At 43.4% G+C, this 144,179-nt stretch overlaps 1 long non-coding RNA gene across 1 annotated transcript; it reads left to right on the plus strand.

Annotated features, from left to right (window-relative positions):
- The first annotated feature begins 8,404 nt into the window (after positions 1-8,404).
- Positions 8,405-54,996, plus strand: LOC141145840 (uncharacterized). The gene is made up of 3 exons (XR_012244671.1): positions 8,405-8,905; positions 53,216-53,301; positions 54,153-54,996. It is a non-coding gene; the product is annotated as an uncharacterized lncRNA (long non-coding RNA).
- The last annotated feature ends 89,183 nt before the right edge of the window (positions 54,997-144,179 follow it).

Below are 144,179 nucleotides of genomic sequence, written 5' to 3' on the forward strand. Positions count from 1 at the left end.
TTATTATATAGGATTTATATAGTGCCAACAGTTTGCGCAGCACTTTACAACATTGGGGAAGACAGTACAATTACAATACAATTCAATACAGGAGGGATCAGAGGGCCCTGCACATTAGAGCTTACGATCTAGAAGGGAGGGTTGAGTGGAACAAAGGGTAGCAGCTGTGGGGGATGATCAGATGGACAAAATTAAAATACAGTTGTTAGGTGTGGGTAGGATAGGCTTCTCTGAAGAGGAGGGTTTTTAGGGATTGTCTAAAAGCTAATAGAGTATGAGATAGACGGACAGATTGGGGTAAGGAGTTCCATAGGCTTGGAGAGGCTCTGGAAAAGTCCTGGAGAGGAGCATGGGAGGAGGTGATGAAAGAGTTAGAAAGTAGGAAGTCTTGCGAAGAATGAGGAGAACGAATAGGTTGGTATTTTGAGACTAGGTCAGTGATGTAGCTGAGGGCAGAGTTGTGGATGGCTTTGTAGGTAGTTGTTAGTATTTGTTGGGTGAGCGGAAGCCAGTGGAGGGATTGACAGAGAGGAGTAGCAGAGACAGCGGTTGGTAAGGTGGATGAGTCTGGCAGCAGTATTCATGATGGATTGAAGGGGGGGGATAAAGTATGTAGTATGTAGAGGTAAGCCAATAAGGAGGGAGTTGCAGTAATCGAGGCGAGAGATGACCAGGGAGTGAATTAAGAGCTTTGTTGTGTCATTGGTATCTCGTATTTTGGAGATGTTGCAGAGGTTGGGGGTGCAAGATTTGGACAGTGATTGGACGTGGGGCTTAAAGGAGAGTTCAGAGTCCAGGACTACTCCTAGGACCTTGGCATGTGGGGATGGGCTGATAGTTGTGCCATCAATTTTGACAGAGAGATAAGGGGAAGAGGCAAGTGGGGGAGGAATAATGATAAGTTTGAGGAAGTGGTGCGACATCCAGATTGATATATCTGATAGTAAATTAGTGATATGTGAGGAGACTGAAGGAGTGAGTTGAGGGGTAGAGAAATAGATTTGAGTGTCGTCAGCGTAGAGATGGTATTGGTATTGAAAAATAGGAGAGGTCCAAAAACAGCACCTTGGGGGACCCCAACAGAGAAAGGAAGAGGAGAGGAGGAAGTAGAATTGTAAGTAACGCTAAAGGTGCGGTTGAATAAGTAGGTAGAGAACCAGCGAATAGTACAGTCACGGAGACCAAAGGCGTGGAGTTTTTTAGGAGAAGGGGGTGGTTAATCGTATCAAAGGCAGCAGAGAGGTTCAGGAGTAGGAGTACAGAATAGTGTCCCTTACTTTTGGCCGTTAGTAGATTGTTTGTTAGATTTAGGAGAGCAGTTTGGAGTGGTGGACCACAGTGGAGTGTTGAGGACGAAATCCAGACTGAAGGGGATCAAAAAGGCTATTATCAGCATGGTGGACGCTCAGTCGGTTGTAGACTAGACATTCAAGGAGTTTGGATAAAAAGGGGAGCAAGGAGATGGGGTTTAGGTTGTTAAGATTGGATGGGTCCAGTGAGGGCTTTTTAGTATGGGGCTGACAAGTGCATGTTTTAAAGAGTTTGGGAAGATTCCAGAAGAGAGGAAGAGATTGAAGATGTGGGTTAGAGAGTGTAGAATTGAGCTAGAGGGTGAATGTAGCATTTGTGAGGGAACAGGATCCAGAGGGCAGGTGGTAAGATGAACGTTAGCAAGTAATTTAGCAACCTCGTCTGTAGTGGTGGGGTTGAAAGAGGGAAGTAATGATTGTGCCTGTGGGCATGAGGTGTAAAGCGTGGAGGGTATTTGAACAGTAGAGATCTCCTCACCTCCATAGACTCCGCACCCCTCTCCTGTACTTACTACCTACCGCTATACACTCCTCACCCCTCTCATGTACATACTACTCGCCTCTATAGACTCTACACCCCTCTCCTGTATATACTACCCACCATCATACCCTCCACTTTCCTTTCCTACTCAGGTTTACGGCCATTGTAGAATGCCATCATAATAGCATCATGGGCAAAGTAATGCATTGGGGCCCCTACTAGGAAGATGGTGACCTGTGGCATACACAGTGTACCACAGAAAATAGTGAGTGTGGCTAATGCTTCATATTGGGCATGGCTTTTTAGTTTGATTAGAAATGTTAGTTAAATGTATTTTTTACAGTTTTTTATTCTTTTTTTTACAATTTTTAAAATGTTTTATGTTTTTGGGTGAGTTTTTTGGTTTCTTTGGTGAGATATCAGGGGTCTAAACAGACCCCTGATATCTCACTTTTGAGACCGAGAAAAGGAATGAAGAAACGCATTACCCAGTCCTTCTCTGTAGCCTCAGCTGTACTTCAGTTGAATGAACAGGAGACAGAGGCTCCTGTTAATTCATAAACAAAAGCATAGTAAACACAGTTTACTACACTTCAGTTATGAATGAACACAGTGAGCGATCAGTACCGATCACTCACTGTGTTCATTTAGAAAAGGAAGGGATTTGTAAATGACATTTAGCAGCCTCTTTTCCCAGCCTCCATCCTAAAGATCCCCCATAGCAGTCAACGAGAGAGAAGAGGAGAGAAGCCAGCAGTGCGGTGGGGGAGGGGCACACAATTATATTTTATTGCTTTAATTATTTTTCCCATTATGGGCGTGAGTAGGGCCTCATGTCTAAATTTTGCCTAAGGCCTCACAAAGCCCAGAACCGCCTCTGCACACATTAGGCAAATTAGGCGGCTGCAAGGCCCCTGTGAGTGCGGGGCCTAAGGCGACTGCCTAATTTGCCTAATTAGAGAGCCACCTCTGTACAGACCCCTTCAGTGGCAGCAGGAAGTTCTCCCCTAGAATGTGCACTGACTTAAGCTTAGGAAGATCTTCTCTCGACTTCCCTTATGAATGAGCTGCAAGGGGATTTTCATAAGAATGAGCTGGTGAAGCTCATTTATATACAAATTATACACCAGTTCATTAGTATGCAAATTCCATGGCAATTTGCCCATAAATGAGCTGTGGGCACAGTGTACAGAGGCACAGCTATTACAGGCCACAGACTCTGTACACAGGACAGCAGGGATAGGGTGAAAATGTGGGACAGTACTGCACAATTCAGGACTGTTGGGAGGTGTGCATAAGGTTATACTGTAAGATGCTATTATTAATTATGATATTTATATGAATATTAAGCTGGTCAAATACATTAGGATTTGTTTTATGCAGCCCTTGGGGCTAAACAGCATAAGTTGACGAATCTTGCCTGTCGGCTATTGTATTCTTTCAGCAGGCACCAATGGCTATCAGAATACTCAAAAAGCCCCTGCATCTGATTGGATGCAGGTGTGGCCATCTGAGATTTTTCTATCTGGCTCCTTTGACAAAAGTTGATTAAAAAAAAAATTAATTTTTGTTGAGCCAGGTGTTGAGAGGGCCATCTACAGATTGAATTTCAGACAATTCAGCAAGAATTGGGTGAGGTTTTCTCAGTGCATGGCCAGCCTTATGTAAAATGTGTTCAATGAATACATAACTGGATCAAATGAGATGTTTTTTCCTAGTTTTTATCAATCTGTGTAGTGTGGTTTGGGGAAAATAAATGAAAAATGAATGAGACCAATTTACACTGTATCATAGATGATTAGATGCAGCTCATTTTAGAGCAACAGCATGATGGATGTGTTATGAGTGAGCTACATGGTGACTGACTACACTGTTATATAAGTGTTTGTGTGTGTATGTAAAGGAGGGGGATCATTTAGTATTGTATATTATTTTAAGATGTTTTTGTAAAGCATGCTGTGATTTAAATAGGAATACCTATTATTGACTGTTTTACTTTCATGTCTGAATTATCATTTAGCCAAGTGAATTGTATAGGGTCTAACGTATTGGCATAGGTCATGGGTTGTCTACACAATTACAAAGAGACCTCCAAGGACATTTAGCTTGTGCTGTTGCCCCAGCACAGCCAATCTGTTGTTACTGCCCCCAGCTGTTTTTAGACATCATGATGCCCTAGGCACACCTGAATAGTGATAATGCATGGTAAAAGCTCTTCCACTTATAAAACTGCTGATAGAATTTGCTGTAGGAGGTAGCAATGATGTCTGCTTTCTAAGAGACATGAGAGATAGTTGCCTGGTGCTGAATTATACAGAGCCTTCTCTCAGAAGAACATCTCTCAACATCCCCTTTACTGCCAAATTAAGTGTCTAGAATTGACCAGATAAGGAAAACAAAATATAGCAACTTGTGAATTTGAAGGATTGGTGCTGCTCTATCTTCCTGATGCCCTAGGCACTAGCCCACAAGTGCATTATGGCAAAATACACTATAGACTACTTCATCCGATTATTATATGTGCTTCTGTCCTAAAGCTGTTATTCTTCAACAACACTATCTCCAAGATTCCAGGTCTTATATCCAGCATATTATATATTATTATATATGATACTGGCCTTTAATTTATCAGTATTTTTAAACTGTTTAGTGAACACAAAGTACAAAAAAATGTTGAAAATGAACTAGTTTCTGTGAATTTGGAACCCTTGAGAGACATTTATTAATGGTGCTTTTTCTCTATGCCATCTCAACAGTGGGAATATCTTCCCATAAATGTTTCTTTCTAAACAATATGGCCATTATTTAACAAGCTGGAAACAAGGTCAGGATCACATATGCCAAAAAAACAGCATTGTTGATCAGTATGTTTTGTGTATCTCATATAGGTTATGTGTTTATCAGAATGACCATGAACTAAGCTCTATTTATACTCAAAACTAGAACTAAATGTAGCTTTATTGTTTATGATAGCATCATAGTGAACATGGATATGTGGTAGGCTTGGGTTGTGTAAATAAGTCTTAAGTCTAAAATGAACAATGTCTTAAGAAGAAAATGGAATGGTGATGTATTTTTAAAGCTTATCTGAAGTAATTACCTGAAAACCTAATTATGTGTCTTACTATTCGCTTTGATTACCAACATTAATGTGATGAGAGAAGGCAGGCCAGAGCTAGCAATCATTGAAGCTGGTCGGTATTTGAATTGTAGAGTTCCCCAGATTCTAAGGGTGTTGTGGTGTTCTATAATAAATCAGGTGATGGCTGCAATCCACAGTAAATACAGTTGTAGATTTTTTCACCACAGGTTTACTTTAATACCAGTTTGATGCTAAAAACAATCTAGGTAAAAAATTGCCATTGATGACTTCTTCTTGAATTTTCCATGGCCAGGGAGAGTTATGCCCCGTACACACGGTCGGATTTTCCGATGGAAAATGTCCGATCGGAGCGTGTTGTCGGAAATTCCGACCGCGTGGGCTCCATCGGACATTTTCCATCGGATTTTCCGACACACAAAGTTGGAGAGCAGGAGATAAAATTTTCCGACAACAAAATCCGTTGTCGGAAATTCCGATCGTGTGTACACAAATCCGACGGACAAAGTGCCACGCATGCTCAGAATAAATAAAGAGATGAACGCTATTGGCCACTGCCCCGTTTATAGTCCCGACGTACGTGTTTTACGTCACCGCGTTTAGAACGATCGGATTTTCCGACAACTTTGTGTGACCGTGTGTATGCAAGACAAGTTTGAGCCAACATCCGTCGGAAAAAATCCTAGGATTTTGTTGTCGGAATGTCCGAACAAAGTCCGACCGTGTGTACGGGGCATTAGAATGTACCTATCTAGTTTTTTAATACCATTCCAAAGCCCCCTTAGCACTGGGAAGTCCTTAAGAAATAACCCCAAAAGGAACCGGTTCTGAAAAAGCATCACTGCCCACTGCTGATGGGTTTTTGTCTTTTCAGCGCTTCCCGTGCCCAGCATAGGCGACAGCATAAGGAGCTTAAGAAACAACCACACGTATTCTTCATATAGACATTTATGGTTCCTCCAGATTTAAACAGTGTTGAAGCTTGATATGTTTATATATATATATATATATATATATATATATATATATATACACAGTGTCTTGCAAAAGTATTCACCCCCTTGGCATTTGTTTTGTTGCCTCACAACCTGGAATTAACATGGTATGTTTGAGGATTTAATTTACAGAACATGCCCACAACTTTGAAGATTTTTTTTTATTGTGAAGCAAACAACAAATAGGACAAAATAACAGGAAAAGTCAATGTGCATAACTATTCACCCCCCTAAAGTCAATACTTTGTAGAGCCACCTTTTGTGGCTATCTGTCAGGAAGAGCTAGCCAGTACCCAAGATGGCGGCTGAAGAAGACGACCTGTGACCTCAGCCACTGTCAGAACACCATTGGTGCATCCAGTACCCGGACTCAGTGCTATCTGCTCTACAGTGTTCCCGTGTGTTCCTGTTGCCTGTATCTGATACCTGTTCCTGTTAACTGACCCGGCTTGCCTCTGACGTTCCTGCTTTCCGCCTGCACCCGACCCGGCTTGTTTGACCACCGCATCTGCCTGCTCCTCCTGCTACCTCGCTGCCAGCCCATCACCGATCCGGCCTGTATCCCGACTACGCTTCTGCCTCCGCACCTGTTCCTGACATGCCCACCAGTTTATGACCCAGTCTGCCTGTACCTGCCTTCTCTACTGCCTGGAGAATCCTGCTGAACTGCCGTTCCACCTGCAGCTGCCTTACTTCGCTGTCTGCGACCCATCAGGCACTCATGCGACTCCTGTCTGCTCTACCAGGGGGTCTCGAGTCAGAGGTGTAAGAGAGGCCATCCTCTGCATATCAGGCTCTACCGTCAGGTACGTGACACTATCACAGCTCCAAGTCGTTTTGGATAAGTCTCTATGAGCTTGCCACATCTTACCACTAGGATTTTTGCCTATTCCTCCTTGCAAAACTGCTCCAGGCTCCTTCAAGTTGGATAGTTTGCGCTTGTGAACAGCAATCTTTAAGTCTGACCACAGATTTTCTATTGGATTGAGGACTAGGCCATTCCAACACATTTACATGTTTCCCCTTAAAGCACTCAAGTGTTGCTTTAGCAGTGTGTTTGGGGTCATTGTCCTGCTGGAAGGTGAACCTCCATCCTAGCCTCAAATCACGCACAGAGTGGTACAGGTTTTGCTCAAGAATATCCCTGTATTTAGCACCATCCATCTTTCTCCCAACTCTGACCAGTTTCCCAGTCATGACTGCTGAAAAACATCCCCACAGCATGATGCTGCGACCACTATATTTCACTGTGGGGATGGTGTTCTTTGGGTGATGTGATGTGTTGGGTTTGCCCCAGACATAGCGTTTTCTTTGATGGCCAGCCAAAAAGTTCAATTTTAATCTCATCATACCAGAGCACTTTCCTCCATACATTTTGGGAGTCTTACACATGCCTTTTTGCAAACTCAAAACGTGCCATTTTGTTTTTTGCTGAAAGTAATGGCTTTCTTCCGGCCACTCTGCCATAAAGCCCAACTCTATGGAGCGTACGACTTATTGTCGTTCTATGTACAGATACTCCAGTCTCTGCTGTGGAACTCTGCAGCTCCTCCAGGGTTACCTTTGGTCTCTGTGCTGCCTCTCTGATTAATGGCCTCTTTGCCCGGTCCATGAGTTTTGGTGTGCGGCCGTCTCTTGGCAGGTTTGCTGTTGTGCCATGTTCTTTCCATATGGTTATGATAGATTTGATGGTGCTCCTAGGGATCATCAAAGATTTGGATATTTTTTTATAACCTATTCCTGACTTGTACTTCTCAACAACATTGTCCCTTACTTGTTTGGAGTGTTCCTTGGTCTTCATGGCAGTGTTTGGTTAGTGGTGCCTCTTGCTTAGGTTTTGGAGCCTCTGGGGCCTTTCAAAAAGGTGTGTATATGTAACGACAGATCATGTGACAGATTGCACACAGGTGGACATCATTTCACAAATTATGTGACTTCTGAAGGTAATTGATTGCACCAGAGCTTTTTATGGGCTTCATAACAAAAGGGCTGAATACATACGCACATGGCAATTATCAGTTTTTTATTTCTGAAAAATAGTTTTATGTATATATTTTCCTAATTTTACTTCACCAACTTAGATTATTGTGTTCTGATCCATCACACATAATTCACATAAAGAAAACATTGAACCAAAGGCTGTAAGGTAGCAAAATAGGTAAAAAGCCAAGGGGGGTGAATACTTTTGCAAGGCACTGTGTGTGTGTATATATATATATATATATATATATATATATATATATATATTTATATATATTTAATGGGACATTGCAATATACTAAGTAATAATACAACAGTTAAATGGTTGATTAGCTTCATTGTTTTTTTAATCATATATATAGACAACTCTAGCTTGCTGTTTACTAAACTATTTTTCTAGTGCGGCTACTGATTACAGCATGTGTAGTTATATTTACCAGAGGTTTATAAATAATAGTAAGCATTAGTTAGTGATAAAACCATGCACACATTTTCCTGTATAATTTGTTCAGCAAATAATGGTTTTGGACAAGAAACCCAACAGTCATTATTTTAATTCCATTCCGTGCAGTGAAGACAGCCTTGTGTCAGATCTTTTGTTATATCCGTTGAAAGATCTGACAGTATATGGTGAGCCTAACAGAACTGAGTCCCAACTGACAAGTGCAGAGTATTCCCCCATTGTTGTATTTGTAAAGGTGTTCAGGGGATTTAATGGACTCATTGGAATAACATTATTGTGCCATTATGAAGTGTGGCAGCCAGAACAGAGCAGATGGAGAAGCACAACATGGGGGAAAGGAGTGGTTTACAACGAGATGCTGTGTGAGTGCATCCCAAGTTGCTGAGTTAGATAGTAGGGAATCTAGGAAAGAAAAAAATTAAAACACTAATCAGATCAGGGAAGAGAGTTGTAGAAGTTAAGAACTAAGCAGTTATCAGTGAAATGCTCCTTATATTGGTTGAGCACAATGTTTTCTACAAGCGAGACCCAATTTGAGCCAAGATTTAAGAAGGATGGAGAAGACCCAGAGCTTTTGTAAGTGCCTACACTGGACCTCTCTGCCCTGTCACTCCTTGTAACAATGTTATTCTAGCATTATATGATGAGTTTTGTCTGATGTTTAATGTTATATAGAAGTCACATTTGTGACTGTGACTGCTGCTATTACTGAGATACTGTTATTCTCTTGTCATATATTTGTTTTATAATTACAGAGAATATAGGTGGTCTGTGGTTTACCTAATTATCAACAAAAGACTTTTCCATTTCCAAATTTTACACCATGCAAATGTGTGCAACTCATTCACAGTTCCTAAAATACCTCCTGTGGCTGAATGTGAATGTTGTGCTTGTTCCTATTTTTCAAAAGTCTGTGCAATTATATGAAAATTACTTCTTACATGTTTTTTTTTTTAGGCTCTTAAAGAGCTTTTTTTGCAAATCTCGACAAGTTGGAAAAACTGTAAAACAGTAAAACTGACACACTTTTGCATAATTTGATAAAACAATGGGTACAAAGTGATACAACACATTTATCACATGAAATTCGACATTATGATAAATGTGCCCCGTTTTTACAACAGATTAGCAAACTCTGGCACATTAACAGATGCAACATGCTGCAATTTTATTGATAAATGTTCCCAACTGTATAGATCTTGAAGTAGAAATAATATAATTTACATGAATTGTGGTGCTGGTCTAAATAATATCATAAATAAACATAGTGCACTAAGCCTAAATCATTTTGATGGATGAGTCCCCCTCCCCATGTTTTCCAGAATGTTAACATAAAACATAAATGGATGTGGCAAATTTAAACCACTGTGACTAAAATATACAAAATGAATAAACAAACCCAAAAAGTTCCCTTTTGTCTTGGCCATCGGACTCATAGCTTGTGTACCCTGAGTAGATTGATATATAGTGCTCCATACAACCTTTGTAAGAAGAAATGCTAGATTACAATGCCTATGCACAAATTCTTTCATCTATTCTAAAGTGACTTTTATTTTTGGGTTTTTAGGGGTTTCTTCAGCAGGCGTTTCATACTTGTACATTAGTAAAAATATACCAAACCCCTAAATTCGGGGGGGGGGGGGGGTTCTTCTGGACCGAAGCACTCTTCTTTAAGCCAGATATATTGTTGTTGTCCTCTGCCTAGTCTTTCTTATATCTGGCATGCAAGAAACAAATAGAACACTTTTGGGTGGGATTCAGTTTGAAATGACAATTTACTGGAATTTTGTTTCCCTTGATAACTATTTAACGTTTTTATGCCTCAAATAGTTATCAGAAAGCAACATGGATAGTGGTTTTCTCATTGTCAAAAGAGTGTTTGGACATGCAGACTGATTAGCTAAAGTCAAATGTTTCTACCATGTTTGTGAGTGACCAGACTGTATTGCAAAATAAAAAACCCACAGTCACCTTGAATAATTATATGCAGTGTTGATAGCTCTGATTTAAAGGACATGTAAACCCTAACAATGAACTTCCTTTATTTGGTCAATTTTTGGGCTGCTGAACATATAAGTGAATGTATTTGCACAATTAAAGCATTTGTTACCCCATATTCCTGATATGTGCCTGCTGTACCATGTACTTGTACGAGAAAGTATCCTGTTCTCTTTGTATTGCTTCCTTTATATGAAATCCCTGGTGTTCTTGCCAGTCCCTGTGATTTTCTAATAAAAACTGACCACACTAAGCAGGAGAGCACATTGTGGTCAGTTCTCTAGCTATGCTGGGAAAACAGTGTACTCTCCTCCAATGATCTGACTTGTCCTGACATGCCCTAGCTGCACAGCCATTCACTGGGAAGCTCAGTGTGCTGCTGCTTTTCCTCCCCCAGCTCTTTTGCAGCTGAGAACAGATGGAAAGTGATCACTTATAAAAAAGGGAAAACAAGATATTTATAATTTTTTATATCTATACAAATATATTTTGCCTTTGACTTCTATGTTAAACTGAATGGGTCGTTTTACAAGGTTATTGTTTACAATCACTTTAAAAACAAAAAGTTGACCTTGCCAGAAATTTTGTAAGCTCACGACTTCCTGTGCTCTCTGCCTGTACTTCAGTCTTATCAGTTACAGTATTCCCTGTTATCTCTGAGGACTGCAAAACCACTCCCATCTATGTTATTGAAAAGAGGAGATGGGGAGGTGTTCTGTTGTCCTGTGTGAGGTGACCAGTGAGATAGTACAGTGAGTGACCATTGTCACCCTAGGACATAAATAGTTTTACTGCCAGAATCACCAGGTGAAATTAAAGGTAAAAAGCTTGAGAAAGGAAACTAATTCAGCCACCAAATCTAAGGAATGGTGTGTTGCAATATATAAAAATGTTGTTCCTGGGTAAGATATTCTTAATACGGTTTCTCTGCCACTTTTCAGTTGTTTTTGGAGGTTATATAAAGTGGTGTCTGCCCTGAAATTCTATGACATTGCCCCACTTTCACATTTCATTTCCTAGGACGTGGTAATATTTTTGAAAAAGACAGGCAATCATTGATATAATAGTCTGACCAGGTAGCTGCAGAAAAAAACAGCCTGAAATGATTTTTTTGAGCTAAGGAAGCCACACTAATACAATGTTTCATTGTTCTAAGAACAGATATTCCGCTATTCCAGGCCATTAAAGTTAATGGGTAAAAAACATTAAACAGTATGGGTAAAAATGAAAATGATATACCTTTTACGATATGAACTATAATTGCGAATAACTATCTGTATTTGGTCTTAATAGATGGCTTCCAATTCATTTTGTATGTTTATTTATTGATGCTTTTTAATTGCTTTTGCATATGTATTTGTTTGCTGCTGTGTGTTTGTAAATTAGCAGTTTTAGTGTTGATAATAGTTTCACTTTATTGGCCTAAGAGTTCCTGGTTATTTGCAAGCAGCCATTTTGAACATGTTAACTGTTCTGTTTTCTGGAGAACAACTAATCAGTTGGTATCTCTGAGCTGAATCAAATGTTTATTGGTTTGAATCAAATAATTTCCCATGTTACAGTATATCTGTGATAAACCTTGTTTATGTTGATGTATCATAATCAATAATACCTTATATTCTTTTGAGGCCTCGGAGAGCTCCATTCTGACACACGGTCACTGTGTTTGAGGTTCCAGGTATTCTACGTGCTTCCTATGCTGTCTGAAGCTTTTTTATGGAGTACATCACTCTTCTGCTACAGCCTAGTATGTATTTGCTGCAAGAGAGAAAATGGTTCACCTCAGTTTTTTACTGTGTCATGTGTATTTAGGACCCTTCTCATTAAATGTACACTAAAATAATTGGTAATCTATTACAAACTTTGCAATTTTATATTTTATCTTTCTGCCTCATTTGCATAGAAGGTAGTTAGACTTCTTAAAATAAAACATACTATTTTACATTAATTAAATTACCCATCTATAACGCTCTTTAATGTTGCCAATACTACACACCATATTTAAAGAGAATGTATAGTGTTGTTTTACATGATTTTTATGGTGTTAGAAAAAAAATGCTTTTTTTTTTTTCAATTTAAGTAAATATGAAATTTTGCTTAGTCATATTTAGTTATTTTGCCTTTGAGTCTTTAGGCATAGTTAAGTTTTGAAGACTTTGCAGTTTATTATTAGTTAGTGTTTGTTTAATGATTACCTAACAATATATATAATTTACCCCAATCTGAGGTAGTTTGCCTTTAGGCTTTCTTTTACAAACTGTGTTTTAAGTCTCAATAGCTGCTTTATCATATACCATAGACATAGTTCCCCTTTATATATTTATGAATTAAAAAAAATCCACCTAAGGTCTGTCTCCTGTGTAATTTAATATTATGTATATGTAGTGTAGTACAAGTACAGTGTCTACAAATTCTCTTGTCTCTTGTAGAACAGGATGAGTTGTGAATTTTAAGGGCAATTCCAGGTATCAATATAATAATGCAATTCAGGAGATTCTGTCAATGGGCTGAAATCATAAAGTCCACTCAATATACCAGAGTCTGGGTTTAATAAATTACACTGCAGATTTAGAGGGTTTTTCGCTGCTGAGTAGGGCTGCAGCATCATATCACATCATGCACTAATGTGTATGGGTGAGGCATCAGTAGACCCAGAGAAAAAAAGGTGTATTTTCAAATGCTAACATTTAGGGCTATTCAAAAGATGGGTTCACTAGCAACTATATGAATTTAGCTAGCCGGGCTTCCAGCTGCACAAGACAAATGCCAAAGTGAAAATTTTGAACAATTTGGCAGGTAGTCTGTGTCCTCTGAGTCAATTTAAAAGGAATCTGTCATGAAGAAAAGAGCTAGTGGACATACAGCATTTCACTAATTAGATAAAGGAACATGCTTCTGCTGATTCTGTCATTGTCTGGATTAACAACATAATACAAAATTCACACTGGACACATCTATGCCTGCAATGTCCAGAACTTCTGCATTGACACAGATTTCTATTAAACTTTTAAATTTAAAGAGAAGGCCAAACAGCTGATCTTCAGTTTTTGAATTTGCACTAATTTCTGATCAAGTTTAAAATGTAAAAGCAGGGCCCAGAAGACTTTTTTTTTTACTGCTACCATGTACAGTTTTCAATCTTGGGCCATGTAATACATGTAGTGAAGGTATTAAGACCAAGGTGCAGAAATCAAACAGAAGACATCACTATGAACATTCATAATTGAGAAACCTCATAGTTCTCATGGCAAAGGTTTTTAGAATCCTGGTATATAAAATCCTTCCATCCAATAAAGGATTACTATCACTATCCACTTGAATTGGTCAATCCCGTATTGTCTGCTCTGAAGGGTTCAGTTTACATTTATTATCTGTATCTTACCCTGATAATTAAACTATATACTCAAAATTCATTGACTAGTTAGTAGCCTAGTCAAGATTTTAATTTTGCATTTTGATTTTTGCTCCCTTTGTATCTTATTTCGTTGGCTTTCTCTTGACATTTTCAAATCGCTTGTGTCCTTCTTTTGCTTTCCAGGAAAGTGATAATGATATTATTTTTATCCATATGCTTTCAAAAGATTTTGCTCTGTGTTTTGTATTTTTATTGCCTGCAAGCGGAGTATAAGCTGGTAATTCACCCTGGTTCTTGTCTTTTCTCCATTTTGTTGTTAAGAACAACACCTTAGTTCTACTGAAGATAATTATAAAAAGGAGATTATATTTATTTCTACACTGTTGCATACTACACTATTGCATTGTGATGTGCACATGCACATTGATTGCAAAGGTATCATGTTTGACTGGGATGACGTAGGATGTGATGATGCAAATATTCTTTAGTTTTGACTTTAGAATGAAAGACTTCAAATGTTTATTGAGTTTGTTGGGTCCTTACATACTTAAGGCTCAAGCGCTTTTAACAACTTTTTTTGCATCAGTTCTCCCAGTGCAAGTCTGCTTTCTAGACTTTTAGATATATTTTATAGGCAATCACATCTTGTAGAACTACGAGCTGCATTATTTCTCTGTAGCATTATAATTGCCAAATCCAGTGTATAAAAGACACTGTAAAAATGTTTGCATACCTATGCCATTATGTTTAACAATATTTTATTTAATTTGCCTTAAATTGTTCTATGAAACATTAGACATTATCCAAATTTTTAAAATACCCCATTGCTCAAGGAACTCGATCTATGGTGAAAATGACAACAGTGTTGTGGCAAAGGCCCACTTTACTTTCCATTAATACTTTACGTTTTTGAAAGAGGACTTTTATGCAATGCAAAGGAAGCCTGTTTCCATTATTTTAATTTTTTGTTTGCACATTCTGAATATAGGGTATCAAGCACCAGCTAATTGATTGGTTATAAAAAAATTCACCTACATATGAAAATTATAGCCATTGTTGAGCTTTTTCTTAAGTACGGTTGTTTAGCTCAGGGGATGAAAAGACAACAGTGTTTTTAAAAGACAATGACAAAATATAGAACTAAGAACCTAGACAGCAGCCTGCAGTTGATACATCATTGACCTGGGTCTTAGATCTCAGGATATCTGTAAGCGTTTCCATGACTTGAGCGGTTAGCAATGATTACAGTTATGCTCATGTATGAATCAACACCTTTTTATTAAGCTATTAATTGTGTCATGGTTGCACATGGGTTTTCTAATTATTGAAGCTACAGTACATTGTGTTGGAACCTAAAGGAACTGAAGGATCTGCATTAATACAATTAAACGTACCATGAATTAATTATTTTTTTTATCATAAAGCATTTTTTGTAAAAAGAAATGATCATTTGAATGCATGAAATGCTATTATTTCCTCTCTCCCTTTTTTTTTAACATACATTGTGGCACAAACGTATACATATTTCAAAATGGCTCCTCATTTGCGATTCACGAGCAGGTTAGGGGCGTACTCCCTCACAGTATGTATTATTGTAGCTGAGGATTATGGGACTGCAGATGCACACTGCGGCAAAAATCTAAAATTCATCGGGAAAATTTGTTCTATTCTGCTATCACTAAGGGGAAGAAGCTTCAAAACAATGGAATCATTCTAAATGATTAGTGTTGTTAAAATATAAAGCAATAAAAAAGTTTTTTTTTTTTCCCTCCTCAAATTGCATTTCATTAATAAAAACTGTTAAAGGAGATTTCTCTTTAAAGGCTTCGATGCTCTGCGGTGCCATGAAATCGCTAATTTTTTATCTTGTTTGCTGGCAACATGGTGAGCTATTGCACTGACTGCAGGCAGCTTACATGGTTTTTCCCAGCTCAAAATGTTCATAATCAGTTCATCACATCTGCTTGCCAAAAGTATAAAGTGGTATTGGTTAGAATTCATTAATGCCCCATCCACGCCTTACACTCTATTGTTACAATAATGCTGTTGTTTTTTTTTACAATATGTATACACACCATTCCAGTATACACCTCAACTAATAATAAATATAGTATTACATCCATGGAAAATTTATAGTGGAAAAAAAGGGAGTTCGATGTGTGCTTATAATCACATCATGAGAGATCCACGGTTCCTATTTAGAAAAATTTCGCACAGAGAAACTTCTTAAGAGAGTCCCCGCTGTGCAGAGTGAAAGGCATGAACCAACCAAAGACAGAATTCATCTGTGTTTATATTTTACAGACAATGAGGAAATCTAGTCTTTGTATGCCCTTTTTCCCTCCACCTTATTATTTTGCAAAAAAAAAATCTGCAAGATGTTCCCCATCTCGCTCCCTTCCCCCCCCCGCCGCCATCACGAATGCTCACACCCCCACAAGACTGCGCTGTTCCATCATCTTTTTTTATACTTCACAATAATGCAAGCGCCATCTTTGCCTGATGTGTTACTTGGCGATATCAGTCAATTTATTTTTTCTGCTTGTTTAATTATTATTGTTATTATTAAGACGGCATCTTTTTTACTGGAAACACTGAGCCTTGCCAAAAGCTGATTAAGGGTTAAGAAAAGCAATGTATACATTTATAAAACAGAATTCATATATAAAATGGGGAAGAAATCACTAATTAGAAACACATAACTAATTACTTAAATTAGCTGTGCAAACGATCAATAATGAACAAGGCTTCCTGACAGAATTACCTTGATGATTGTTTTTCACATGCAGTCTTTCTGTATATTTCTGATACCTGGCACTTGCTAATCCACTGCACTGCAGTATTCCTGCTACCTGACAGGACTGCACTACACTGTGAATGGGTATCACAATCAGCCAGTGGATTACTAAAGCCATTAAATTATGATTATTTCATTTTTCTAAGCAGACAAACAAAACAAAAGGATATGAAAATTGCAGCCATAAGCAGCATCCAACCAAACCATGTAAGGCCCACTGAAAACTAACTGAAGCTGGTGTTATAAAATACATAATATGTGCATTTTGTATTCTAGAACTGACAATAATATTTTAAACAATATTAAATGCTTTTAGTGAGGGGAAATTACATTCTGTTTTTTTCCCTTATGTAAGTCATACAGGTCCTTACAGGTTTGGACCAAAAGGGGTTGATTTACGTAAAGAATATGTTACCCCAACATTTCATATTCCTGATATGTAACTATGGTACCATGTACTTGTGTTAAAAAGTCTGTCAGCCCCCCTGCTTTCCTATTTCAAACTGATCACGCTAGGCATGAGAACACATCTATCTCAGCGTGGTCAGTTGTCTTGCTGTGCTGGGGTGGGAGAACAGCCTGCCTGTCCTCCAGTGATCAGACTTGTGCTCCCCACACACACAACCATTCATTGGGAAGATCAGTGTACTACTGTTTCTTCGCCCCCAGCATCAACAAAAACATCAATTGCAGCCACTGTGCCCATCATATGCAGCCACTGTGCCCATCATATGCAGCCACTCTGCCCATCATATGCAGCCACTGTGCCCATAATATGCAGCCAACTGTGCCCATAATATGCAGCCAACTGTGCCCATCATATGCAGAAAACTGTGACCATAATATGCAGCCAACTGTGTCCATCATATGCAGCCACTGTGTCCATCATATGCAGCCAACTGTGCTCATCATATTCAGCCAACTGTGCCCATCATATACAGCCTCTGTGCCCATCATATGCAGCCTCTGTGCTCATCAAATGCAGCCAACTGTGCCCCATCAATTGCAGCCTCTGTTTCCATAATAAGAAGCCACTGTGCCCCCCCCCGCCTGCCTGCTTTCTGCCCGGCACTTACCCCATCGTGGTGGTGGGTCAGGCAGCAGGTTAGGCGGCGAGCTGTGGGATGTGTAACATGGCGATGGATGCAGGACTCCTCCATGCATGTCTTCTTCCTGTTCTGCACGGCGGCCAATGGGATCGCCTCTACCTTCAGCCAATCAGGTGCCTGGTATTACATCTGGGCCTTCTGATTGGCTGAGAGGTGGTTCTGTGTTAGCAAAGCAAATATTCATTTGCTTTGCTAACACACCTGGGTGCACTGCGAGCGCAATGGTGCAGTGCACCTTTTTTGAAGCCTATTAGAGCATATGGCTCTAATCAGGTGCTTCAAAAACACACCTTGCCACTGTAATTCAGGCGCCCGGCGCCCAAAAAGGGGTCGGACGCCTGAATGGGGATGGCTACAGCGGCCGTGGATAGATTCATGCAATGCATGAAATTTTCCATAGTACACAGAGGGGGTGGCTGGAGAAAGGGGGTGGCGCCCAAGCGCCCTTAATGGACACACTGCCACTGCTTCTAGGAAAGATTAGGTAAATAAGCTGGAGTGCAAACACTCAAAGAACGTTTAGACATGCAAATGTGGCCGTTGCCAAGGGCAAAGATGTACAAAGAAGGACAGCAAGGACTTAATTAAGATGGAAGTAAGCATTGAAGGTTATTGAAATCAATTGGGTTATCAGGGATCATAATGATTACTGGAAAAACTGGAGACAGGGATTATGGAGGGTTACTAAAAGAAACTAAGTAAGCAGGCTGATGTGCCAGGAAACATAGGTTATAAACACAGAATACACATTGCGAACAGATCAAGCACTACAGGAATGCAGCTGAATAGCAAAACAAAAAGAAAAGGTTACATATTGATATACTGTGTGTGTATACACACACACATACAGTATACTGTATATACAGCAAATATTATATAAAACCCAAGGTAACATGATAGAAAGTGCAAAAGGTAGTGAGATCCAAGATGACAAGGTAGCAAGACAGAGGCCAAAATAACACATTTAAGGAAGAGCACCTGATATGACAATGGTCCAGCACCAGACAAATGGGAATGCACTTGAATACCCACATGATTATTACTAATTATGAATGTGGGCTCAGTAGAAATGAGACAACGGTCACAGTAGGGCAAAGTAGTGTGGAGACAGTAGGTGGAACAAGGCAGATAAATAGGAGACATACACCTGGCAAAGAGAAACCAGCCATGTATGTAGAAAGCATAGTACAGCAAGTTGGAAAAATACATTGCAAGCCAGAAGATGTAGTCTGACCCTGACATGTGGTTTTTGCTGAATGAAAGGGTCAGTTCTCAGGCAGAGCAGTTGATTAACTATCTCTGACTCAGCATCAGTCCCCCAAGCACCAAGCCTCTTTAGAGGAGCCATATGCCTAATAAACTCTTGTCTGCGGGATAGGTGAATATTTCATAGCTTTTACCCAACGGCGGTGGAGGAGTCCGCTCCTCATGCTTCCTCCGCTGGGGTGCACTGGCTCAGGGAAAACTGGAAGTGACATCATAACTCGAATGTCAATCAAAGCACCCTGCCGTAGTAATACATACTATCGGCACCGGGCAGAAGTTGTTTGCGTCCGCCGCAAGGCGGGTTAAAAGCCCGCAAATGAAGCACCTTATCTGCAATCTTGTGATTGCATAGACGTGGTGCTTCCCATAGTGCACTGTGTCCAGAGCCCGAACATAGTGCACTTAGGGACCTTTTTTTCTATTTTGTTTTTTTTAAGGGCCATCTTTTTTTGTGACTGCCTGGAGGGGGGGGGGCGGCGCCCGTGCGCCCCCTATGGACGGGCTGCCACTGTACACAACCCCTCACTTCCTCAAATTGCACGGGGTACTTGTTAAAAGACTGCAAATACATATATAAGAAGAATTAGATCACCTTTCATTAAAGGAAAAGTATGGCCAAAGCTCTTTTTGGGCCAAAGCTCCTGTGACCCAGATTTAGCCAAATGCGGGGTAAACTCCACTGCTGGCTGATGTTACAGAGCCGGTCCAGACTCTGCAGGGACTTTGACAATAATGTCTGCCCAGATGCCTGTCTGGTGGCTGGCTCTGCCTCTCAGAACACCGCTGAGAGCCTGACCAGGTGCTCCGACCCTCTCCACGGCTCCGGCGCTGGAGGAGCAGAGCACAGAGCAATGACTGACAGCCACCACTCTGTCTTCAGAGCGGTCTCAAGAACTGAGCAATCAGTGGTATTTGATGCTGCATCCACCTAGGTGAGTATGAATGTTTACTGGCTATTCTTGGCAAAATGTAATTGGCCAAATATTAAACCTCAGTACACAGCGCTCAAATTGTCTTATCCTGGTACTAGTATCTACTATTAATCAACCATGTGAAACATATAAATTCATCATTCACATAAAGTGCTCCTGTGCATTAATAATTTCACACAAGATCCAAAAATCATCTTTTCTATCTCATTAGTAAACTCTAACATAATAGTCCATATACAAAGTGTCCAATTGCTTTCCAATTCTGTTCCTCTGTTTATCAATCAGTAATGTCTCTTTTCAAAGTGCTCTGTGCTCAAATTGCCAAAAGATTATATGCATATATTCTCTTCTGTGTTTCTTATCCACTACCGTGCATCACCACCGCATTTGTACACTCACCACATGACCATGACTTCTCTGTAAAGAGTATGGTCAAAATGTGCTTTTCCCCCAAGGAGTTAACCACTTCAGCCCCGGTAGATTGAGCGGGCCATTTTTTGCGATTCGGCATTGCGACGCTTTAACTGACAATTGCGCGGACGTGTGACGCTGCACCCAAACAAAATTGACGTCTTTTTTTTCCCACATATAGAGCTTTCTTTTGGTCATATTTGATCGCCTCTGCGGTTTTTATTTTTTGCGCTATAAACAAAAAAAAGAGCGACAATTTTGAAAAAAAAACACAATATTTTGTACTTTTTGCTATAATAAATATCCCCTTTTTTTTTAAAAAAAGCAAATTTTTTCTCAGTTTAGGCCGACATGTATTCTTCTACATATTTTTGGTAAAAAAAAATCACAATAAGCGTATATTGATTGGTTTGCGCAAAAGTTATAGCATCTACAAAATAGGGGATAGATTTATAGCATTTTTATTATTATTTTTTTTTTACTAGTAATGGCGGCGATCTGCGATTTTTATCATGACTGCGACATTATGGCAGACACATCGGACAATTTTGACACATTTTTGGGACCATTGGCACTTATACAGCGATCAGTGCTATAAAAATGCATTGATTACTGTATAAATGTCATTGGCAGTGAAGGGGTTAACACTAGGGGGCAATCAAGGGGTTAATATGTTCCCTGGAAGGTGATTCTAACTGAAGGGGGAGGGGACTGACTAGAGGAAGTGATGGATCGTGGTTCCTAGCTAATAGGAACACACGATCTGTCACTCCTGTTAGAACAGGGAAGTGTGTGTTTACACACACTCGTCCCTGTTCTGTGTCTCCTGCTCACGATCGCTTGTGGTCGGCGGTCATTGCGACCGTCGGCCACGAGCATTGGCACCCTGCTGTGCCTGCTATCCCGATCCTGCGAGCCGACGTATAGCTATGATGGTTCACAGGATCGTGCCAACCTGCCGCAGTATAATGACAGTGGCTGGTCGGCAAGCAGTTAATAACCTTAGGCAGCAGCTTTTCCACTCCAGGGTAATTATCGCAAGAAAACTGAAGAGAGAAAACTCTAATAGTGTAAAGCCTCTTTATTTAGATATAATCTGAAAAAAAAACATTAATATATGCACTTACATTATAAAGTGCATTCCCCTGAGTTGGATCACTTTTGTGTAACCAGCCGGCCCCACTACCGCTCAGTGCGAGCACAGACCACCCTCAATATTTCACCACTCCCAGGTGTCAGGCTCTCGTTCAGCACAGATAGCTTCCTGTATCCCTCCCCCTGGCCAGAATTTTGAATGCTCATAATCATGAATGACTGTGTGCTTTATTATTTGGCTGGATTGCTTTGGTAAGGCATGCAGCAGGAGTACTCCTTGTGTAAGATTATGCAGACTGCAGCAAAGGTACCACACCAGTGGTAAGAGAATCCAGTGTCCTGGATAAACCACCATACTCTTTTGCGCTAATAAGTGCCCTTCCAGCCTTACAGTATAATGCATCATTAAACAACCCGTGTCTCCCGCATTTCCCCAATAAACAGACATAGTCACCTTTCTGATGTTATTAGCTCCATCGCTCAAACCAACTGACTTGAACCTCTGAGCACAGTTTATTCATATAGCCTCATGGTTTCACAATCGACCAATCAAGCACAGGCATTCCCTCAAACAGGAGGGGTTATACAACAACCAATGAACAATGACTAGGGGAGTCTTATGGGCGTGTCTGCGTGGGGGCAGCGTGTACAATTTCCCACCCCCTGTCTCTGTAAGCTAAAATAGCTAGACAAAGGAAGCCACATGGCTTGAATTCATGAACGCTGTCCCCGACCATAATGCACCAAAAGACTCCCGTTTTTACCATTTGGCATGAATACTTATTCTGCGTTGTTCAGAGAACAAAGCATGCCCGGATTCTATTACTGTTCAGTGTGGATGGGAGATTATCTGCAGGTGCACGCCACGCCCCCCCAAATGTGTTGATCAGGCACACAGGGGTGACATAAGCGTACATCTGCTAAATCGATAATGTCTTTGCAGAGCGAACACATCCACCCCAGATGATCATTCTGTGCATTGCACAGGGACCCTTCGCTGGTGGACATATCCCCACTCTGTAAACACTTCTCTACATCTCCAAAGAGCTTTTCACTACCAAACGGATCTCAACCATTGTCAGTCTGCCCTAGTAAGCTCTTTAGAGTGGGTTACGGGAGAACTAACACTGGGAGACACTATGACAATACATATTAAATACATTGTCATAAAATTTCCACAACACCAGGAAGTTAGTTTTTAGGGTGATTAGCAATAAAAAAAAAAGCACAACACACTTTGGAGCTCTGATACTCCCTCTTTCTCAAGAGTGCCTGGACTCAAAGACAGCTCTAAAATAAATTTCGATCTCTTAAGAGTAAACAATGTCAACAGATTGTGTAGCTTAAAAAGTCAGTAACAGCGTATTGTGCCAGAACACGTAGTGGGGCCAGAACACTTATGCCAGCACTGGAATGGGAAGACATGAAGCACATGAGATACAATGATGTTTTAAGGTATTTGCAAGAAAAGCTCAATAAAAAAAATGCTGGAATACAGAACTATAATGGAAAAAAACATGTAAAACTTGAGTTAGGCTTTAGGTCTCCACATAAATGGGATTTTACACTGAAATTGCCAGTGCTATCCAAGTCAAACTCCTTTGTTAACCACTGATAAATACAGTATTTATACAGTACTAAATGGAATTAGTAATTCTGTTTAATGAAAACACAAAAGATGATGCACCAGCCTAGTGAATTATCCATAGCACCATTTATTAAAAGAAAAGAATACTTATGTAATTTATTTTCCAATGCCATTTGGTTGTAACCTCTCCTACTACATGTGAGGAGCTTTTAATGCTTCTTTGTTTGTGAGCATAATCCCTAATGCCGCGTACACACGGTTGGATTTTCGGTCTTGTAAAACTAGCGTTCATAATGGAGATAGCACATTCGTCATGCGGCAAATTTTGAAATTTCTCAATGCAGCGCATTCTCTTCTTCTTTATAATGCTATAATAATTTGCTTTGCTGCTGATATTCACAGAGTTCTGACAAACTGATTTTTTATTATTTCTCATGATCTCCTGAATAATCTTTGTTTTTGTTGTTTTTTTTTTCTCATGATCTCCAGAAAAATCTTATTTTTTTAATTTTTTCTAGTGATCTCCATATTTTTGTTTTGTTTTTTCTAGTGATCTCCATAATATTTTTTGTTGTTTTGTGTGTCAACACCAAGCACGAGGCTGAAAAGCGCAAATCGTCTTTCACCAAACTTCTACTAACTTGAGATAAACGCAAGATTAGCAGAAGGAGCCCAAAGGGTGGCGCACTGGCTATTGAACACGTACGTGTTGTACGTTCTCACGTTTGGAATCGTTGACCTATATTTGTGTGAACGTGTGTATGAAAATCCTCGGTTTTATTGGCGGAAAGTCCGATCCTGTGTACGGGGCATTATACTTTTCTTTAATAAATGGTGCTTTGGATAATGCACAAGGCTGCTGGGCCCTATTCTGTGTTTAATCATATAGTGTTTTTGGATCACCCCAATCTGAGAAGGGCTGCAAGACATAATGGTTACTGGAGGATTGGTGACATTTCCATGGATCAGAAATTCCAGAAGTAGAGCCTACCTACCTCCATTCTTTGTCTCACACTCGAGCACAGAAGAGAGATTTTATTCTTTTACATTAGTTCTGTTTACTACTCCACAGAGTGCAGATTATGAAACTATTGTAGTTGGTTTGACTTTTTCTTTCCTGCACCAAATATGAGTTATTATGCAAAATAAATGGCTTTCTATCTGCATCTTGGGACTGGGTAATACTCTTTGTAGTTGAGACTATGAATATCCAGGTATTACTATATACCTCACTGGCGTGCATCCAAAGTCCTTGAATTGTACTTTAGGCTGTTGCAAGACTAGGCATTATCACAGCAGGCTCCCCTAGACAGCACCAGATAGAAAAATGCAACCACCCAGGGTTCCAAGTTGTGCTTGGTGATTATTTTTTTTTTTTTTTGCACCAAGATGTCAGCATTTTAAGATCTCAGTGTAGGAGCTGTAAAGATTCAGCACAGGATACTTTTGGTAATAATTAATGTAAATACCCATTCACGTGTTAAAGCTGAACTCTAGGCAAACTAGTGCAGATCTGTAAACATCAATACATCATTAAGGGTATTCTTTAAATGCAAGCAGTGTAAGGTCAGCCATAGACGGTTCGAATCTTGGCTGGTTCAGCAGGAACCAGCCAAGATTTGAACTGTGTGTGGGCAGGCTGAATGTACCAAGTTGATGCTGAACCGGCCGAGATTCGAACCTTGTGTGGGCAGGCTGAATGTACCAAGTTGACTGATCGATCAACTTGAGTACAACCAGCCTGCTGGATTCACTTGAGATTATCACTAGCGGCTGCTATAGCTCCAGGGGGAGTAGAAAATGGCTCGGCAGGAGGGATTCTCCTGTCAGCACTGTGTTGATGGGGGAATCATGTGGTTGCAGGAAAGAAACTTGCTTTTCTATGGCCAGTCCAAGTACTTGAATTTGACCTGGTATCAGCCGATCAGTCTCTGTTTATCAAGACTTGAATGTGAAAAGAAGAAGCAGCAGAAGGAGCCATCAGTTCATATGCTGATAAGAAGTGTGCTAATAGGAAGATAGAGCAAAGTGACAGCCAGATGAGCTCAACTGAAAGTGAATATTGTAACAAAAATGATTACTTGTGTTATGCCTTTTAATGGACTATTAATTTTTATCTTGTTATTTTTGGTGTTCTACTTAAAGAGTTAAATAGTTGTAAACCTTAATGTAAAGTATAATTGAACCCTTGGTGCAAATACCTGTTTTACCTCTAGCTCCATGTAACTAGCTGCAAAACACATGTATTTTCCCTCATTTTCAACCAAAACAATTACCTTTTTCAATTGAACAGTCTCTATTCTTTGTTTGTGCTCACCTTAACTTCTGGTTAGGAAGTGTGTACTGTATAAATGGTATGATATGATTTATGATTAGGGATGAGCCGAACACCCCCCTGTTCGGTTCGCACCAGAACATGCGAACAGGAAAAAAATTCGTTCGAACACGCGAACACCGTTAAAGTCTATGGGACACGAACATGAATAATCAAAAGTGCTAATTTTAAAGGCTAATATGCAAGTTATTGTCAATAAAAGTGTTTGGGGACCCGGGTCCTGCCCCAGGGGACATGGATCAATGCAAAAAAAAGTTTTAAAAACGGCCGTTTTTTCAGGAGCAGTGATTTTAAAAATGCTTAAAGTCAAACAATAAAAGTGTAATATCCCTTTAAATTTCATACCTGGGGGGTGTCTATAGTATGCCTGTAAAGGGGCGCATGTTTCCCGTGTTTAGAACAGTCTGACAGCAAAATGACATTTTGAAGGAAAAAACTCATTTAAAACTACCGCGGCTATTGCATTGCCGACAATACACATAGAAGTTCATTGATAAAAACGGCATGGGAATTCCCCACAGGGCAACCCCGAACCAAAATTAAAAAAAAAAAATGATGTGGGGGTCCCCCTAAATTCCATACAAGGCCCTTCAGGTCTGGTATGGATATTAAGGGGAACCCCAGCCAAAATTTAAAAAAAAAATTGACGTGGGGTTCCCCCTAAATTCCATACCAGACCCTTCAGGTCTGGTATGGATTTTAAGGGGAACCCCGCGCCAAAAAAAAAAAAAAAAAACGGCGTGGGGTCCCCCTAAAAATCCATACCAGACCCTTATCCGAGCACGCAACCTGGCAGGCCGCAGGAAAAGAGGGGGGGACGAGAGTGCGGCCCCCCCCCCTCCTGAACCGTACCAGGCCACATGCCCTCAACATTGGGAGGGTGCTTTGGGGTAGCCCCCCAAAGCACCTTGTCCCCATGTTGATGAAGACAAGGGCCTCATCCTCACAACCGTGGCCGGTGGTTGTGGGGGTCTGCGGGCGGGGGGCTTATCGGAATCTGGAAGCCCCCTTTACCAAGGGGACCCCCAGATCCCGGCCCCCCCCCTGTGTGAAATGGTAAGGGGTTACTTACCCCTACCATTTCACTAAAAAACTGTCAAAAATGTTAAAAATGACAAGAGACAGTTTTTGACAATTCCTTTATTTAAATGCTTCTTCTTTCTTCCTTCATCTTCTTCTTCTTCTGGTTCTTCTGGCTCTTCTGGTTCTTCCTCCGGCGTTCTCGTCCAGCATCTCCTCCGCGGCGTCTTCTATCTTCTTCTCCTCGGGCCGCTCCGCACCCATGGCATGAGGGGGGAGGCTCCCGCTCTTCTCTTCATCTTCTTCTTCATCTTCATCTTCTTCTTCATCTTCTTCTTCTTCTTCTTCTTCTCTTCTTCATCTCTTCTTCCTTCTTCATTTCTTCTGCGGGCCGCTCCGCATCCATGCATGGAGGGAGGCTCCCGCTGTGTGACGGCGTCTCTTCGTCTGACGGTTCTTAAATAACGGGGGGCGGGGCCACCCGGTGACCCCGCCCCCCTCTGACGCACGGGACATGACGGGACTTCCCTGTGGCATTCCCCGTGACGTCACAGGGAAGTCCCGTCAATTCACCGTGCGTCAGAGGGGGGGCGGGGTCACCGGATGGCCCCGCCCCCCGTTATTTAAGAACCGTCAGACGAAGAGACGCCGTCACACAGCGGGAGCCTCCCTCCATGCATGGATGCGGAGCGGCCCGCAGAAGAAATGAAGAAGGAAGAAGAGATGAAGAAGAGAAGAAGAAGAAGAAGAAGAAGATGAAGAAGAAGATGAAGATGAAGAAGAAGATGAAGAGAAGAGCGGGAGCCTCCCCCCTCATGCCATGGGTGCGGAGCGGCCCGAGGAGAAGAAGATAGAAGACGCCGCGGAGGAGATGCTGGACGAGAACGCCGGAGGAAGAACCAGAAGAGCCAGAAGAACCAGAAGAAGAAGAAGATGAAGGAAGAAAGAAGAAGCATTTAAATAAAGGAATTGTCAAAAACTGTCTCTTGTCATTTTTAACATTTTTGACAGTTTTTTAGTGAAATGGTAGGGGTAAGTAACCCCTTACCATTTCACACAGGGGGGGGGCCGGGATCTGGGGGTCCCCTTGGTAAAGGGGGCTTCCAGATTCCGATAAGCCCCCCGCCCGCAGACCCCCACAACCACCGGCCACGGTTGTGGGGATGAGGCCCTTGTCTTCATCAACATGGGGACAAGGTGCTTTGGGGGGCTACCCCAAAGCACCCTCCCAATGTTGAGGGCATGTGGCCTGGTACGGTTCAGGAGGGGGGGGGGGCCGCACTCTCGGCCCCCCTCTTTTCCTGCGGCCTGCCAGGTTGCGTGCTCGGATAAGGGTCTGGTATGGATTTTTAGGGGGACCCCACGCCGTTTTTTTTTTTTTTTTTGGCGCGGGGTTCCCCTTAAAATCCATACCAGACCTGAAGGGTCTGGTATGGAATTTAGGGGGAACCCCACGTCAATTTTTTTTTTAAATTTTGGCTGGGGTTCCCCTTAATATCCATACCAGACCCGAAGGGCCTTGTATGGAATTTAGGGGGACCCCCACATCATTTTTTTTTTTTAATTTTGGTTCGGGGTTGCCCTGTGGGGAATTCCCATGCCGTTTTTATCAATGAACTTCTATGTGTATTGTCGGCAATGCAATAGCCGCGGTAGTTTTAAATGAGTTTTTTCCTTCAAAATGTCATTTTGCTGTCAGACTGTTCTAAACACGGGAAACATGCGCCCCTTTACAGGCATACTATAGACACCCCCCAGGTACGAAATTTAAAGGGATATTAAACTTTTATTGTTTGACTTTAAGCATTAATAAAATCACTGCTCCTGAAAAAACGTCCGTTTTTAAAACTTTTTTTTGCATTGATCCATGTCCCCTGGGGCAGGACCCAGGTCCCCAAACACTTTTTATGACAATAACTTGCATATAAGCCTTTAAAATTAGCACTTTTGATTTCTCCCATAGACTTTTAAAGGGTGTTCCGCGGCATTCGAATTTGCCGCGAACACCCCAAATTGTTCGCTGTTCGGCGAACTTGCGAACAGCCAATGTTCGAGTAGAACATGAGTTCGACTCGAACTCGAAGCTCATCCCTATTTATGATGTGTTGGGAAGCATGTGCACTATAACTATGATAAGAACTCTGGCCACACTTTGCATATGCATCCTAAACATGGCGCCTGAGTACAGTGCTAAGGACCCCAGGCACACTGTGCATGCTCCCCAAAGTATGACACCCAAGCGAGCACACAATGCTAAGGAACAGGGACACAATGTACATGCACCCCCTAAGCGTGGCACCTGAGTATGCACATAATGAAAAGACCCAGCAGGGCTGCTTCAGGGTGACCTGCAAGCCACCTTTATAGGGGGAAGTGAGTAACACTCAACTGCAAAAGCTAATTATGCTGCAAACATAATAAGACTGAACCCCAAAAGGGGACTGAAAACAAGCATCAACATAAGGTATGCTGTTACATTTTATTTTCTCCATGGAGGATTTAATAACACTTAGGGATGGAAAGTGGTTCGATTATTTTAAGTAATGTTCATTTAAATTTAAATACATGTATTGTAAATATTATAGAGCAGGGATATGCAATTAGCGGACCTCCAGCTGTTGCAAAACTACAAGTCCCATCATGCCTCTGCCTCTGGGTGTCATGCTTGTGGCTGTCAGAGTCTTGCTATGCCTCATGGGACTTGTAGTTCTGCAACAGCTGGAGGTCCGCTAATTGCATATCCCTGTTATAGAGTAAAAGGTGGAATATTGATCACCCTAAGAAATTAATACAAGCATTATATTATTCCTTTTTTTTTCACTACTTTATTTAAAGAGAGCACACAGTAAATACAGAAACCACACCCGTGGTATGTAAAACAAGGAACAGTTCTAACAATAATAAGTCTACAGCACTAAGAACCTCTATGTATAAAGATGAGAACACTAATGTCCCGTACACTCGGTCGGACATTGATCGGACATTCCGGCAACAAAATCCTAGGATTTTTTCCGACGGATGTTGGCTCAAACTTGTCTTGCATACACACGGTCACACAAAGTTGTCGGAAAATCCGATCATTCTGAACGCGGTGACGTAAAACACGTAGGTCGGGACTATAAACGGGAGAGTAGCCAGTAGCTTTCATCTCTTTATTTATTCTGAGCATGCGTGGCACTTTGTGCGTCGGATTTGTGTACACACGATCGGAAATTCCGACTACGGATTTTGTTGTCGGAAAATTTTATAGCAAGCTCTCAAACTTTGTGTTTCAGAAAATCCGATGGAAAATGTGTGATGGAGCCCACACATGGTCAGAATTTCCGACAACAAGGTCCTATCACACATTTTCCGTGTGTACGGGGCATTCAAATAAATGCAGACTTTGAGCGTCAGGATCTAGGAAGTCTCTGTATCCCACATGACATTTTTCATGGTAAAGCAACGAGAGACCAGAACTGACCCTCAGGGCCTCAAAAAGGAGGGGAAGATAAGACGATAATGAGAGAAAAAAGGGGAAGTAGGGGAGATAAAAAAAAAGGGAGAGAAAAAAAAGGGGGGGGGGGGGAGTGTGGACAAGGTACCACCAGCTAGACACTCCTTCCAAGCCTGGGGAGCCAACATTGTAGTCTCTTACCCTCGGGGACTTAAGTCACCAGTAGTAGACAAACTTGTGCCAATAAAACCATTTATAAAGAAATTTGTCACTAAAGTCCTTTTCTGATTATATTATATTTCATGTCTTTTTAAAATAGATAACACTTTCAATACAAGATGCTATCATGCTTTGGAAGAAATTAAATAGTACAGTTTAAAATCCAAGAGCCTTTTCATCAATCTGTCTGGTGACTAAGATTAATATACTTGCTTCTTGTACAGAAAATAAAATCCATCATATTAAAGAGAGGAATAGCTCTGGAAACATATTACTTAAACAATTTTCCTTCCTTTTTAAATGTATTTTTTGTGTTAGAGGTAGATAATGGTGTATGATTAAAAGCAACTTGTTTTCAGTGAGTTTGTATTTTGGGGTATGGATTCTTAACAGAGTTTGGATTTATACTTGCTTCTAGGGATGGGCAGAACACCCCCCGGTTCGGTGCGCACCAGAACATGTGTACAGGCAAAAAATTCGTTCGAACACGCGAACACCCTTAAAGTCTATGGGACACGAACAAGAAAAATCAAAAGTGCTAATTTTAAAGGCTTATATGCATGGTATTGTCTTAAAAAGTTTTTGGGGACCTGGGTCCTACCCCAGGGGACATGTGCAAAAAAAAGTTTTAAAAATGGCAGTTTTTTCGGGAGCAGTGATTTTAACCACTTGCCGACCGCCTAACGCAGATATACTGCGGCAGAATGACACGGGCAGGCAAAATCATGTACCTGGTACGTGACCTGCCTCCCGCGGGCGGGGGCACATCGCACCCCTCCCCGGTGCCCGAGGCGGTCGGCTTCGTTAGGGGAGTGATCCAGGCTGAGGGGGAGACCACTCATTCGTGGCCACCCCCTCGCTATCGCTCCCCACAAATGAGATTCTTCCTCTGCTGCTGTATAGTAAACAGCGGCAGAGGAAGTGATGTCATCTCTCCTCGGCTCGGTATTTTCCGTTCCGGCGCCGAGGAGAGAAGACATCGATGTGAGTGCACCAACACTACACACACAGTAGAACACACCAGGCACACTTTACACCCCCCATCACCCCCCGATCACCCCCTGATCACCCCCCAATCACCCCCCCCCGTCACAGTGACACCAAGCAGTTTTTTTTTTCTGATTACTGCATTGGTGTCAGTTTGTGACAGTTAGAAGTGGTAGGGCAGTTAGTGTTAGCCCCCTTTAGGTCTAGTCGCCAGTGTCACTCAGCGATCATTTTTCTGATCGCTGTATTAGTGTCACTGGTGACGCTAGTTAAGGAGCTAAATATATAGGTTCGCCGTCAGCTTTTTATGGCGCCAGGGACCCCCATATACTACCTAATAAAGGTTTTAACCCCTTGATTGCCCCCTAGTTAATCCTTTCACCAGTGGTCACTGTATAAGTGTTACGGGTGACGCTGGTTAGTTAGTTTATTTTTTATAGTGTCAGGGCACCCGCCGTTTATTACCTAATAAAGGTTTAGCCCCCTGATCGCCCAATGGTGATATAAGTTAGGTTTTAGGGTCAGATAAGGTCTGCGTCGCCCCAGGCAGCATCAGGTTAGCGCCAGTAACACCCACGCACGCACTATACACCTCCCTTAGTGGTATAGTATCTGAACGGATTAATATCTGATCCGATCAGATCTATACTAGCGTCCCCAGCAGTTTAGGGTTCCCAAAAATGCAGTGTTAGCGGGATCAGCCCAGATACCTGCTAGCACCTGCGTTTTGCCCCTCTGCCCAGCCCAGCCCACCCAAGTGCAGTATAGATCGATCACTGTCACTTACAAAACATTAATCGCATAACTGCAGCGTTCCCAGAGTCAGGCCTGATCCCTGCGATCGCTAACAGTTTTTTTGGGAGTGTTTTGGTGAACTGGCAAGCACCAGCGGCCTAGTACACCCCGGTCGTAGTCAAACCAGCACTGCAGTAACACTTGGTGATGTGGCGAGTCCCATAAGTGCAGTTCAAGCTGGTGAGGTGGCAAGCACAAGTAGTGTCCCGCTGCCACCAAGAAGACAAACACAGGCCCGTCGTGCCCATAGTGCCCTTCCTGCTGCATTCGCCAATCCTAATTGGGAACTCACCACTTCTGCAGCGCCCGTACTTCCCCCATTCACATCCCCAACCAAATGCATTCGGCTGCATGAGAGGCATTTTCTTTATGTCCTCCCGAGTACCCCTATCCAACGAACCCCCCTGAAAAAGATGTCCTGTCTGCAGCAAGCGTGGATATAGGCGTGACACCCGCTATTATTGTCCCTCCTGTCCTGACAATCCTGGTCTTTGCATTGGTGAATGTTTTGAATGCTACCATACATTAGTTGAGTATTAGCGTAGGGTACAGCAATGCACAGACTAGGCACACTTTCACAGGGTCTCCCAAGATGCCATCGCATTTTGAGAGACCCGAACCTGGAACCGGTTACAGTTATAAAAGTTACAGTTACAAAAAAAAGTGTAAAAAAAAAAAAACCCACAAAAAAATATATAAAATTATAAAAAAAAAAAAATAGTTGTCGTTTTATTGTTCTCTCTCTCTCTATTCTCTCTATTGTTCTGCTCTTTTTTATTGTATTCTATTCTGCAATGTTTTATTGTTATTATCTTTTATCATGTTTGCTTTTTATACTTTACTGTTTACTGTGTTTTACTGTTAACCATTTTTTTTGTTTTCAGGTACGCCATTCAGCTGCAGCGCGGATTTATTTATCTTGACAGCAACAGCGTTTCCTCCTACGATATATAAAGCCGTGACTCCGGCGGAGATGATATATGCCGAAGCATGGGGGCAGCAGGGGCGGAGGAGCGATTTGCTCCTAACTTTTGGGGCGGATGCCCCCATGCTTCGCCATATATAAATGGTGCATGTATGCCCATCATTAGAAGTGGGTGGATGAAGGAAGGTATTCTAATGGTGGGCATACCCACCAATCAATCTCTTTTTTTCGTTCAGCCCACAGGCTGCAGAAAAAAAAAAAATTATAAAATATGCCCAACAAGGACCAGCTACGTACTGGTATGTTGCTGGACTTTTAGTGGTTATACTAGAATCATGCCTGCAGGTTTAGGTATTATTTTTGGTATCATTCTTTTCAGCCAGCGGTCGGCTTTCATGTAAAAGCAATCCTAGCGGCTAATTAGCCTCTAGGCTGCTTTTACAAGCAGTGGGTGGGAATTCCCCCCCCCCACCGTCTTCCGTGTTTTTCTCTGGCTCTCGTGTCGCAACAGGGAACCTGAGAATGCAGCCGGTGATTCCGTCAGCTGACCATAGAGCTGATCAGAGACCAGAATGGATCCAATCTTCTCTATGGCCTAAGAAACCGGAAGCTATGAGCATTTCATGACTTTCGCCGGATGTAAACAGCGCCATTGGGAAATTGGGAAAACATTTTATCACACTGATCTTGGTGTGGTTAGATGCTTTGAGGGCAGAGGAGAGATTTAGGGTCTAATAGACCCCAAGAGTACCTGTCACTACCTATTGCTATCATAGGGGATATTTACATTCCCTGACATAACAATAAAAATGATTTAAAAAAAATGAAAGGAACAGTTTAAAAAAAAAAAAAAAGCACCCCTGTCCCCCCCTGCTCTCGTGCAAAGGCGAATGCAAGCGTTGGTCTGGCGTCAAATGTAAACAGCAATTGCACCATGCATGTGAGGTATCACCGTGAAGGTCAGATCAAGGGCAGTAATTTTAGCAGTAGACCTCCTCTGTAAATCTAAAGTGGTAACCTGTAAAGGCATTTAAAGGCTTTTAAAAATGTATGTAGTTTGTCGCAACTCTGCACGTTTGTGCGCAATTTTAAAGTATGTCATGTTTGGTATCCATGTACTCTGCCTAAGATCATCTTTTTTATTTCATCAAACATTTGGGCAATATAGTGTGTTTTAGTGCATTAAAATTAAAAAAAGTGTTTTTTCCCCAAAAAATGCGTTTGAAAAATCGCTGCGCAAATACTGTGTGAAAAAAAAATGAAACACCCACCATTTTAATCTGTAGGGCCTTTGCTTTAAAAAAAAAAATATCATTTTTGGGGGTTCAAAGTAATTTTCTTGCAAAAAAAAAATTTTTTTTTTTCATGTAAACAAATAGTGTCAGAAAGGGCTTTGTCTTCAAGTGGTTAGAAGAGTGGGTGATGTGTGACATAAGCTTCTAAATGTTGTGCATAAAATGCCAGGACAGTTCAAAACCCCCCCAAATGACCCCATTTTGGAAAGTACACACCCCAAGCTATTTGCCGAGAGGCATGTCGAGTCCATGGAATATTTTATATTGTGACACAATGCTCAGGAAAAAGACAAATTTTTTTTTTTTTTTTTTTGCACAAAGTTGTCACTAAATGATATATTGCTCAAACATGCCATGGGAATATGTGAAATTACACCCCAAAATACATTCTGTTGCTTTCTCCTGAGTACGGGAGTGAGGAGTGAAATAAAAAATTTACGCCCTTAGAAATCCTGAAGGCGGTGCTTGGTTTTCAGGGCCCCGTACGCAGCTAGGCTCCCAAAAAGTCCCACACATGTGGTATCCCCATACTCAGGAGAAGTAGCAGAATGTATTTTGGGGTGTAATTCCACATATGCCCATGGCATGTTTGAGCAATATATCATTTAGTGACAACTTTGTGCAAAAAAAAAAAAAGTTTGTCATTTTCCTGCAACTTGTGGCAAAATATAAAATATTCTATGGACTCGACATGATCTCAGCAAATAGCTTAGGCTGTCTATTTTCAAAAATGGGGTCATTTGGGGGGGGGGGAACTGTCCTGGCATTTTATGGCCTTCAAAACTGTGATAGGTAGTGAGGAGTGAAATAAAAAATTTACGCCCTTAGAAATCCTGAAGGCGGTGCTTGGTTTTCGGGACCCTGTACGCAGCTAGGCTCCCAAAAAGTCCCACACACGTGGTATCCCCATACTCATGAGAAGCAGCTAAATGTATTTTGGGGTGCAATTCCACATATGTCCATGGCCTGTGTGAGCAATATATCATTTAGTGACTTTTTGTAAATTTTTTTTTTTGTCATTATTCAATCACTTGGGACAAAAAAAATAATATTCAATGGGCTCAACATGCCTCTCAGCAATTTCCTTGGGGTGTCTACTTTCCAAAATGGGGTCATTTGGGGGGGTTTTGTACTGCCTTGCCATTTTAGCACCTCAAGAAATGAGATAGGCAGTCATAAACTAAAAGCTGTGTAAATTCCAGAAAATGTACCCTAGTTTGTAGACGCTATAACTTTTGCGCAAACCAATAAATATACACTTATTGACATTTTTTTTACCAAAGACATGTGGCTGAATACATTTTGGACTAAATATATGACTAAAATTGAGTTTATTGTATTTTTTTTTATAACAAAAATTAGAAAATATAGTTTTTTTTCAAAATTTTTGGTCTTTTTCTGTTTATAGCGCAAAAAATAAAAACCGCAGAGGTGATCAAATAGCTTTAAAAGAAAGCTCTATTTGTGGGAACAAAAGGACGCAAATTTTGTTTGGGTACAGCATTGCATGACCGCGCAAATATCAGTTAAAGCAACGCAGTGCCAAATTGTAAAAAGTTCTCTGGTCAGAAAGGGGGTAAATCCTTCCGGGGCTGAGGTGGTTAATAATGCTTAGAGTGAAACAATAAAAGTGTAATATTCCTTTAAATTTCGTATCTGGGGGATGTCTATAGTATGCCTGTAAAGTGGCGCATGTTTCCCGTGTTTACAACAGTCTGTGAGCAAAATGACATTTCTAAAGGAAAAAAAGTCATTCAAAAGTACTCGTGGCTATAATGCATTGTCAGTCCCAACTCCCGGCAATATACATAAAAGTTAATTGATAAAAATGCATGGGATTCCCTCACAGAGGAACCCCGAACCAAAATTAAAAAAAAAAAAAAGCGTGGGGGTCCCCCCAAATTCCATACCAGGCCCTTCAGGTCTGGTGTTGATATTAAGGGGAACCCCGTGCCAAAATAAAAAAATTGTGTGGGGGTCCCCCTCAAAATCCATACCAGACCTAAAGGGTCTGGTATGGATTTTGAGGGGGACCCCCCCGCCAAAACTAAAAAAAAATGGCGTGGCCCAAAAATACATACCAGACCCTTTCCGAGCATGCAACCTGGCAGGCCGCAGGAAAAGAGGGGGGGACGAGAGAGCGCCCCCCCTCCTGAACCGTACCAGGCCACATGCCCTCAACATTGGGAGGGTGCTTTGGTGTAGCCCCCCAAAGCACCTTGTCCCCATGTTGATGGGGAGAAGGGCCTCATCCCCACAACCCTTGCACGGTGTTTGTGGGGGTCTGTGGGCGGGGGGCTTATCGGAATCTGGAAGCCCCCTTTAACAAGGGACCCCCAGATCCTGGCCCCCCCGTGTGAAATGGTAACGGGGTACAAATGTACCCCTACCATTTCACAAAAAAGTGTGAAAATGGTAAAAAAAACACAATACACAATACACAATTGGGATAAGTCCTTTAATAAAAAAATTTAAAAATAAAACTGTCCCACGGAGTCTTCTTCTTCTCGCGCTCCGACGGACCGAAAAAGAAAAAAAAAGCCACACGTCGCCTACGATCTGCCTCCATGGGAGGCACCCGCCGTAATGACCGGCTGCTCTCAGGTGACAGCTCTTTTATGACTGAGGGCAGGCCCTGCCCCCTCTGATGCTACAGGAAAGCCATAGGGATGTCCCCGTGCGTTAGGAGGGGTGGGGTCACCCGGCAACATCATTGTGTGGCCCTGCCCTCAGTTATAAAAGAGCTGTTACCTGAGAGCGGCCAGTCATTACGGCGGGTGCCTCCCATGGAGGAAGATCGTAGGCGACGTGTAGCTTTTTTTTTTCTTTTTCGGTCCGTCAGAGCGCGAGAAGAAGAAGACTTTGTGGGACAGTTTTATTTTTTAATTTTTTAAATAAAGGGCTTGTCCCAAGGCGTGTATTGTGTTTTTTTACCATTTTCACACATTTTTTGTGAAATGGTAGGGGTACATTTGTACCCCGTTACCATTTCACACGGGGGGCCAGGATCTAGGGTCCCCTTGTTAAAGGGGGCTTCCAGATTCTGATAAGCCCCCTGCCCGCAGACTCCCACAACCACCAGGCAAGGGTTGTGGGGATGAGGCCCTTCTCCCCATCAACATGGGGACAAGGTGCTTTGGGGGGCTACCCCAAAGCACCCTCCCAATGTTAAGGGGGTGTGGCCTGGTATGGTTCAGGAGGGGGGGCACTCTCTCATCCCCCCTCTTTTCCTGCGGCCTGCCAGGTTGCGTGCTCGGATAAGGGTCTGGTATAGATTTTTGGGGGGACCCCACGCCATTTTAAAAAAAAAATTTTTTAGCGTGGGGTTCCCCTTAAAATCCATACCAGACCTGAAGGGCCTGGTTTGGATTTTGAGGGGGACCCCCACGCCATTTTTTTTAAAACTTTGGCGCGGGGTTCCCCTTAATATCCATACCAGACCTGAAGGGACCCCCACGCTTTTTTTTTTAAATTTTGGTTTGGGGTTCCCCTGTGGGGGAATCCCATGCCGTTTTTATCAATGAACTTTTATGTGTATTGCCGGGAGTCAGGACCGACAATTCATTATAGTGGCGAGTACTTTTAAATGACTTTTTTTCCTTTAGAAATGCCATTTTGCTCTTAGACTGTTGTAAACACGGGAAACATGCGCCACTTTACAGGCATACTATAGACGCCCCCCAGGTACGAAATTTAAAGGAATATTACACGTTTATTGTTTCACTTTAAGCATTATTAAAATCACTGCTCCCGAAAAAACGGCTGTTTTTAAAACTTTTTTTTGCATTGATACAACAGGAACCAGGTCCCCAAATACTTTTTATGACAATAATATGCATATAAGTCTTTAAAATTAGCACTTTTGATTTCTCCCATAGGCTTTTAAAGGGTGTTCCGCGGCTTTTGAATTGCAGCGAACACCCCAAATTGTTCGCTATTCGGCGAACAGGCGAACACCCTTACCTTCGACTCGAACATCGGGACCATCCCTACTTGCTTCTTTGTCATGACTTAATTTTGTGTACAGATATGTAGATATATGTATAGAAGGAGATGCTGTCAGCATCCCTGCTCACAATCACTAAGAAAAAAATGTATCCACAAAACAAATGGATTATTCTCATATTGTTCTCAATCAGTCTGAGCAGACTGCATTGGGGCAATCATATGCAATGCTAAAATATTTGTCAGTAAATATTGAATTTTTTTAATTTGCTGTCCTCCATGACTAAAGTACAGAAACTTTTAAAGTAGTGACCTGCCTTTGTGTGTCACCCTGTTACTCAGTGGTGTATTTAGGTTTTGTGCTGCCCTAGGCCTGACTTATCTCATGCACCCCCCTAATTTAAATACGACCCACCCCTTCCTGCTTGAGGCCACATCCCTTCCTGTTTAAGACCCACCCTATCATCTGTAAACCACACCCCTTCCTCTTTAGGCTCATTTGGCACCTTTCAGGAGGGAGGGGGAAACGGGTACCTGTTTTTGACAGGTACACTTCCCCACTTTGGGAGACTGCGCTGCCCCCTCTGAAGTTCAGCCTCCCTTCTCCTCCCTCCACTGGGCCATTCAAAACGTGCAATGTGCTTCGCACATGTACAGTAGGGAACTGGCTGGTTTCCCTTACCATGAATGATGGTGGCAAAACCCGAGAGCCAATCCAAAAATCGACTGAGATGTCGACATTGCGGGATCCCTGGACAGGTAAGTGTCCTAATATTAAAAGTCTGATGGCTGAGTTTGAATGTTTTTATGGGGGGGGGGGGGCAGAACTCCTCTTTAATGAGTTTGCATTGATTTCAGCATTGATGGAGCACTTTGTTGCAATATCATGATCTGCATATTAATGCACTTTCACTAAATGTGGACTGTTTAATGGGTTTGCATTGATTTTAGCATGCATGGAGCACTTTGCACATGCCAGTGGCGGCTGGTGCTCAACATTTTTTGATGGGCGCAAACAAACTAAAAAAATCAGAAAAAAGACAGCAATTGCAGCCTCACTGTGCCCCATCAAACACAGCCACTGTGCCATCAAATGCAACCACTGTGCCATCAAACGCAACCACTGTGCCCATCATTTGCAGCCACTGTGCCCATCAATTGTAGCCACCTTGCCCATCAATTGCAGCCACTGTGACCCATCAAATGCAGCCACTGTGCCCATCAATTTCAGCCACTGTTTACAAGTAAAACAGGCGCAGTGCAACAGTACCTCTATAGAGTATACCTTGATAGTCCAGGGGGGTTGCAAACTATATATGATGATTATATATATATATATATATATATATATATATATATATATATAGAGACTGGTCTGTCAGGGCTGCCACCGATGGGACCAGAAGCAAGGTCCAAACAGAAAAAACAAGGAAAATGGGGCGCCTCTGAGTATGTATCAATAAACATTTATTATAAAAGATAATATCCATTCACATGGAGGATAGCATATCTGCATTCAGGCATGTCTCTGGATGAGAGGAGAGGGACTGCAAGCTTCAGCATGTCCACAAACGGCTGGCGAATCCACATAGGATGATATGAGGTGGTGGGGCACAGCGGTTCTTCTCCTTGGCACACAGAACTGAGATGTGATGGTATGTAGAAGCATTCAGGCATGTGTGGGTTCCAGAGGCGCCCCATTTTCCTTAATTTCAGCCACTGTGCCCATCAATTGTAGCCACTGTGCCCCATCAAACGCAGCCACTGTGCCCCATCAAACGCAGCCACTGTGCCCATCAAACACAGCCACCGTACCATCAAACGCAACCACTGTGCCCATCAAATGCAGCCACTGTGCCCATCAAATGCTTCCACTGTGCCCATTAATGCAGCCACTGTGCCCATCAAACGCAGCCACTGTGCCCTTAAGCGCAGCCACTGTGCCCATCAAACGCAGCCACTGTGCCCAACAAATGCTGCCACTGTGCCCATCAAATGCTTCCACTGTGCCCATGAAATGCAGCCACTGTGCCATCAAATGCAGCCATTGTGCCATCAAATGCAGCCACTGTGCCATCAAATGCAGCCACTGTGCCCATCAAATATAGCCACTGTGCCATCAAATACCGCCACTGTGCCATCAAATGTTGCCACTGTGCCCATCAAATGCTGCCACTGTGCCCATTAAATACGACCACTGTGTCCCATCAAATGCTGCCACTGTGCCCATCAAATACCGCCACTGTGCCCTATCAAATGCTGCCACTGTGCCCAATTAAAGTTAACACTGTAACACTGATATAAGAGGGCTTAAAAGTGATGCCATACTAGAGGTGCTGTGCTATGCATTACTAGCCAGGAAATACTGTTTTGCAGTAATAAGTTAGAGAAAATATGGATGTCTCCATTTACCATGTATCCATTAAAGCTTAAAGTGGATGTAAACACACCACTCACCCAGTATAAACTAATGGCACAGTATTAATTTATATATACATGCAAGCCTCCTGCATGTATCCCTGCCTTGCAAATATCACCCCCTTCAGCAGTAGGAGCCCTGCAAAACTTTGGAATTGGTGGGTGGGTCTGTTTGCCAGAGCTCGGTGGGCGGAGTCATGATGTCACAAGACCCCCCACGCCCACCTCTACACTCTCCTACTGTCCTATTCCCGAGTTTTGACTAATATCCAGTCAAAACTCAGAAAAGGCACCACATGACTTCAGCATGCCCAATCATGCTGAGGTGTGGTGCAGCCAATCTTGTGAGAGCTGGAGAAGAAAGGAGGGGGATGTGAAGCTGGAATCGTAACACTTTCTCTATGCTCTCTGCTCATTCACGAGATAAAGAAATCAGATATCAGTCACAGCAATGGGGGATGTGATGACACAAACTTATCTCTGTGCTGTTTTTTTATCTTACTACAAAAAGACAAGAGGATTGCTCAGAGCTGGATTACCTCTTTGTGGCAAGACTGGGCACAAATGACTTGATATCCTCTACTGTACCAGGTAGAATTCTTCATTAAAAACTTTTTTTCAGGTTTACATCCACTTTAACTCTGTTAGGTTTTATTTCCACATGTGCCACTACTGGGAAGATTTTCATTCACTTCTTGTTAGGATGGGAAGTGATTTGAAATCTTGATATACAGACAAAAAGAAAAAGAAACACATTTTTAACATAGTGGGGAAGTATTAGAACTTTGGGCAACCAATTCATTGCTATCTGTACCCTCCTAGCCAGACTAATGTAGACCGATTTCTTGTATGGGAACCACAGGGACAGAAATTGAGAGACAATCGCCTAAATGGGGTCACAGACATAACTAGACACCTGTAAACCTCTAGTGTGAGTCATTGTATAGACACCTAAGCCCTTTAAATGAATTGCTCTAAGTGACACATGTGACTTAATTTACGAAAGTATCAAAAGTATTTATTTAGATTTTCCGATACACAATATTACCCAATTTAATGAAAAATAATACAGCAACACCCTGCACCTCACCCTTTAAAAATAAGACAACGTTGTCTTGTTCACATGGACAAATGTCCTGACGTCACAGTGACCCTACATATGGCCAGGCATAATAGTTTAAGTTACCATACTGTGGAAGCCAAAATGTGGCATATACACTCACCGGCCACTTTATTAGGTACACCTGTTCAATTATCAAAATTGCTTGGTAACACGAATTGCTAATCAGCCAATCACATGGCAGCAACTCAATGCAGTTAGGCATCTAGACGTAGTGAAGGCAATTTGCTGAATCTCAAACGGGCATCAGAATGGGGAAGGATGGGGATTTAAGTGATTTTGAACGTGGCATGGTTGTTGGTGCCAGACAGGCTAGAGGATGTCTTATACAGGTATAATCAGTTGCTATGTTACAATCACATTTTTCAACTTGATTAATGATTATGTGAACTTGCAGGATGTACAGATGGACAAATTGCATCAAAAGTCTCAATGCGTTTCTTGAACAGAATTCACTTCATCTAGAGTCAATGCTACTGACAGGGTGTCAATGAGGTAGAAAGAACAACATAACATTTACAGAGATGAAGAGATTACTTTTTTGAAAAAAAAATTTGGAATTTACAAGAATTAACTTTGTAGGCACATGGGTTTAGAATAAAAGTATGAAAATGTATTTAATAGGATAAAGTTAAAAAACTATTGTATAACACATAAAAAGAAAACATAACAAATGGCATAAAATTGCTTGACCCTGAGGACTCAAATAACACTTCAATCATAGTCAAAAAAGGAAACAATTGGTGATTCTAGTATATAACCAGTAGCACTAATCAAGATAAGTGAAGTGCGTAGAGTGATTGCGTCCGGACGGGGGTCATAAGAAAACTATTCGCTCGACATGTTGCGCGCCTAGCAGCGCTTCTTCAGTAGCTATAAATATGGTAAATACATAGAAAACATAAAATAAAAATAAAAATAGATATATAGAGCATGTATCAACCAACCTATAAATAACATGGTGCAAATAGAAGGGCACAATCATTTAAATGGTATCCATTAAAAGATTACTTTTTTATAATCTTATAGTGAGATATGGTATACACTTACAAATCAGCTTTGAAAAAACTTTGATAAAAAAAACAAACTTCTAGATGGTAAACATCATGGGATGTCTATCCTGGGGGCTGTAGAAATCAAGGACCCAAAGACACAGCAGGACATTGAGGGCACACATGCAGGTATGACACAGCTGCAGCTCAACAATGCCATCCAAAGCTGCAACAAATATATATAGTATTGTTCAAGGAACCCAAGGTGGGGGGCGTGGCCGGGATGTGAGCCGGGAAAGACGTGTGTCTCTGAAGCTCCGTGCACATCCGTTTTAAACATCCCTTTCTCCCACTATAACAGACCGGGACTGCAGCACACTACCTCCGGAGGGGCTCTGGACATTACCGGGAAGACAGACATGTCTTCAAAAGGTCAGGGTAAGTCCCTGAAAGACCCGAAACTACAGCGCTCGGGGAAGGGGCGGGCTGCTGATTCCCCAGGCGCCATCTTGCCCAATGTGTCCGGAGCTCAGCACGTACGGGAGCAGGGACAGAGCCCGCGCAAAGTGCCTGCAGTCATGCAATCTCCTGCTGGGGAACAAGATGTGTCCCTGCATGACAACCTGGTGGCCGCAGCGCCTAGCACAATAACAAAACCTATCCTGGAAGCCATAGAAGGCTTTAAAACCATGCTGATGGTGCGGGTGGAGCATATGGCATTAGAATGCACACTGATCCGCCATGATCTGGACAAAATTAGAGGGCGGCTAACGGAGGCAGAGGATAGGATTGGAGAGGTGGAAGACCAGCAAGGGTCGCAAGCTGCACAGATAGCGGACCTACATGCAGCAATGAGATCCCTGATTCATAAAGTGGACGACGCCGAAAATAGGCAAAGACGCAATAACATCCGGGTGGTAGGCCTGCCAGAGGGGGCTGAGGGCACGCGTCCTGCTGCATTCGCTGAATCACTGTTTAAAACCCTGCTGGGTCTGCCTGACATGCCCCCAACGTATGTTGTTGAAAGGGCTCACAGAGTCCCCACCGGCCACCGCCCTGAGGGTGCCCATCCTAGACCTTTTCTGGTGAGATTCTTAAATTTTCGAGACAGAGATATGATATTAGCAGAGGCCCGGAAACATCCAGAGCTGCCGTATGAAAATTCCAAAGTAATGCTTTTTCCAGACTTCTCGGCTGAGGTGCAGAAATGACGCCTGATCCTTTAACGAGGTGAGACGCAGGTTGAGAGAGAAGGATATTAAGTATAGCATGCTATACCCCAGCAAGTTGCGAGTACCGCACAAAGGCACGGTCCATTTCTTTGACACCCCAATGGAGGCCAACGACTGGATTGATGGACTGTGATTCGACGGGATTCCTTAACCCGCACCACCTGATGTCCATCTTTTATAAATACAAGTAGGGGGGGTTTAGGTGCCTTTTTCTTTTCATCCCTCCGTACTCCGTTTACTCCCTTTTTTTTCTTTCTCATTTTTCAATTTTTTTGAGAGGAGGGGTGAGAAGGAGGGGGGAAAAATTCAAACCATAATCTGGTATAACTGTCGCACAACCTGCTCCACATACTTTGTCTTCTTTGACTAATTTCGGGTGTTTGGAGCTGCATTGATAGTCGTAAGGACCTTCTACTTGCAAATGAGGGGGAAATATACAGCTTCCGGTATGAAGGCACGGAGTACAAGAGACATGAACATGGAAGTTTTTCTAGACTGACTCAGGTTTTTTTCTAATTTTGTTTTTCTGTTTGTTTTTGACCTTTTTTTTACGGTCACGCTTTCTAAAAGATCAGAAGCAAGTTACGGGTATAAGCTTGGTGTATGGTTCTTATTGTTTTTTGTTTTTCACCGCAGCAGGGGGTTATGAAGGTTATGGGTTGATTTTTCAAGAAATGTGCAGTGATCCAAGTGGGGTGTTGGAGGATAGACTCAAGCTTATGTACAGACAAGGTAATAAAATAACCTGGTCACGCCTAAGAAATGTCTTACTCCATTGTGGTTTTTGTAATGTGATAATGTATAACTATGGCGGGGTCAATAGTTAACGTAGTGTCTTGGAACGTCAGTGGCTTCAATGATAAGTTCCGCAGGGCCCTGATGTTTCAATACTTGAAGCCACTTAAACCACAATTAGTGTTTTTGCAGGAGACGCACCTAGACGGGAACAGGATTCTGTCGCTTCGCAGACCCTGGATTCAGCGTGCGCTCCATGCAACTTACTCTACGTACGCTAGAGGGGTGGCTATCTTAATTAGCAAGTCATTACCATGCACAATACATAATGTCATATCCGACCCAGGAGTTCGGTATCTAATAATTGTAGCTGACCTCTTTACACACAAAATGGTTTTGGTTAACGTATATGTCCCTCCTCCTTTTCAGATTCAGATATTGTATGATCTGTTGGGTAAGCTGGCCCCCTTTATGCATCTCCCCCTGCTGATAGCGGGGGATTTTAATGCCATTCTTATGCCGCAATGGACTCATCTAATGCATCTAGGGCGGCATCGATTGACTTGGCTGCATGGGCAGATACGGCATCCTTGACAGAGGTATGGCGCTGGAAGAACCCAACTACAAGGAGTTTTTCCTATTTGTCTAAAACACATAAGTCTTCTTCTCGGATAGACTTAGCATTTGCTAATTCACTCATGTTGCAGCTGATAAAGGGTGCAAATCATCTGGCTGGGGGCCTTTCAGATCATACACCACTGTCTGTACATGTGAGTCTGCCTTCAAGACTCAGAGGAGGAGCATGGAGATTGAACCCGGGCTGGATAGAGGTAGAGTCCGTGGCATCGCAGGTGACACCTTATGTTTCTAGTTACTGGGAGGACAATCTAGGTTCAGCGTCTTTGCCCATTGTATGGGATGCCTTTAAGGCGTGCATGCGGGCGCAATACATTTTGGCCATCAAACAGGCAAGGAAAAACTTTAATAGGAAAACGCAAGAGTTACAGGAGGCAGAGAGGACACGCGAAGCAGCACATGCCAAAGATCATTCAGATGTCACATACTTAGAGCTCTTGGAGGCGCGACGGGTGTTGGCGTTGCACTTCACAGAGTTGACACATACTTCCTGGACAAGACGGGCTGAGTCCATCTTTGAACAGGGGGACAAGAATGGGAAACTATTGGCCATTTTGGCTCCGGAGCAGAGACTTCAGACAAACATACCGTGTATTAGGAACAACCAGGATAGTCTTCTTACAGATCCCAATGACATTCTAGAAACATTTGTAGATTACTATAGAGCCCTATATACCCCCATACCTACTTATAATCTACAGGAGTTGGAAATGTTGCTAACTTCTCTGGAAATCCCTATGCTCTAGGAATCTGATAGGTCTGATCTGGAGGCTGAGATCACTGAAAAAGAGATCGAAACAGCCATCAAATCGTTCCCACCGCATAAATCACCAGGGCCTGACGGTCTCTGTATCAAATGGTATAGGGCAAATATAGAGACTTTAGTCCCACGACTCAAAACTATTTATCTTTTCTGTCTTAAAAACGAGATTTTACCGGAGTCACTGTTAGAGGCTCAGGTTATTTTATTACCTAAACCAGGGAAGGACCTGTTGGAGTGCTCTTCATATAGACCCATAGCATTATTGAACAAAGACCTCAAGATCTTAACTAAAATACTGGCCACTAGAATATCAAAAGTCATTACTAGTTTAGTATTCATAGATCAAACAGGCTTTATCCCACAGAAATCCACAGACACAAACTTACGCAGGCTGTACACAAACCTGCAGATTGATCATGTTAATAAAGGGACTAGGGTGGTCTTGTCCCTAGATATGGCTAAAGCGTTTGATTCTGTGGATTGGAACTATATGTCAGCAGTGTTACGTCACATGGGGTTTGGGGCCACATTTAGGACATGGATATCACTACTTTACAGTAAGCCAAAGGCAGCAATTAAATTGGGTGTCTCTGTTTTGCAGCCATTCAAGGTGGGCAGGGGAACGCGGCAGGGTTGTTCCCTGTCGCTGTCCCTATTCGCTCTAGCAATAGAGCCACTGGCTATAGCGCTTCGTAAATCCCAGGATGTACAGGCACTGAGGGTGGGGGGCATTCGCGAGTGTACCGCCCTGTACGCGGACGACATGCTTCTCTTCCTACAAGACCCAGGTCCGTCTCTGGAGGGAGTATTTAAAATACTGGAGGAATTTTCGAGATTCTCAGGGTTGTGTGTGAACTGGGAGAAGTCTAGTGCGATGGCCATTGATCAAGGGGCACAGGTGGTGGCAACGCAACGGGTCCCCATAACCTGGGTAACACAGTTTAAATACCTTGGTATTAATATAACGCCTAAAGTGAGTGACTACATGTCATTAAATCTTATGCCGGCACTGGCAAAAGCTAAAATACAGCTGGAAGCATGGAAGCACCTACCACTTTCGCTTATAGGAAAAGTCAACCTCATTAAAATGAAGGTGTTGCCGGTTTTCTTGTACTTTCTGAGAAACTCCCCAGTCTGGGTCCCGGCAAAGTTTTTCAAAAAGATAAACAGTATATTTGGGTCTTTTATTTGGTCTGAAAAACACCCCAGAATAAGCCTTAGGACGCTGCAGGAGCCCTGGGGGCACGGAGGGCTTGCTCTCCCAGACTTATTCAAATATTTTATAGCCGGACAAATGGTTGTGGCCAGAAGATGGTTGCTACGTGATGATGGGGACGCGGCAAATGTGTTGGAAGCAGCCCATTTGGGGTCCTTTGAGAGCCTTTCATTTTTGCTCTATAGAGGTACTTCGGCTATGTCATCTCCGACTGATTCAATGCGCGTAACGATTCGCGCATGGGTCAGAGTAAGGGCGTTGATGAAGTCTCAATCTGATGTGTGATCCCCAGACACTCCCCTGTGGTTCAACCCCAAACTCCCGCATTTGAACACAATTCCTGATCCAATCATTTGGGCCAGAGTTGGCATAAAACAATTGAAACATATAGTGGGTGGTAATAAACTTTTTACTTTTAACCAGCTGAAGGATAGGCACAAACTGCCTAACTGGTACTTTTTCCGTTATTTGCAACTTAGTCACGCGTTTAAGTCGCAATTTGGATCAGACTCTCTAGTTATTGGTACTTCTCCCATAGAATCATTATTGAGTGAGGAAAATTTAAAGAAACCTTTATCGGAGGTATACAAAGGGCTATTTGTTGAAACACCAAAAATGCTTAATAAGTGCAGAGACACTTGGAGTGCGCTAATCCCTGATTTTGGGAGAGACGACTGGGACGATATGTGGGACCATACATTTGGTATTTTAGTATCAACTAGAGACAGACTTATCCAATTCAAGCTGTTGCATAGGATTTATTATACTCCAGCGAAGCTGGCGGGCATATATGGCACTGGTACAAGTGAGTGTTGGCGTTGTGCGTACTGCCCAGCGGACTTTGATCGTATTTTCTGGCATTGTCAGGAGATCAGGAAGTTCTGGACGGGGGTAACTAGTACTGTCCAGTCCTTGCTGAAAATGCCTATTCCACTCACGGTGTCGGTATGCCTGCTGGGCTTGCTAGAAGGTGTTGCACCAAAAAGAGCTCAGAGGACATTAATTTCTATTTTTTTGTTTTATGCACGTAAAGCTATAGTAAGCTATTGGAAGAAGCCCGAACCACCAACGGTACCCTTTTGGAAAGACATGATAAAAAAGGTTCTCCCATTATATAAAGCTACATATTTAAGCAGGGGCTGCCCTACAAAATTTGAGAAGGTGTGGCAGAGTTGGATTGATGCTAATGAGACCCTAGCATAATGACTGAATGTATTACGAATTGAGGGACACTATAGTACTATTGAAGTCTAGGCGTGACTAGGTAGAAGATCATTCTTTTTGTGTGTCTGTTACAGTGAAATATTGTATTAATGAGAATGTAAGGTTACTGTCTCAAAACACCATGATATAAGAACATGTTCCTATAATGAAAAGGGTCGCTGCACGGGATAGAGGGAGGTGGGAGGTGGGAGGCCAAGGGAGGGAGGGTTGGGAATGCAAGTTATGTTATGTTTTGTATGTATGTTTTTAAAAAAAACTGTGAATAAACATAATTTTTCAAAAAAAAAAAAAAAAAAGGAACCCAAGGTGGGCTAACGCAGCGCTAGAGAATCAAGGAAATGAAATATAAACTATAAATTAAATATAGTGAAGTATAACCAGCTGCCAGCACTAAAAAGTCTAATACAAAAACTCCAAGTAAATATGCATTAAAGGTGAATGCAGCGCTAAATAAACAACAAGAAAAATTATTTTCAAAATTTGCAAGTGAAAAAAATATATAAAAAAATAGTTTTTTTTTTTTTAATTTTTTTCACTTGCAAATTTTGAAAATATTTTTTCTTGTTGTTTGTTTAGCACTGCACTCAACTTTTATGCAAATATATATAGTATCCTCAGACTTCAAGAAGTAACCAAAACATAGGGACCCATGTGCCGTATATGCCCAAAGACATACCCAAAGTAACACAAGATGTAAAAGAATAGCACTGCTTAACCACTTCAGCCCCGGAAGGATTTACCTCCTTCCTAACCAGAGCATTTTTTGCAATTCTGTACTGCGTCGATTTAGCAGACAATTGCTTTCCGCATGGTTTTGCACACCACAGTCTGCACACTTCACTACTGCATTTCTGTTTGATTATATGCATGTATGTCATAGTTTTTTTTTGAATGAATACAAGTGTCTGATTGGCTGATTCTGAAGTCAGCAGCCTCTTTTGTTATCCATGTGTTTAGTATAAATAAAAGCCACTTGGCTACCTGTTCAGGATTTTACACTGAGCTTGAGGTGACACCAACGTCTGTTTGTGTTACTTGGAGAGAAAGAAAGGCGTGCTTTCCCGGCATTATATAAGAGAGCTTTTTGTGCTTTTAAGCGCAAAAAAATGATATGTTTATAGGGAGAGGCTTAGATTTTCCTTGACATTAATGGTGAGCCAGGTAGGAGGCCAACAGATCTTCTTAATTCAGCGGACCTCGAGGGGGAAGAGACCTCCAGAACCAGACCAGCAAAGGCCGGCCTATGGTAAGACAACCATACTTCAAGTTTTTTGAACATTTTTGCTGTTCTGTGTTCGGGATCTTGATTCTCTGTCCGCTGTATGAGGTAAGATCTGCCAGGCAAAGAACCTTATTTTTTTTGTCGCTTTCTGTATAATGACGGGACTTTTATTGTAGGTTATACTTTTGTCATTGTAAGTAGGTCTATTAATTTGGGAAGCACCTGTATTTAAATCCTCTATAGGTCCCATTTAATACAAACCTAAAGTGAATGTTGTGTATGACTTAGCAGGCTGTGTAATTGTATGTTGTGTGATGTATATGAGAAATAGAAATGGATGAATTGTGATTTTTATCTTTGTATGGGACCAAGACACATGTCCCCATAAGTGTAAAAATATTTTTAAAGGGTTTGGTTTTGTGATATGTGATGTCTGTCACATATCCAAGTGCCCATGCATTGTTGGGACATCACAATAGGATCTGTTTACACCCTGTGGGGTGGGGGGGGGGGTCTCAGGTTTCTAGGTAAAAGCATGGGGGGAGTTCTGTTGACTTTCTAACTCTCAGAGTCAAATATTGTTTTGTATTTGAGACAAGAGTGTATTGTTTAAGACATTTTATTTCATGTTTTATGTAATTTTATGTAACTTTGGCGTTTTTGGATATATTACATAATTGCATGGTTGGTGGGGTTGGGTGGAGACACCAGTCCATCCAGTTCAGTCTGAGTGAGTGTGGGTGTGTGTCTGCGGTTGTCCCTGTCTCTGTGCATTTTGTATCATTGAGATGCTCATATTTGTTTAAAGATACCCATATAGCACTATCGCTTTTGCTCAGGGCTCCACACATGCATCGTATGCTCACGTTGGTCCCTGCCCTCGGGAAGCCCGCAATCCGGGGTCCCCGGTTTGCATTCATATACTAGGGCCAATTTTGGACGGAGGCCAATTGCCCTGCCAGCATGTCTTTGGAGTGTGGGAGGAAACCTGAGTGCCCGGAGGAGACCCACGCAGGCGCAGGGAGAGCATGCAGAGACCGGGTGGGTAGTGTCGTGGTTGGGATTTGAGCCAGCGGCCCTTTTTGCTGCTGGGCAGGGGTGCTAACTACTACATCACTGTGCCACCCAATATTGTTTATTTAAATATGCCTATATTTTAGTATAGGCCCTAATTGACATAGCCTAAAGTGTTTGTCTAGGGATAAGTGTTAATATTGGTGTCTCAATTGTATAGTCAGTTTTTGTAGGGAGAAATCCTGGTTTGTCTTGTCATTTGTTAATGTCGGCCATTTTTCTGTAGTCCGGGTTTCATTCACCATTTTGCCGTGGACCGATTTTCGATTGCTGCAACTGCCTTTTTGTTTCTGCTGATTTTAGTCTCGAGCAAAATATCTCTAGTTTTGTACTGAATTCCATTTCCAGTAGAATGATTTAGGTTTTTATTCCAGTTGTTTATGTTTCTAGTGAAGAAATCTCGATTTTGGCAGGATCAACAACTAAATTTCATGTGTTAATGGAGCCATTTTGTTGTGGCCTGGCTTTCATCTGCCATTTTCCATTCTTGTAGTCACCATGTGGCCATGTCTTGATTTTCGTTTGTCCCGGCTGCCATTTTGTATCCGCTGTGTTTGGGTGAAATTGCTATTTTGGTTTATAGAGACACCGTTTCCTTTTAAGTGAATTCAATCTTTTCAGTTTTTTTGTACTTTTAAAACGGCGTGTGTTGTTTTTGTTTTTGATTGTTTTTGGCCTGCAGTGGAAGGGAAAGACTTTGGTTGACCTCCTTCCGCCGTCTTTTTGCAGGAGTTTCAGGTTTTTGGCTTTTGTTACACTGTTGTGTGGTATTTCGGTCTCAAAACTTGTGGTTTGACTTCCCAGGGGATATGTGAGCCAAGGGGATTCCCTCCCATTTGCAATATGGGGGTTTATTCCACCCACCCCTGGACAAAACTTTTATTTGTTGATGTTAGCCATAGATTTTTCTAATGTCTTGATAGACAAAATATGAAGCTATTCAAGGCTTCCCCTCCCCCTCCCTCTTCCTACTCAGGTGTGCAACAGGAAGTTGGTGGGAGGGGCTTGGGGTCTTTTGACTTGTGTTTGGAAGGATGAAATCATTCTGATTTTTAAATTAAATTAAGGTTTGTACTGTAATACAATTTTGGGTAGAGAGCAAATGGGAAGCATCCAAGTTATTGTTGTAATATCTAGGTACAGAGAGAAGCCATAAGATTGTTTTTGTTTTGAATAGCGGAGAATTTCATGGTGTTTTTGTAGTTGTCAGACGAACACGTTTAGAAGGCTGTATATCGTGAGACTGGTCGGGCCGTGTATAATAGTCGGAATTCCAGTGCGCGATTGTATTAGCATAAACGTGAGGAGTAGTACGCTAACAGCCCCACTCAGGCTGTGTATGATAATCGGAATGCGGGGGTCGATTATGGTGATAAAGGCGCAAACCATAACCGCTCCGAAAGTAAAGCTCAGGGTTCTCTGGATGCAGAGTTCGCCAAAAAAAGCAATTCGAATCGTCATGGGTAATGTGCCTTCCATGCGTTGAAGGAAAAAAATGAGGCTCCACACCAGTCAGACAGCTGCACCTCACATGAGATCTGGGTTTGGGGCTCCGGACATGAGACCTCTTAAAGTTTGGCAGATATGGTCAGAGGGTACAGTAAGGTGTACTCCTTTGGAAGGTACTTTTGATGTCTGGAGGTTCGAGACCCCAGAATGAAAATACCTTGGAAGTAGTTCAGCTGTGGCTTCAGAAATCTGTAATGTTGAGTGAGTTGATGGATGCGTAGTACACGTTTGTGTGATTAAAAATATACAGACCTGTTTTTGAACTTTGTGTGGCTGGTCCATGCAAAGATTTCGAGATGCTCTCGTGCTTTTCAAATTGTATTCTTTTTCTATCGCTAAAAGAGCGAAGGCAGCATTCCATCTGGTTGTTTTTTTATTTTTTTCATTTTTGTTTTTGGGAACTATGAAATATCTCCCCCACATTTGTATCTAAATGTTTGTCTCATGTTTGTATGTGGTAACAAGATGTTTGAACCTACCGCGACAGCCGTCTTACGTGTCGCGTGTGTTGTATTTTAGTAAAAACGTGAAAGTAAGAGTTACAGAGGCTTTAGTTATTATCGGTTTTGAGGAATGTCAATGACAATTTACCAATGTACACAAATGTTGTATTGTTTACCATTCTTTGAAGGATAGAGTAATAACCTTTGTTTATAAGTATCTTTTCAGGTCCAAGGAGTTTATGTACATAGAAAGCAGGTGTATAAGAAGGTAAAAGTGTCATAGGTTGTTTCACAGTTTTTTCTGCACCCTTCTAAACCCTGCATGTCTTTCTCCAGTTTGTAATGAGGAGGAAGAAAAGGGGGGATTAGAGTGGTGAGAATGACAAATTTTCAAACCAATAATACTAACTGCTCTAATTCTAGCTAAGTTTGTGCCAAGACTGTCTTTCTTTGATTGAATTTGAATCAGCAAGCAGCAGTCTGGCGAAGTAGGCTCCCATCCTAGATGCTAAGAACCTTTTTTGTCAATGGTTCCAGGTATTATACCCCAGATGGTAAGCCACGCACAGGTTATGCAATGACCACAGTCCAGATGTCTAGGTTATTGTCAAATGAGGTTTGTTTGGAGGTCAACCAAAACCAAGGTTGTACTTTCCTCATTAGCTGTCACCTACATTTTCAGCTGATGGGGTGGGTGCAATCACTGTAACATGAACTTCAAAAGGTCCCCCACAGGGTTCACGAGTCCCTCCTGGACCCTGACACAATAACCAGTTTACATTCTTTCTAACCAGGTGACTGGGTCGTTGTAAAGAAGCTTGAGGGACAAGACCAGGCCAGCCACTGCAAGAAGCTGCTCAACTACACCAAAGGATGAGAAGTATCTTTGTTTATTTATATTTTTAAAGTGTATTTACCAACTAACTAAGAAAGTGTATAGGACACATGGTGGGGTCTACTCTGAATCTCCACCGAGCTCTAGTGCCCCAGTGATGACGGCGGTACATGCTATATGTGACGTTCATATTGGTGTGAGGAGTTTTGACAAACTAGTAAAATCCAATCAGACACTTGTCAATAGAACTTAACAATACATTTCTAGAGGGTAAAATTAATTATAATTTTAACAATAGCTCTGGTTCTTGCCAGCTTTGGTATCGGGATAACTAGGTAGCCCACAAGTGTGTTTCAACTGTAGTTTGGTATTAATGCGGATCTACAGCTTATAAGGTAATTCCCCTAAGGCAAGAGGTTCATATGTGCTGGTGAAACTCGTCCCAGCATCTTATGTCACGGCCGATCGTGAGGATCTGATGGCGTAAGAGAAGGTAAGAATGGCAGGGACAGCTGGAAGGGAATTGCTTGTACACGGTGGGGGCTTGAGCTTATGAAACGCTTGAACAATTTCTCATCCATTGAGGATGGGATGTTTTCATGTAACTGTTGAAGCTACAAGGAAGTTCCGACAGTCCAAGGGGGTTTCTTGGAATTCATAAGTAAAGATTGTTATATCTGGATCGGGGATAGTAGTGACAAAGTTCAGGCCCATATGGATAAGGTTAGATCCCTGCAAGGCAAAGCCAGAGCTATAGCTAGTGAAGGTTGGAATCCTTTTAAGGGTTTGGGAAACTTGGGGGATTTTTTATTTTCCATCGGATCATGGTTGAAGGCAGTAGGAGTATATATACTCATGTTATTTTTATTTCTATTCCTTCTATATGTCATGATGAGGTGTTCCTGTTGCCTGATTGGACGCATGACCATAGCCCGAGCAGATGACCACATCTTCCTCACCGAGATGAGACGCCCCGAAGCCCAGCCCACGTACGAGACACAGAGGATCCCAGACCGACTGGCGATTACTACAGCTCACCGTGTCGTGTCCTCTTTATAAGTCATTCCTCCTGAAGAACAGAGTCTACATGTCAAGCCGTGTTTTCCTTTTTTTATGGACTCATATGGACTGTAAGGACTGATACATTTCCAGGTGTAAGAAGAAGATCAAGATTCATTGAGGGACACATGGGAGGGTATGACAAAGAGGAGGAGTCGTTGTGGAAAATGTTATTAATGTATATTGTCAGATGCCCCCCAGTGTCAGTTTTGCTGCAATACTCTCATGTGAGGGTATTCGCACATACAGATGCTGGTGGAAGACCATTGGATGCCGAAACCTTCCCTCCTAAGTAAGCAAGTCTACGTACATGGGAACCATAGCATAACCATACAATATTATGGCCCACTGGGCCATGGTATAGTACGGTTCGCATCACTGGTAGCAGTGGGAGTGTGCACACGGTTGTGTTCAAAACCATGTGCTTGCCACATGGTTTTGCACACCACCGTCTGCACACGTCACTACTGCATTTCTGTTTGATTATATGTATGTCATTGTTTTTTTTTGAATGAATACAAGTGTCTGATTGGCTATTTCTGAAGTCAGCAGCCTCTTTTGTTATCCATGTGTTTAGTATAAATAAAAGCCACTTGGCTACCTGTTCAGGATTTTACACTGAGCTTGAGGTGACACCAACGTCTGTTTGTGTTACTTGGAGAGAAAGAAAGGCGCGCTTTCCTGGTATTATATAAGAGAGCTTTTTGTGCTTTTAAGCGCAAAGAAATGATATGCTTATAGGGAGAAGCTTAGATTTTCCTTGACACATTCAAATGAATGCCATCTCGAATGTGCGTTCTGCAATTTGTCATTCACATCTCAGCGCTTTGAAATCGCTACAAATTTGCCCACGATTCAAAATGCAGAGGTGTGAATGCATTCAGAGTTTTTATAATAGTGTAGCCTTAAATCAGATAGCTAACACTCTATCTGGGCTGCTTGATGAAGGTAAAACTGTCAATAAACAAAGCCTCCAGCTGTTGACAACCAAGGGTGATAAATGATGTATGTCAAAAGTTGGCTAAATTTTTTATGCAACAGCCGACAAACATATATTTTACAACTACTTTTCCACTATTTTTGTATTTATGGAAGTAGTGTGACAGTGTGAGAGAAGGCCGTACAGGAGAAAATAAGGAAGAATTCGCTTCATGCCTCTCTTAATTTATTCTACTTATCTATTGCTCATGCATAACATAATAACATAATTGTGGTTCAGTTCACAGTAGAATGGATAAAGTTGGTAGGTTGGTATTTTTGTACCTTTGACAAATTAGAAAACTTCTCATATAAATGTAAAAATTTGCTTTTTTTTTTTTTTTTACTAGATAAGTATTTAGAATCCCCAAACATTATATATTTTCTAAAAAGCAAAGGCCTGGGAAAAAAAGTTGCAATTTTTTATGACGTACAATATTTGTGCAGAAGTTTTTCAAATCAAATTTTTTGGAAAAAATACACTTTAATGAGTTTAAGTGCATACAAACACAATATAATACCTTATTGTTTGGTAAAATAAGAAAGATGATGTTACACCGAATAAATAGATACCTAACACGCCACACTTTAAAATCTGTGCAATGGCGACAAACACTACGGTAATTAAAAATCTCCATAGGCAATACTTTAAAACCTCTACAGGTCACCAGTGTAGAGTTGCACAAGAGGTCCTATTTACATGTTTACATTTGCACGTGAGCATGGGGGGACAAGGCTACTTTAATTTTTTAATAATGTTATTATTTATTTTATTTAAATTTATTTTTTTTACACTCTTTCTTTCTTTATTTTTTTATGAACTTTATTGCTATCACAAGGGATGAACAACATACCTAGTGATAGCATTAAGCATGACAGGTCCTTATTATGGAGAGATTTGGGGTCTATTAGACTCCAGGTATCTCCTCTGCCCTCAGAAGCATCTGGTCAAACTGAGATCAGTTTGATCAGATGCTTTCACAAGCCGATAACGGCTTGTAAACAACAAACTAAAACCAGAAGCGACAAAATGCTCATTGCTTACGGTTACATAGACCATAGAGATGATAGGGGAACTTCTTTTTCTCCCTAATCTTAATGGTAAGCCAGTGGAACCACTGGCTTCAGTGGCGCTCTTCTTGGCGGGAGATATCAGGCTGCAGCTGCAGCCATGACCCTGGTAGAACCACTTAAACCAGAGGACGTAGGGGTATGTCTTTATGGGGCAAGTTTTGTAGCGGAGGATGCACTTTTTTTAATCACAGTTTTGTACTTAAACCATCTTCTGCAATGACTTATACTATTGATATATTATACTATTTATACTATTGGTTGCCCTTTGGGCAGTGATCATGTAAAAACTTAAAGCATATCTGAACTCCCAAACAAAAATGTAATATATTGAAGCTTACCATTCCTTAGATGAGGTGTCTACATAATTTTTCTTCTTCTTCTGGCCTTTTCCTTTTTTCAGCTGTAATCTAAACTCTAGTGATGAGCAACACATATCCGGGTTTGGTTCAGTGAACATTATCTAATTTTAAAATGTTTTTAGTAATGGCCATTGTAGGGGTTAAATTCTACCATCAGTCTCCCTCTTACCTTTGCCTTGATTCAGGGCCCTGGAAGTCCTGCTTAATCAGACACACACACACTGAACTGAAGATGAGAGACTTGTTTATTTTGGCTTGTACTTCATCTTATGTACACAGGATGACATGGGTGTTATTAAGTATTTTCCACCAATAAGGGATACGTATTTGGATGACATATTTCCTTTACCATATGGGGAGGTTTCCATATTCATTATCATTATCCAATCATAAAATACACTTATTAGAATACATTGAATTATACATGAAATCTAGAATAATCTAAGCTAAACTTTTCCATCAGACAACTTCCTTTTGTTGTCTCCCTGCTAAGCTATTCTTGAATTCCATCACCAAAAACTGCAGTGAATCTACTACCAGCTCCTGTAGACCCCTTATTATAAGGTTTTATGTAAGCTTTTGGTGATGGATGATGGACACTGTCATTTAGAGATTGATTCATTATCACATGGCTTGTGGACAACTTTACACAGATGAATTTAACCGCTTGCTGACCAGCCACCATCATTTTACTGCATCAGGTCGGCACAATCCCGCGAACCGTCATAGCAATATATCGGCTCACGGGATCGGGATAGCAGGTGCGCGCACCCGCCTGCTGCACTGCGGGGGTGCCGATGCTCATGGCCGACGGTCACAATGACCGCTGGCCACGAGCGATCGCGAGCACGAGAGACAGAACACGGAAGTGTGTGTGTGGGTGGCACAGCGGTGCAGTGGATAGCACTTTCGCCTAGCAGTAAGAAGGGTCGCTGAATCGAATCCCACCCACCACACTACCTGCCTGGAGTTTGCATGTTCTCCCTGTGCCTGCGTGGGTTTCCTCCGGGTACTCCGGTTTCCTTTCCTTCCACACTCCAAAGACATGCTGGTAGGTAAATTGGATCCTGTCTAAATTGTCCCTAGTATGTATGAATGTGAGTTAGGGACCGTAGATTGTAAGCTCCTTGAGGTTAGGGACTGATGTGAATGTACAATGTATATGTAAAGCGCTGCGTAAATTGGCGGCGCTATATAAGTACCGGAAATAAATAAATAAATAAACATACAAATCCCTGTTCTGTTCTGAGAGGAGTGACAGATTGTGTGTTCCTATTAGCTAAGAACCACGATCCGTCACTTCCTCTAGTCAGCCCCCTCCCCCTTCAGTTAGAAACACTAACTAGGGAACACAGTCAACCCCTTGATCGCCCCCTAGTGTTAACCCCTTCCCTGCCAGTGACATTTTTTACAGTAATCAGTGCATTTTTATAGCACCGATCGCTGTATAAATACCAATGGTCCCAAAAATGTGTCAAAAGTGTCCGATGCATCCGCCATAATGTCGCAGTCCCGATAAAAAATCGCAGACCGTCGCCATTACTAGTAAAAGAAAATAATAATAAAAATGCTATAAATCTATCCCCTATATTGTAGACGCTATAACTTTTGTGCAAACCAAGCAATATACGCTTATTGCGATTTTTTGCGAATTGCTGCTCACTGTTTAATTATTTTTTAGAGATTGATTATTTATAGAGCAGTTTTTATACTTTTTACATAGACCCTAAAGTAGCACTCTACAGCCTGAAATATTTTTCATCATTATATTAAACAATGATTTAATACTTCACAATCACCCTTTTGTCACAACAGTGACAATTATGAATCCTGTTTCCACTATGCTCCATTCTATATTGCTTTCCTATAAATGCATTGGCCCATCTTTATAAGTATAGATAAATATACAGTTGTGCTCATAAGTTTACATACCCTGGGAGAATTCATGATTTCTTGGCCATTTTTCGGAGAATATGAATAATAACACAAAAACTTTCCTTTCACTCATGGTTTGTGTTTGGCTGAAGCCATTTATTATCAATCAACTGTATTTATCATAATGGCAACAGAAACTACCCGAATGACCCTGATCAAAAGTTTACATACCCCAGTTCTTAATACCGTGTATTGCCCCCTTTAACATCAATGACAGCTTGAAGTCTTTTGTGGTATTTGTGGATGAGGCTCTTTATCTTCTCAGATGAAAAACAAAGAACCCCTAAGGTGGGATTTTGAAGGCACTACCAAAAGAAAAATAGAGATTTTACAAATATCATAAAAATTTATTATAGAAAAATACATAAAATATAAAACATGAAATTGAATACAAAAAATCAGGAATACACAAATTCGGGATACAGAATCCTATACCCAACGTGTTTCAGACATGAATGCATTCTCCTTCATCAGAGGTTTAACAGGAAACATAGTATCTAAAAATTCTCCTTCATCAGAGGTTTAACTGGAAACATAGTATCTAAAAGATTCAAATATAATGTTCAACAATGAGTTAATATCTCCATTCAATCCTAAAAAGACCAAAATAAAGACCATAGATGCTTGATAACTTACACATTGATTAATTGTGTAAACAAAGAGGTATCCACATTAGTTTAAAAAGTAGGAAAGCGCCACTCCAGAACCTTCATTTTATTCTGCTGTAGCCAATGACAGATCGACTTGGCCTTGTGTTTTGGATCATTGTCCAAGTACGTCCCATGTGCAACTTTCTGGCAGATGAATGAAAAATGTTCCTCCAGTATTTTTTCATAACATACTGCATTCATCTTGGCCAAATATCCTGTGCCTTTGTAGCTCACATATCCCCAAAACATCAGCGATCCACCTTTGTGTTTCACAGTAGGAGTGGTGTACCTTTCATCATAGGCCTTGTTGACTCCCCTCCAAATGTAGCGTTTATGGTTGTGGCCAAAAAGCTAACTTTTGGTCTCATCACCCCAAATGACTTTGTGCCAGAAGGTTTGTCTCTGTGTTGTTTGGCATATTGTAAGTGGGATACTTTGTGGCATTTGCGTAGTAATGGCTTTCTTCTGGCGACTCGACCATGCAGCCCATCTTTCTTCAAGTGCCTCCTTATTGTGCATCTTGAAACAGCCACACCACTTGTTTTCAGAGAGTCCTGTATTTCACCTGAAGTTGTTTGTGGGTTTTTCTTTGTATCCTGAACAATTTTCCCGGCAGTTGTGGCTGAAATTTTAGTTGGTCTAGCTGACCGTGTTTTGGTTTCAACAGAACCCCTCATTTTTCACTTCTTAAATAGAGTTTGAACACTGCTGATTGGCATTCTCAATTCGTTGGATATCTTTTTATATCCCTTTCCTGTTTTATACAGTTCAGCTACCTTTTCCCGCAGATCTTTTGACAATTCTTTTGCTTTGCCCATGACTCAGAATCCAGAAACGTCAGTGCAGCACTGGATGCAAGATGCAAGGGTCTGTCAGGAGTCCAGAAACTCATTGACTTTTTATACACACATACTAATTACCAGCAAACAGATCACAGGTGAGGATGGTTAACTTTCAAACCCCTTTGTGTCAACTTGTGTGCATGTTATCAGGCCCAAATCACCAGGGTATGTAAACTTTTGATCAGGGTCATTTAGGTAGTTTCTGTTGCCATTATGGTTTAAAAAGAGTAAATACTGTTGATTGATAATAAAAGGCTTCAGCCAAACACTAACCATGAGTGAAAGAAAAGTTTTTGTGTTATCATTCATATTCTTGGAAAAATGGCTAAGAAATCATGAATTCTGCCAGGGTATGTAAATTTATGAGCACAACTGTATATATCAATATACAAAAATAATAGACACATTAAAATTACCATATCACAAGTCCAAAATACATAAATGAAGGTCATTTAAACCGTTATCTCAACTGTATAGCAAATGTCCATGAAAAAAAGGGGGTCTTTAGGTTAATGAAAAATATTCTTCAGGAAAAATAGAAAAGAACACAAAAATAGTCTGTCTTGTATGGCTTGTAAATATCCATACAATTTCCAGTATACACACAGAGTCCACACTATTTCACTCCTTAATTTAATTTCCTAAACTTTTAAAATACCTCCAAGGATTTGATTCTGTACTCATCCATTCAATCAGAAGAGTCTCCATCTCATAAAAACTTGCCACTTTGTAAGGACAACATTTGACATTCACAGACAGACTGGAACAGATGCATTTGGGCTAGGTTTGGGTCTTCGGGCTGTCCCCTCAGATCTCTCTCTCATGGTGTTCACTAGAACTCTCAGGCCTCGGGTTGGCATCATGGCTCCTCCTGCAGACATTCCCAGGAACATTTCCCCAGCAGGAGTCATCCTTTAACCTTCAAATTCAGCAATGCATCTTTGAAGAGTGGAGATTTATCATACCAGGAGGATAGCTTGGCAAATCTTCTAGACTCATGCCAGGACCTCCTGTGGCATTAGAACAACAAAGATTTCCATCTAAAAGATGTAGTAATTTCTTGAAGTAGCGGGCAACTGGATAGAGGCATGAATTAGGGGGGGTATACTCTACAGCCAATATGAATAACCATAGAATCACCTAAACTACTAGATAAAGCCTTCCTCAACCATTGGAGGTGTTAAAAATAATATTCTTTCATTATTTAAACATAAGTCCATAAGTCCATTAAGCATGTAGAAATAAAATGTTTCCTAGCTCCTAGCAGTAGTTTTCATTACTAGATATATATTCAATATCTATATATTCAAGTGAACATCTTTCTCAAGCCCAATTTTGCAGCAGGATTGGAACCAGGGGACCCAGACCAGAACACCTTACTTAAACACATATTCTGACTTAGAACTTAGTTTCATAACTTTGCAATGTATGACTATCATAAGCATAATAAAACAGTAATGAATATAAGCAATATTATATCATTAGCACTTTACAGCTGAAATTCTGGAAATTCAAAAAGGAATATATCCAAAAAAGTAGTCACTTTAAGACTGTATTCAAACAAAATTTCCCACCAAAAAGCACTTCACGCATTCAATATATCAAACGTTTGAAACATTATTTTGGCAATGTTTGCTTAATCTCAGTAACTCTTAAAGTATTTATAATTTCACCCTTTTTTTTTTTTACCAAAATCCCATGATCAAATTCTAATTTAGCTCTAAACCCTAAAGGAGGGGATATTAGGCTTAATATCCAACTTTTTAATTAATGAATATCATAGGTAGACCCTTTTTTTAAACACCTAATTTTTTACACCTCCTAAGGCATACACAGAATAACCTTGCCTTATGTATTTCAATAATTAAATGGTAAATCTAGTGCATTAATTGAACATAACCTAACACCGTTGTATTATTATTCTGTCTTGATTCTTGTATCCCCTGACACAATAAAACACCTCTCATTACTTCATTCATTGGCCATTCCATTCCATTCATTCATTTTCCCTGGTCATATATGTATAAATTCATGTCATTAGTATAGCATATTGTTTAAAAAAATGTTGAATTAAAGAAATGAAAAATATATTTAGTTAAAATTTACTTCCTCTTTTTCCACCATCATTTCTTTACCATTCATATTTCCTCTTTTTCATAGTAACACAATTGAAACTACATTTTCTTTGAAATATATATATATTTAAATAAGACTGAGTCTCTTTACTCTTTTTTTCCAGAATTAAAAATGCGTATATCAGTGTGAGTGCTAATTTAAACTCAATAGCAATATTATATGTGCTAGAATTAAGTGATATATTGCTCAACTTATGTATGTATCCCTTTAAAATAAAAGTACCATCCCTCCACATTTGCAACAATATGAGCACTGGCAATTCCAACAAAAATAAAAAAATACTTATAGTAGAGCCTTAACTGCATATCAGACCTAAATAGTAAACAAGACTGTAAATCCCAGCCATAAGTTTAAACTGTATTATTTCAGTACAGTATACCTTTATTTCAGTACAGTATAACTATAATCCTTTTTTTTTTTCTTGCAGAGACTTTTGCAGACTTCAGCTATTCACATCTTTTTATATATAGCTCAAAATGTTTCACCTTCTCACTTGTGGTTTGAGACTGGCTGAAGCAAAGTAACTTCATAATTTCAAAAAAATATTTTAAACAAATAAAAACCTTATGTCCTATGGCGGAACTCTACCTCTTATTAAAACATGATTATTTTTTACTCTTTTACTTTTTCTGCAATTTTCTTTAACCCTTTAAATCTACTTGACTATATAATCAGTTTCCTCAGGAGAGGACATTTTGGTACCATTAAATACATGTAATTTAGTAGTGCCGTCACGTTTTCCACATATTCCAATTAAACAGTGCATTTGGAATGAGCTTAATAATATGTGCCCAACACATTCCATAAACGTAGCAATAATTGTTATAAACCTCTCAACAACCAAACAAAAATCAATAACCAGACAAATCATAACATGTAATAAAAACATACTGTAAATCTATAAACACATTAAAGTTATTTATTTTCCTAATATACATTTCCCTATTATACAAACCTGTTTTATGACCATAAGCTCTACTATCTAAACTAAACTGATTGATTTCCAGGCAACTTGTCTTGAAACAAAATTTATCTAACTTATCAAGGAACATAGACCCTTGAGGTGTGGCACTTATTGTTCCATGATACTCCAGAGGACTGACATTTGGGGACAACATTCTACTTAAAGTAGGAAAAAAAACATTATCTTGATCAGCTTCTGGCATTCTCAGCTGAAGAGAGAAATATGCAGTATTCCCTAACTCACAGCCATCTAAATTTAGTAAGGGGTTTACAATATCCCTATCATGGGTGTACTAGCATGGTACACATTTGTAAATGTATAGGGTTAAGTCTATACAAGTATTCTGCACACTGGGCAAGGATTTCCCTATTTCATCATTATTATATATTTACTCTGTTCTTCTTTTATTTTATCATTTGACGCTTTTAAATCTGTAAAAACATAAATAAATATTTTCAACCCTAGTTTAGAACTCACAGCCATGTGTTGAGGCTTCTGTTTTATGACTAAATGTATTATATTCATCTGTGATCTCTGTATCTTTTTTCAGTTGGATGTTTCTCTTTCTTACTGCAAATTTATTTCGCCTAACAATACAATGTAAGGCTAGTTCATTGCAAAAAACACTTCCTCTTTATGCATCCTTTAAGCACAAAACAAATTATGCGAGCAAACGAGCAAACCTATGTATTCTTGAGAGTGCAACTATTCTATGCAGAGGAAAGCAGGCACTAAAATATCACTATCAAAACTTTTCAACTACAACCTAATGTTGCTCACCCAAAAATATCCTTGCTCTGACTCCTTGAGACATTTCAATGCCTTCACCCTTAAGGCAGTCATCAAGAGACACATTAATACATCTACATAACAATTACTATTTGCAAGCATAATAAGCATTTATACTCTATATAACTCTGGATTCCTGGATCCCATACCTTGCCTAGGCCTTTAAATTCTCTATTAGCTCCACAGCTCTGGATATCCTGACACTTCTGCCTATTGGATGGAGTGTCTGAAGCAACCAGCATGGACAATATGCATCTAGGGGCAGCTTACCAGCCAGCCCTTCTGAAGCAACGGCACTCACAGTATGCATCTTCGCAGCCTGCAGTGTCTGGTCCGTTTCCAGAGCAACCAGAGAGGACATATGCACTCTGGCAGCTGCCATCCGCTCCTCTTTATAACCCCTAACCCACTTTGAGTCCATAATAGGAGGGCAACCAAAAAAGTGGCCTCTACCTATCCCACTTTAACTGACACAACTGAACTGTAGGGGTTAAATTCTACCATCGGTCTACCTCTTAACTTTGCCTTGATTCAGGGCCCTGGAAGTCCTGCTTAATCAGACACACACACTGAACTGGAGAACAGAGAATTGTTTATTTTGGCTTGTACTTCATCTTAAGTACACAGGATAACATGGGTGTTATTCCACCAATAAGGGGTATATATTTGGATGACATATTTCCTTTACCATAAGGGGAGGATCCCATATTCATTATCATTATCCAATCATAAAATACACTTATTAGAATACATTGAATTATACATGAGATCTAGAATAATTTAAGCTAAACTTTTCCATCAGACAACTTCCTTTAGTTGTCTCACTGCTAAGCTATTCTTGAACTTAAAAGTTCCTTATATTACGTTTCACAATGACTATATAACTTTCTCATATATGCTTAGAACAAACATCATTAAAACAGATATTAAAGTAGCACTCTACAGCCTGAAATATTATTCATCATTATATTAAAAAATTATTTAACCCTTCAGCCATTTTCTTAGCTAAACATCAAGGCATAGGGGTTGGGCACTGACCTGGGAACATGTAGTAAAGAAAAAAAAAGTTAAAAATTGTCATTCAATGGGAGAGGCCATTTTAGAGAAGCTTACATGGCAGCATAAAAATTATGTAAGCCTTTAAATAATATGGTCGGGGGATGTTTTAATCTGTACATGAAATTACAGAATGTTATCACTCTCAGGGACAGTGTCAGCAACACCATACTCTGGTATCACATAAGTTAAATGTCTATTTATTTACTTTACTTTTGCATAATTGCTTGGCTTACATAAAGTAACATTAACCGCAGCAGCAATAACTCATCTTAACTGATTTCCATCCTCAAATTTGTAGTAGGTAGTTTTTGCCAAAACGATTTATTTATTTATTTATTTTTGCGTAGAAGTAATAATTGAGCATTTGAATTCCATGTTTCAGAGACAAAAGTAAACATTTTCGCATAGTGGCATGCAAGCAGTTTAATTGGGCCCTGTAAGAGAGAAAAATGTAAACATATATAAACATCTACTTCAGTTTATTACATGACAGCCATAAGCCAGAAATATTCTATGGACATACATCACACCATGCAAGTATTTTTACTAGGCCTGAATGCAAAGTAGAGAGACTAAGAAGGTTTGAGCTCCCTAAAATTGTAATCAGTGTGTGCTTTTTGCAACCAACAAGCCAGAAAAACTGAACTAATTAGCTGGACAGTATGTACTCCTTATTTGCTAAGATTATATGACAAAAGGAGATCTGACAGACCTGATCTGGAACAAACAAATCACAATGTCTTTTTTGTAGACCTTAGACCTATAAAATTGTGATATATGAATACAGATTTATTGAAGTCTTTTTGCTGTTTGCTGTTAGAGCTATTTACTAACTCTGAAGACTGAAAAATGGAATTGAAGGACACCTTTTAAACATTTATTGTTTAGGCCACATTGGAAATAGCATACAGGTTTACACCACAGCTAGAAAGCCTTTTTGAACAGACCCCAGTGTTTTTTTAACACTGCTGATGATGGAAATAGTATACAGGTTTGCTAGAAAGCATGTTTAGAAAGCCTGCAATTTCTAAGCAATTGAGCAGGCATTTAGCATCCTTTAAAAAATAATAATAGTTTCTCCTTGTGGACACTGATGGTGGAAATAGCATAAAGGTTTGCACCACAGCTAAAAAGCCTGTATGGACAGGCCACAATTTCTGAGTGATAGAGCAGGCATTTAGTATATATATATTTTTAAAAATCATCTTTTTTGGACACTGATGATGGAATTAGCATACAGATTTGCACCAGAGCTAGAAAGCCTATTTGAGCAGGTTGCAATTTCTGAGATATTTAGCAGGCATTTACCATCCTAAAAAAATGTTCATTTTTTTGGGACGTTGAAACTGAAAATCGCATATATGTTTCCACCACAGCTAAAAAGCCTGCTTGGACAGGCTTCAATTTCTGAAAGCTTGAGTAGGCATTTAGCATTTGTAGAGAAAGAAATGTGTGTTTTTTGGACACAGATGATGGAAAAAACATACAGGTTTGCACACAGCTAGAAGGCCTGTTTAGATAGAGTGCAATTAACGAGAGATTGAGCAGGCACTTAGCATTCATTATAGAACAAATATCAATGTCTTTTTCTTGGATACTGACAATAGAAAAAGCATACCGTTTGCGCCACAGCTATAAAGCCTTTTTTAACAAACTGCAATTTCTTAGAGACTGAGCAGGAATTTAGCATCAGGAAATAAACAATGAGTGTGTTTTTTTAACACTGAGGATGGAAAAAGCATACAGCTTAGCAACACAATAAGCAAATTGGTATGAACAATCCACAGTTTTGGAGGGATAGAGCAGGCAAGCACTTTACTTTAGGAAATTGTATATCAGTATTTTTTTTTGGACACTGAAAATGAAAACCACATACATCTTTACAACAAAACTTTGAAGCCTTCATTGTCAAGGCTGCAATTTATGAGGGAGAGAGTAAGCAGATTATTTGCCCCAGAAATGGAGTTCCTTTTTCATAGACTGAGGAAGGACACATTTTACAAATTTGTTGCATCCCTATTAAAACCTATGCAGACTGTCCAGTATTTGTGAGAGTGAACAAGCAGATTGCACCTTCAAACAACAGACAAAAACTCTAAAGTAGTTGCCAGCACAGCTTTTATACCCTTTTTGGAGAGGACACTATTTATAAGGTCAAAACATAAAATTGCAGCGCTATAACCAAATAATAGATAAAACAATATTAAAGTGTAAAAAATAATAATAATAAAAATTCATAATGTTCATGTAGTGAAAAAAATCAGTGAATGGTCTTCCAATGTTCCAATCAGCTAGATTTCTAACTCACTGAAAAAGGTTCAGGCTGCTCAATTAAGGGCAGCAAAAGCGCAGGTAAAACACAAATCCTGGAAACAGCTTATATCTCCTCTGGTTAGCCCCAACCTCCAAGCATCTTAAACACTGAAACTCAGGGATACATCCAAAAAGGAAGAAAACCATATACTGTATTATTGATATGAACTGCTAATAAAGAAATAGCTCCCATGCACCCAGTGCTACGCTATGTTAAAAAGTGTCCAACAATCCCCAGCCTTCACTCACATGCAATGTGCACTCACCGCCATAAATGCTGCCAGGTGACTGTGCAGCAATAAAGCTAGTGTAGATGGTAACTGCAGACATTAATTTGGAATCAGTTTAGACTCTCCTTCATACATCCTCAAGGGGACAAGAATTGTAGTTTACCAGACACTGTAGGCAATAAAATTGAGAAATGCTGTATAGTGTAGAATTTATTGTAAACAGTAGCAAGAGTATGCAGATAAAAACAAAGCAAAACCAAAAAATCAAACGTAGTTGCCAGCACAGCTTTTATACCCTTTTTGAAGAGGCCACTATTTCTTAGGGACAGAGTCTACAGATGTACCTTTAAATAATGTAATTAGATTGTATAGTTGTGGTTTAATTATATAAATATTGTACAGATTTTGGAAAGGGAATCTTATCCTTGTTAGTTGAAAGCCAGTTTTGAGACATGGAGTCTGCTTATTTCAACCTGAAATTGTAAAGGAAACTGCATTTAGGTGCACACCGATAATAGAATTGTACACATTTTTGCAGCATGATCTAATCTTTTTTGAGATTAGGCAAATACAGAGGCTGAGAGTTGGCTTGTTTCTGGCAGCAAGCTTTGTTTTAGATGATAAATGTAACAGGCCTACAACAGTGGCAGGAGGTGTTAACAGTGACAGATAGAGGGATGTGCTAACGGTGCTCATTAAGGGGGTGCTCATTGTGACCAGATATCAGGGAAATAGACGCATTCCCAGGCACAATAATGCAGGAATTGCGAACGGCGTAAGCAGAGGCACGTACAAAGATGAGCAGTGCCGTGAACAGACAAACCCGCATGCGTGGTGGCACGCACATAGCGTGATAGTGGCACCACTGCCTATTTAAACACGCTGCTGACAATGGTGCAGTACTGGTTTACTGTCAGCTTCCCTCTGTGTTCCTGTGCTTTGCTTATCCTGCTTATCAGACTTCCTGTGTACCAACTAGGGATGAGCCAAACACCCCCCCGGTTCAGTTCACATCAGAACATTCGAACAGACCAAAAGTTTGCACGGACTTTCGAACCCAGTTAAAGTCTATGGGACTCGAATGTGAGAAATCAAAATGCAAATTTTAAAGGCTAATATGCAAGTTATTGTCCTTTATAGGGTATGGGGACCCGGATCCTGCCCCAGGGTACATGTATCAATCCAAAAAAAGTTTCAAAAACAGCCGTTTTTTCAGGAGCAGTGATTTTAATGATGTTTAAAGTGAAAAAATAAAAGTGAAATATTCCTTTAAATATCGTGCCTGGGGGGGTGTCTATAGTATGCCTGTAAAGTGGCGTGTGTTTCCCCTGTTTAGAACAGTCCCTGCTCAAAATGACATTTCAAAAGGATAAAAGTCATTTAAAACTGCTTGCGGCTTTAATGTCATGTCTGGTCCCGGCAATATGAATGAAAATCATTGAGAAACCCCCCCAGCCCAATACCAGCTCCTTTGGGTCTTGTATGGATATTAAGGGGAACCCCGCACCCAAATAAAAAAAAGGAAAGGCGTGGGGCCCTCAGGCCCTATATACTCTGAACAGCACCATACAGGCGGTGCAAACAAGACAGGGACTGTAGGTTTGTTCTTAAGTATAATCTGTTTGTAATTTTGAACTGGTACATTTTTTACGTGTAGCTCCAGCCAAAAAAATCTATTTTTAAGCTTTTTGGAAAACATGGGGAAGGATTATCACCCCTGTAACATTTGTTTTGCTGTCTGCACCTGTTCAGAAGATTTCACCTCACTTTCTGTCCCAATGACAATTGGATTTTGAAAATTTGGGGTTTCTAGTGAAACAAGGAACTCTTATGCCCTGTACACATGATAGGATTTTCCGATGGAAAATGTGTGATAGGACCTTGTTGTCGGAAATTCCAACCGTGTGTAGGCTCCATCACACATTTTCCATAGGAATTTCCGAGCTTGCTATAAAATTTTCCGACAACAAAATCCGTTGTCAGAAATTCCGACCATGTGTACACAAATCCGACGCACAAAGTGCCACGCATGCTCAGAATAAATTAAGAGACGAAAGCTATTGGCTACTGCCCCGTTTATAGTCCCGACGTACGTGTTTTACATCACCCCATTCAAAACGATCGGATTTTCCGACAACTTTGTGTGACCGTGTGTATGCAAGACAAGTTTGAGCCAACATCCGTCGGAAAAAATCCATGGATTTTGTTGTCGGAATGTCCGATCAATGTCCAACCGTGTGTACAGGGCATTACAGGAGAGAATTTCCCTTCCTAGGGGTAGATTTCCTCTCACTTCCTGTTGTCTCCTTCCATTTGCAAGTAGGAGTTATTTGTAAGTTGGATGTTTGAAAGTAGGGGCCTGCCCTATATACTCTGCAAAAATTTGGACCTTAGGTGTTGGTGTTACCACAACACTGTAAGCCCTCACAGTTACTCTTGGTGGGCGCAGGAACGGGCCCTGCTGTGAAATATTAGATAAAGAATAGTAATTACATTACTAACTTTATTTGGGTGGGATGGACCCCCAGGGTGGCCAAAACGAGCTTACAGCTTCCCCTATCGGCGGGTGGGCTGGCATTGCCGTGCTTCAGGAAATATTATTGGGCGGTGGTGCTGGTGACAGTGCGTTGGTGGTTTGTTCAGTCTCGACATAACCCAGCGGTCAATTTAGAAGCAGCCATACTGGGGTCATATTCAGCATTGAGCAACCTGGTATTCAGGGGACCAAAAGCACAGGGTAATGTGACCATCCCCATGCGCACAACCGCCAAAATTTGGGAACAACTGACAGCTAAGCTCAACCCACCACAAACTTATTCACCATATACACCACTCTGGGGTAACCCTAAACTACCACATCTGTTAATGATCCCAGACCCAGCAGCCTGGACTAAATATGAAATTAAAATCTTACAGCATATAATGCCAGAGGGTAAACTTCTTACATTTGACGAACTACGTAATACCTTCCAACTCCCTACCAAAATGTTCTTCCGCTATTTGCAACTGAGACACGCAATTCAGGCTCAATTCCCTTCAGATATTCAACTACAATCACATATGGTGGAGCGCTTCCTTATTTCCAGGCATGTGGACCGTGTCCTCTCCTCTTTGTATCTCCGGGTATCCCTAGGAACTGATAACCAAGGGACTAGGCTATTTAACAAATGGAAGCTGGTTGTGCCCTCCCTGACGGATGATGATTGGGAAGAGGGAGTCCAACAATATATTCCTTTGATGATATCCGCCAGGGACAGGTACATCCAGTTAAAATTTCTTCACCAGGCATACTACACACCCCAACGGCTTGCTAAAATATATCCCTCTCACTCTGATAGGTGCCCAAAATGCAATACGGACATAGGTACTTTCCTACATGTGGTGTGGTCGTGCCCCCTTCTTCAACAGTACTGGAGGGAGGTGGTACAGTACATCAACTTAATTGGGAACCTGACACTTACACTGGATCCTCGGGTCCTTCTCTTGGGGATCTGTGACACCCTCATCGCGAACACCCATAAGAGGCTATTCGTTTTCTATGCTCTATTTTATGCAAGGAAAACCATTCTATTTAAATGGAAACAGACAGATCCCCCAACAGTGGGACAGTGGAGAACACTCATTGATAAGACCCTCCCCCTATATAAGCTCACATTTATGAGCCGGAAGTGTCCCCAAAAGTTTGAAAAAATTTGGGGTCCATGGGTTTCTAAGTAAATGGCCACTGATGCGGATCCCCCCAGGAGAACTCGCTCTACATATATAATTTGAATACTTATAACTAAGATCCGAACTGATGTGCCTTGCTTTTTGATATAATGCTTGAGATTATTTAACCTAGATTGTCACCTTCCTTCTGGAAATGGTTTGTCTTTGCCTCTCTTATGTAACCCTCTCTTATTGTGCCCTTTTATATCTCTATGTATAGATATATGTACATCTATTTATATATATTTGTGAATGTACGTCTGTCTTTTTTTATCTTTGTATTGAAACTTTTCTCCTTTGGAGATGAATAAAAACGTAACTGTTAAAAAAAAAAGAATAGTAATTACATGCCCCTGTTGAACAGGGTCAGAAAAATTGGGCCTTTGGTGGCGGACGGTGTGGTGGTGTTGCCACAACACTGTTAGGCCTCACAGTTAGTCTTGGTGGGTGCAGGAACGGACCCTGCTGTGAAATATTAGATCAAGAATTGTAATTACATGCCCCTGTTAAACAGGAGCTGAAAAATTGGGCCTAAGGCACTGGTGCTGGTGCCACAACACTGCAACCCCTCACAGATACTCTAGTTGGAGCGCAGGAATGAGCCCTGCTACAAAGTATTGCATCAAAAATTGTAATTACACGCCCCTGTTAAACAGGGGCTGAAAAATTGGGCCTTAGGCACTGGTGCTGGTGCCACAACACTGCAACCCCTCACAGATACTCTAGTTGGAGGGCAGGAATGAGCCCTGCTGCAAAGTATTGCATCAAAAATTGTAATTACACGCCCCTGTTAAACAGGGGCAGAAAAATTGGGCCTTAGCCACTGGTGGCGGTGCCCAGAAATTAAAATGTTCTTACAAGCTATCAGCATGAACATTGAGGAGGAAGAGGATAGTCACTCAGCATCAGCATAGGCAGTCTTGAAGGGATCTCACATTAAAAAAAAAATTATTCGGTTACATCAGCATCAGGTGCTTGGTAGCTGGTGATCCAAGACTGATTCATTTTTATGACGGTCAGCCGATCGGTGGACAGGCGCACCCTGTGATCGGTTACAAAGCCTCGAGCAGCACTGAATGTACGTTCCGAAAGAACGTTGGATGCAGGACAGGCCAGTAGCTCAATTGCATACTGTGCAAGCTCTGGCCAGTGATCCATCCTCAAGACCCAGTAACCTAGAGGATTTTCGGTGGGAAAGGTATCCAAGTCTGATCCTGCCCCTAGGTATTCCTGCACCATGTGAATCAGACGCTGGCGATGGTTGCTGGAGTCGATCATACCTTGGGGCTGTGGACTAAAAAATTGTCTGAACGCAGCGGTCAGATGGCCACCTTCTCCACCGCTCCTTCTGTGACTGACCGAAGCCTCAGCAACACGTTGTCCAGGAGGACCAGGAAGTTGTAACCTCCCAGGCTCTGGAAACGCGTTGCACAAACCTTTCTGCAAGGCCTCCCGAACATGTTTCATCCTCTGCTCCCTCTGCGATGGCAAGATAAGGTGTGCAACCTTACCCTTGTAATGTGGATCAAGGAGGGTTGCCAGCCAGTAATGATCCCTCTCCTTGATACTAGGAATACGAGGATCCTTCCGCAGGCTTTGCAGGATCAGGGAGGCTATGCAGCGTAGGTTTGCTGAGGCATTCGGTCCGGAGTCCTCTGGGTCACTAAGGACGACATGATCCGCAGCCACCTCCTCCCAGCTACGTACAAGTCCATGGGTTTCTTCGGACTGTAAATGATCCCTTGATGACTGCTGCTGATGCTGAGTGCTAGGCTCCACCTCCATGCTAACACAATCCTCCTCCTCCTCCTCATTGTCTTCCTGTTTGATCAGCGGGTACGCAGGAACACTGTCTGGATAAAGGGGGCCTTGGGAGGTAAGGAAGTCCTCCTCTTCCTGCCTCTGTTCTACCTCAACTGCCCTGTCCATTATTCCACTCAGCGTGTGCTCCAACATGTGGACAAGAGGGACAGTGTCACTGATGCATGCACTGTCACTGCTCACCATCCTCGTGGCCTCCTCAAATGGTGACAGGACAGTGCATGCATCCCTGATCATGGCCCACTGGCGTGGGGAAAAAAAACAAGCTCCCCTGACCCTGTCCTGGTGCCATAGTCACACAGGTACTCATTGTTGGCCCTCTGCTGCTTGTGCAGCCGCTGCAGCATGGCCAACGTTGAGCTCCACCTGGTGGGCATGTCACAGATTAGGCAGTTTTTGGGCAGGTTAAATTCCTTTTAGGGGTCAGCCAGCCGAGCACTGGCATTATATGACCATCAGAAATGCACACAGACTTTCCTGGCCTGCCTCAGGACATCCTGTAAGCCCGGGTACCTGCCCAAGAACTGCTGCACCACCAAGTTAAGGATGTGAGGCAAACAGGGCACATGGGTCAGTTGTCCCTGTCGGAGGGCGGAGAGGAGGTTGGTGCCATTGTCGCAAACCACTATTCCTAGCTAAAGCTGGCGTGGCGTCAACCACCTCTGAGCCTGCCCCTGCAGAGCTGACAGAATCTCTGCCCCAGTGTGGCCCCTGTCCCCCAAGCACACCAGCTCAAGCACTGCATGGCATCTTTTTGCCTGCGTGCTTGCGTAGCCCCTTGAATGCCTATGGGGCACCGCTGGTTCCGAGGACAAATCCGCACAGGAAGAGGCCATGGAGGAAGAAGAAGAGGAGGTGGTGGAGGAGAGAGGTGTGGCAGAATCACCACTAATAGAATTTTGGAGGCGTGGTGGCAGAACAACCTCCAACACTACTGCACCCTGTCCTGCATCCTTCCCAGCTGCCAGCAGAGTCATCCAGTGTGCGGTGAAAGATAGGTAACGTCCCTGTCCATGCCTGCTAGACCATGAGTCAGTGGTAATATGCACCCTACCGCTGACCGCCCTGTCCAGCGAAGTGTCATTTGGGAACCTGCCACTGAGGTACTGCACATTCCACAAACTCACGGAAGGGGGCAGAGTCTACCAACTGAAAAGGCAGCAGTTGAAGTGCTAGCAATTTAGCCAAGCTAGCAATCAACCGCTGGGCATGTGGAGTGCTGGGAGCGAACTTCTTTAGTCGGTGGAGCAACTGGGGTACGTAAATCTGCCTGCTAGAATCGGACGTTGGTGTACCGATAGCAGATTGCCCGCAAGTGCTTGGCAGTGGCACACCTAATTCTACACCTTCATTCCTCTCAGTGCAGGTTTCTGAGAGGACTGAAGGTATAGTGGGGTTGGAGATCCCAGCTGATGAGGAGGAGTAAGGAGCGGTCTGCCTTGTTCTTTGGTGTGGGTCTTTTAGGTAGTGTTGCCAATGGGCTGCATGGGAGCCCGACATATGTCTGATTAAGCATGTGGTGCCCAAGTGCTTGCTGCCTTCCTCAAGCTGGGTACCATCATCGGAGCCTTCAAAATACAGCACATCCTCCTGCAGCATGTACCCGACACTGTGGTCGAACAGTTCAGGGGACTCCTCCAGTGGGGCTAGGGAAAGAGTAACTGATGATGACCTTGAGTCCAAGGAATAGGCTTTGCACCTGCATTGGCAGCTAAGGTAGCCTGGGTGACAGAGGATGAGGAGGATGAGGACGGCTTGGTTATCCACTCTACCAACTCTTCGGCATGTTGTGGCTCAACACGGCCAGCTGCCGAGAAAAAGGACAAGCATGCCCCATGGCCACGTGCTGATGAGGATGCACCGTGTCCACGACCAGCACTGTTGCCTCTAGACACAGAGCCTGCTTGCCCTCTTTTATTGGCCTGTGACTGTCTGCCTCTCCTTGTTGGCCTTCCAGACATACTGTCTTTGATGTATTGGAATAGGTACACAAGGAATGGCCTGCAGTGAGATGTAGCTGCACAAAGCTGGCATGTATATATATACTGATTATACTGCAGCTAGCTGAATCGCCTGCCTGCCTGTAGTATTATTATGAAGAAAACAACAGGAATTGTCTGCAGTGAGCTTTAGCTGCATACTGTGCCCAGTATACAGTACACTAATATACTTCAGCTAGCTGATTCAACTGCCTGCCTGTGGTATTATTAGGAAGAGAACACCAGCAATTGTCCGCAGTTAACTTTAGTTGCACACTGTGCACAGGATACAGTACACTGACTGAAAATACTGCAGCTGCCTGCCTGTAAGTATATTAGGAAGAGAATAACAGGAACAGATCTAGCTAAACTGAATACAGTGTATATACAGTGGGGACAGAAAGTATTCAGACCCCCTTAAATTTTTCACTCTTTGTTATATTGCAGCCATTTGCTAAAATCATTTAAGTTAATTTTTTTTTCTCATTGATGTACACACAGCACCCCATATTGACAGAAAAACACAGAATTGTTGACATTTTTGCAGATTTATTAAAAAAAGAAAGACTGAAATATCACATGGTCCTAAGTATTCAGACCCTTTGCTCAGTATTTAGTAGAAGCACCGTTTTGATCTAATACAGCCATGAGTCTTTTTGGGAAAGATGCAACAAGTTTTTCACACCTGGATTTGGGGATCCTCTGCCATTCCTCCTTGCAGATCCTCTCCAGTTCTGTCAGGTTGGATGGTAAACGTTGGTGGACAGCCATTTTTAGGTCTCTCCAGAGATGCTCGATTGGGTTTAAGTCAGGGCTCTGGCGGGGCCATTCAAGAACAGTCACGGAGTTGTTGTGAAGCCACTCCTTCGTTATTTTAGCTGTGTGCTTAAGGTCATTGTCTTGTTGGAAGGTAAACCTTTAGCCCAGTCTGAGGTCCTGAGCACTCTGGAGAAGGTTTTCGTCCAGGATATCCCTGTACTTGGCTGCATTCATCTTTCCCTCGATTGCAACCAGTCGTCCTGTCCCTGCAGCTTAAAAACACCCCCCACAGCATGATGCTGCCACCACCATGCTTCACTGTTGGGACTGTATTGGACAGGTGATGAGCAGTGCCTGGTTTTCTCCACACATACCGCTTAGAATTAAGGCCAAAAAGTTCTATCTTGGTCTCATCAGACCAGAGAATCCTATTTCTAACCATCTTGGAGTCCTTCAGGTGTTTTTTAGCAAACTCCATGCGGGTTTTCATGTGTCTTACACTGAGGAGAGGCTTCCGTCGGGCCACTCTGCCATAAAGCCCCGACTGGTGGAGGGCTGCAGTGATGGTTGACTTTCTACAACTTTCCCCCATCTCCCTACTGCATCTCTGGAGCTCAGCCACAGTGATCTTTGGGTTCTTCTTTACCTCTCTCACCAAGGCTCTTCTCCCTCGATAGCTCAGTTTGGCCAGACTGCCAGCTCTAGGAAGGGTTCTGGTCGTCCCAAACGTCTTCCATTTAAGGATTATGGAGGCCACTGTGCTCTTAGGAACCCTAAGTGCAGCATACATTTTTTTGTAACCTTGGCCAGATCTGTGCCTTGCCACAATTCTGTCTCTGAGCTCTTCAGGCAGTTCCTTTGACCTCATGATTCTCATTTGCTCTGACATGCACTGTGAGCTGTAAGGTCTTATATAGACAGGTGTGTGGCTTTCCTAATCAAGTCCAATCAGTATAATCAAACACAGCTGGACTTAAATGAAGGTATAGAACCATCTCAAGGGTGATCAGAAGAAATGGAGCAAAGTTAAATATGAGTGTCACAGCAAAGGGTCTGAATACTTAGGACCATGTGATATTTCAGTTTTTCTTTTTTAATAAATCCGCAAAAATGTCAACAATTCTGTGTTTTTCTGTCAATATGGGGTACTGTGTGTACATTCATGAGGAAAAAAATGAACTTAAAGGATTTTAGCAAATGGTTGCAATATAACAAAGCGTGAAAAATTTAAGGGGGTCTGAATACTTTCCGTCTCCACTGTATATATATATATATATATATATATATGTATATATACACAACACCTGGAATGCATATATACTAAATACACTGACTGCAGCTAACTAACTCACCTGCCTGCTCTATCTAACTCAAATGAAATGACACTGTCTCTCTCTCTCTTTATATCTCTCAGCACGCCGGAACACACTACACAAGGCCAACTTCCAGGTGGCCTTATATAGTGTGGGGCGTGTACTAAATCCCCTGAGCTATAATTGGCCAAAGCCACCCAATTATGGCTCTCCGTTCTTACCGCGCTGTGATTGGCCAAAGCATGCAGGTCATAGTGCATGCTTTGCCAGTCATCAGCTAGCAATGCACTGCGATGCCGCAGTGAATTATGGGCCGTGACACGCCACTCGTTCTTACGTTCAACGCGAACTCGAAGCTCATCCCTAGTACCTTGCCTTGACCTACTCTTCTTGATTTCCCAGATTGACCTTTTGGCTCGTATCCTGACTTGTTCCTGCTTGCTTCCTGTATCTGATCTCGGCCTGGCTTACGGACTCTGCCTTATCTATCTCCTGTACATAGACCCGGTTGGCTCCTGTTTATGTTTATCCTGGACTGTCTTACTGTGAATGACCCCTGGCCTGGCTTCCAACTCAACTGTCTGGTCTGCTCCACCGGTCCGCACCTCCTGGACCATCCAAGCACGCCTGCCCTGCAGTATACCTGGCCCGTTCCAGCAAGCTCCTGGCAACCAGCTTCAGCAATCAGGACACGCATTTCTGTGTCACCTCCAGGGGTGTGCTGCACTCAGCCACAAGGGGAGCCCTCCCCTTTTGGCCTCATACCAAGTTCCTGACAGTATAAACTAGCCATGTCAGAGGCTGAAGGAGGTATCTCCCCGCTGGAAACCTTATGTCAACAAGTCCCGGCCCTCACCCAGGTTGACCAAAGACTTCAGAAATGTTACTTCCAATTAGAGGGCCATCTGCATCACCTATCAGTGACACCTGCTTCCACAGATCAAGGCCCATCCTCCGCCAGCTCTTCTGCTGCCGCTCCTGCCCAAGAATGCACCGTGGCTACTCCTACTGTGGTAGTACCTCCTCCAGAACCACAAGTGCCAACACCGAAATGATTTTCTGGAGATCTAAAGAAATTCAGATCCTTTAAAAACGCTTGTCTCCTGTACTTGGCTCTGCAACCATGGACTTTTTCTATTGAAACAGTGAAAGTAGGGTTCATCATTTCCTTACTGACAGATGAACCTCAAGCATGGTTCCATGGCTTATTAGAGCAGAAGAGTCCAGTCATTAATTCTGTAGACCTGTTTTTTGAACCCATGGCACAATTATATGATGACCCCCAGTGGGGGCCACTGCTGAAGCTACTCTGCATATTCTACAGCAGGGTCGGCGCCCCATGGAAGATTCCACACAGTGGAATTCCGCAAGTGGTCTGCAGACGCAGGATGGAATGAGGCAGCCTTGAGATACCAGTATTAGCTGGGATTGTCTGAACCCCTCAAAGATGAGTTGGCCAGAGTGGAAACCCCCTCAATTCTAGAAGGTCTCATCCAATTGGCTATCCAGATAGATAGAACGCCGGTCTGAATGCGCTCAAACCTTTCGTACCACCTAGGTACTGCCTAAAGCTCCACCCTACATCAGCACCCATGCCTTCTATTGTACCCGTACCTGAAGCCAAACCCATGCAGATTGGCTTGGTCCATCCAGCATTTACTCCAGATGAGAAACGTCATAGTCAGCAGGCAAACCTTTGCCTGTATTGCGGGGGAACTGGACATTTCATACGCAATTGCCCCATAAGACCTAGTCAAGTCAATCCCACACACTCCAATCTACTTCCAGGTTTCCAGGTCTTCCCCAACTCATATTGTTCTCCCTGTCTCATTACAGGTGGCGGGAGAGGAAGTCCAGCTCCAGGCAGTACTTGACTCTGGGGCATGTAGCTGTTTCTTGGATCTGACCCCGGCAATACAACTCGCTATTTCTCTCCAGCGCAAAAGGCAAAGACTGACAGTCCATCTGGCTAATGGCTCAATGCCTAGTTCCAGGCCTGTTACGCAAGAAACGGCACCTATCTTTACCTCCACCGACTCAGACCACCGGGAGTTTATATGTTTTGATGTCCTGAGCTCTCCTATGTTCCCTGTCATCCTGGGGATCCTATTGCTACAGGTGCACAACCCTCAGATTGATTGGTTCAAAAAGGAAGTATTATTAACTTCTTCCTACTGCCAGCAACACTGCCTTGTTCCTGAGCCCAGAGACTTTACAAGCTGCCTGACAGTTCTACCAACACCCAGTGTGGACCACAATATACCAGCAGCCTACCTGGAATTCCTAGACGTCTTCGACATGAAGAAGTCAGATGTCTTTCCTCCACACCGCCCCTACGACCTTTCGGCCGCGTATTTCCCCTTTCTGAAACTGAACTTGAAACATTGCAGCAGTACATTGATGAAAATCTAGAAAAATAATTTTTCCACCCTTCCTCCTCTCCTGCTGGCATTTTCTTTGTTGAAAAGAAAGATAAGACATTAAGACCATGTGTGGACTATAGGGAAATAAATAAAATCACCATTAAGAATCGCTACCCACTCCTTCTAGTCCCCAAACTCTTCTAGAGGTTTTGTACGACTCATATCTTCAGTAAACTAGACCTACGCGGAGACTATGACAAAGTGGTCTAGATACTCCCGAAAAATGTAATTTATAAAGTGTTGGAATGTGGCTGGAGCATTGCACAATCCGAATGGCATTACTAGGTATTCAAAATGTCTGAACCTTGTTCTGAACGCTGTTTTCCACTCACCCCCCTTCCGGATGGGGACCAGATTGTAGACCACTTTGTCATAGTCTCGATGATATTCTCATATTTTCAGCCAACCTGGAGCTTCACAGAACGAACGTAAAATAGGTGCTGTGCATCCTCAGAATGCACGGACTGTACGTTAAGGCCCAGAAATGTGATTTCAAAATAATGTCAATCCAGTTTCTAGGGCTCATCATCACTACCGATGGAATCGCTATGGATCCTCAAAAAGGTGAAAGCTATCCTTGAGTGGCCGTCTCCATCTGATAAAAAGGGCATTCAGAGGTTTGTAGGCTTCACGAACTTCTACAGGATTAAAGAATTTCTCTGCCATCCTATTACCTATTACCCAAATAACCCGCCAACATGCCAAATTCCAGTGGTCTGTAGCAGCACAAGCTGCCTTTGACAATCTAAAATCCTTCTTTACCCCTGCACCGACCTTACAGCATCCTGATCCTACTTTGCCCTATGTCCTGGAAGTCGATGCTTCGGAAGTAGCCACAGGGGCAGCATTATTTTTGTTCCACAACAAGCCAGGGTTCAAGTTCTGAAAACTTTTAATGACAATCAGCTTGCCGGCCACTTTGGGGTCAGAAAAATAACCAAACTTGTCCAACGGTCCTTATGGTGGCCCACCCTGAGATCTGACTGCAGGAAATATATCAACTCATGTACGACATGCCAGTGTAACAAGGGGTCCAACGCTAAATCATGGGGCCTGTTAAGACCACTGCCAGTCCTGGAACAACCTTGGAAAAAGATATCCATAGACTTTATAGTAAACTTGCCTCCCTCAGAAGAATTTACAACCATCATGGGCACACCTTCCGCCATGAACACAGCAAAGATCTTTATAAAAGAGATAGTCAGATTGCATGGCATACCAGAAAACATCAGGTCGGATAGAGGTGTGCAATTTACCTCTAGATTCTGGTAAAATCTCTGCAAATTACTGTCAATTGATATATGTTTGTCTATGGCCTACCATCCACAGAATAAGGGTCAAACTTCTCTAGTCCACAGACTAGAGAAATACCTACGGTGTTTTTGTTCTTTTTCTCAGGACGACTGGATTTCCCTAATGCCATGTGCGGAATTCGCATATAACAACTCTGTGCACGTTGCTACCCACTAGTCACCCTTCTGTGCGAATTATGGGTTCCATCCCTCATTTCTACTCAATATCATTCCCAAGACCTCAGTTCCAGCAGTCCAGGACAGACTAAATTTAATTCAAACAAATTACCAAACACTTCAGGACACAATGCAAAAAGCTCAAGAAGAGTACAAAAAACAATATGACAAGAGGAAAAGAGGATTTTTTTTACAATCTTTATTTTATTTTACATTTTAAGCCATACAAACCCGTGTACAGACAAAAGGGTAAGGGGAAAGGGAAGGCAAAATGCACCTCAAGGGCAAATACTGATATCGGTAGCGCCATAGTACATTACACCATGAGTATAATTATTGTTAGTACAAGCCCATCCCTGTCCTAGATTGTAGATCCTGGCGGATCTTCTGAAGTAGAGGAGCATAATTTTGTGCGTAAAGGGAATCTAGACAGTCGGTAAGTTGAACGCTCAGATATTTTATGGAGGTGGAAGCCCAAGTAAATGTGAAAGCTCTCTTCAAGGTAGTAGCAAGGGCTGGGGGGGACATCTATTGGCAGAATTTCAGATTTTGCATTATTTATCCAAAAGTTGGACACTTGGCCCTAAGTAGTTAGTTTACCATCAGGTTAGGCAACGAGAAAAAGGGGTCCACGACACGGAAAAGGATGTCATCGGCATAAGTCGATAATTTATGTTCCACTGAACCGACCGAGACTCCTTTGATACTCCGCTTGGCTCGGATTCTCCGGATCAGCGGTTCTAACACCAGATCGAACAATAGGGGTGAAAGCGGGCACCCATTCCTCGTGCTATTCCGAATGGGGAACATCTTGGAAAGGAAACCATTCACCTTGACCTGGGCAGTAGGGGATGTATAGAGCGCCAAGATCCAGTGTAACATGGAGGGACCCAGGCCCAGCCGCACCAGGACAGCCCTGAGAAAGTCCCAATCCACCCGATCAAAAGCTTTCTCAGCATCAGTAGAAAGGATCAAGTATGGGGATGGGCAACCATGTGCTCGGGCCCAATGGACAAGCTGAAGAGCTTTAATAGAGTTATCCCTGGCCTCTTGGCCTACAATAAAGCCTGTCTGGTCTGGGTGAACTATCGAGGGGAGGAGATATTTCAGCTGATTGGCGAGGATTTTACCAAAAATCTTTATGTCTACGTTTAGTAGAGATATTGGCCTATAATTTTGGTAGAGGGAGTGATCCTTCCCCTCCTTAGGAATAACTGTGATGTGAGTCAATGAGGCACCTTGAGGGAAAAAACCTTGGGAAGCCAGAGAGTTAACGTGCACATATGTGCCTGAAGCTTAGTAAAAAACTTCAGGTAGTAAGATTTAGTAAAACCGTCTGGCCCTGGGCTTTTCCCGTTTGGGAGAGACTTCACAGTGGCCAGCAGCTCTATTGTGGATATAGTGATTTCTATGTCAGCCTGTTGTTCGGGGGATAGGTTAGGAAGGCCTGAGGAGGATAGATAGGCTTTAATGCATGACTGCTTATTTGCTATGTCCCGATGACAGCAGGCAGAATCCAGGTTGTACAAGGCAGCATAGTAATCATAAAACATAGAAGCGATTTTTGACGTGTGATGCACCGGTTTTCCCATCGGGGACTGTAAATTGTGAACAGAGGTGCAGAGTTTGAGAAGAGCCCGCGCCAACATCCTGCCACACTTGTTGCCACATTCATAGTACTTATGAGCAGCAAAACGTAACCGTCGGTCTAAAAGTTTAGTTTGCAGTTCCGTCAGGCGGTTAAGCGCCTCCGAATCGGCCGGCTGCTTATGTTTCAATGCAGCCTGCTTCAGAGCCAGCAGAACTCGCTGGAAGTCTGCCTGCCTCTCCTTTTTTAACCTAGAACCCCAGGCAATTAGGGAGCTTCGTACCACAGCCTTGTGGTCTTCCCAGAGAACACCCTTGCTGACCTCCCCTCTGGCATTCTCTTCAAAATAATGTGTTAGGGTTTCTGTCACCCCAGACACCACCCTCACGTCATCTACTAGATCTTCATTCAACCTCCACGACCACGTTTTGGCTGCTGCATGAGGCAGTGTAAAAGAAAGGGTTATCGGGGCATGGTCAGAGATGGTGATCTGTTCGATGGTAAAGTCGGCCAACAGGTCCAAAGTGCTATGGTCAATGAGCTTTAAATCGATTCTAGTGTAAACGTTGTGAACCCTAGAATAGTAACTATAGTCTCTCTCAGACGCATTCAGGGCTTTCCAATAGTCCACTATATAGGGATATGTGGAAATGTTTCAAAAAAGCATATGAGTAAACAGAGTGCTTCGTAGAGGCTTACATTAAAGTCTCCACCCAGACGCAGCCTACCCTCCCGAAAGTCAACTAAATGGTCTAAGACCGAGTCAATAAATGAGAGTTGTTGGGAATTGGGAGCATAGAGTGTAGCAAATGTGTACCTCTGGCCTAAAATGGAGCCTTTCAGAAACACGTAACTGCCCTGAGGGTCTGTGTAGTGGGCAGTGGGTTAAAACGGGCAGCTCTTGAGTATAGCAATAGCTACACCATTGGACTTTGCTTTTGTAGAATTACACAGAAACCAATAAGGAAATAGGTGAGTGGGGAGCTTGGGGGCTGAGGTGTCAGTAAAATGTGTTTCCTGCAGAAATAATACCTGTGCCCTTAAACGCTTCAACTCCAGCCATAACCTATTGCGTTTGTTAGGGGAGCATAGGCCATGGACATTATAGGATACTACCTTAACCATAGCCATGAGGGGTCTGGGGGGCATTGTCCAGGCGAATGGCAGAACACAGTGGAACCAGGTGTGAGAAGTAGCGGCCTTGTGTCCTAAAACTAAAAGTAAAAAATGAACAACATAGAATAATATAAACAAACCTCACAGGTAGAAAAACAGGGCTGCCAACAGCAGCAATAGCTGACAGCGGGCCTGTGAAAAACTGCATGCCCGACCCCTCGGAACCCAACCAGAAAAGAAGGGCAACCTGGGTGAGGCATGGTACCCCCAATGGGGCATGAACCCAAATGGGGTAACTCTACGTGGGGAACGTAGTCAGACATACAGGACCCAGGAAACTCCTGCTCCTCACAGAACATAATAAGCAATAACAACAAGAACGGGGTAATGCAGTTAAAAACAACAAACAAAAGCAAAAAGGGAGAAGGGGTGCCCGTAGTAGTTAATAGCAAGGGAAGAGAGGAAAACACAAAAAAAATAAAATAAAATAAAAAATGAACAAAAAAAAAGTTGGGAAAATGTTTCTTTAAAGACAAAAATTCTCTAAAGTTAAAATAAGTCTCTTCTCCTCCTCTCTTCTCTTTCTTATTGGCCCCCCAAAAAAGGGAGAACAACAACAGAGGGGTAGTCTCTAAGCCAGTAGGGCCATGTAAAAGAAAAGCTGCCAAACTCCACCCGCAGTAAAGTCGCTGCAGTTCCACAAATGCCCATAGTCTCTTCCATAGGCAAAGGGGTAGCAGGAAAGTTCCAGGAAAATATCTAAGAGGCAGTTGAGCTTTTCAGTCACCAGCGGCAGGCGTGGAAACCCTACTTTTAAGATTGGGGACAAGGTATGGCTTTCATCAGCAAACCTCAAACTGCCATGTCTGTCCCAGAAACTGGGACCAAAATTTGTTGGTCCATTTTAAATAAGACGTGAAATTATTCCAGTAGCTTTTGAACTCGCTTTGCCAGAGTCTAATAGAATTCACCCTGTATTTCATGTCTCTTTGCTTAAATCTGCTGTTTCTAGTCCTTTTCCAGGGAGAGAAGAGATACCACCACCTCTGGTCCTGGTAGGGGATGAAACAGAATTCGAAGTGGAGTCCATTCCTGACTGTCGACGGAGAGTTAAGACAATTCAGTTCTTAATTAAGTGGAAGCGATACTCTGCAGAGGAGAACTCATGGGTGCCTGCGAGCAATGTAAATGCTCCTAGGCTTTTGCAGAGGTTCCGCAACAGTCATCCTGAAAAATGGGCACAACTAGGCATCCAGAGGCTGCCCCTTGGGAGATGGCACTATCAGGGAAAAAGGGACATTCCCAGACACAATAGCACAGGAATCGCGAACCGGCGTAGGTAGAGGCACGCTGGCGCCAGTGTGGTGCCACTGCCTATTTAAACCGGCTGCTGACAATGGTGCAGTGCTGGTCTATCATCAGCTTCCCTCTGTGTTCCTGTGCATTGTTTATCCTGCTTATCAGACTTCCTGTGTACCGACCCGGCTTGCCTTGACCTGCTCTTCTTGATTTCCCAGCTTGACTTTTGGCTTGTTTCCTGACTTATTCCTGCTTGCTCCCTGCATCTGATCCCAGCCTGGCTTACAGACTCTGCCTTACCTATCTCCTGTTGCCCGATATGATTGGTCTACCGGACGGTTTCTGTAGGCTCTTGTGTAATTTAGGTAGGCAATAAAAAGTTGGTATGCGTGGGTTCTTCGTTCTTATATATTCCCATTCATTTTTACTGAGTATATTCGAAGCCATGGCTTCGAATATACTCAGTAAAAATGAATGGGAATATATAAGAACGAAGAACCCACGCATACCAACTTTTTATTGCCTACCTAAATTACACAAGAGCCTACAAAAACCGTCCGGTAGACCAATCATATCGGGCAACGGTTCAATTTCTGAAAAATTGAGTGAATACGTAGATGGATATCTCCGTCTGTATGTGGCTGAACTCCCTAGCTTTATACAAGACACCTTGAAATGACTTCAAAACATTGATGGCATGTGCATATCTCCATCATCATCTCTAGTAGAAATCGATGTGGAAGCACTATATAGCAGTATCCCACACGATAAAGGGCTCCTTTGTATCCGACACATCTTGTCGCGTGATAATGCAGTCAATCAACCCACTAAGGACTTTGTCCTGGGAGCACTAGGATATATTCTTCATCATAATCACTTTGTCTTTAATGGCTCCCACTACCTCCAGGTGCAGGGTGTTGCGATGGGGACTTCATGCGCCCCATCGTACGCCAATCTGTACCTGGGGGAGTGGGAGCTGGCGTTGAATCAAGATGACAATCTTGCCCCCTTCATGGAGCATATAGTGCTGTGGATGCGCTATATCGACGATGTGTTCCTGATATGGGACACATCCGTCGAGCTATTAGACAAATTCCTGGTGGAACTCAACCACAACGAATTTAACCTTAAGTTTACCATGACCCATGACACCTCGAGTATCACCTTCCTTGATGTGACCATACATAAAGATGCGAACGGCTTTCTAAGTAGTAGTCTCTATAGAAAGCCGACAGCGGGTAACTCAATCCTACATGCAAGCAGTTTTCACCCTCGGGTACTCACAAATTCCATCCCCTACAGCCAATACTTAAGGATCAGAAGGAACTGTTCGGATAGCATTACATTCAAGAAAGAAGCTGATGCACTAAGGATGAGACTTCAAAATCGAGGTTATTCTAAGTCATGCTTGAAAAAAGCATACAACAGGGCATGTAAAAAGACCCGGCAAGACTTACTGTATAATCCATCATCGAAAACTCAAAAAGAGAATCCAATATCAATCATCACAGGATTCTCTAATCAGCATAAAAAAATCAAAGCAATTGTAAATAAATATTGGCATGTCCTAACAATGGACCCGAATGTAGGCCCGTTTGTCCCAAATGTGCCCTCGTTTACCTTCAGAAGGGCAAGATCACTCCAGGACCAATTGGTGGCTAGTGAGTTTAAAGAAGGGGGCCGCAAGGATCCTTGTAAACTTTTTGGCTCCTTTACATGTGGGGGCTGTGGTTACTGTCGATTTATGAACACCTCGAAAAACTTACTACTGCCTAATGGTGAAAAATACTCACCTAGACATTTTGCAAATTGCAGTACGCCCGGTGTGGTTTATCTTCTTTTATGTGAGTGCGCCTGCTTTTATGTTGGCAAAACCGCCCAAGAATTCTGGAGATTCGCCTATCGTCACCTTGCATCCATGCGGACGTGTAATCCTAGCCTCCCCCTGGGACGACACGTCACAAATGTCCATGATGGTATCTGTCCTAAGGTCTCTTTTGTGATCCTGGATCGTGTCCATCCCGGGATGCGAGGTGGTGATTGGAACAAAACCCTACTCCAACGAGAGCAGAGGTGGATTTTCCGCCTAAATGCCACCTCGCCACCAGGTTTAAATGGGTCAATTTCCTTTAGGCCCTTTCTCGAGGGTTTCTCCTCTGGAGGGTCAGAATGGGAACCACCAGACCCAACCTGATATCTCAGAACCCTCTGGTCTATTAATACTGTATGGACCAAGCTCCTCTGGTCTCTAGTCATACTATTATCATTGAACATCTCAATATCTTTTCCATCATTACGTCTTTCTCCCTTCCATTTAAATCTAAACTTATATATGCCGACTGATAAATGTTAACTATGTGCATATTAGACAATTTTAGGTCATTATATAAAAAATTCTCACTTATTGTGTTCTCTATGTACTATATCCTCAGTAATCTCATATGCTTGTTTGGGTTTTGTAAAAATAACCTTACCATTGGTAATCTCTTGATTATGAGATATATTTTACTTCAACTCAATGTACTGTTAACAATGCAAATTATGTCCATTATGATACCAATCCTATTCTAACCTAATGTATCATTTAGAATAGATATACATACTGTTCCTTCGGGCGTAGATATGCACTAAAAACGAATTAACTGCATGATTATGATGTATATTATTATTATTGTCACTATTTCAGTTCCCAGTGTATTATGGTACATAGTAAACATGGATACATGGTTAAGATTCACTAGAAATGCTGTTCCCCCTCTCAACAGTGATGTCTCTCAGATCAGTGCACCATTTGATCAGTCTGTGTGTGGCCCCATGCTTGGCGGGATGTTTATGCAGCTGCGCATTGGGTCCTTGGTGGTTGGGGTCCCACACTCGGCGCACGGGGGCCGCCCAATGCCCTTTGGCATGGGTGGCCTCCCTTTGTCGACAGGATACCGCCGTCCCCTCCGGGGACTGTACGTTCCGTGTCTAGTGCGCCGCGGGAGGATGACGCGCGGCGATGCAGCTTGACTCACTAGGCTTTCCCTGTCACACAGGGTATTCCAGGGCTTGACGTCACTGCAGCCTCTGGTAGCAGTGCGTCATCTACCACACGCCCCCTGGTGCTGTCTGGAGGCGCCGTCTGCGCGCCGCTGTCCCGGGGGACGTTCCCGGCTAGATCCGCCCCTCCGAACATAGGCATGCAGTGATTGTTCTATTTCCAATCACTCAGGCTATTTCAAATCCCTCCACCCTCCAGCTGATGTCTGCTCGCTGTGAGGGTGGACACTGGTGAGGATCCATCACCATAGAGCCCGTACAAGTATCAGGTAATACCTCCTTGCTCCTGCACCCTGGATACTCTTTACAGTCTCCATGTCCTTACTTTGATAGCGCTCAGTTATGATGCCTGATGCGCCCCCAGGACTAGCCCTATTGATTGCTGCCCTTTGATGTCCTACCTTCTGTTCACTGTTACAGATCAACCTCTTGGGCGCCACCTTTGGTCTCCTGATTCAGGGATCTGTGGAGGTATAGATCCTCGTTTGCCTTGGCTCTGGTATCCTTTCCTCCCTCTCCACTCCGACCGCCCCTAGGCAAGTTATATTCCTTTACATTTACATTGGCATTAAACGTATTATTCAAACTGTTTGGATGCACATGCATGCACATATGCATGTGTGCATGCATGTGTGCATGCCTGTATGCGCATGGATGCACGCACGCTCACCTTCCCCTGATATGTATTACAGAGGGGATGTTTCTATGGTGGGTAGACCACTCCACTAAGCTATTTTTCAACTGTGTAGATGCATACATGTGCATCTGTTAGACATGAACGTATGCATGTTTGTGTGCATGCACCTATTTGGATGTACGCGCACCTTCCTTCATGTATATGCAAACTTTTTACAGTGGGTGGTCTCATGTGAGTGTGTGGGGGGAGTTTACAACTCTAGCAATCCATTTAATACCTGTCCTTTCTCTGTCCCTCTCCCCCTTTTTTTTTTTCCCGGGGGACGTTCCCGGCTAGCCCCGCCCCTCCGACCATGCAGTGATTGGTCTATTTCCAATCACTCAGGCTATTTCAAATCCCTCCACCCTCCAGCTGATGTCTGCTCGCTGTGAGGGTGGACACTGGTGAGGATCCATCGCCATAGAGCCCGTACAAGTATCAGGTAATACCTCCTTACTCCTGCACCCTGGATACTCTTTACAGTCTCCCTGTCCTTACTTTGATAGCGCTCAGTTATGATGCCTGATGCGCCCCCAGGACTAGCCCTATTGATTGCTGCCCTTTGATGTTCTACCTTCTGTTCACTGTTACAGATCAACCTCTTGGGCGCCACCTTTGGTCTCCTGATTCAGGGATCTGTGGAGGTATAGATCCTCGTTTGCCTTGGCTCTGGTATCCTTTCCTCCCTCTCCACTCCGACCGCCCCTAGGCAAGTTATATTCCTTTACATTTACATTGGCATTAAACGTATTATTCAAACTGTTTGGATGCACATGCATGCACATATGCATGTGTGCATGCATGTGTGCGTGCCTGTATGCGCATGGATGCACGCACGCTCATCTTCCCCTGATATGTATTACAGAGGGAATGTTTCTATGGTGGGTAGACCACTTCACTAAGCTGTTTTTCAACTGTGTAGATGCACACATGTGCATCTGTTAGACATGCACGTATGCATGTTTGTGTGCATGCACCTATTTGGATGTACGCGCACCTTCCTTCATGTATATGCAAACTCTTTACAGCGGGAGGTCTCATGTGAGTGTGTGGGGGGAGTTTACAACTCTAGCAATCCATTTAATACCTGTCCTTTCTTTGTCCCTCTCCCCTTTTTTTTTTTTTTTTTTTCAGTTAGGGATACATTTCGGAGGTTCAGCCTGGTTTGTCCTTTGTGTGGGACTCTGCCCATGTTTCCCCTCATGCCACCATTGGACCCATCTATCTGCGTTGGCGCATTTACTCACCCCGTCTGGCTTTGGGCCCCACAGGCTGACAGCTGCAACATTTAAACTGCTTTTAAACGTCAAAATCTGGACAGAAAATCCACTCTAGTACTACACAGTTCATACGGTCAGTGTCTAAACACACTAAAACACAAAGTACGATGTGATCACACACATACCAATTAGCTTGTGTTTAATCAATATTACGTATCTAATATGTGTGTATTTTGTTTAAATTGCAGACGGTTGTAGGTTCTGTGATAAAATCGCATACACCCCTGATGAAGAAATAACATTTTCGAAACGCATTGGGTCTTTTCTGTTGTGCTCACCTCCAACATAACAAATCTTTGCGATTTACTAGCTGTCTTTTTTTGTAATGTTATTATATGATTAGTCCTGTCCAGTATTCATTCATGATATTTTGTGATATGTATAGTGTATATATGTGCTCATTATTTTAAACCTATGTTTCTTAATAAAAATGTATATACTTTTTACACTACTCTCATACCTCATTGCGCTATTTATCCCTTTCCAAATATCCCACCTAGAGGAAATTCTATTTTTTCAATGTCTTGTTACTCGGGATGTGGGATAATCTAGTGCGTATTCTGTGACATTGAGCACTTTTTCAATTATTATCTTTCAATACAGGGTACCTATCCAGGAACCGCTGCACCACCAGATTGAGGACATGTGTCAGACAAGACACATGCGTAAACTTTTCCTGCTGGGCGAACATCAGATTAGTGCCGTTGTCACACATTATTCCTGGCAGAAGTTGTCATGAGTTTAAAAACTTCCATGAATGATATATAGTTCCCTTGCCCATACCTTCTGGACCATATGTATGTGGTCATATGGACCTTGCTCGACACTTTCTTTGCCTCTAAATCCCATAATAAATTTGTTCCACTACAATGTATGATTCTGCTTCTGTGAAAACCACCAATACTAAGGAGTCATTAAGAGAAAAGAGGCACAAGAACAATTTTCATCAGCTGCCACTTCACTATGAAACAAAGGAGAAGTAGCAAAGGTAAAAGCAGTTTCATGTGGGATGTAACTGACTATTTTTACCACTATTTTACCATGTCTGTAAAAAAATTGATAACCACTAAACATTATACATTTTTTTAAATCAATATTTTTTATTGAATATTTCACAGAACATAAGTGAAAAAACATATAGAAAAATAGTCACTCAGACATGCACTTCTTCAGCTTATTACACAGTCTTGAGGATTATTCTAGAACAAAGTCTGTATACAATAGACATGTAAACCAAGGTAAAAAATGTAATATATAAAGTATATCTTGTTAGATCAAGATTGAGGAACACCACTCCCCTGCCCAGGCACCCCAACTGGGAACACACTGCGCTCAGGAGGAGAGCGGCGACCCCCAGCCCTATTTTGGAGGTTTAAACATTATACATTTAATGGAAGGATAGAGCATCTTATAGAGGAACGGTAAATTAATGCTTGCCATCTGTCATATTTGCCAAAGTTGGAAGGAGGAAGAAATCCTAACTATAGTGACAAGGTTATTGAGAAAACTCTTTCTTCACATAATCTAACCAGCTTTTTCCTGTTAAAGTCTTAAAGAGATCATACTTGAATAACTTTGTCAGCCAAAAGATTGCAGAAGTGAGAGTGGGGAGTAAGTACTAGGGATGGTCAGAACACCCCCCAGTTCGGTTCGCACCAGAACACGGGCAAAAAGGCAAAAAGTTCTAGCGAACATGTGAACCCTATCAAAGTCTATGGGACACGAACATGAAAAATCAAATGTGCTCATTTTAAAGGGTTATATGCAAGTTAATGCCATCAAAAGTGTATGGGGACCCAGGTACTGCCCCAGGGGACATCAATGCAAAAAAAGTTTTTAAAACTACAGTTTTTTCAGAAGCAGTGATTTGAATAATGATTAAAGTGAAACAATAAAAATGAAAAATTATTTTAAATATCATGCCTGGGAGGTCCCCTTAGTCTGCCTGTAAAGTAGCGCATCTGTGCAATGTATAGAACAGTGCTGCAGCAAAATTACATTTCTAAAGTAAACAATTTCACACAAACTTGCTTGCGGCTGTAATGTATTACCAGATCCGGGCAATGTAGATGACAAATCAAGAAAAAAAACAGCGTAGGGTCCCCCCCAGTTCATACCAGGCCCTTTGGGTCTGGCATGGATTTTAAGGGGAATGCCACGTCAAAATGTAAAAAAAAAAAAAAAGGGTCTGGGGGTCCCCCCAAAATCCATACCAGACCCTTATCTGAGCATGTAGCTTGGAGGTCAGGATAGGGGAGGATGAGCGAGCGCTCCCCCTCCTGAACCATACCAGGCCGCATGCCCTCAACATGGGGAAGGTGCTTTGGGGCCCCCCAAAGCACCTTGTCCCCATGTTGATGGGGACAAGAGCCTCTTCCCGACAACCCTGTCCATTGGTTGTCAGGGTCTGTGGGCAGGGGGGATTATCGGAATCTGGAAGCCCCCTTTAACAAGGGGGCCCCCAGATCCTTTCCCCCCCATGTGAATGGGTAGGGGTACATTGTACCCCTACCCGTTCACCAAAAAAGTGTGAAAAAGTAAAAACCACAACAGTTTTTGACAATACCTTTATTAAAAAAGAAGAAAAAAAAGTGTCCCGCGATGTCCATCCATCTTCAATCATGCCTGCTGACGGACCCAAAAAAATAGAAAGAAAAGCCAGAAAAAAGTCCGCCTCCATGGGGGGGGCCTCCTGGCGACTGCTGTCTTTTCGCTTTAACAGCTCTTATATAGGCAAGGGCGGGGTCACCTGCTGACGTAACTGAATGACCCCAATACCTCTGACATCACATGACATCAGAAGGGGCAGGGTCACATGGTTACGTCACCGGGTAGTTCCGCCCTTGTCTATATAACAGCTGTCAAAGCCAAGAGATAGCAGTTGCCGGGAGACCTCCCATCGAGGCGGAGCTTTTTAATTTCTTTCAATTTTTCGGGTCTGTCAGGCGGCGTGATTGAAGATGGTTGGACATTTTTTTTTCTTTTTCAATAAAGGAGTTGTCAAAAACTGTATGTTGTGGTTTTTACTTGTTGACCCTTTTTATGGTAAATGGGTATGCTGAGGGCAAGCGGCCTGGTATGGTTCAGGAGGGGGGCCACTCGCTCGCTCCCCTTCTTTTCTGGCCTGCCAGGCTGCTTGCTCGGATAAGGGTCTGGTGTGGATTTTGAGGAGGAATCCCAAGCCAGTTTTTTTTAAATTTTGTCCCTTTAAATTTATGCCAGACCCCAAGGGCCTGGTATGGATTTTGGGGAGCCCCACGCCATTTTTTTCTTAATTCCGTCATAGGGTTCCCCTTAACCACTTAATTACATTGTATTTTATACTCTGCAGTGGACTATATACCCTGCACTCTATTATATATACTGTATACTACACTGACTGCACTATATTACAAGGTAACGCCCCTCAATACCTCCGAGAGAAAATAAAACACTACACACCGAATCGCAATCTGCGATCATCTAGCCAAAACCTCCTCCTCATTCCCAAATACCGCTACAAAGCAAGGGGAGAACCAAGATTCGCAGTCCAGGGACCTCGGCTATGGAACTCTCTTCCGACTTACATCCGCATGGAAGAAAACCATCAGGCCTTCAGGAAAAAACTCAAGACTTACCTCTTCTAAGAAGCTGATAACACAAATGCATCAGCGCCTTGAGGCGATTCAGTTCGCATTTGCAGCGCTTTATAAATCATTCATTCATTCATTCATTCATTCATTCATTCATTCATATATTCTCCACTGTATTATATATACTACACTAACTGCACTATATACTCTACAATGTATTATATATATACTACACTGATGGCACTATATACGCTCCACTGTAATATATCTATATCTATATCTATAGATATAGATATATATCTATATCTATAGATATAGATATATATCTACATATATATATATATAGATATATATATATATATATCTATATATAGATATAGATATATATATCTATATCTATATAGATATATATATATATATCTATATCTATATATAGATAGATATAGATATATATATATATATATATAAATATATATCTATATCTATCTATATATAGATATATATATATATATATCTATATATACCGTATTTATCGGCGTATAACACGCACTTTTTTCCCCTTAAAATCAGGGGAAAGTCGTGGGTGCGTGTTATACGCCGATCCCCGCTATCGCTATGTGAATGACGGCGATCGCCGCCGACATTTACATAGCGAGTAGTTTCAAATATGGCGCCGCGGACTTTGGAAGGACTCGGCGGTGCTGAACGAGCGCCGCTGAAATCACAGAGCCGAGATACACATAGTCGGGTGTATTCGGCTCTTTCCGGCGCCGCTCACTGTCACGCCCAGTCCCGCCATTGGACCTGTGTTATGTCCATCATAGGGCGGGACTGTGAGCGGCGCCGGAAAGAGCCGAGAACCCTCGGCTATGTGTATCTCGGCGGCGTTCGTTCACTTACGCCGGCGCCGAGTCTCTCCGAACTCCGCGGCGCCATATTTAAAACTACTACTATGTGTATGGCGGCGGCGGCAGGAGGCAGGAGGCATGGACACTAGGCTGCACTGGGGACAAGGCTGCAGGGACAAGGCTGCATTGATAAGGCTGCACTGGGGACAAGGCTGCATTGATAAGGCTGCACTGGGGACAAGGCTGCATTGATAAGGCTGCACTGGGGACAAGGCTGCATTGACAAGGCTGCACTGGGGACAAGGCTGCACTGACAAGGCTGCACTGGGGACAAGGCTGCATTGACAAGGCTGCACTGGGGACAAGGCTGCAATGACAAGGCTGCACTGGGGCAAAGCTGCACTGACAAGGCTGCACTGACACTGAAAAGGCTGCAATGACACTAACAAGGCTGCAGATGAACACTGATGAGGCTGCATTGATGGGCATTTTAATGTAAGTTTCTTTTCCTTAAACTTCCCTCCTAAAAGTTTTTTTCCTTAAAATTCTCTCCTAAACTTGGGGTGCGTGTTATACGCCGGCGCGTGTTATACGCCGATAAATACGGTATCTATATATAGTATCTCACAAATGACACTTTGCTACAATGTAAAGTAGTGAGAGTACAGCTTGTATAACAGTGTAAATTTGCTGTCCCCTCAAAATAACCCAACGCACAGCCATTAATGTCTAAACTGCTGGCAACAAACGTCAGTAGACCCCTAAGTGAAAATGTCCAAATTGGTCCTAATTAGCCATTTTCCCTCTCCAGTGTGAGTGTGTGACTGTCAGAGAAATGGGCGTAGGAGAACTGGCAATAGTGCAGTACTGGTAATGGTTGCCTCCGGCACATTGCCATGCGCACTAACGCAAGAGGTGCGAATGAGTACACGCAGATTTGCAACGGAGATAACAGGCAAACACACGCGCGCAGAAGCACCAATTGGCGAATGCACGTATGCCCAGCGTGACAGATGTGGCCACTTGCTGGCCTATATAAGACTGCTGCTAAACCCATCTCATTGCTGGATTGTCATCAGCCTTCCTGTGTTCCTGAGCCTCTGTGCAATTGCTGTTTGGATTTCCTGTTGTGACCCGGCTTGTTCATGACCTGTCTGATCTGCTCTCCTGGTTTGGACCCCCTGGCTTGCTTCACCGACTTCTTGCCTCCCCCAGCACCTGATCCCAGCTTGTATCACAGACTTTGCTACAGTTATCTGTTCATGCCTGCCTTCCTGTACCAGACCTTTGGCTTGCCTCCATTCCTGTAACCTGCCTCTTCCTCTTGCCGGATCTACCGTGTTTGACCCTTGGCCTGCCTTCCACTGCTGTCCTTGCGCACACCTTGCCAAGCATCACTGAGGATTCCTAGAGATTTTGGCCCAGCTGTTTCTTGTATTACCCAGTATTCTTCAGGTGACCACCAGCTCTTCTCTCCTGAATCCATCTGGCAACCTGTGTTTCTCTGGGCACTACACCCTCTGTACCCAACCTCAGGGGTGTACTGTGCCGCAAGGGGAGCCCTCTCGGCCTCCAACCAGGTACATGACAGTGACTCATTAGTGTTACAAGGTCTCAGGTGTGAATGGGGAGCAGGTGTGTTAAATTTGGTGTTATCGCTCTCACTCTCTCATACTGGTCACTGGAAGTTCAACATGGCACCTCATGGCAAAAACCTCTCTGAGGATCTGAAAAAAAGAATTGTTGCTCTACATAAAGATGGCCTAGGCTATAGGAAGATTGGCAAGACCCTGAAACTGAGCTGCAATACGGTGGCCAAGACCATACAGCAGTTTAACAGGACAGGTTCCACTCAGAACAGGCCTCGCCATGATCGACCAAAGAAGTTGAGTGCACGTGCTCAGCATCATATTCAGAGGTTGTCTTTGGGAAATAGACATATGAGTGCTGTCAGCGTTACTGCAGAGGTTGAAGGGGTGGGGGGTCAGCCTGTCAGTGCTCAGACCATATGCTGCACACTGTGCCAAATTGGTCTGCATGGATGATGCACAAGAAAGCCCGCAAACAGTTTGCTGAAGACAAGCAGACTAAGGACATGGATTACTGGAACCATGTCCTGTGGTCTGATGAGACCAAGATAAACTTATTTGGTTCAGATGATGTCAAGCATGTGTGGCTGCAACCAGGTGAGGAGTACAAATACAAGTGTGTCTTGCCTACAGTCAAGCATGGTGGTGGGAGTGTCATAGTCTGGGGCTGCATGAGTGCTTCCGGCACTGGGGAGCTACAGTTTATTGAGGGAACCATGAATGCCAACATGTATTGTGACATACTGAAGCAGAGAATAATCCCCTCCCTTTGGAGACTAGGCCGCAGGGCAGTATTCTAACATGATAATGACCCCAAACACACCTCCAAGATGACCACTGGCTTGCTAATGAAGCTGAGGGTAAAGGTGATGGACAGGCCAAGCATGTCTCCAGACCTAAATCCTATTAAGCATCTGTGGGGCATCCTCAAATGGAAGGTGGAGGAGCGTAAGTTCTCTAACATCCACAAGCTCTGTGATGTCATCATGGAGGAGTGGAAGAGGACTCCAGTAGCAACCTATGAAGCTCTGACATTTTCACTTAGGGTGTACTCACTTTTGTTGCCAGCGGTTTAGACATTAATGGCTGTGTGTTAAGTTATTTTGAGGGGACAGCAAATTTACACTGTTATACAAGCTGTACACTCACTACTTTACATTGTAGCAAAGTGTCATTTCTTCAGTGTTGTCACATGAAAAGATATAATAAAATATTTACAAAAATGTGAGGGGTGTACTCACTTTTGTGAGATACTGTATATATTATATACCCCCTTAGGGGCTGCTGAGTGTTGTGACCCACCTGTCACCCTGCCCAGCCCAGCATTCAATCCTCGGGCAATGAACAAGGCAATGAACAGGCCATTAGCTTTGTTTTTATTTTTATTGAGGGGATTGAACTTGGATAGGGTATAGGAAGTATGGGATGCCCAGTGAATTTTAGAACAATCAATTGGTGAATTTTAGAACAATCAATTGGGACAACTTATATACTCTCAGGTATATACAGGCATCTCTTCCTCCAGCACAACTCTTACTGCAGACTATTACTCCTCAGCTCCTCCAGCACTCTACTAGCTTGAGCTTCCAGGCACAGGTAGCACCGCATGGTTAAGCCTGACACTGGCTCAGCCAGGCCATAGCAATTGCCCCTTACAAGCAGGGACTGCGGGCCCCTATAGTGTAGCAAGATTGAAAGTCTCTGGTGCTAGCTGTCCTACATGTGGCTACTGAGCCCAGTCATCCATCTTCAGGTCCTGTCAGCCTGCCTGGCTGCAGCTGCCCTTCTCCACTGCCCATGATACCACAGTCCATTCTTTTAGCTCTGCACCCATCCCAGACTGCATCCTCCCAGTCCTCTCAGGCGTGCCTCCCCAGTTCTCTCAGGTTTGTGCATGTCACTCACCAGCCCTCCTGGCTGCGACCAGTTATTCCTCTCCCTGGAGACTTGCCTGGCAGTGCTCTCTCCAGCTGTCCTCTCTTGCTCCTCCTGTGCCTCCTGTCCAGGAAACCCCTGTGGTTTGTACGAGGGTCCCATCCACATCTGAGCCCAGGCCCATACTTGCCCACTGTCCCGAATTTCTCGGGACATTCCCGGGATTTAGACCCTTTTCCCAATCTAATCATTTCCCGGGAGATGTCCCGAGAAATTCGTTTTTTCCTGATTTTCGCCGCCGGCCACTAGCTGTCCGTGGCCGGCAGAGATGATGTCTCTGCCGGCCGCCATTTTCAAGGAGACCGTAGGCTGGCTACTGATGGCTACAATAGAGATTGAGCTGCGGCGCCACTGGATGTCATGGGGGGGCCGTATAGTCTGGATGTCACGGGGGGCTGTATAGTCTGGATGTCACAGGGGGGCCGTATAGTCTGGATGTCACGGGGGGGCTAGTCTGGATGTCACCGGGGGCCAGTCTGGATGTCACAGGGGGGGCCAGACTGGATGTCACGGGGGCCAATCTGGATGTCACTGGGGGGCTATATAGTCTGGATGTCACGGGGGAGGGGCCATATAGTGTGGATGTCACAGGGGGGCACCAGATGTAAGGAGGACTGATGGGGACACAGATGTAAAGAGGACTCTGCTGATGGGGAGGGACTCAGATGTGAGGAAGGCTCCGCTGGGGACTCCTGATGTGAGGGGGGGCTCTGCTGGGGACTCCTGATGTGAGGGGGGCTCTGCTGGGGACTCCTGGTGTGAGGGGGGCTCCGCTGGGGACTCCTGATGTGAGGGGGGCTCTGCTGGGGACTCCTGATGTGAGGGGGGGCTCTGCTGGGGACTTCTGGTGTGAGGGGGCTCTGCTGGGGACTCCTGATGTGAGGGGGCTCCGCTGGGGACTCCTGGTGTGAGGGGGGCTCCGCTGGGGACTCCTGATGTGAGGGGGGCTCTGCTGGGGACTCCTGGTGTGAGGGGGCTTCACTGGGGACTCCTGATGTGAGAGGGGCTCCGCTGGGGACTCCTGGTGTAAGAGGAGGCTCCGCTGGGGACTCTTGATGTGAGGGGGGCTCTGCTGGGGACTCCTGGTGTGAGGGGGCTTTGCTGGGGACTCCTGATGTGAGGGGGGCTCCGCTGGGGACTCCTGATGTGAGGGGGGCTCCGCTGGGGACTCTTGATGTGAGGGGGGACTCTGCTGGGGACTCCTGATGTGAGGGGGCTCCGCTGGGGACTCCTGGTGTGAGGGGGCTCCGCTGGGGACTCCTGATGTGAGGGGGCTCCGCTGGGGACTCCTGGTGTGAGGGGGGCTCCGCTGGGGACTCCTGATGTGAGGGGGGCTCTGCTGGGGACTCCTGGTGTGAGGGGGCTTCGCTGGGGACTCCTGATGTGAGAGGGGCTCCGCTGGGGACTCCTGGTGTGAGGGAGGCTCCGCTGGGGACTCCTGATGTGAGGGGGGCTCCGCTGGGGACTCCTGATGTGAGGGGGGCTCCGCTGGGGACTCCTGATGTGAGGGGGGACTCTGCTGGGGACTCCTGATGTGAGGGGGCTCCACTGGGGACTCCTGGTGTGAGGGGGCTCCGCTGGGGACTCCTGATGTGAGGGGGGCTCCGCTGGGGACTCTTGATGTGAGGGGGGCTCCGCTGGGGACTCCTGATGTAAGGGGGGCTCCACTGGAGACTCCTGGTGTGAGGGGGGCTCAGCTGGGGACTCCTGATGTGAAGGGGGGCTCCGCTGGGGACTCCTGATGTGAGAGGGGGCTCTGCTGGGGACTCCTGGTGTGAGGGGGGCTCCGCTGGGGACTCCTGGTGTGAGGGGGGGCTCCGCTGGGGACTCCTGATGTGAGGGGGGCTCCGCTGGGGACTCCTGGTGTGAGGGGGACTCCGCTGGGGACTCCTGGTGTGAGGGGGGCTCCGCTGGGGACATCTGATGTGAGGGGGGCTCCGCTGGGGACTCCAGATGTGAGGGGGCTCTGCTGGGGACTCCTGGTGTGAGGGGGGGCTCCGCTGGGGACTCCTGGTATGAGGGGGGCTCCACTGGGGACTCCTGATGTGAGGGGGGCTCCGCTGGGGACTCCTGATGTGTGGGGGGCTCTGCTGGGGACTCCTGATGTGTGGGGGGCTCCGCTGGGGACTCCTGATGTGAGGGGGGCTTCGCTGGGGACATCTGATGTAAGGGGGGCTTCGCTGGGGACACCTGATGTAAGGGGGGCTCCGCTGGGGACATCTGATGTAAGGGGGGCTTCACTGGGGACACCTGATGTAAGGGGGGGCTCCGCTGGGGACATCTGATGTAAGGGGGGCTCCGCTGGGGGCATCTGATGCAAGGACGGACTCTGCTGGGACACCTAATGCAAGGACGGACTCTGCTGGGACACCTGATGCAAGGACGGATAGCTGGTGGCAGGCGAGGTAGCAGGTGACACGCTCAGGGATCCCACTGATTCAGCATTATGGTGAGTTGAATGATTTCATTTTATATTACAATGTAATAATAGAAATAATGCACTTCAATCATCCTGACACCATGATGATTGAAGTTCTAACACCAGGTGTTTGGAATATCTTTATCTGCTGATTGTTAAACTCTCTAGAATACACATATTTCCATTGTTGTGTAGGATCTGGGGCTGCTGTCCCTCCATCCCTCTCCCCCCCTTTCCCTCTCCATCCCTCATTCATCTCAGACTCTAACCACATACCCTTTGAGCCACGCCCATTTAAGACACGCCCACTATTTCGCGTAAACCACGGCAATTTTTCGATGCGGCGCGCCTTGCCCGCCGCATTTTTTCTTTCCCCCTATGCCACGCCCACAAACGCATGCCCCGCCCCCTGATTATAACAAGACTCCACCTACAGCCAAAAAAGTGTCCCTAAAAATTTACAATGTTGGCAGCTATGCAGACCTAAGGTCACCAAGAACACTGTAACCCCTCACAGTTGCTCTTGTTGGGCGCAGGAACAGGCCCTGCTGTTAAAATTAGTGAAAAAAAATGAAATGACATGCCCCTGTCAAACAGGTGCAGAAAAATTGGGCCTTGGGTGTTGTCGGTGCCTGAACATTGTAACCCCTCACAGTTACTCTTGTTGGGAGCAGGAATGGTCCCTGCTATTAAAAATTTGTGAAAAAATTGTAATTACATGCCCCTGTGTCATGTACCTGGTAGTAGAGTCTGTTATGCAGAGGAAGGCCTGACTCAAGGCCCCTGATAGAGCAGACAGGAGACACGGGAGTGCCGAGTCGCACGAGTGCCTGGCAGAGTTGCTAGCAGTGAAGCTAAACCGGAACTGAAGGCAGAGCCATGGAGAAACACCGACACAGCAGGACAACCATGGACAGCTGGAGACTGGAGTAGGCTGGCACTTGGGTGCCACAGACTGGAGCGTGGGTACAGCAGCTAGCGGGACTGATGTTGGTGAGGACTGGAGCACAGGCAGGTGCATGCAGGCTGGATCAGATACTGATAAACAAGTCCAGAACAGGTGCTGATACAGAAGCATAGTCAGATGCAGGCAGGGTTGGCAACAAGCTGGCAGCGAGGTAGCAGAAGGAGCAGGCAGGAGCATACTCAAAGACAAGCCGAGGTCAAATGCAGGCAGATAGCAGGAGTAGTCAGGAGCAAGCCGGGTAGGTAAACTGGAACAGGTACAGGAAAACGGATAGCAGGAGACACAGGAAACTCTGTAGAGCAGACAGGGTAGGTAAACTGGAACAGGTACAGGAAAACGGATAGCAGGAGACACAGGAAACTCTGTAGAGCAGACAGCATTGATCCTGGGGAATATGCCAGTTTAAATAGTCCTATTTGGCGCCAAGGACTGTCACAGGGCACTTGTGGTGGCATCCCGTTCTGTATTGGCTTGCATGTGCACGTGTGCATGCAAACGCAACCGTGCTGCTCTTCTCAATGGGACATGGAGCACAGGGGATCTTCTCCAGCCACCATCTTGGTTACTGGTGTGCCCTTCCTGACACCCTGTCAAACAGGTGCAGAAAAATTAGGCCTTGGGTGTTGGCGGTGCCTAAACACTGTAACCCCTCACAGTTACTCTTGTTGGGCGCAGGAACGGGCCCTGCTGTTAAAAATTATTTAAAAAATTGAAATCCCTAGTAAATTCAATCTGTTACATCAGCATCAGGGGCTTGATAGCTGCTGATCCTCGACTGATTCATTTTGATAAATGTAAGTCTATCAATGGAGTCTGGACAGGCGCACTCTTTGATCCATTTCAAACCCTCCAGCAGCACTGAATGTCTGTTCAGAAAGCATGCTGGATGCCGGACAGGCCAGTAGCTTGATTGCATATTGAGCAAGTTCTGGCCAGTGGTCCATCCTCAAGACCCAGTGGGTGCTCAGTTGAAAAGGTCTCCAAGTCTGCTCTTGCCCCTAGATATTCCTGCACCATATACTGCAGACGCTGCCAATGGTTGATTAAACCTAACAGCCCTGGGCGCTGAGGACTAAAGAATTAAAGGCATTGGTCAGCTGCCACCTTCTTCACCGCTCTTCCTCTGACCGAACGAAGCCTCAGAAACACATTGTCTAGGACCAAGAAATGGTAACCTCCCAGGGTCTGGAAAAGAGTTACACAAGAAGGCAGAATGAGCTCTGCAACTTTACTGTTGTAATGTGGATCAAGAAGGGTTGCCAGCCAGTAATGTTCCCTCTCCTTGATACCACGAATCCTCAGGTCCTTTCGCAGGCTTTGCAGAATCAGGGAGCCCATGCAGCGTAAGTTTGAAGAGGCATAGATTCTGAGTCCTCTGGGTCACTAAGGATGATATTGTCAGGAACTACCTGCTCCCAGCAACGTACACCGCTTTGGGTTCCTTGAAGACTGCTGCATGTTATCCTCTTGTTAATTACCGTGTAGTAGAGTCTGACGTATAGGAGGAGACCTCTCTTACAGCCCTGGCTCAAGAGCCACTGGAGTGGGAACAGTAGACTCGAGAGCGCAGTGAGAAAGGAGTGCCTGTTTGTGGTGTAGACATGGATGGATGGACGATGAGGTCCGGATGCTGAAGTCAGTGGAGGCAGGTGCAGATCAGAGACCTGGAAGCTGGCAGGTACAGACTGGAGCACAGTAAGACAAGCTGGGTCAGACACAGGTAATCAAACAGGACTTGATCAGCAGGCTGGAGCAGAGTGAGACAGGCTGGGTCATACACAGGTAGTCAGGCAGGTAGGGTTGTAGCTGAAGCAGAGTCAGGTGAACAGGCAGAGGTCGACAACAAGGTATCAGCAAGAAGTCCTTATAACAGGGTCAAGGCAAGCCAAGGTCAGAGTTGGAGAAATCAGGTAAGTCAAACAGAGCCGGGTCAATACAGGTGATCAGAAGGCAGATGCAGTTTTTCAGGAATCACTAGCTGCAGATCAAAAAGCGCTGCACTTGTGCAGCTGCTGTCCTTTTAAAGGCCTTTTGGCGCCAAACAGCGTCTAATGCATGCGGGCACGCATCCAGCGTGTGCCCGGGGGGCACACAGGCGCATCCGGCGCACGCACACGCCGCTGTCAGACTGGTATCCATGTGTGCATGTGCGCACGCACCTCCGTCTTGTCACAGCAGATCACTGACATTGCCCCCTCCCAAGGGGCAGCCTCCAGATGCCTAACTGGTTCTTCTTTTCAGGATGGGCAAGAAAAAAGGCACGGATCAGGCTCCTTGCATGAATGTTACATTCAGGCTCCCAGGAATTGTCTTCTGGGCCATACCCTTTCCACTTAATGAGAAATTGTACTTGGTTTTGCCTTCTCCTACAATCTAGAATGGCCTCTACCTCGTACTCCTCACTTCCATCAACCAGAACAGGTTCTGGTGGTCTGGATCCTCTGTCAGAAAAGGGGTCAGGTACTTCAAGTTTTAACAAGGACACATAAAAGACAGGATGAACTTTTAACGAATCAAGTAAGGATAGTTCATTCAATACCTTGTTAATCGTATTCTTTACTGGAAATGGTCCTATGAACTTGGGTGCCAATTTTCTTGACAGACATGCCAGCCTAAGAGTAAGCATGGAGAGCCATACTTTGTCACCCAACTGTAGATTTAATTTACCTCTTCTCTTTGTGATGAAAGCCTTCTTGCTGTCCGCTTGAGCCTTGGTTACTGCTTCCTGAACATCCGGTTGAGGAAATTCACCATATCCTGGGTTGGGAAGAGGAGCTCTGGGCTCAGGTGGAAGCATCACCACCGAGGAAGTAGACATGGTCTGTATAGGTGTAGTCGGGGGTGCAGGAACTGCACACCCAGGACCTGAGAGATTCTCTACTTGCTCCTCCAACTTAACATAGCCCTCCTGCAGGGATTTGATGGCTTGTGTGAGAGCTGCGAGATGCTAGCAAATCTCCTTCACTGGTGTAGTTCCTCCTGCAGACTCAGTCATGGCTATTTGATACTGTTACCTACCGTGTAGTAGGAAAAGAGTTACACAAAGTTTTCTTCAAGGCGTCATGAAGGTGTTTCACCCTCTGCTCCCTCTGCGAAGGCAGAATGAGCTCTGCAACTTTACTCTTGTAATGTGGATCAAGAAGGGTTGCCAGCCAGTAATGTTCCCTCTCCTTGATACCACAAATCCTCAGGTCATTTTGTAGGCTTTGCAGAATCAGGGAGACCATGCAGCGTAAGTTTGAAGAGGCATAGATTCTGAGTCCTCTGGGTCAAAAAGGATGATATTGTCAGGAACTACCTCCTCCCAGCCACGTACAACACCTTGGGTTTCTGGGGACTGAAAACCATCCCTTGAAGACTGTTGCGTGTTATCCTCTTGTTGCGTACCATGTAGTAGAGTCTGATGTGTAGGAGGAGACCTCTCTTACAGCCCTGGCTCAAGAGTGGGGTGGGAACAATAGACTCGAGAGCGCAGTGAGGTAGGAGTGCCTGTTTGTGGTGTAGACACAGATGGATGGACCATGAGCCACCAGGAAGGTCCGGATGCTGATGTCAGCGGAGGCAGGTGCAGGTCAGCGACCTGGAAGCTGGCAGGTACAGACTGGAGCAGAGGTTGGCAAGCCGGGTCAGACACAGGTAATCAAACAGGGCTTGATCAGCAGGCTGGAGCAGAGTGAGACAGGCCGGGTCATACACAGGTAATCAGGCAAGTAGGGCTGTAGCTGAAGCAGAGTCAGGTGAACAGGCAGAGGTCGGCAACAAGGTATCAGCAAGAAGTCCTTATAACAGGGTCAAGGCAAGCCAAGGTCAGAGTTGGAGAAATCAGGTAAGTCAAACAGAGCCGGGTCAATACAGGTGATCAGAAGGCAGATGCAGTTTTTCAGGAATCACTAGCTGCAGATCAAAAAGCGCTGCACTTGTGCAGCTGCTGTCCTTTTAAAGGCCTTTTGGCGCCAAACAGCGTCTAATGCATGTGGGCACGCATCCAGCGTGTGCCCGGGGGGCACACAGGCGTGTCCGGCGCACGCACACGCCGCTGTCAGACTGGTATCCATGTGTGCATGTGCGCACGCACCTCCATCTTGTCACAGCAGATCACTGACATTGCCCCCTCCCAAGGGGCAGCCTCCAGATGCCTAACTGGTTCTTCTTTTCAGGATGGGCAAGAAAAAAGGCACGGATCAGGCTCCTTGCATGAATGTTACATTCAGGCTCCCAGGAATTGTCTTCTGGGCCATACCCTTTCCACTTAATGAGAAATTGTACTTGGTTTTGCCTTCTCCTACAATCTAGAATGGTCTCTACCTCGTACTCTTCACTTCCATCAACCAGAACAGGTTCTGGTGGTCTGGATCCTCTGTCAGAAAAGGGGTCAGGTACTTCAAGTTTTAACAAGGACACATAAAAGACAGGATGAACTTTTAACGAATCAGGTAAGGATAGTTCATTCAATACCTTGTTAATCGTATTCTTTACTGGAAATGGTCCTATGAACTTGGGTGCCGATTTTCTTGACAGACATGCCAGCCTAAGAGTAAGCATGGAGAGCCATACTTTGTCACCCAACTGTAGGTTTAATTCACCTCTTCTCTTTGTGATGAAAGCCTTCTTGCTGTCCGCTTGAGCCTTGGTTACTGCTTCCTGAACATCCGGTTGAGGAAATTCACCATATCCTGGGTTGCTGTGACTGAAGAAAATCAGGTAAAAATGACAGATGAAAACCATAGTTAGTGAAGAAAGGGGACTGCGTTGTTGTATTCTGCTAGGGGCAGTAAGGACACCCAAGTATCCTGGACAAAGGTTCTGAAAAATCTGATGTATTGCTCAAGGGTCTGGTTAGTCCTCTCGGTCTGTCCATTGGTTTGGGGATGATAGGCTGAGGATAGAGCCAATTTAATTTTCACAGTTCACATAAGGCCCTCCAGAAGCATGAGGTGAATTGCACCCCTCTGTCTGACACAATATTTGCAGGAACTCAATGTAATCTGACAATTTCCTTGACAAATACTTGGGCAGTCTCTATGGCAGACGGGGTACCTTTTAGCGGCAGAAAGTGGGCCATTTTGGACAATCGGTCCACAACTACAAAAATTGCAGTACATCCCTCAGAGCATGGAAGTTCTACATAAAATCCATGGAGATCATCCTCCATGGTCTGTCAGGAATGGGTAACGGCTTTAACAGTCCCCAGGCCCGACTTCTTGCCACTTTACTCTGAGTGCAGACGGGGCATGCATTTACATATTTCTTGCAGAACTCCTCAATACCAGGCCTCCATACCAGGCCACCAGACTGTGCGTTGCACCAGCTCATGGGTCTTGTGGACCAAAGACCAAAGTGACCTGCCAGTGGATGGTCGTGAAAAAGTCTCAATACCCCAACTTGCACATCCTCAGGAACGAAGATTTGGCTTCCTTTCCAGAGTAGACCCTTTTTAGATGCCAGAGTGACCCCAGGGGAATTAGAAATGTCTATGGAAGCTTCCCTGAGTTGGGAGAGCAGATCTGTTTGGAGAAGCAGAAAGTTAGCTGCAGGCAGGATAATGACTGGGACGGACAGGTCCTTGGGATTATCATACATCCGAGACAAAGCGTCCGGTTTAACATTCTTTGATCCAGGTCGATAAGTGATATGAAATGAAAAGCATGAAAAGAACAGAGCCCATTGAGCTTGGCATGGTTTTAGATGTCTGGCAGATCTCAAGTATTCGAGATTCTTGTGGTCAGTGTATATCAGTACTGGGTGGATGGCACCTTCCAACAAGTATCTCCACTCCTCTAATGCTGCCTTGATAGCAAGTAATTCCCGGTCTCCAACATCGTAATTTTTCTCTGCAGGGGAAAGTTTTTGTGAGAAAAAGGCCACAGGGTGCATTAAATCTTTTATACCTTGTCGTTGGGAAATAACTGCCCCTACTGCTATTTCGGAAGCATCCACTTCGAGGATGTAGGGCAGTGATGGGTCCAGATGACTGAGAATCGGGGCTGAAGTAAAAAGTCTCTTAAGTGTCTCAAAGGCTTCTTGGGCTTCTGAATTTCAGTGGAATCGCAAGTTCTGCTTGGTCAGCTGGGTAATGGGGGAGATTATAGTAGAGAACCCCTTAATGAATTTTCTGTAGAAATTTGCAAAGCCTACAAAATGTTGCACTCCCTTTTTGTCCATTGGTATGGGCCAGTCTAATATGGCGGACACCTTGTGGGGGTCCATCTTGATTCTTGTTGTGACAATTACAAGTCCTAGGAACTGGATGTTCTGCTGCTCAAACTCACACTTCTCTGCCTTTGCATATAGTCCGTGTTGGCAAAGCCAGCATAACACCATGCATACATGCTCCCGATGTTGGTCAAGTGTTCTGGAGAAAATTAGGATATCGTCCAAGTAGACAATTCCAAAAATGTCCAGGAAGTCCTTGAACAGTCATTAATAAAATGCTGGAAGGTGGCAGGGGCACTGCAGAGCCCAAATGGCATGACCAATTATTCATAGTGGCCGAACCAAGTACGGAATGCTGTCTTCCACTCATCCCCAGCTCGGATGCGGACCAGATTGTAAGCTCCTCTCAGGTCTAATTTAGTGAAGATGGTGGCAGATCGTAATTTATGAAACAGCTCAGGCATTAATGGCAAAGGATAATGGTTTTTGACCATAATTTAGCTCATGGTAGTCCACACATGGATGCAGAGTTTGGTCCTTCTTTGCTACGAAAAATATTCCGGCACCTGCTGGAGAAGTGGAATGGCGAATAAAGCCTTTTTTCAGATTTTCATCTATGTATTCGTTAAGTGCCTCCTGCTCCCGTTCTGACAGTGGAAAGATGTGCCCGAAGGGAATCTCGGCTCCAGGGAGGAGCTCGATTGGACAATCATAAGGGCGATGAGCTGGAAGGGTATCTGCTCCTCGTTTGCTGAAAACGTCAGAAAATTGATAATAAGGTGCGGGTACTGCATGGAGAATGTCCTGATCAGAGTCCATACATAGCAGTGTGGTTAGTGGCTCGGGTGACCTGGGAGGTCTTTGTATACAGTGTTCCTGACAGTAGGAAGATAAGAATTTTATCGCTCCTGATATCCAATTGATTTGATGGTTATGCGCCTGGAGCCAGGGTAGGCCCAAGATCACAGGGAATAGTGGGGATGAAATGGCATCCATGGTCAATAGCTCCCTATGTTGAGAGAGGATAGTGACAGGCAGTGGGAGAGTCTCCTGGGTTACTTGTCCTAACGTGATGCAAGAGCCGTCAGCAAGATAAACTGAAAGCCCATGTGTCTTTTGCTCTAGAGGGATGCGTTGCTGAGTGGCAAAGGTTGAATCAATAAAGAATCTGCATGCTCGAGTAAATGATGGCGTTGACTGAAATTGTCCTTTCCGGGAGCTGGAAAGAGAGAGGGAGGGCAAGATGAGTTGCATTGGCAGATACTGTTGATAGGTAGGCAGGAATAGGAGATAGGCACTTATGCTTCTTGGCAGGGCAGTTTTGCATGTAGTGACCGGCCTCACCACAGGAGAGACATAGATTATGCTGTTGGCGATGCGCTCCCTCTTCAGGAGCATGGCTGGTCACATTAATCCTAGTTGCATCGGTTCAGAGGTATCAGGTACTGGGCTAGCAGGATTTGAACGGGTTGGCAACAAGTAACGGGAGGCAGGAACTGGAGCTCTCGGGGTCATCCATACTGGGCAGCTCTGTTGAGAAGACCGTTTTGACCGACGCTTACGGTGTCGTTGATCAATCTGGATAGCCAGGGTGATCAATGCTTCAAGGGTATCAGGTGTACCAACTCAGGCAAGTTCATCCTCGAGACCTTCGGAAAGTCCCATGCGGAACTGGTGTCGCAGAGCTGCGTCATTCCATTGGGTGTCTGCACTCCAGCGTCTAAAGTCTGTAACATAGTCCTTGCCCGCTCGGTGGCCTTGCTGGAGTGCAAACAGGACAGCCTCTTCTGTGGCAATTCACTGAGGATTGTCATAGAGCTGAGCCATGGTGTTAAAGAAAGATGACACAGCATGCGTCTGCATATTATCTTCTTTGAGCAGCCGGTGGGCCCAGGTCTGGGGTTCTCCCTGGAGCAAGGATTTTAGAAATCCTTCTTTAGTAGATTCTAGAGAAAAAGTCAGAGTTTGCAAAGCAAAGTATAGCTGACATGCGTTTCGGAACACCCGGAGCTTGGTTCAGTCCCCTGCGAATCTTTTGGGAAGAGGAGCTCTGGGCTCAGGTGGAAGCATCACCACCGAGGAAGTAGACATGGTCTGTATAGGTGTAGTCGGGGGTGCAGGAACTGCACACCCAGGACCTGAGAGATTCTCTACTTGCTCCTCCAACTTAACATAGCCCTCCTGCAGGGATTTGACGGCTTGTGTGAGAGCTGCGAGATGCTGGCAAATCTCCTTCACTGGTGTAGTTCCTCCTGCAGACTCAGTCATGGCTATTTGATACTGTTACCTACCATGTAGTAGGAAAAGAGTTACACAAAGTTTTCTTCAAGGCGTCATGAAGGTGTTTCACCCTCTGCTCCCTCTGCGAAGGCAGAATGAGCTCTGCAACTTTACTCTTGTAATGTGGATCAAGAAGGGTTGCCAGCCAGTAATGTTCCCTCTCCTTGATACCACATATCCTCAGGTCATTTTGTAGGCTTTGCAGAATCAGGGAGCCCATGCAGCGTAAGTTTGAAGAGGCATAGATTCTGAGTCCTCTGGGTCACTAAGGATGATGTTGTCAGGAACTACCTCCTCCCAGCCACGTACAACACCTTGGGTTTCTGGGGACTGAAAACCATCCCTTGAAGACTGTTGCGTGTTATCCTCTTGTTACGTACCATGTAGTAGAGTCTGATGTGTAGGAGGAGACCTCTATTACAGCCCTGGCTCAAGAGTGGGGTGGGAACAATAGACTCGAGAGCGCAGTGAGGTAGGAGTGCCTGTTTGTGGTGTGGACCATGAGCCACCAGGAAGGTCCGGATGCTGATGTCAGCGGAGGCAGGTGCAGGTCAGCGACCTGGAAGCTGGCAGGTACAGACTGGAGCAGAGGTTGGCAAGCCAGGTCAGACACAGGTAATCAAACAGGGCTTGATCAGCAGGCTGGAGCAGAGTGAGACAGGCCGGGTCATACACAGGTAATCAGGCAAGTAGGGCTGTAGCTGAAGCAGAGTCAGGTGAACAGGCAGAGGTCAGCAACAAGGTATCAGCAAGAAGTCCTGATAACAGGATCAAGGCAAGTTGGAGAAATCGGTTAAGTCAAACAGAGATAGGTCAATACAGATGATCAGAAGGCAGATGCAGGGTTTCAGGGAACACTAGCTGCAGATCAAACAGCACTGCACTTGTGCAGCTGCTGTCCTTTTAAAGGCCTATTGGCATTCGGCACGTGCCCCCGGGCATGCGCGCACACAGGTGCGTCCGGGGCACGCTATCACGCACGCGTCATTGTCCGACTGGTACCCGTGTGCGCGTGTGTGCACGCATGCACCTCCGTCTTGTCACAGCAGATCCCTGACACCTCTACATCCATGCTGACACAATCCTCCTCCTCCTCTTCCTCCTGTGTGTTTGGTGGCCCCGCAGGAATAGAATCTTCATAAAAGGGGCCTTGAGAGGAAAGGAAGTCCTCCTCTTCCTCCCGCTGTTCTGCCTCAAGTGCCCTGTCCATTATTCCCTAGAGGGATAGTGTCACTGATGCATGCATTGTCGCTGCTCAACATCCTTGTGGCCTCCTCAAATGGTGACATGACAGTGCGTGCATCCCTAAATAGTAGCAACTGGGATGGCGAAAAGAAGCCAAACTCCCCTGAGCCTGTCCTGGTGCCATACTCACACAGGTACTCATTGATGGCCCTCTGCTGTATGTGCAGCCCCTGCAGCATTGCCAATGTTGAGTTCCACCTGGTGGGCATGCCACAAATGAGGCGGTTTGTGGGCAGGTTGAATTCCCATTGAATGTCAGCCAGCCGAGCACTGGCATTGTATGACCACCAGAAATGACCACAGACTTTTCTGGCCTGCCTCAGAAGATCTTGTAAGCCTGGGTACCTGGTGAAGAAACACTGCACCACCAAATTCAGGACACGTGCCAAGCATGGAACATGTGTCAAGTGTTTCTGTTGGAGGGCGGAGAGAAGGTTGGTGCCATTGTCACATACAACCATTCCTGGCTCAAGCTGCCGTGGCGTCAACCACCTCTGAGCCTGCCCCTGCAGAGCTGACAGAATCTCTGCCCCAGTGTGGCTCCTGTCCCCTAGACAGACCAACTGAAACACAGTATGATATATTTTAGCCTGACTGCTTGCGTAGCCCCTTGAACGCTTAAGGAGCACTAATGGTTCAGAGGACAATTCAGCAGAAGAGGCCATAGAGAAAGAAGAAGAGGAGGGGTGGAGCAGATAAATGTGGCAGAATCACCAGCAGCTTTTTGGAGGCATGGTGGTGGAACAAGCTCCAACACTGAACCCTGTCCTGCATCCTTCCGAGCTGCCAGCAGAGTAACCCAGTGTGCTGTGAAGGAAAGGTAATGTCCCTGACCATGCCTGCTATACCATGAGTCAGTGGTAATGTGAACCTTGCTGCTGACCGCCCTGTCCAACAAGGCCAAAACTGGAAGAGTTGGAATGGCCTTACGTGAAAAGAAAACTCTTTATGGAACCTGCCACTGGGGTACAGCACATTCCACAAATTCATGAAAGGGGGCAGAGTCTACCAGATTAAAAGGCAGCAGTTGTAGTGCTAGCAGTTTGGCCAAGCTAACATTTAGACGCTAAGCATGGACATGGTTGGGACAGTATTTTTTTTATGATTCAGCAACTGGGGTAGCGAAATTTGCCTGCTCTAATCAACAGGTGGTATACTGCTAGCAGATTGTCTGCAAGTACTTGTGGCACCTATTGCTATACCTTCATTCCTCTCAGTGCAGGTTTTTGAGAGGACTTGAGGTATAGTAGGGGTTGAGATCCCTGATGAAGAGCAAGGAGAAGTCCTGTTGCCAACAGACTGCATGGCAGGTCGTCATATGTCATGTCAAGCATGTGGTGCCCAAGAGGGAGGTGTTCTGGCCATGCTTGATCCGCTTCAGACAGAGATTGCAAACAGCAATGGTGAGATCTACTGCACATGTGTTGAAAAAAGAAAACAAAAAGAGTTCTGAAGCGCTAAAACTGGCAGTCATTAGAAACTTTTGTCATGTCATAACAATTATGCAAGGAATAACTGGACACCAGTGCAGCTGCAAACTTCTGGAAGAAAAGTAGACAACAAAAATAAACAAAAATGCAGCGCTCAATGGGACCAGTAGTAAAGAACTATTGCTGATGGTATAATCAAAAAAGTTCATTTATTTGATGCATGCTGAGATTTGAAATTAAAAACAACTGTCAATGAAAAAATGAGATGATAAAATTATTAGACTTCATAAGCACAACTCATTATCATGGTTGAAGTAATCCGAAAATTAGTATATACGATACCACCATGACTTCCAGATGACAAGGTGTTAATGTCAGCAAGTGTGCTCCAAGCTCCGATCCTAATTGTCAGACCCAATGGCTCAATGTGCAGGGAGAAAAATAGAGATGGAGGGTCACCGCTCTCTAAGGTGCACTTAGAGGCTGTATTCTGGATATCAGACTCGCTGTGATCCAGGAGGTGTATTGTAGATCGCGCCTCTGAATGACCTCGGTCAAGCTGGCTGATCAGGCTGGCTGGAACCTGGCGTGCTGGAGGGCGCTCTGGATGGTGCGCACTGAATCCGGAAGCCGGGAGGCAGGGTCAGGTCCGGAAACGAGGAGTACCAGGAAGCTAGGCAGATCGCAAGCTCAAACTAGCTGTGGCTACCGTGACTTACATGTTTCACGCTCCTGCCCTTTTTCAAAGTCAACCTCCTGGATCACAGCGAGTCTGATATCCGGAATACAGCCACTAAGTGCACCTTAGAGAGCGGTGTCTCTCCACCTCTATTTTTCTCCCTGCACATTGAGCCATTGGGTCTGACAATTAGGATCGGAGCTTGGAGGACACTTGCTGACATTAACCCCTTGTCATCTGGAAGTCATGGTGGTATCGTATATACTCATTTTCGGATTACTTCAACCATGATAATGAGTTGTGCTTATGAAGTCTAATAATTTTATCATCTAATTTTTTCACTGACAGTTGTTTTTAATTTCAAATCTCAACATGCATGAAATAAATGAACTTTATTGATTATACCATGAGCAATAGTTCTTTACTACTGGTCCCATTGAGCGCTGCATTTTTGTTTATTTATGTGTTAAAAAAAGCCCACACCAATTAACTTTTGGAGGTTAGCAGGGAGTCAGCAGCACCCTGCACCTGTGGAGGTTTGTGGTGTGATGCAATAGGGTGGCTGCCCTTAAACTGGCCCCTGGAGGACATCCTGTCTTGTTGGAGTTGTGCCTCCTTCTCCTCCTCACTTTCCTCCTCTCTTCTCTCAGGCACCCAAGTACAGTTAGTGACCTCATCATCCCCTCCCTCCTTGTCACTGGAGCAAACTTGGCAGTATGCTGCAGCTGGGGGAACATGACTAATAGTTCTTTCTGTGGCACCCCCTCTCTCTAAACTCACGTTGCTCCAACATCGGAGCATTCAAATTGCTGTGCATCCTCCAACAGCATGTAACCGACACTATAGGCGAATAATTCTGGTGACTCCTCTGTGCATGATGTTGGGGCTACAGAAGGAGTAACTGTGGACAAGGAGGTGGTGGAATCATCTGCTTTGGCAGCTGCGTTGGAAGGCAAACTAGTATGAGTCTGGGTGACAGAGGATGAGGAAGATGAGGATGGCTTAGTTATCCACTTATCCACTTAGTTATCCAGTTATTTTTCTGCTGCTGGCCATGTTATCGAGCCACCAACTCTTTGCATGTTGTGGCTCAATAACACGGCCAGCAGCAGAAAAAAAGGACAAGCATGCCCCGCCTGCAGAGGATGCACCATGTTTGCGACCACCAATTTTTACTGTAGGCACAGAGGCTGCTTGCCCTCTTTTGGTGGCCTGTGAGCGTCTGCATCTCCTTGGTGGCCTTCCGGACATGATGGGGATTTTTCTTTACACCGCACTACACTGTATTATATACTGTACAACGCCTGCACTGTATTATATAGTATACACGGACTGCACTGTATTATATACTGTACACTGACAGCAATGTATTATATACTGTACACACTGTATTATATACTGTCTTGTTAGGAATATTCTTCTCCTGTGATCGGTCAAACTCCAGATGTATTGAAAAGCAGACAATTTATTTCAATTGTGTCGACACAAGAGGGTGAACTTTTTACATGCTGAGGAAAAAGTAGAAGTCAACCCAGAATACAGGATGTAACTTCCTTTTATAAGATCAACAAAAAGAATCCTATTGGCTAAAAGCTCACTGGTGGCTCACGCATAACAGCTTTATTGCCAATTCACAGTGACTTTTTTTACAATCTATTATCTATTCCCTTATATAGCAAAGCTTGTGGTTTTCTGGCCTTAGACAGTTGGTTGAAGCAAAAGACAAAAAGTTAAAGCAACGTGTTCTTGGAAGCCATTTTAAATATCGGTCTCCATTTTAGACAAAATAGTCACACAATAAACATTAAAACTTTTCCAACATGTGTACACTGCCTGCACTATATTATATACTGTACACCGCCTGCACTGTATTATATACTGTACACAGACTGCATTGTATTATATATTGTACACCGACTGCACTGTATTAGATACTGTACACCGCCTGAAGTGTATTATATACTATACACCGACTGCACTGTATTCGATACTGTACACCGCCTGCACTGTATTATATACTGTACACTTACTGCAATGTATTATATACTGTACACACTGTATTATATACTGTGTACACCACCTTTACTGTATTATATACTGTATACCGTCAGCACTGTATTATATACTGTAACTGTCTGCACTGTATTATATACTGTACACCGCCTGCACTGTATTATATACTGTACACTGCCTGCACTGTATTATATACTGTAACTGCCTGCACTACAATATATACTGTACACCGCCTGCACTGTATTATGTACTATACACTGAATGTATTATACAGTGCAGGCGGTGTACAGTATATAATACAGTGCAGGTGGTGTACAGTATAATATATATATATATATATATATATATATATATTACACACTATATTATGTACTGTACACTGCACTGTATTATATACTGTAACTGCCTTCACCTTATTATATACTGTACACCGCCTGCACTGTATTATATACTGTACACTAACTGCAATGTATTATATACTGTAACCACCTACACTGTAATATATACTGTACACCACCTGCACTGTATTATGTACTATACACTGAATGCAATGTATTATACAGTGCAGGCGGTGTACAGTATATAATACAGTGCAGGCGGGGCACAGTATATTATATACATATATACTGTACAAACTATATTATATACTGTGTACACTGCCTGCACTGTATTATATACTGTACACTGCACTGTATTATATACTGTAACCGCTTTCACTGTATTATATACTGTACACCGCCTTCACTGTATTATATACTGTACACCGCCTGCACTGTAATATATGCTGTACCCTGCCTGCACTGTATTATATACTGTACACTAACTGCAATGTATTATATACTGTAACCACCTACACTGTAATATATACTGTACACCACCTGCACTGTATTATGTACTATACACTGAATGCAATGTATTATACAGTGCAGGCGGTGTACAGTATATAATACAGTGCAGGCGGGGCACAGTATATTATATACATATATACTGTACAAACTATATTATATACTGTGTACACTGCCTGCACTGTATTATATACTGTACACTGCACTGTATTATATACTGTAACCGCTTTCACTGTATTATATACTGTACACCGCCTTCACTGTATTATATACTGTACACCGCCTGCACTGTAATATATGCTGTACCCTGCCTGCACTGTATTGTATACTGTACACCGCCTGCACTGTATTGTATACTGTACACTGATTGCAATATCTTTTATATTGTACACTGCCTGCACTGTATTATATACTGTACACTGCCTGCACTGTATTATATACTGTACACTGCCTTCACTGTAATATATATACTGTACCCTGCCTGCACTGTATTATATACTTTACCCTGCCTGCACTGTAATATATACTGTACCCTGCCTGAACTATAATATATACTGTACCCTGCCTGCACTCTATATATACTACACTGACTACACACTCTATTAACTCACTAACTAACCGGCCTAATCTATCTCACGTTCTCCACAACACACTACATACGGCCGCCATATAAGCAGCATTATATAGTATAGTGTGGGGCGTGGACTTAGCCCCTGAGCCATGAGCACTCTGCCCTTGGCCAATCATAGCTCTCACAGCACAGCACATCAGCATCAGTCAATGCACTGCGATCTCACAGTGCATTATGGGGCGCTTGAATTTGTCGCAAACGCCGCATATGCTCGTTTGTTCTGTAAACAAACGAACACCCGTTGTTTAAGTCAAACTTATGTTCGACTTGAACATTGGTACCATCCCTAGGAAGTACTAACAAAAAATGGGTCTCCCCCTTGAAAAAAAAAAAAAAACTACAACTAAGTTACAGGCCTAGGGTATTAAAGAGTATTAAAGTAGGTTTTATCCCTATTTGGCTGAAAAAGTGGAAGATCAAGTTAAATAAACACTACTTAGCAAGGTCTGCAAAGCATCACAGCCTTCTAATCATGTCCCATTAACCACTTCACCCTGGAAGGATTTGCCCCCTTAATGACCAGGCCATTGTTTGCAATACGGCACTGCGTCGCTTTAACGTGACAATTGCGTGGTCGTGCGACGCTGTAAAAACGAATTTATTCATCAGTTTAGGCCGATGTATATTCTTTTACATATTTTTGGTAAAAAAATTGCAATAGGTGTATATTGATTGGTTTGCGCAAAACTTATCGCGTTTACAAACTATGGGATAGATTTAGGCTTTAGACTTTTATTTATTTTTTTATTGTTTTTAGTAGTATTGGCGGCAATCTGCAGTTTTTTAGCGGGACTGCGACATTGCGGCGGACAAATCTGACCCCAAATGTCACTTTTTCGGGACCAGTGACATTATTACATTGATCAGTGCTATAAAAATGCACTGATCAATGTAAAAACGACACTGTCAGGGAAGGGGTTAACAGTAGGGGACGATCAAGGGGTTAAATGTGTTCTCTCAGAGTGTTCTAACTGTAGGGGGCACGTGGGCAAGCTCCCAAAGCGGGTGCACCCGCCCGCTATTGCGCCTGTGTGAGCCGCCATACAGCTATGGCAATTTGCGAATTTGCGCAGGAGAGCCGACCTGCCACCGTATAACGATGGCGGCTGGTTGGCAAGTGGTTAAAATTGGTATCACAAATAGTCTAGCAGAACAGTATAACTGAATTGATTTCAAACTGGAAATAGCCAGATGACCGGTATGATCTGTGGGAAATTAACTTTTCAAAACTAGTATCGACCAGGGATCACCTTATTCAATACACATTTTTACATTGCATTTACCTCACTCTTGCCAGATTGGCTAAAATATTGCCGACTCAGTCGCCCTGTTGCTGGTAGTGCACTTCATCCAATGCAGATTTTTTACACATATTCTGGAATTGTGCGGCCATGCAAACTTTTTGGCTGGGGGGTAGGGTTGCCACCTTTTCTTCAAGCCAAACCCGAACACATTAAGAGTGCACAGCAATTTTTTTTTTTTCAGTAGTACATTAAATTCATTACCTCTGTACAATGCAAGGCAATTTTTATGTATTTATGTAGTATACACTATACATATATTTTATGATTAAATAACATTTCTAATCATATGGAATCATATGACGTCCCCCTTTACATCAGAGTCAACAAAGTTGACACTCGTGGCTTACAATTGCAGTGAGCAACCCTGCTGGGTAGCCACAGTCTGGGCCAGGGGTGGACTGATAACTCATGGGGCCTCCGGGCAATTGAAGATCATGGGTCCCCCAGGCTTAAAGATAGCTGTCTCATGGGAGCCAACATTAATGTGGCAGGCCAAAGCTTAGAGGCACCAAGCTCTGCAACATGCAGAGTGGCAGAAGGAGTGTGGTGGGTATGATGGGGGCAGTATGTACAAGAGAGGGGTGTGGAGGGTATGAGGGGGGTAGTATGTATAGGAGAGGAGTGCAGAGGGGATGGTTGGGGGTAGAATGTATAGGAGAGGAGTGCGGAGGGGATGGTGGGGGTAGTATATATAGGAGAGGAGTGCGGAGGGGATGGTGGGGGTAGTATGTATAGGAGAGGAGTGCGGAGGGGATGGTGGGAGTAGTATGTATAGGAGAGGAGTGCGGAGGGGATGATGGGGCAGTATGTACAAGAGGAGTGTGGAGGGTATGATGGGGTAGTATGTATAGGAGAGTAGTGTGGAGGGGATGGTGGGGGTAGTATGTACAGGAGAGGAGTGCGGAGGGGATGATGGGGGTAGTATGTACAGGAGAGGAGTGCGGAGGGGATGGTGGGGGTAGTATGTATAGGAGAGGAGTGCGGAGGGGATGATGTCAGCTGGATGTATGACATGGACTGGGGGGTGAGGCACTTGGGGGGAGTTGGGGGCTGAGAAATAGTGATGTATATAAAAACAAAAGCTATTGTACTCATCAACTAATATTTACAACAGTTCAACAATGAAAACTGCCAGCTCCTAGCACTCTGTATGTACAGATTATGTGAATGTAAAGTATGACCATTCATATATCCCTGTGTTATCCAAGCTCTGTACAATCAGATGTTTACACTCTCCACACACACACAGGGTAATGAATGGTCATACATTACTGCACATTATCTGCACTGAGGATGGGGGTGTTTGTATAGACAGAGGTGTGAGGCTTGGAAGATATCATCATTCAGACACACTTCAGACCGATCCTCCTGTCACCTTAACCCTTCACAGCAACTCCTGCAAAACAAATCCTGTCAGCTTTCCACCCTAGGAGACTCAGACAAAAACTCTCAGCTCACCTCTTCCCTGAATTTAGTGTGAGCAGCACCAGCCCGACATTATCTACTCCTCCCGACATGATCTCCTCCTCAGCTCCGCCTCCCAGGTTCTCTAAGCACACTGCACTAGTGATCGGAGGGGGGAAGTGTTACGAGAGACACTGCAGGAGCCTGGAGGGGGGAGACAGGAATGAGCTTTAGATTCTAACAAACCCACCAGCACAGTGTATTTATGGAGAAGCAGTGACACTGCTGCTGTCTCCACAGTGACAAATATGCTGATGGAGCTCCCCCCTGCCTGAATGGTCTGTCTGGGTTTCAGAGAGTCTGAAAACCGGGCAGATGATTCAGAACTCGGACTGAATCCCGTACAGGTGGCAACCCTATCATGGGGGGTCCCTGAGTGTGTAGAGGTGGTTACTGTCATCGGTGTACAGCCAATGGCTGAGGTGTGTCTCTTAGGACTTGTTGATGTCCTAGCTCCAAGAAGAGTGTTATGTACTTTGTTGACGTTATTATTTTATTATGCTAGGAAGTTAATTGTGCTTTCCTGGAAAAAGTCCACCCCTCCATCTCTAACAGCATAGAAGGCACTTATTAACAAAGCCATCCCCTTATACAAGGCTATATATGCTAGCAGAGGCATACCACATAAGTTTGATAAAGTGTGGGGTAGTTGGATAAACAGTACATCCACAGTGCCTGATTAAATTGCTACCTTACAGTGACTATGTAATGCAATGTATTATATGTGTGGAATCTGGTCTGGGGATATGGGAAAACTGCCTGTCTCTCTCCCTTTGGGGTGGGTGTGGGCCTGTACATCATTCCATGGGTCTGTCGATTTATTTGCTGATATGTGGTTTATACTAGGTGGGTGAAGCCAGTATTTGCTCTTTCGTGAAATTTTATGTACCATGTATATTGGTCACTGAACTTGTTTGTACTATTCACATGTTCAGTCTCAGGGTTATACAGTGAGTCCAGTGCTGAAGAATCTTGTGTTATGTTGTAGTGTGTGGCCTGTTTTCGGGCTATTATTTTCTGTTTTCTTTGTAATTGTTGTTAAAAACGTAATGAACAAATTTGAATAATAATTTCACAATCCCTACTATGATATGGCTACTCACTTGACGACCAGCGATGCACCGATTTGTTGCTGGACTTTTAGTGGTTATACCGGGATGATCTCTGTAGCTGCAGGTATCATCCTGGTATTGCTTTTTTAAGCCAGCCATCAGCTTTCTTTTCAAAGGAATCCTAGAGGCTAATTAGCCACTAAAATGCTTTTCCAAGCAGCTGGAGGGGCCTCCCCCCCCCCCCTCGGCCTCCTTCTGTGGCTCTTCGGTCTCAACGGGGAACCCGAGAGTGCAGCCAGTGGTTCCGCCAGCTGACTTTAGAACTGATCGGAGACCAGAAAGGCTCTGATCATCTCTATGGTCTAAGAAACTGGAGGCAATGGAGCATTTAATCACTTCTTGTTTTGCAGTTGTAAACTAACACTTTGTGGTTTAAAAAAAGCATCAGATCATACCGATTGTAATGTACCTGGTGATGGAGTCTGAAGCATAGAGGTAGGTCTCTCCTACAGCACTGGCTCAGGAGCCCTGGTAAGGTAACAGGGAATGCCAGACCACAGAGTGGCAAGAGTGCCTGTAAAGTCTTCTGCCAGCAGTTGCTGATGTGCGTTAGGGTTCACAGAGATGAATGGCTGGATGCACACTGGCAGAAGGACCAGAGCTTGAGGCAGGCATGGGTCAGCTGATGCAGGTACGATAGCCAAAGCAAGGTCAGACAGTCCAAGTCAGCAAAGTTTGAACAGAACAAGGCAGCAAAGTGGTTAGGATTCAAGCAGGCGTTGGTAACAGCGAGGTAGATCATCCAAGGGAGTAGGCAGAAGAATATTCCAGAGACAAGCCAGGGGTCGGTACAGGCAGTGAGTCAGGTACAGCAGAGATCAGCAACAGAGGATCAACACAGGAACAGATGCACAGATGCTCATGAAGGTAAAAGACCAAACGGCACTGACACATAGGACTAGTACAGTTTAAATAGCCCACCTGGTGCCAATGCACACTTGCGAATGTGGTCACACACCCGCTTTTGTGCATGCTTCTGTTACATGGCCACAGGCAGGAGTTCTTAGGCTTATGCGCCTGTGTGTATGCAAACGTCTTTCCTGACACTTATCTTGGTGTGATCTCAAGCTTTTAAGGGCAGAAGAGGGATCTGGGGTCTAATAGACCCCAGATCTCTCAGTAAAGAGTACCTGTCACTGCCTATTGCTATCACAGGGGATATTTATATTCCCTGTGATAACAATAAAAGTGATACAAAAAAATTAAAGGGACAGTGTAAAAATAAAAAAAATAATGAAAAAAAGGCAAACACACACGTTGGTCCCGAACATGTGCAAACAGCTATCACACCACACGTGTGAGGTATCACTGTGATCATCAAATCACGGCAGTAATTCTTTCACCAGACCTCTTGTGTAAATCTAAATTGGTAACCTGTAAAGGCTTTTAAAGAATCGCCTGTGGATAATATAATTTACATACTTTGTTGCAGGCATGTCTACAATTTCAAAGCATGATATGTTTGGTATCTATTTAGTCGGTGTAACATTATCTTTTATATTTTACCAAACAATTTGGTATTATATTGTGTTTTTGTGCATTAAAATTCAAAACATTTTTTCCAAAACAATGGTGTTTGGAAAAAATGGCTGTGCAAATACTGTGTGAAACATTAGCCACCATTTTATTCTCTAGGGCCTCTGCTTTAAAAATATATATAATGTTTGGGGGTTCTAAGTCATTCTCTAGCAAAAAATACTCATTTTTACATATAAACAAAAAAGTGTCAGAAAATGCTTGGCCTTCAAGTGGTTAATGACAAATATTCACAAACATGTATAAGAGAATTACAATCTACACTGAAAATGCTCTCTTTGTGGGATTTTAGAGGCAACCAATAAAGAAATACAATATATAAATATGTATTCCATTCTTTATTGTTGTTTTTTTTTTTTTTTTAAAGAAGTATAAAATATTAAAGTAATTTCATATATATTTTCATGACAAACATTTTACATATATAGCATAATATTATGTCTCGATACAGAGAGTGGTATTCCCCAGCTACTTGCTGTTCATTCCCACCACTATGTAAACAACCACTATGTAAACAGTTGATGGTTCCAAGAGTTGGGAATATCCAACAGTAAAAATGATATCTTCTTCAGGGATTTTATACCACTCTGCAACATAGAACCACGTTATTTGGAATCAATGCATCATTTCCACATAAGCAAAATTAATAATGTGCATTCAAAAGCACTTACATAATATGCTATCTATTTTGGCTTGAACACTCTCTCATAGTTGAATATGTCCAAGAAAATACTAAGGTCTATACTAATGGCACACAAGGACCGCTGGACCCTGTTCACAGATTAGGGTACTCTCTCTTGAAGGAAAAGAGAATATTCTCTTTTCCTTCAATGGATGGTACCCTAATTTGTAAACAGGGTCCAGTACATTTTGCTGCAGGCCAGGTAAAATCTTGTAGTGGACCAGTTTTGGCCCTCAGGCTGTAGTTTGGAGACCCCTGAACTAGAAGGTGCACAAAAGATGGCTGCATCTGCAACTGGAGAACTCTCAATTGTCTATTGAAACAATGCTGAATTGCTAAGGGTCATTCATCGGAGCTGATGTAGGAAAAGTAGGGCCGGCCAAAGCTCTTTTGGCCTTACTTCTTGTGTGGGCCACAGGATTGCATCCATCTAGATGAGTATGATTGTTTTTTAATCCCTACTTCTCTTTTAATACATCAGATTGGAGTTCGGACTGTACTTGTCCAGAACCAAAGATCAGACAAACTCTGTACTTTCATCTTTTACCCCATTTATTTTGCTGTTGCTTATTTTTAGAACAGAATATACATAACCCTTATGTCACACTCGAGATAACAATATAATTTGAAAGCCACACAAGACTCATTCAGTATAATGAGGCAAGTTGTTAGGCAGGTCATAGATTATGCAATTTTTTTCCCTTCCAACACAGGGGGAAGGAAAGAAAATTTCTAATTTTTCCCATCAACACAGTCAGTGTTGATGGGGGAATCCCTCCTGCAGTGCTATGGTGTTCTACCGTGGGGTGCCTTCCCTGCCGGCAGAACACAATGATTAGTGTTGTCAGCTATAGCTAATTTGGGAAAACCCGACAGGCTAGTTGTACATAAGTCGATCATAGATTGACTTGTGTACAACCAGGGTGCCCTTATGTGGATCGAAATCCCATTCCCATAAAAATTCCATTCAGTGGGGAGCATCTCTTTTAATAATGTTTAAAGTGAAACATTAAACATACAAAATTCAGTTTAAACACTTCCCGCTCGGCATATAGTAAAATCTCACAGCGATTGCAGGCGCACTGTGTCCCTGGTGTACCGATTTCGGTAAAGAGCCCATGACGTGGCTCTTTACACATGTGATCAGCTTTGTCCAATCACAGACGATCACATGTAAACACAGAAGTGCCGTTTATCGGCTCTCCTCGCCTCACACTGACAGAGTGTGAGGAGAGGAGAGCCGATCAGAGGTATCTCCTTGCAGGGGAGATCTGTACAGGTGATCAGGGCACTGATCATCAGTGCAGCCCCAGCAGTGATGTCAGTCAGTGACTATTTGCGATGTCAATCTGTGCCCATAAGTGATGCAAATTTGTGCCCATTGGTGCTGCCTTTCAGTGCCCATCAGTTCCTGCTCATCAGTGCCACCCATCAGTGCCCATCAGTGCCGCCTATTCGTGCCACCTATCATTGCCCATAAGTGCTACCTATCAGTGCCCATCAGTGGTGCATATTAGTGCCTCCTCGTCAGAGCCACCTCATCACTTCCCTTCCTTGTCTCAATAAGGCCACCTCATCAGTGCCCATCAGTCTAGCCTATCAGTGCCCATGCCGCCTCCTCAGTGCATATCAGTGAAGGGGAAAAATTACTTATTTACAAAATTTTCTGACAAAAACTAAGAAAAACTTTTTTTTTCAGTCTTTTTTCATTTTATTTTTTGCAAAAAAAATTAAAAACCCAGTGGTAATTAAATACCACCAAAAGAAAGCTCTATTTGTGTGAAAAAAATGATGAACATTTCATTTGGGTGCAGCATTGCATGACCGTGCAATTGTCATTCAAAGTGTGACAGCACTGAAAGCTGAAAATATGCCAGGACATGAGGGGGGTAAAAGTGTCCAGTATTGAAGCAGTTAAATAGCACTTAGAAAGAACCAACATGGGTCTCCCCAAAATCAATACCAGACCCTTATCTTTGATTAGTGTCTGATATGGATATCAAAGAGGGGCCCGTGCCGAGTGCCATGAAAATTTGTGGTTCCTTCTAAATAACTATTCCAGACCATATTTCTTGATTATGGTATGGCTATATATATGGCCAGGAAAGAGGAAAAGTAGGGCCGGCCAAAGCTCTTTTGGCCTTACTTCTTGTGTGGGCCACAGGATTGCATCCATCTAGATGAGTATGATTGTTTTTTAATCCCTACTTCTCTTTTAATACATCAGATTGGAGTTCGGACTGTACTTGTCCAGAACCAAAGATCAGACAAACTCTGTACTTTCATCTTTTACCCCATTTATTTTGCTGTTGCTTATTTTTAGAACAGAATATACATAACCCTTATGTCACACTCGAGATAACAATATAATTTGAAAGCCACACAAGACTCATTCAGTATAATGAGGCAAGTTGTTAGGCAGGTCATAGATTATGCAATTTTTTTCCCTTCCAACACAGGGGGAAGGAAAGAAAATTTCTAATTTTTCCCATCAACACAGTCAGTGTTGATGGGGGAATCCCTCCTGCAGTGCTATGGTGTTCTACCGTGGGGTGCCTTCCCTGCCGGCAGAACACAATGATTAGTGTTGTCAGCTATAGCTAATTTGGGAAAACCCGACAGGCTAGTTGTACATAAGTCGATCATAGATTGACTTGTGTACAACCAGGGTGCCCTTATGTGGATCGAAATCCCATTCCCATAAAAATTCCATTCAGTGGGGAGCATCTCTTTTAATAATGTTTAAAGTGAAACATTAAACATACAAAATTCAGTTTAAACACTTCCCGCTCGGCATATAGTAAAATCTCACAGCGATTGCAGGCGCACTGTGTCCCTGGTGTACTGATTTCGGTAAAGAGCCCATGACGTGGCTCTTTACACATGTGATCAGCTTTGTCCAATCACAGACGATCACATGTAAACACAGAAGTGCCGTTTATCGGCTCTCCTCGCCTCACACTGACAGAGTGTGAGGAGAGGAGAGCCGATCAGAGGTATCTCCTTGCAGGGGAGATCTGTACAGGTGATCAGGGCACTGATCATCAGTGCAGCCCCAGCAGTGATGTCAGTCAGTGACTATTTGCGATGTCAATCTGTGCCCATCAGTGATGCAAATTTGTGCCCATTGGTGCTGCCTTTCAGTGCCCATCAGTTCCTGCTCATCAGTGCCACCCATCAGTGCCCATCAGTGCCGCCTATTCGTGCCACCTATCATTGCCCATAAGTGCTACCTATCAGTGCCCATCAGTGGTGCATATTAGTGCCTCCTCGTCAGAGCCACCTCATCACTTCCCTTCCTTGTCTCAATAAGGCCACCTCATCAGTGCCCATCAGTCTAGCCTATCAGTGCCCATGCCGCCTCCTCAGTGCATATCAGTGAAGGGGAAAAATTACTTATTTACAAAATTTTCTGACAAAAACTAAGAAAAACTTTTTTTTTCAGTCTTTTTTCATTTTATTTTTTGCAAAAAAAATTAAAAACCCAGTGGTAATTAAATACCACCAAAAGAAAGCTCTATTTGTGTGAAAAAAATGATGAACATTTCATTTGGGTGCAGCATTGCATGACCGTGCAATTGTCATTCAAAGTGTGACAGCACTGAAAGCTGAAAATATGCCAGGACATGAGGGGGGTAAAAGTGTCCAGTATTGAAGCAGTTAAATAGCACTTAGAAAGAACCAACATGGGTCTCCCCAAAATCAATACCAGACCCTTATCTTTGATTAGTGTCTGATATGGATATCAAAGAGGGGCCCGTGCCGAGTGCCATGAAAATTTGTGGTTCCTTCTAAATAACTATTCCAGACCATATTTCTTGATTATGGTATGGCTATATATATGGCCAGGAAAGAGGACGTAGCAAGCATTTTACCCCCCCCCCCCCAAAAAAAAAACTATGTCAGGCTCCATTTCCTCAGCATAGAAGAGGAGGGTAGTCATTACAAAAAAAAATAAAAAAATAAGGGAATAAGGCATTCCTGGCTGCAACTGAGAGATCCCTGGGTTGATTGCAATCAAGGGGGCAGGAATGGTGGCTGATATCATTGACCAAATATGGTTTTGGCCAATGATGGCAACCAGCAACCCGCCCCTTCATTTACATTCAGTTTTTGGCTGGGAATACCCTGCCCAGCAGATGAGAGGAGCCTGGGTGTATCACTGTATACCTCTGCTGAACACCTCATTTAGTTTTTCTGTGCATCAAATGCCGGACAGTGGAAGTTCAAACCAAATCCTATATCAGTTTGAACTTGAACCTCATCCCTATACTTAACATACATTTATTTTCACCCTGTAATCAAGCTGTGTTAAAAGGGGGGGGGATATATATCTCCATATATGTAATCAAGCTGCAGTAATACTGAATTTTTAAAAACAATAGCCATGCTATAAAGTGACACTTTCTATTTTTATACACTTAAAGGCACCACGACAAAGAAAAGGGTTAATACATACCCCTCTATATCACTGGTCAGTTCAGACGTACATTACACACTTAGATCAAGGGGAAGAAAGTATGAAAGCACATGGTGGTGCGATTTCCCTATGGTACAAGCTTGCCTGCGGTATGTGTGCACGTTACATCAACTTTAATCAATATAAAGACAGCCAAGAGATTGCTTGTAATTAGTTTCAATATAGGTCAGCTTCTACAGCAGCTTTGGGGTCTAGCTCTCTAGCTACGTAATGACTGGTGCCGTGTCCCTTTAGTAGTTAATCACTGGAAAGGAAGAGAATAATTGATCTATAGAGATTTACCTCTAGCAACAATAGCCATGTTTAAATTATGTGCTGGGGAAGAGGAATTCTAATAAATACAAATGTTTACTGCACAATAATGTTAAGACCCTGTTGAACCCTTTGTAAAGTTGATAACAGTTGTGCCAGTGTCATGTTGTGACATAAGAGTAGTACATGTCTGAGCTTGGCTGTACCAAAGCTCAACAACAAAGTTAAATACAAAAGCAAGAAACTACGGTATTGCTGGAGGGGTTGGTATTCATAAAAAACTCAGGCAGTCAGAAGTGATCATGCTATCCAATAGGGGTAAATTCTTACCAGGGCAATGTTCTTGGGATCCACTCTATAGGGTTCATACTGCTTAATATCCCAGATACCATTTCAACAAGGCTTGTTCAACTCAAGTTCACTTTAACAAGTCATGATTCACCTGTATCACCATGCACACAGGTTCACTTAGGTTGGAATTGTGACATTCACACAGACAGACGAGAACCTATGTTTGCACTGCCTGAATGGACCACAGCAACATAATATCCACAAAAAATAAAGTCACTCATATTAAATGTTCTCTTCTCCCCCAAGGTACTGCTGAACTCAGAAAATTATACCATTGAGGTCCATACTTCAAATAATTTAGGAGTAGCAAATACCCAAACTAAATGACAGCAAACACTTTGTTGTTCATATTTCACAATCAACTATCCTTTGGCTAATTCTCCAACATGAAAGTGTGCACTTGTTTTTCTGCCTCTAAGCTGCTCATCTTATCTCTTTGATTCACAATACCTTCTGGCATTTCACTAATGCAGCAGGTAGTTGAACTAGAGTTGCTTCAGGGCAGTGAATTCTGACTAGTAACTTTGGGTTACTGAAGTCTGTACTGAGCACTTTAGTATTTGCATTTCATTGAATAAGTGCCATGTTTTATATTGCAGGCCACTGTGTAATTGTTGTCATATACTGTACTGTTTGGCAGATTACTGCAGTTTTTTTTAGGATGTGCAGAGATTTGGATTCTAGCCAGGTCAATAAACAGTGACATGAATATAACTCTTTTACTGTAGACTTCTCCACAGAGCAGAGGTTACCTCCATGCACAAGAATGAAAGATGGAGAACAACTAATTGACTCTAGGAGTAACACACAACATCTGTAATACTTATAGACCATGGAAACTAAAACTCTTAAAGTGATTGTATCCAGTTGAGCCCCTAACGACCTTTCCCCCGTCTGAGATATTCACTTTTTCTGAGTCCAGGAGTGACGAGCCTTGCTTGTTTGCGCTCTCTATTTTTCCCCCTTTTGCTTCTCCTTTTTTTCCTTCTACAACCCTTGGCAAAAATTATGGAATCACCAGTCCCTGAGGATGTTCCTTCAGTTGTTTATTGTTGTAAAAAAAAAGCAGATCACAGACATGGCCAAAAACTAAAGGCATTTCAAATGGCAACTTTCTGGCTTTAAGAAACACTAAAAGAAATCAAGAAAAATAATTGTGGTGGCCAGTAACAGTTAGATTTATAGAACAAGCACAGGGAATAAATTATGGAATCACTCAATTCTGAGGAAAAAATTATGGAATCATGAAAAACAAACAAACAAAATAACACTCCAACACATTACTAGTACTTTGTTGCACTACCTCTGGCTTTTATAACTGCTTGCAGTCTCTGAGGCATTGACTTAATGAGTGATAAACAGTACTCTTCATCAATCTGGCTCCAGGCTTCTCTGATTGCTGTTGCCAAATCATCTTTGCAGGTTGGAGTCTTGTCATGGACCATTTTCTTTAACTTCCACCAAAGATTTTCAATTGGATTGAGATCCGGACTGTTTGCAGGCCATGACATTGACCTTATGTGTCTTTCTTCAAGGATTTTTTTCACAGTTTTTGCTCTATGGCAAGATGCATTATCATCTTGATAAATGATTTCATCATCCCCAAACATCCTTTCAATAGATGGGATAAGAAAAGTGTCCAAAATTTCAATGTAAACCTGTGCATTTATTGAAGATTTAATGACAGCCATCTCCCCAGTGCCTTTACCTGACATGCAGCCCCATATCATAATTGACTGTGGAAATTTGCATGTTTTCTTCAGACAGTCGTCTGCATAAATCTCATTGGAACGGCACCAAACAAAAGTTCCAGCATCACCTTACCCAATGCAGATTCGAGATTCATCACTGAATATGACTTTCATCCAATCATCCACAATCCACAATTGCCTTTCCTTAGCCCATTGTAACCTTGTTTTTTTGTGTTTAGGTGTTAGAGATGGCTTTCTTTTAGCTTTTCTGTATGTAAATCCCATTTCCTTTAGGCGGTTTCTTACAATTCGGTCACAGATGTTGACTCCAGTTTCCTCCCATTTGTTCCGTTGTACATTTTCTGTTTTCAAGGCATATTGCTTTAAGTTTTCTGTCTTGACGCTTTGATGTCTTCCTTGGTCTACCAGTATGCTTGCCTTTAACCACCTTCCCATGTTGTTTGTATTTGGTCCATGTTTTAGACACAGCCGACTGCGAACAACCAACATCTTGTGCAACGCTGCATGATGATTTACGCTCTTTACCTACATACTAACAAGCAGATTTAATCTGATGCAGGTGTTAGTGTTTGTAATGAAAATTTACAGGGTGATTCCATAATTTTTTCCTCAGAATTGAGTGATTCCATAATTTATTCCCTGTGCTTGTTCTATAAATCTAATTGTTACTGGCAACCACAATTATTTTTCTTGATTTCTTTTAGTGTTTCTTAAAGCCATAAAGTTGCCATTTGAAATGCCTTTAGTTTTTGGCAATGTCTGTGACCTGCTTTTTTTCTACAACAATAAACAACTGAAGGAACATCCTCAGGGACTGGTGATTCCATAATTTTTGCCAGGGGTTGTATTTAAATCCGGTAGGCATCTGTTTTACTTACCTGGGTTTGAAGCTATGGGAAAAGCCTCATCAGGAACCTATTGCACTGTTTTAACGCAGCTAGTTTGCTTGATTCTCCTGTAGTTTACCCAGCTTTATTTGGGGAAAAAGGGTGTATTACTGTGTGTTCTCTAAGATGGATCGCTATTGGAATATTGCATGATTTCCAGTGTCTGTTACTCTTTTCCATTTTTGTATTGAAAAATATAAAACTTCAATAAAAAATGTCAGTTATAAAAAAAAGTGATTGGGTTGTTTTACAAGGTGATCATTAACATTAAGTTTAAAATAGAAATGAATGGCAAAACATTTTTGTATAGATATAAAAAAAAACATTATAAAAGCCTTTTCCCCCATTTCTATAAGTGATCTGTTCTGTGTTCTCAGCTGCATAAGAGCTGGGGGAGGAGAAGCAGCAGCACACTGTGCTTCCCACTGACAGGCTGTGCAGGAGGTGTGTGTCGGGACAAGTCTGATCATTGGAGGAGAGCAGGCTGATTTCCCAGCATAGCTAGAGAACTGACTGAGGTGTGTTCACCTGCTTAGTGTGGTCAGTTTTTAATAGGAAATCAGAGGGACTGGCAGGAACACCAGGGATTTCACATAAAAGAAGCAATACAAAGTGAACAGGATACTTTCTAATACAAGTACATGGTACAGCAGGCACATATCAGAAATATGACATCTTGAGGGAACAAACACTTTAACCGCTTGCTGCCCGCTTACCAACAAATGACAGAGGTGCGGCTCTCGTTCTGGGATGATGTCATCCCAGAACGGCTGCTCTCACGCGCCCGCGGGGACATGCAGCCGTGCCGAGTTGCTAGGACACAGCTCTTTAACCATGTGATTGGTAGTGTCCAATCACAGCCGGCCACATGTAAACATGTAATCGTTTCTCATTGCCTCACACTGACAGAGTGTGTGGCGTGGAGAGCCGATCAGTGGCATCTCCTCCCAGGTGACATCAAGACATGTAATCAGGGCACTGATCATCAGTGCCCTGATTACAATAACCCGCCACCAGTGCCAGCAATCATTGCCCACCAGTACCAGCAATCAGTGCCCACCAGTGCCAGCAATCAGTGCCCACAAGCACCACTAATCAATGCCCATTAGTGATGCCAGTCAGTGTTGGCTATCAGTGCTGCCCATCATTGCTGCCCATCAATGCCCATCTTTGCTGCCCATCAATGTCCATCATTGCTGCCCATCAATGCCCATCATTGTTGCCCATCAATGCCCATCAGTGCCACCCATCAATACCCATCAGAGCCGTTCATCAGTGCCCACCAGTGCCCACCAGTGCCACCTATCAGTGCCCACCAGTGCCACCCATCAGTGCTCATCAGTGCCACCTATCAGTGCCCATAAGTGCGGCATATTAATGCCTCCTCATCAGTGCCACCTAATGAGTGCCCCTAAGTGCCACCCATCAGTGCTCATCAGTGCCACCTATCAGTGCCCATAAGTGTGGCATATTAAAGCCTCCTCATCAGTGCCACCTAATGAGTGCCCATAAGTGCCGCCTCATCAGTGCCCATAAGTGCCACCTCATCAGTGCCCATCATTGCAGCCTATCAGTGCTTATCAGTGCCGCCTCATCAGCGCACATCAGTGAAGGAGAAAAATTAGTTATTTCGAAAATTTACTGACAGGAGCTAAGTAAAACTTAGCCCAGCAGTGATTAAATACCACCAAAAGAAAGCTCTATTTGTGTGAAGAAAATGGTTACAGTGTAGCATGACCATGCAATTGTCATTCAAAGTGTGACTGTGCTAAAAGCTCAAAATTGGCCTGGGCAGGAAGGGGGTGAAAGTTCCCTGTAGGCAAGGGGTTAATGTGACAGCTCAACACAGAACATCTGCATTTTAACAAAATGTATGATTAAACATGTTTGTCATGCCTTCGGCATATAAAGGAAAAATAATATCTTCTGGACTTGCAATATCAACATTGCCCACTAGATGCCACTCTCAACAAAGGACTATTGATGGGTAGTGTTCTATGGTCAATATTTCCTGTCCTGTCATCACTAGGAACTAGCCCACTTATGCAACTTTTTCATCTTTACCATGCAGGGAACAGACTGCAATGGAGCCAGCTAAGCCTGTACTGCATGTTCTGAGGAATTCCCAGTCCTTCTAGGGCAGCATCGCTGGTATGCTGAAGACTGTTTATTTGTATACCTAGCAGACATTTGTTATGTTCATGTAATTCTTATATATGTTCATTGTCTGTTTATTCCTAGTTTCACTGCGCATATCATATCCTATTCTTGTATGACCAACACCTGTTCATCGTAATAAAGATCTAAAGTTACAGACTGTCTGATTATTGTAGGATTCAAGGTTTAAACTGTATGTTGAGCTAAATACACGCCAGGGGCAAACGTGTAGCGAGAACAGAACAATGTTCAAGTGAACGAATAATCCAAAATTTAGCAAGGATCTTAGCAGTTCTACTACTGGGTGTACTAGTTATCTAGTTAAATCCAACACTGTGATTTAAAGATATAAATTTGTCTGCTGAAAAGAGTTCCATAGGGCATATGCCTTGCAAAGACAGGCTTAGCTTGATGGGGTTAAAGAGTAACTCCCCTTTTGTTGAGAAAAAAAAAACAATCCTTTCTGGGTGATCAGTATTCATTACAAGGATTTTAACAAACTGTTGCAAATTCCTACCTTGTGTTGTTCTGAAGAAATAGTTTTTGTTTGGTTATGTCAAAGAAGAAAGGGAATCTGAATGGGAGTGACTTTCGTTATCAATCAGCGGATGCACTTGCAGTGTTCTAAATGAGCAAAATTGCAAGGTCTGAATTCCTTTAGAATTGATTAACCCTTATTTCAACAAAAATGAAAATTTCCTTGCAGAAGATGCCTAAATTCTGACTTGTAGCTTCGTGCAGACTTTTGGGAAAACCAGTGAGCCAATCACACAAGCAAAAAATTACCTTTCTTGGTGGGGGGGGGGGGGGGGGGGGGATGTTCTGTGCACAAACGGTGAGTGAAATGCCTGCAGGTTGTAATATTGCATTGAATTTTACAGCAAATTACGGTGCTGCAGATTAAAAATGAAAAGTAATTTTTTTAATAACATTCAATTTACAGTATGGCTTCTGTAGCAATTATATATGTTATATGTTTTTATGTTATTTGTTTTTTATGTTTCCAACAAAAATTGAGTGTTTGGTTGGTTGAAAACTCCTGGAAATTTTGAAAAAACAGCATGTGCCATGGTTATTCAGGTATGTTATGTCACTTACTTGGCTGGTCTGTTTTCTTCATTGACTAAGGCTGGCCATACATTATACATTTTTCTTGTACAATTTTCCTTTAGATTTACCAAAACCATAAAATATAAGGTCCAACCTAAACACATTTAATTTGTATGCAATCAGGCAGGTCCTTGCACTACATAGTTGAAGGCAAGAGTAGTGTAAAGAGTAGTGTATGATAAACTGGCCTAATATTTTGTATAAACCAGACTACCGTTGTCTATCTTCTGATCATCCTCTCTAGTTAGAAAGGAATGATTCGGGAGCAAATAAATACTGTGTTGGCCCTATGCAGATACAGCCGTTCAAATAGATGTTTCTGCATATAAATTGTGCTAGATTGTAGTAATGTTTATAATGTTGAGCCTGGAACAATTTAAATAGTTTTTTAGGTGGCAAAAAATGCATATCCTTTAAAGACCAATGTAAGTCTCTTTTAACCTCTTTACTTGAATATCCCTTAAAATACCTTTCCTGTCGCATCATGGCAGCATGCACTTTGGGTTGTGACTCCGCCTCCACAACCTGATAGGACCACATAGCTATAAATTAATGAGTAGGCACCCGCCCCAGTATTCTCTTATTTTTCCTCACCTGTCGGGACGGCACGGATCAGCACCCCCTTACCGCTTCGCCCCAGCCAGGTTCTAGCCTCTCCTGGGTCGAAGTCCTTCCTGTACAGCCTCTAAACGAGCTAAATGGAAGGAGCCCCACTCTGGTGATCTCAGGGGCACCCTCTTTTTTTTTTTGGTCATATTTCTGCCTGACCAGGATATAAGCCTTAAACAGGCTTGACGTGTTAGCAGCCCATATAAAGCCTTAAATAGGCTTGCTGGTGGAATGGCCTCGGGAGTCTCAGCTTGGCCGAAGGAAATAAGCCTTAAATAGGCTTAGTTGTGTGCAGCGGTCTCCCCCCCCACTCTTTCCTACCTTCTGGGCTCTGTGTCCTCCAAACCATCCTCTGTGATCGCTGAGCGTGCTCGGAGTTCTCGCGCATGCGCAGTGCGTCGTTTCAGGGCGCTTCTCTGCCTTTGCCAGGTTTCAAGATGGCGCCGGGTGTCTCGCGGCTCTACTGCGCATGCGCGAGCGCTCGGCGCTAATGGCGGCAGATTTAAAAAGCCCCAAGGTCAGTGTTTCCTTGCTGTTGCTTTATGACTGACCTGAGACAGTTTTTCTTCTTAGAGAACGCTCTACAAAGGTAGGTATCCTGTCTTTTGGTCCAGCTGTCCCCTAAGCCTTATTCCTTTCTGCGTGTCTTAATCTTTACTGTTTCTGCAGGTTTCACCACTCCTCCACTATGGAGAACGCTGCCCCAGCAGATCACCGCCAGCCTAATAGGTAAGGGGGGGGGAAGACATGGTAAGTAGTGAAGATTGAAAAAGAGAACACTACTAATGCTACCTAAATTGGTCAGCCCTATCAGGTCCTCAGGAACGTCTGCTTCAAGACAGAGAGAGACCTCGCATAGAAGAAGTCGCTCCAGACACAGACGGAGCCGTTCCTATCGCAGGAGAAGTCGCTCGAGAAGGAGCCGGTCTAGATCATATTCTAGACACAGTCGATCCCGCCATAGAAGATCTCCTTCACGCAGACCCCGGTCTCCCGCACGCCACTCCCGTCCCTCCGGGAATGCCTGCTGGGTTTGCAGTGCGGTGGCCCTCCCGGATAAACTGGCCTGTCAAAAATGCCTAGAGGAGGCCACAAAAGAAAGAATCTCGGATACTGGAGAATCCGCTGGAATTTCAGCTCCGCAGGCCTTGATGGCGGAAGCGGATTTTTCTACCCACAGTGCCTCTCCAGCCTGGGCCAGTACATCAAGGGAGCAAGACTCTCTGTCCGATAATGAGGGTCTGGAGGTATCAGCCGGCTTTGACTTCTCTCTAATAGAGCCGTTTGTCAAGTCGGTCAAGGAGGCAATAGCATGGGTGGAACCCCAGGAGGTTCAACAAAAACAAAGGAAATATTTCCCTCACCTTAAGAAGGATCCAGAAGCCTTTCCATTTATAGATGAACTGGATGACCTGATTAAGGAGGAATGGCAAAGACCAGAGAAGAAATCTAGTCTGAACAACAGACTTCTTAAGCTGTATCCGCTCAATGAGCCTAAAGTGACCCCCCTGGTTTCCCCTCCTGTGGTGGATGCATCTTTGATGCGCCTAGCCAGGCACGTTACACTCCTGTTAGAGGACGCGGTAACATTCAGGGACGTGCTCGATAGGAAGATCGACACGGACCTCAAGAGGGCTTACCTGTCGGCAGGAGGCGCCTGCAGGCCTGCGATAGCGCTTGCAGCGGTGGGAAGAGCCATCTCAAGCTGGTCTGCAAACACCGAGAAGCTCGTACTGGAGGGTGCAGACCAGGAAAAAATAGTTAAAGCTTTGCAGGAACTAAGCTTGGCGGGCGACTTTGTGGCAGAGGCCTCTGTCGATACCATCAGGTCTGCATCGAAGTCTATGCTGGCCTCGGTAACGGCCAGAAGAGCGTTATGGCTGAAGCCCTGGACGGCGGATCCAGCCTCCAAGTCCAATTGGTGTCGCATCCCGTTTGACGGGGAGAACCTCTTCGGGACAAAATTGGACTCAGCCATCTCTAAGGTGACTGGTGGCAAGTGTGGGCTCATCCCCTCGGATAGAAGGCCCAAACAGCAGAGACCTCCTCCCTTTAAGCGAAACCTTCCAGAGAGGTATAGAGACGCAAAAGCGTACAGACCTGGGAAAGAGTAGAAGAAGCTGGAAAAATCCTCAGTCATCTTTTATGAAGTTCCAAAAGCCCAAGACTCCCGCTTCCAGTGATCAGAAGCACTTTCGAAGGTGTGCCCGTCCAGCCAGCGGTAGTGGGAGCAAGACTCTCCAGATTCAAGCTGGCCTGGGTGGAGACCATAAAGCATACCTGGACTCTGGCCACCATCAGTTTCAGCCACAGGTGGTCCTTCAAAAATCGACCCCCAAGGGATCAATTTCGTCCAACCCACATTCCTCCATCTCGGGAAAAAAGGTTGTCACTACTGAATTACGTTCAGGATCTTCTCCAAAAGCGGGCGATAGTAAAGGTTCTGCCAGCACAGAGGGGCAGGGGATTTTATTCTCCACTATTCCTCGTCAAAAAGAAATCGGGGGATCTACGTCCGGTTCTAGATTTAAAGAATCCCAACAGATCCATCCGGGTGGAGTCATTCAGGATGGAAAGCTTGCAGTCTATCCTCCAGGCCATAAATCTGGGAGATTGGATGCTTTCCATAGATCTCCAGGACGCCTACCTGCATATTCCAATTCATGCGGCATTCCAAAGATTCCTGCGTTTCTCGGTGGATCACGGGCACTTTCAGTTTCAGAGTCTTCCATTCGGGATCTCGACAGCCCCCAGAATGTTCACAAAGGTCCTATTACCAGCAATAGCCTCCTTAAGAGAGAAAGGTCTAGGGGTTCACCACTACCTGGACGACATTCTCCTTCTCTCAAAAAGCCGGGAATCACTCGTGCAACATCGCGAGATCCTAGTCTCCACACTAAAAAGTTTGGGATGGATAATAAATTGGGGAAAAAGCAACACCCAGCCTACCCAAAGGATGGTCTTCCTAGGGGCCGAACTGGATACCCGAGCAAATACAGTGGAACTGCCACGGGAAAAAATATCTCTGCTAATCCAGAAAGTAAAAAAATCAATCTCGGCTCCGTTCTTACCAGCCAGAGCATGCCTCAGTCTTCTGGGTTCTCTATCGGCAACCATTCCAATGGTCCGGTGGGCGCAATGGAATACCAGACCCCTTCAAGCCTCCTTCTTGCGCCAGTGGGACGGTTTGTCCCAACTGATTTACATTTCGGAAGAAGCCAGTCTATCTCTGCAGTGGTGGACGCGTCCTTGCAATCTCAGGACATGCAAACAGATAGTCATCCCCCATTAGGAAGTAGTAACTTCAGATGCCAGCCTGGAGGGATGGGGAGCACACTATCTACATTACACGGCTCAGGGCCGCTGGCATTTCAAAACCCAGGACTCTGTCTCAAATGTTCTAGAGATGAAGGCAGCCTTCCAGGCCCTCTTGGCATTCAGCACCTTTCTGAGAGGGAAACAAGTTCTCATAAAGATGGACAGAGTGGCAGTAGCCTACATCAACAGGCAGGGGGGTACCAGGAGCGTCTCTATCATGCAGGAGGTCGGCCCGGTGATGAAATGGGCCCAACTGAACCTTCTGGATCTGAGGGCGGCTTATATTCCAGGCGCTCAGAATCTCCTAGCGGATTCACTCAGCAGAACATTCATTTCCAACAACGAGTGGTCTCTGAGCTCCCAAGCATTCGCCCTCATATCCCAGACATGGGGTCGTCCGGACATAGACCTCGCAGCATCGCCAGCGAACACGAAGTGTCAGAGATTTTTGTCGAGGATTCCCTTTCCCTCACAGGAGGGGACGGACTGTCTCCAACACCCCTGGAACTTCCGCCTAGGCTACATTTTTCCACCAACTCCTCTCATAGCCAAGTTTCTTCTGAGGCTCAAGCATTCAGCAGCTCTAGTGCTGGCTGTGATTCCCTTCTGGCTGCGGAGGCCTTGGTTCACTACCCTCCTACAGCTGAACACAGCGGATCCACTTCCCCTCCCGGTGTCGGCAGATCTACTAACCCAGGGCCAGCTACTCCACCCGAGCCCGGAGAAGTTACACCTAACGGCCTGGAGGCTGAGAGGTCTAGATTTCTAGGCCAAGGCTGCTCTCAGAAGGTAGTGGATACCCTGCTCCAGGCTAGGAAGTCTACCACGAATAGCACCTACAGAAGGATTTGGGAAAAGTTTATCTCCTTTGCTCAGGAGCAAGATTGGGACTCTTCTTCTCCATCAGTAGTGCAAGTGCTCGAGTTCCTCCAGTCAGGCCTGGACAAAGGTCTCGGGTCCAGCACCCTAAAAGTACAAGTATCTGCCAACTCTGCCTTGACAGGAGTTAAGTGGGCCCTCAGTCCACTGGTGGTTCAATTCCAAAGGGCCTGTCTAAAACTAAGGCCTCCTAGAAAGCCTTCATTTTCGACGTGGGATCTCTCAACCGTCTTGGAAGTCTTATCTAGGGAACCATTCTTTCCACTTGAAAACACCTCCCTTTGGGATCTGACACTAAAGGTCTTGTTTCTAATCGCTATTACATCAGCGAAGAGAGTCTCAGAAATGCAAGCCTTGCTAGTCAAAGAACCGTACCTGATGATCTACCCGGACAGGCTAACCCTGAAACCTTCGGATCGTTTTATCCCAAAAGTCTCCTCTTCATTTCACTTTAACCAGGAGATTGACCTCCCGGCCCTTGTGACAGATCAGGGCGCTCCTCATCCACTGGACGTCAGGGGCAACGTCTTACAGTACCTCTCAATAACCAAGCCGTTCAGAAAGTATGAAAACCTTCTAATCATCCCACACGGGTTTAGAAAAGGCCAAGCGGCATCTGCCAGTACCATCGCCTCATGGCTGGTGAAAATTATCAAGAAGGCCTACTCCTTGAGCACCTTGCAAATTCCAGAAGGCTTAAGGGCGCATTCTACCAGGGTAGTGGCTACTTCATGGGCAGCTTACTGTAGAGTCTCAGCGGAAACCATTTGTAGAGCAGCCACCTGGTCCTCCAGAAACACCTTTATATCCCATTATAAAGTGGATGCTGCACGCTTATCAGCAGTAGAGTTCGGAAAGGCCGTTATACAGGCCAACTCTTCTCTCCCATTCTGGCGAGTTACTCCCCAAAGTGTATGCTGCCATGATGCAACAGGAAAACGGAAAATTGTATACTCACCTTTCCGTAATTTTCCTTTCCTGTCGCATCTTCATGGCAGCATACAATCGCCCACCCTTCTAAGGTGACGTATATATATATATATATATATATATATATATATATATATACGGAGAATACTTGGGCGGGTGACTACTCATTAATTTATAGCTATATGGTCCTATCAGGTTGTGGAGGCGGAGTCACAACCCAAAGTGTATGCTGCCATGAAGATGCGACAGGAAAGAAAAATTACAGAAAGGTGAGTATACAATTTTCCGTTTTCTTAAAGGCTAAGTTCACCTTTTCGGACAGAATGGAACTTTTCATGATAAATAGAAGTCTTTTCTAGTGTCTTTTCCACCAAGCCATCCCAATGTGCTTGTCTCTCACTTACCTCATCCATGGAAGCTTTGATTTTTCACCTTTCTGTTTGAAATTTAAAAAAAAATGCTTTCTGCTTCCATCATTTCCTGTAAATCATATCCTATTATGCACTGCTTTAGTGCATCACAGGATAGGTGTGTATTACCACTATGGACCACACCTCCCTCATTACTACATCACCTCTTCTTTTATTTCCATCCACTTTCCTAATTCTTCCCTTAACCACTTAAGGACTAGCCTTATATTGTTTTTTTTCTAACATCCTAGAGAATAAAATGGCAGTCAATGCAATATTTTTTTTGCACCGTATTTGCGCAGCGGTCTTATAAGCTCACTTTTTTGGGAAAAAATTCACTTTTTGAATAAAAAAATAAGACAACAGTAAAGTTAGCTCAATTTTTTTATATTGTGAAATATAATGTTACGCCAAGTAAATTGATACCCAACATGTCACACTTCAAAATTGCTCGTGGAATGGCGTCAAACTTTTACCCGCAAAAATCTCCATAGGCGATGTTTTAAAAATTCTACAGGTGCATGTTTTGCGTTACAGAGGAGGTCTAGGGCTAGAATTATTGCTCTCACTCTACCGGTCGTGGCGATACCTCACATGTGTGGATTGACAACCTTTTTCATATGCGGGCGCTACTCACGTATGCGTTCGCTTCTGTGCGGGAGCTCGTCGGGACGGGGTTTTTTTAAAAAAAATTTTTGTAATTTTTATTAATTATTTTACATTATTTTATTTATTTTTACACGCTTTAACCACTTCAGCCCCGGAAGGTTTTACCCCCTTCCTGACCAGAGCACTTTTTACAATTCGGCACTGCGTCGCTTTAACTGCTAATTGCGCGGTCGTGCAATGCTGTACCCAAACGAAATTTGCGTCCTTTTCTTCCCATAAATAGAGCTTTCTTTTGATGGTATTTGATCACCTCTGCCGTTTTTATTTTTTGCGCTATACACGGAAAAAGACCGAAAATTTTGAAAAAAAATGATATTTTCTACTTTTTGTTCTAAAAAAAATCCAATAAACTCAATTTTAGTCATACATTTAGGCCAAAATGTATTCAGCCACATGTCTTTGGTAAAAAAAATGTCAATAAGTGTATATTTATTGGTTTGCGCAAAAGTTATAGCGCCTACAAACTAGGGTACATTTTCTGGAATTTACACAGCCTTTAATTTATGACTGCCTATGTCGTTTCTTGAGGTGCTAAAATGGCAGGGCAGTACAAAACCCCCACAAATGACCCCATTTTGGAAAGTAGACACCCCAAGGAAATTGCTGAGAGGCATGTTGAGCCCATTGAATATTCATTTTTTTTGTCCCAAGTGATTGAATAATGACAAAAAAAAAAAAAAAAAATTACAAAAAGTTGTCACTAAATGATATAATGCTCACACAGGCCATGGGCATATGTGGAATTGCACCCCAAAATACATTTAGCTACTTCTCCTGAGTACGGGGATACCACATGTGTGGGACTTTTAGGGAGCCTAGCCGCGTACGGGGCCCCGAAAACCAAGCACCGCCTTCAGGATTTCTAAGGGTGTAAATTTTTGATTTCACTCTTCACTGCCTATCACAGTTTCGGAGGCCATGGAATGCCCAGGTGGCACAAACCCCCCCCAAATGACCCCATTTTGGAAAGTAGACACCCCAAGCTATTTGCTGAGAGGCATGGTGAGTATTTTGCAGCTCTCATTTGTTTTTGAAAATAAAGAAAGACGAGAAAAAACATTTTTTTTTTTTCTTTTTTCAATTTTCAAAACTTTGTGACAAAAAGTGAGGTCTGCAAAATACTCACTATACCTCTCATCAAATAGCTTGGGGTGTCTACTTTCCAAAATGGGGTCATTTGGGGGGGGTTTTTGCCACCTGGGCATTCCATGGCCTCCGAAACTGTGATAGGCAGTGAAGAGTGAAATCAAAAATTTACGGCCTTAGAAAGCCTGAAGGCGGTGCTTGGTCTTCGGGGTCCCGTACGCGGCTAGGCTCCCAAAAAGTCCCACACATGTGGTATCCCCATACTCAGGAGAAGCAACAGAATGCATTTTGGGGTGTAATTTCACATATTCCCATGGCATGTTTGAGCAATATATCATTTAGTGACAACTTTGCGCAAAAAAAAATAAAAAAAATAAAAAATTGTCTCTTTCCCGCAACTTGTGTCACAATATAAAATATTCCATGGACTCGACATGCCTCTCAGCAAATAGCTTGGGGTGTCTACTTTCCAAAATGGGGTCATTTGGGGGGGGTTTGAACTGTCCTGGCATTTTATGCACAACATTTAGAAGCTTATGTCACACATCACCCACTCTTCTAGCCACTTGAAGACAAAGCCCTTTCTGACACTTTTTGATTACATAAAAAAATAATTTTTTTTTGCAAGAAAATTACTTTGAACCCCCAAACATTATATATTTTTTTTAAAGCAAATACCCTACAGATTAAAATGGTGGGTGTTTCATTTTTTTTTTTCACACAGTATTTGCGCAGCGATTTTTCAAACGCATTTTTTGGGGAAAAAACACACTTTTTTCAATTTTAATGCACTATGCACTATTTTAATGCACTGTTTGATGAAATAAAAAAGATGATCTTAGGCCGAGTACATGGATACCAAACATGACATGCTTTAAAATTGCGCACAAACGTGCAGTGGCGACAAACTAAATACATTTTTAAAAGCCTTTAAAAGCCTTTACAGGTTACCACTTTAGATTTACAGAGGAGGTCTACTGCTAAAATTACTGCCCTCGATCTGACGTTCGCGGTGATACCTCACATGCATGGTGCAATTGCTGTTTACATTTGACGCCAGACCGACGCTTGCGTTCGCCTTAGCACAGGCGAACAGGGGTGCTTTTTTTTTTTTTTTTTTGTTTTTTTCTTTATTATTATTATTTTTTTTATCTTATTTTAAAACTGTTCCTTTCATTTTTTTTTTTTTAAATCATTTTTATTGTTATCTCAGGGAATGTAAATATCCCCTATCATAGCAATAGGTAGTGACAGGTACTCTTTTTTGAAAAAATTGGGGTCTATTAGACCCTAGATTTCTCCTCTGCCCTCAAAGCATCTAACCACACCAAGATCGGTGTGATAAAATGCTTTCCCAATTTCCCAATGGCGCTGTTTACATCCGGCGAAATCTAAGTCATAAAATGCTCGTAGCTTCCGGTTTCTTAGGCCATAGAGATGTTTGGAGCCACTCTGGTCTCTGATCAGCTCGATGGTCAGCTGGCTGAATCACCGGCTGCATTCTCAGGTTCCCTGTTGAGACAGGAGAGCCAGAGAAAAACACGGAAGACGTTGGGGGGGGGGCATTCCCTCCCACTGCTTGTAAAAGCAGTCTAGAGGCTAATTAGCCACTAGGATTGCTTTTACATGAAAGCCGACCGCTGGCTGAAAAGAATGATACCAAGATGATACCTAAACCTGCAGGCATCATTCTGGTATAACCACTCAAAGTCGTGAATGGCGTACCTGAAGACAAAAAAATGGTTAACAATAAAGCACAGTAAACGGTAAAGTATAAAAAATTGCATACCTGAAAAGCAAACATGATAAAACATAATAACAATAAAACATTGCAGAATAGAATACAGTAAAAAAGAGCAGAACAATAGAGAGAGAATAGAGAGAGAGAGAACAATAAAACGACAACTATTATTTTTTATTTTATATTTTTGCTTGTGTTTTTTTTTTTTTTTTTTACACTTTTTTTTGTAACTAACTTTTATAACTGTAACCGGTTCCAGGTTCGGGTCTCTCAAAATGCGATGGCATCTTGGGAGACCCTGTGAAAGTGTGCCTAGTCTGTGCAATGCTGTACCCTACGCTAATACTCAACTAGTGAATGGTAGCGTTCAAAACATTCACCAATGCAAAGACCAGGATTGTCAGGACAGGAGGGACAATAATAGCGGGTGTCACGCCTATATCCGCGCTTGCTGCAGACACGACATCTTTTTTCGGGGGGTTCGTTGGGTAGGGGTACTCGGGAGGACATAAAGAAAATGCCTCTCATGCAGCCGACTGCATTTGGTTGGGGATGTGAATGGGGGAAGTACGGGCGCTGCAGAAGTGGTGGGTTCCCAATTAGGATTGGCGAATGCAGCAGGAAGGGCATTATGGGCACGACGGGCCTGTGTTTGTCTTCTTGGTGGCAGCGGGACACTACTTGTGCTTGCCACCTCACCAGCTTGAACTGCACTTATGGGACTCGCCACGTCACCAAGTGTTACTGCAGTGCGGGTTTGACTACGA

This window comes from Aquarana catesbeiana, linkage group LG05 (genome assembly GCF_042186555.1).
Source record: "Aquarana catesbeiana isolate 2022-GZ linkage group LG05, ASM4218655v1, whole genome shotgun sequence".
Classification (NCBI taxonomy): domain Eukaryota; kingdom Metazoa; phylum Chordata; class Amphibia; order Anura; family Ranidae; genus Aquarana; species Aquarana catesbeiana.